We start from the raw sequence: 139295 nt of genomic DNA, 5'->3' as shown, positions 1-139295 counted from the left end.
TTTGGCAAAACACCACACCTTGCACTGGCAGCCTGTTACTGCCTCTGCTCACAGGCAATTATGTGCTGCTTGTGAAGAGGTTTGCCTTTAGTCATCTTAAGACTGCACAGCATGTACTTGGAAAGGTCTAAATCTAAATCAAGGACTCGTAATTTCAGGTTTTGAAATGGTACAGGGACTAGTACATAACTGTCATCTTTCATTTTTCATTCAAATTTTCATTCAAATTTCATTCAAAATTTGAAATTTTCATTCATTTCAAATTTCATTTTCAAATTTCTCTGCATGAAAGCAGCTGACGTGGGCCTGGGGAACCCAAAACTTTTGGCAAAACAAAACAGAAAGGAGGCAGGACCAAATATGAGGCGTGGGGTTGTAAATTTATCTTTAAGCAAGTAATTTTATCCTTAAATTTATCTTTGAGTAAGTAAAATTTATCTTTAAATTTATCTTTAAGCAAGCAATTAATGTGTTTGGACATCCAGCTTGAGGTACAAAACTTAAACCAAACACTTCAGTGCTGTCATCACAAAGGGAGCTGCATTGTCTTTGGTGTTTATGTAACATCTATTTCTTCTGAAGGACAGCTGTGTGTCTCAGTGGAAGCAGGGGCTATTTAAAGCCACAAATCAAGGGAGAACACCAACTCCTGCATTATGCTGTGACCTGAACATTCAGCTCCAGGGGAAGGGAGCAGCAAAAAGGGGCAGAATGCCCATCAGTGAACACCAAAGCAGTGCTAAAACAGATTTTTTTTTTAAGCAGAATCAGCTACAAGTCTCTAAAATCAATTTTCCTCTCAGGTTTGTTTAAGCTCACAGGGACACCAACAAAACGGGGCTGGAAGAGGCTGCTTTGGGTCTCTGGCTGCCACTCTGTGCCCCCTTGCCAGCCACACCCCAGAGCTCTGGGCATTCTCTCTGCTCTCACCCTTCTCCTCTGCACTCCTCTGTTGTTACTCAAATGAAACTCACCAGATAAATAATTCCCCCATTCCCTAAGTACTATTTGACAGTGCTTCCCTGTTTAATGCTGGGAGGAGTCTAAAAAAAAAAAAAAAAACCCAATAATCCATGTGTACACGTGGCACAAACCTGCCAAAAATAAACCTACAGCTGTGTGGCTCCAGTTGTTGGGATGTCATTCCTGTTCCCAAAAAAAAAAAAAGCAGATGTGAGCCCAGGAGGAGCTCTGAGCAACTTCTTCTTGGTAAATCCACTTTGGAGAGGCCAGAAGTAAACATTTCAAATCGACTCAGGTAAATTCCATCAGCCAGTATGACCCCACAGGGGATTCTTCATGAAATCAAAGAAGCTCCCTTTGATTAAAATGAAAAGCAGCAGAAAAATGTGCACTGAGAATGTTAAATCAGGAATTGTGTGTATTTGTAGACAAAGGGACAGTTGCATATTTTAGTGGTAAAAAGCTTTTACTAATGAGCCATTGTTCTCTTCTGCTACCTGCACTTAGATCAAAAAACACAGGGGTTTTGCTTTTAACTAAGCAAGAGAAGTTGAAACTGAAATTATTTCCAACGGAGAACAAGTACAAATGGACTTGTGGGTGTAATAACAATGCAAGCATTGTTTCCATCACTGATTCATGGAATTTAGCCTTATTGTGGATGATCTGAGATGGAATTTGATAAGTCTATCCTATTGTTATTGCCCCAAATCCATATATTCTTTTGTTCTTAACACCAGTCTCTTTAAAATAGGAACCAGACATTTTGTAAATTCTGTTACAAAGATAATAACTACTAAATACTAAGTTTTAAATGCTGGGAAAAATGGGAATGACATTGGAAACAAGCAAATTATCATAGAAGAGTACATTTTTATCAAGAGATAAAGGAGTGTTCTTTCTTTTCCATAATTTCTATGAGTGGGTAATAAACAGGTACAAAATCTATTGAAATTAAACCAGGCATACATGGAATCAGACAGGGCACACAAAATATTCTTCTTAAAAACCAACTCACCGAGCAGAAAAAACATGATGTTCTCCAAGTTTCAATTCATTGCTTTCTTTTCTCATATCATGCTACTCTAACTTGGTTTGGATTTGATTTCTACCTTCTCTGGTTGTTTACTTGGCAGCTTCACCAGGAGCTTCACATCACTGTGACTTCTCCTTGCAAAGGGTTTTTTTAATTTTGTATTAAAATGCCTCCTTTGCTGGCTGACAGAAAAAGCTACAGCAGCTGCACTTCCCATGCTCAGCTATTTCCAGAGGCAAACACAGAAACGAGGCAAGGGAACATTTGCCTCCACCCTGTTCCCTTAGCAAGAAGATTTTATATTATTTTCTCTAGCCTCCAGCTGGTTTAATGGGAATTAGTCTCAACCACTGCTCATTCCCAAAAGGAAAACCTCCAAAAAGATTCCAGAAAATTTTGCCCTGTGGCTTTGGCCTTTCTGTTTTAGAATTGTTAATTTGAATTAGCTAAAAACATATTGTACTTGTAAGGGTTAAATGACAAATAAGCCAATAATCCTTTAAAACCTAAAATACATTTAAAGCACCCAAGACCAAATAACAAATTTCAATAACAATTTTTTTTGTTGTTGTTCAAATATCAAAAAATATTCTAACAGGTGTCTCAGTTCCATGTGATAGCACAAGCACAGTGAAAAATCAATGCTCTCCTTCAAAATGGAACTCATTATCTCTCGGGCAGGGTGGATTTTAAATATCATCTTCTGACCTACGTGCAGCTCCTCACCAGAATCTACGAGCTGTTAAATCAGTGACAGGCTGAATGCAGGAGAAATATTCAAGCCCAGCTCAATTATCACGTGCAGAGCAATATGTGAAGAGGTGATGGATTTCCCACTGGGCACCTCAGCTTTGCTTTTCTTCAGGAAAAGTGCAGAAAGGGCTTTGCTTTCCTCTGGTGGATGCCTTGCTGACCAAAATGGGACTTAAGTGGTGCCATGGACAGAAGCTCCTCTTGCATCCCTCCCTGCTGGTGCCCCCTCCGAAAGGAGCAGGATTTCTTATTTAGCCACCAAAACCTGCTGCTCAGGAGTTCTCATCCTGGAAGGGGAGATATCAGAGAATATGTAGGGGACCCCACGCCTTTATCAAAGTCAAATAATGAAACCAGAAGAGTTGGCAGGGAGGATATTTAGCCCAGGGAACAGCGTTTTCAAGAGACAGCTCAGGGAACAGAATTCCCCGGGAGAGCTGGAGCTATGTGACAGTTTTGTGTTTTGTTTTCTTAAATGCTGTCCCTTTGGAAGTTCTCCTTAATGAAAAATTATTCAGCTACCCTGAAGTAATGCTTTCCTTTTAATGTGATAATTACTACCAATTTGTTGTCTAACTGCTGAGTAGAAAAGGCAAATAACTTCTGAGACAAATGCACAAATATTGCTATTTGGCAAATTAAATCACTGCTGGACTGCCTCCTTCCTTGCTTTATTGGGAGCTGGAATGAGCAGGACATGCAACACAAGGTTTAATATTCCTTTTTCTGAAGAGATAAGTACATCTAGACAGTTCTGTAAATGGTGAGCAAGAGCCCTCCACGATCCAAACCACCATCAAAGAATTGGAGCAATCTGATATTCTAAATAAAAGCAAAGATGGAATTAACTAAGAATACAGCTCCCACACTGAAGCAGCAATGAATACAAGGTCATTAAGCCATCTGCATAATCAGTGAGGATGTGTTAAAAGCAAGAAGTAATTTCTGTAAGGGAGAAAAGTCTGGAAAAAGGCTTTTTCTGATTGAAAAGTTGTAATTGTTGCAAAAAAAAAAAATGCTTGGCACGCTCATGTTAATGCTGTAATGAATAGATTTCAAACATTATTTTGTTTCCTTTGTGAATCCAACAGAGCCTTGTCCACTGTGCTGGAAGCTGAGTAATCACAGCCACTTTGGCTGGATATTTATGGGGTCTAAGTAGCCAAAATGGGCATTTTCACATCCTGCAATTGGTAGCTCACAGTAAAAAACAGCAGCTTGTTAAGAACCTTCCAGTCACCATGAGTTAGAGATGCATTTACACATATTTATATTTTTATATATCTCTATGCATTTGCACCTGTGTATGTTCAAGCCATGTTTCATTTTCCTTTTGAAGCCACACGTGGAATCAGTGGCTGACAATTCACAGAAATTATCTGGGCCTTGCAATCACATTTGTTCCTTGCACATATGAAAGTTGCTTTTGTTCATGTTGTTTTAATGAGAATTTAAGCACCCTCAGTTCTGCTTTCTTACACCCAGCTAGTTTCAATTAAAATGTGGAAAACAAACGAGATCCACACATTCACAAGGGTCATTTGAAGATAAACTGGCACAAAGCAATTTATCATTTACTTTGGAAGATGAACAAATGGCTCTCTTCTAGACATTCTATCAACTTAATCCAACCTTGTGATTTTTATCTTATTTTGTGGAACTGTTAAACACAGCTGGAGAAACTGGATGGAGAAATTCTAAAATGAAGGTGACCTTTTTAAAAATTTCTTTTTCTCCCTTTTAATTTCTCTCTGTGTATTTAAATTCATGCTGGGGCCAAATTTCAGGCTAAGAGAACTGGGATAAGGCTAAAAGAATTGGGATTTTTCAGCCTGGGGAAGAAAAGCTTTGGGGTGACCTCATGGTGGCCTCCCAGTGCCTGAAGGAGCTGCAGGAAAGATGGAGAGAGAGGATTTCCAAGGGATGGAGGGACAGGACACAGAGGGGAGGACCAGGACCAGAACCAGGACCACAGCCAGGAGCAGGACCAGAACCAGGACCAGAACCAGGACCAGAACCAGGAACAGAACCAGGAACAGAACCAGGAACAGAACCAGGACCACAGCCAGGAACAGAACCAGGACCAGGAGTAGAACCAGAACCAGGAGCAGAACCAGGACCACAGCCAGGACCAGGACCAGAACTAGAACCAGGACCAGAACCAGGAGCAGAACCAGAACCAGGAGCAGAACCAGAACAAGGACCACAGCCAGAACCAGGACCAGAAAGAGAACCAGAACCAGGAGCAGAACCAGGACCACAACCAGAACCAGGACCAGAAAGAGAACCAGAACCAGGACCAGAACCATGACCAGGACCAGAACTAGAACCAGGACCAGGACCAGGAGCAGAACCAGAACCAGAACCAGAACCAGGACCAGAGCCAGAACCAGAACCAGGACCAGAACCATGACCAGGGCAGGACCATGACCAGACCAGGACCAGGCACTCCACAAAAGCCCTGTCCTGCAGGAGGGCCTGGATTCAAGCAGCTCCAACCAGCAGTTCTGCCTTCTCCACCTGCCCACAAGTGTTTATGTTTCAAGCAATGTGCCAGTGTTTCCTCATGCTGATCAACTCTGGAAGGAAATCAGCATTAGGAAGCAGAACAACAAATAATTGCCACAGACCAGTACTGCAAAGCAGCCAATTTGGCTGTGATTCAAATGAAAAATTACTATTACTCGGCCTTCATTTGCTATCTGCTGTATCAGAAGCTGTTATTAATCATATTCCCAGTTCAGACTCCAGAAATAATGCAGTTTAATACCCAGCAGGAAGTGATACATCGACATAATCACCAGAGTGTACGTATTTTGGCTGAATAATTCCTTTATTTCAAGGGGGGGAGATTATGGCCCATCACAAACCTTGCTTTGACAAAAAACTTCCTTTTAAACAGACACCACTATGGGAAGAGTCACTCAAGTGGAAAAATGTAAGTATTGGATGGAACAGTGCACATTAAATGGCAATTAGAGCAATTCCTTATTAAAAGCCAAACCCAAACCAAACCACAAACCCAAGACAAATTACAAATCAATTACCTCTTACTGTCAAGCACATGATAATTAAAGCTTTCTTGATGCCACGCTGTGAGAGACTGGCAGGGGTTTTCTAGGCTGAAAAATGCTGCAAGCTCTGACTTGTTACACCGGCCCACTTCAGCAACAAAAATGCTTGAGAATGTCCAAAAACTGCTCCCAAAATCTGTCAGAGGGCTTCCCAGAGGGCTCAGGGTGCTGCTGGAAGCCTCACTGGGAGAAGAGGCACTGAGCAGTGGGACTGGGAGCAGCCACGAGCCACAGCAGCAATACAAGTGGCCCATTGGTCACTATGTGGTGTGGCTGCTGAAATGCAAATATTTACAACTCCAAATCCTCCATTTACAGTCTCCAAATCAAATTAAACTGGCCATGGACATTGAAGGAAGTGTCCATGGAGAATGAATGCGAGGAAAGACATTTCCAGTGCATCAGCACTTCTTATATCATCAGGTTTTTTTTTTTTTTTAATGCTGCTTTTATTGTCTTGGATGGTGCCAATGGCACCTTCCCTGTGCTCCCTCAGGAAGCAGATTTGTGCACTCGTTGTCTCCTGGCTGCTCTTGTTTGTGACACGCTGCCACAATTCCAGATCCGTGCCTCTCATTCTCCTGTTCCTGTTAGAAAATAGGGGACTTCTGGACAATAGATGATTGTTTTCTCTCTGGGGGCTCCTGCAAAGACAAAAAAAAACCCAGCTGTGAGGCTCACAGTGGTGTTTCTGAACAGTGGGAAGAGATCATCCCAAAATCTCACTCTGATTTACCCTGGCTGTGCCAACCTGATCACATTTTCACCTCAGCCATGCTGCCACTTAAAAGTTTGCTGTAATGCACTGGAAAAGGATTTTTTTTCTTCTTCCACATAATAAAAGGAAGGAAGACTGGAAAGATCCTGCTACATCTGTAATCAGAAGCAGACTTCATACACTTTTTAGCAAATTTCATTACACGTTTCAAAATGAACACAGGATTTTGTGATTACTGCTGCAAGCACTACGTCTGAGAACAGTGTTAAATAGTTAAAGGAGGAAGGCTTGTGCCACACATGGTAAATATTTCGTGCTGAATTTATCTAAGAGACCTCTTTTCCTCAACACCTTGCTCCAGCTGCCAGTTTTCCATACAGGTTTGAGGTAACTCACCTCAAGAGGGGCTGCAGAGCTCCTGTTGGTAGAGCAAGTGGAGAGGCCCAAAGCAAGAGGCTTCTCCAGCCCCTTCAGAAACTGAAGAATCAAACAATTCCTGTCCCTTCCCAAGGCTTTTGGTTGTCTTTGATGTTTAGAGGTGGACTTTGATTGTCTTTGATGCTTAGAGGCAGTGTGGGGCTCACAAGTAGACCCGATGAGCTTAAAGCACCCTCACCATTATTGATCCAACCTCAGTAATTCCATGGCTCTACAAACTCCACCCTGGCAGCTGTTCCAAGGGGTTCCATCCTCTTTGGAAAGCACAGCTGCCCCCCATCCACTCCCACCGTGCAGCTCATGCCAAAGACCAGCAGCTCCATGTCAGGACTGGGAAGAGCTGTAATACAGATACTAATTTAATTTAGAGACTTAATGCTGCCCTCTCCTCTCACTCAGTTCCCTTCTCCTCCAGGAGATGAATTCGTGTTCTATGAAGGTATTTTTATGCTACAGGGATAAGGGTGTAACTGCAGAGTAAAAAAGTCAGGACACACCAAAACTTCAAAGGACCACGGACACTCAGTTCTTTTCTTTCCTAGGACCTATTGACACAAAATGATGTTGTGGCTTTTTTTTTTTTCATCTTCTCACCTCTACTATCAATAGCAAAGATCTTCCTCACAGCAGTTTCAGCAGGAGGAGGTAGCTGGAGGACATAACACAGCACTGTTTTCGAGGGGAATTGTTTTCAGGTAGCTGCCATTAATGTACCATCAGTACATTAATCATGGTTGTGCTGACACAGCCAGGCAGGCACAGCCCTCCAGCAGTGTTCTGCTCACTGGCAGCTGCTGGGGCTGCTTTTATCATCCCTGAACATATAAATCACGACCTAATACTTCTGATTTTTCACAGAAAAACTTCTCATCATCCACCTGGTGCTGGTTACACAGTCCAAGGCCAGCGTGTAGGAAACAGAAGCAAAGATAAGTAGTTCCTGTAGATTTTTTTCATTGTGGTGAAAATGAGATTCTTGATGGAAGCTTCAAACCAAGCACTACTTGGATAATCATGGAAAAATTAAAGCTGGGGAAATCTTTGCAGCCATTCAGTTCTGCAGCCCAACACAAGAAATTCACCTCCACAACAAGAAAGCCAGGTGGGTCCTTGCCGTGCCAAGCATGGGTAAGAGGTGTTGCAGCCTGAGCAGTGGGGCAGGAGCTCAGTTTTGGTGGAGTTTTGGATATACCCGGGATAAATCCAGGCCTTTGTGCAGGCTGGGTCATGGCAGCCCGTGAGTCAGCCCTTCCCAGGGAAACCAGAGCTGGATCCGTGTCTCTGCCTGCCTGAAAATCCTCCAGCTCCTCTCAATCAGCACCGGCCTCAAGAAGGGGACAGCTTGGTGGCCTTGCCACTGAAGAGTCCCCTCCTTGGAGAGGAACAGAGAGTCCTGTTCCTTGTTTGCTTACAGTGACAGGCACCCCCAGCATGCAGGGACACAGTGCAGGGACAATGTGCAGGGACACAGTGCAGGGACAATGGCAGTGACAATGGCAGGGACAATGTGCAGGGACAACGTGCTGTGACACTGTGCTGTGACAATGGGCTGTGACAATGGCAGTGACAATGGCTGTGACAATGGCAGTGACAATGGCAGTGACAAAGTGCTGTGACAATGTTCTGTGACAATGTTCTGTAACAATGTTCTGTGACAATGTGCTGTGACAATGTGCTGTGACAATGGGCTGTGACAATGGCAGTGACAATGGGCTGTGACAATGGCAGTGACAATGGCAGTGACAATGGGCTGTGACACTGTGCTGTGACAATGTGCTGTGACAATGAGCTGTGACAATGGCAGTGACAATGGGCTGTGACAATGGCAGTGACACAGTGCAGGGACAATGGCAGTGACAATGGGCTGTGACAATGGCAGTGACAATGGCAGTCACACAGTGCAGGGACAATGGCAGTGACAATGGGCTGTGACAATGTTCTGTGACAATGAGCTGTGACAGTGTTCTGTGATAATGGAAGTGACAATGGCAGTGACAATGGCAGTGACAATGGGCTGTGACAATGGCAGTGACAATGGCAGTGACAGTGTTCTGTGACAATGTTCTGTGACAATGGCAGTGACAATGGGCAGTGACACAGTGCAGTGAAAATGGCAGTGACAATGGGCTGTGACAGTGGCAGTGACACAGTGCAGGGACAATGGCAGTGACACAGTGCAGGGACAATGGCAGTGACAATGGGCTGAGACATTGGCAGTGACACAGTGCAGGGACAATGGCAGTGACAATGGCAGTGACAATGGCAGTGACAATGGCAGTGACAATGGGCTGTGACAATGGCAGTGACAATGGCAGTGACAGTGTTCTGTGACAGTGTTCTGTGACAATGTTCTGTGACAATGTTCTGTGACAATGGCAGTGACAATGGCAGTGACAATGGCAGTGACAATGGCAGTGACAATGTGCTGTATCCCTTCGCTCTGTGGAGACATGGTGGTTCAATATTAACCACCAAAACTGAGGAATTTCTGTTATCTTGCTCAGGCTTTTTACTGTCGAATCTACAATCCTTAGCTGTAAATTTACAGCTTTCAGAAACCTTCCAGAATCACAAATACACGCTGAGAAAACTTTTTTTGTTGTTTCATGGTATCTAAAGATAAAAGAATTTCTCATGTAGAAGTCAAGTGTTAATCCTTCCCCATGGCTTGCAGGTGAACCTTGTTCTAGTTTGCAGCATCTAAAGGGGCTTCAAGAGAGCTGGAGAAGGACTTTCACAAGGACAAGGAGTGACAGGGGAATGGCTTCGAGCTGACAGAGGGAAGACTGCGATTAATTACAAGGGAAAAAATCTTTATTTACTCAGAGGGTGGGCAGGCCCTGGCACAGGTGCCCAGAGCAGCTGTGGCTGCCCCTGAATCCCTGGCAGTGCCCAGGGCCAGGCTGGATGGGGCTTGGAGCAGCCTGGGACAGTGGGAGGTGTCCCTGCCATGGCAGGGGGTGGAGATTTCTTTTAAGCTCCCTCTCAAAGCAAATCATTCTATGAATGGAAATGTTCCAGACAAGAACATTTTCTGTTTCCTGTGCTGGTGACGTGGATGCTATGGCACACTGCACTCCAAGCACTTGCAGCAACCATTTAATGCTTTCATTTTTTTTCATTATATGTAATTTGGGACTTCTGGACAAGGAAGTGAGGAGTGCACGGACAACCAAAACAGCTAAAAGCTTTCAATTAGTTCAGTACATCGTTCAGTGCAATTAACATCAAAATGAGTTTGGATTTATAGTTTTTTAAGCCAGCTTCTGAGACAGCTGCAGTGCGCAACTTTTAAAATCATTTCAGCAACACAACAATCCCAAAACTCCTGCTGCATTGAGGGAACTGAAGTAGGCTCCTTTCCACTAAAATTAGTGCAATTATAGCTGCCTTAATGATGCCCCAAGCAGAGTGGAGAGCATGTGGGCATTTTATTTTCTGTCCAAGAACAAGTTAGAGGCCATTTCTCCCTCTAAAAGCCTCAGGTAGTCAGGAAGTTTTATGAGAGAAGTAAAGTAACAAAATGGAGACTTGTTCAATCTCTGACCCACCATCCTGTGCCACACACAGAGATAAAAGTCTTTAAAAGAAAAGTTACTCCATGCCAAGGTAGAAGATGTGTCCACAGCTCTGGGCGCTCCCAGCCCAGCTGTCCTTGAGGCTGGCTCCACACTCAGGGTGCTGGACACTGCTGGCAGGGCAGCAGAGCTATTTGTACAGCCTGGGGGAAATTAGCTCCTCAAAACAGAACTGGAGGTTCTCCTGCAGGAGCCCTGCAGATTCTAAACTGCATGACATGACCAGACCAAGCTTCTTCTCTCACTGAGAGTAGCCAGGCCTGCTTCGAGCAACACAAATTATCAGCAAAGCCTCTCAAAGCACTGCTACACACTGTTTAAATATTTTGAATTATTAATGAGGAAAAAAAAATCACAGTTTCATTAAATGTCACTGCCCAATTAACAAGACGAAGCAACACAAAGGCACAACACTTGTACTGCTTTTTTATAATGAGCTGGGTCCTGATTCTGAGCATAATGTGGGATCCCTGAGTTTACCCAAAGTGCCTTTTTTCCAGCTGAATCTGTTCTTCCTTTTGCAATATCACTGATCATTTAGCTGTAGAGGACGCTCTGCTTTTTCGTGCTCTCATCTGGCTGCTGCAGACTCTGCTTTGCCCCCCAGAGTATCCTTAATTAAGTGACTCTGCATTGTATGCAGCCTGCCAAGGGACACAGGGGTAGTGCACAGCTTGCATTCGAGCTCAGAGAGAGGCAGAAACAAAGACAGGAATGGGAATGGGAATGGGAATGGGAATGGGAATGGGAATGGGAATGGGAATGGAATAGGGACGGGCGTTCCTGTGGGAGGAGACAGCCTGCAACCACAGAATGCCTGGCTACAACTACTCAGGCAGCAGGATTGGGCTCAAGATATCCAAAACCCAAAAAACTCTTTGGTAATCTGAAGCAATTGTTTTTTTTCATATAAAGAAGTGCAGTGCTTAACCCATTTATTGGTTTAATTAACAAGTTATCGTGGCTGGTGGTTTGTCCTTACAGTTCACTGAGAATGGAGAAGACAACGGCACAAATGCCAGGGTGTGGGGGGACAGCTGTGGTGGCTGTGTCACTTTTCTGTGGCACTCTGGCCACTCTGGATGTCACAGCCAGGAAGAAGAGAGCTCTGGCAAAGCTCAGCAATAGCTGAAGAATTCTGTTGTTGTTACAGAATCACAGAATCACCGAGGATGGAAAAAGACCACCAAGAATCCAAGCTGTGCCTGATCCCACCTTGTCACCCAGCCCAGAGCACGGAGTGCCATGTCCAGGTGTTCCTTGGACACCTGCAGGGGTGGCAAAAGCAGAGTGGCACCGACCCCACACACGTAAAGCCACAGCCCTCAAGTGACCAAGTGAGCTCCAATGCTCTGACACAATCCTGTAATTCCCAATTTGTTCCTTAATTGCTCTGCTTCCATTTTCTTTTATTTTTACATGGCAAACCAAGTGCTAGCGAGCCTTGCGAATGGATGAGGAAAGGAAAAGCTGTGTCACTTCTTTAGTGTGTGTTGGGTTGGAGACTCTCCTGGCACTCGGCATCATTCTTTGTTCCCTCCTGATTCCCTGGAGCTCCATTGACACGGCAGGGAGAGAATAAGAACAGGCAGGAGTGGTGTCAGCCTCACCACTGAGAGCTCTTGTTGATCATCAAAGGACTCGTACAATCTTTGCCATTATTTAGGAAATGGCCCCGTGAATGTGTCAGGTGCCTCCTTCAGGAGAGACAGCATTTTACAGACTGGCAGAGCAGCAGGCTCGGGAAATGACACAGCAATGGAAAACAAAGATCTTTGGAAAAGGGTTTTTCACATGGAATGGAAAACAAAGATCCTTGGAAAAGGATTTTTCCAGACCTAGTAAGGGCCTGCTGGAATAAAGGAGCTGATCATGGTGACTGTTAGCATAAGCAAGTTCAAATCTGCAAAGCTGAACTAATTTGCACTGATTTGCAATAACTTGCCCAAACTCACTCAGAAAATCCACATGATGACCTAATATATCCTTATGGATGGAGAATGTCCCATTCTCTTCCTCCTCCCAGTTTTCACTAGCTCTGTCCTGGGAAGAACAGAACTGTATTGCTTGAATTTCAGTGGGAGGCTTCTCAGACTGCAGCACCTGTGCAGATTTCAAAGGTTTCTGAATGAAAAGAACCAGGAGATAAATGAGAATGAACTAACTCATCAGCATAATCAAAATAATAATTTAGTCACATTACAACTCAGATAGAAACAGCACCCCAAATGGGAAGCAGGATATAATTAGCCCTACTTTCAAGCAGTATTAATGAACCTAACAATCTGGTTAATATAACTGCTCAGTAATTGAGGCATGCAAATTTAATGTTGCTATTGCCATTAATGGCAAAGAGAAGTTTGAGAGGAGATGGCAGAATATGTTTGAATTAATGCTCTGCAAGGTGAAAGGCAGGGCACTGACTGCTGTTTTAGCAGCCTGAATCCCAGACACTGATTCATCAACTCCCACATCTCAGGAGCAGCTGTAGGACCCTGGCCTGACCTGGGCTTTGGGTGGGGCTTAGCCCTCATTTCCACTGAGTGGAGTCTGAACTACTTGGTAAAGGTTAAAGATTCTGCTGCATCCTCAACAGGGTCAGGATTTCACATCCAACACCCCTTGCTGGTTTTTGGGAGAGATGGAATTAGATGTACAGAATCTGATGTTATAAAGGTGCTCTGAAAAGGCAATAAAAGCAATTCTGTGTATTTTTAAAGAGCAGGGTTGAATAGGGAAGAAATAAATTCATCAGACCACAAATGAATTTGCCACACAGATAAAATAAACTTCACTATCTGATCATCACATAAGATTCATCACAATGGAAAAAAAAAAAAAGGCAAAACCCACGAATAATTAAGTCAATGTGCATATCAGATTCTGAATCGGGCAAATTTGCTGCACTGAGCCTAGAATTTAAATGATCTTATCTGTGGATGACTAAAGGTTACTGCTCTCACAGCTCAAATGGAAAAATGTGTTCATCAAAAACATATCTATTAGCCTCACAATAGTAAGCACTCTGTGAATACAAAGAAGTTTCTTAGGAATAGGTAATGCTGAAGGCTTACCCAGAAACGAGGGAGCTGCCAATTTACAGAAACAATTACTCAATTTGCCAGCAAACATATTTTCCTTCTGAGCTCTGGAAGGAGAGGCCTGGTTGTACTCACACACTAATGCCCACGTTTGCAGCTTTATATACTTCAGTATTTTTAATTTTCTGGTAACTTGTCTTGATATAATTTTAGAGATTCTATTAAATATTTTATAGAGCAGCCCATTGTAAATCAATCTCCGGCATAATGTACCATTATTTCCCATAGATCTTTTTCTGCAGCTCAAAAGCATTTCAATAAAGCTCTAAAAGCCCTGGCAATGACAACATTCTGTGTTGTGCATCACCATGGCAATGCTTCAGAAAATAGCTTTGATTTGGGGTCAGAAAGATCAAACATTAGATTAGATTGAAAGTACAGAGTTCATCTCGATACAACCTGAAACTATCATGGCCTAACTGCCTGTCCTCAGCTGCTGAGATTGGAGGCAAGACTGAGGCAAGAGGAATCCTGCTGGATGCTGAGGGGATTCAGACCTTCAACAGGACACAGTCAGGAAGTCTCAGAGCAGGGTTCAGGTCCAGTTTCCCAGAAGCAGGAATGCAAAGTTTGAGCCAACTTATGTCAAAAGGCAAGATTTCAAAAGAATTAATAAGAATTCAAAAGAAGAAATTGCTCTGGATCATCTGTGGCTTTGTGTATCACTTAACCTTTCATTTAATCCTTAAATTATGCAGCTGGACTGCTCTAAGATGTGAAATGGTGCTCTTGCCTTGGGTGTGAGAGAAAAAATAACGTGGTACATTTGAAACTTTTGTTGCTCGGTTGTCACCCCCCAGAGCCCTCTCTGGATAACCCCTGGCTGTGACAAACAGCCCTGCTGTGGCCTGGGCACAGCTGGATGTGCTTTGGGTCCCTGAGTGCAGATTCCAGCCCCAGCTCTTCTGCAATTCATCCCTCCACACTCCCAAACCCACAGGGAGCTGCCCAAGCTGGCAGCTCCATGGTTAATCTCAGCCCTAGAAAAGCACAACAGCAAGAAAGGAACTTTTTTTATTAGAGGGGGGTGGTTGAGAGCTTTTTCATGTTGGTTTGTTGTGGGCATGTTTGTTTGGTTGTTTGGTTTTTTTAACCACAGATACTTTTTCAAAACACACCAAAAAAAAAAAAAAATCCCTGTTTGTGGGGTCAAGGTGGGCGGAAGAAACCCACAGATTGTTTCTTCCTTCTTTCCTCCTCCTCCTCCTCTCTTAGGGTAACTTCACAACTTGATTCAAAGAAACAGCCATTGCTTCAAGTCGAGTGAAATTCCTTCCTTCCCTCTCCATGGGAAGGATCCCTCTCCAAAACCTCCTCTCACTCTCTCCTGCACATCCAGGGCACTCAGCCTCAGGGTGTCCCAGCACTCAGAGGCTGCTGCTCTGTGCAGACAAAAAAGTCATCAAGGGCTCAGTGGCAGGAATTTCTCTTTAGACACATAAAGGATTTTTAAGGGCCCCTCCAGAAGTGGCAACTTGCAGAGGTCAGTTCTGTCACCCCAGGGTAGAAAACCACAGGAGAAAATGGAAGAAGGGAACAAAGAATGGATGAGGAGGAGGCAGGGAGTTATCGCTGGGCAGTTCAGTCCCAGCTCTGCGTGTGATACTGCTTAAATTAAAAAATGGCAAAAATATGTGAAGGGAGAAAAATCTTGTGTTAGTTTGGAAGCTAACAGGGGTAGCCACCCTGGAGAGCTCATGCAAGGTTTCATCACTGAGAGATGAAAATCAAACACAACAGACAAAGAAGCAAATGACCTATGAGTGATACAGGAGAGAATTCATCAGTAACAAACTTCAGACTGACGGTGACTCAGAGCCAGGATATATAAAAGAGAGATGTCAAGTCATGGAAAAACAAAACAAAATTTAAAATATTCACTGGTTCTTCCAAAAGCTTGTTTTATCCATGCACTCTTTTATAAATACAAAAGTAACTAAAATTGTAAGTATTCCATTGGACAGTAAAGCCATGTTTAAGGGCACTTTCCAGGCTCCATTCTCATCCGGGTACATAAAATAAGACATGGAACTGCTCATGCAGTAATGTCAGCTTTGTAAAACCAAGAGATGCTTTATTTACTGGTTAATACTCTGCCAGACTACGACTTCTCCATGGAAAAGCCAGGATTTAATATGAGCTTCCAGAAGAGTTGCAGGATGGGGCACTCAACCGGTTCCCTCCCTCGGGATATTTCAGATGCACAGAATATCCACGCGTGAGCCTCTTCCTTGCCTTACTCAGAATCCCAGAATCCCAGAAAGCCCATCTAAAGCCACGGGAAATCACATTTCCTTCAGCTTTGCTTCCACTGAGCAGTCCAAAGCAGCCAGAGTTTTTCAATTTTGAAAGCGTTCTGTTAACTTCAAATTCTTTGCTCATTTCTATGGGCAGTTCTCTGTTAAAGGAGGTGAGATTTTTATCTTCAGCGAAATTCAGATTACCTGATAATGGATGAATCACCTCTAGATCATTAGCAACTGCACCTTCTGAAGCTGGCAGCGAGCTCCAAGGGGAATTTAAAGGAATTGGATGTTTTTCTGCTTCACCTTCTGGGGCAGAGCGGGACTGAGCTGAGCCAGGAGCTCAGGAGATAAACCCAGTGTGACAGTGGCAGCCTGAAGGTGCAAGCAGGCTGCCGAGGCTCTGCCAGATCATTAATTAGTCCTTCATTAAGGTTCAGGATCTGCATATTGGATTAATGCTCGGAAGCAGCTGGCCAGCAAGGAGCTGTCCCACACCCCCATGTGCAGCCAGCAGGTGACAGAAGTCAGCACCACAACAGCCCGCAGTGCTCGTTATAAAGCACATTATAAAAGGATTTACTCTTCAATAAAAATAACATCTCATGTGAATGAGGACGCAGCGATGTTCACACTTTTCTGCAACAGAGGACAAGCATTGTTTGGGTTTTTTATGGCTTTGAAGTACTTGCTCAGCACCAGAATTCTTTTAATCTTTTGTGCTTCAAGAAATGTTCAAAAAAGCCACCAAATTCTCCTGAGGTACAATTAAACCTGAGCCTGAGAGCTCACAGTAGTCTTACACTGTGGTTTAAGAAAGAAAGTGAAGAAGAAATCAGAATTGTTTGCAAATCAGAGACAAATCCGTTAATCAGATTTTTTCCTGTGCTCACACACCCCAAGAAACCCCAAAACCCCCAAAATAGAGCCAGTATTCATTACAGGTTATTCATCTGGGTTTGTTTTCTAGTTGCCAACCTTTGAGCATTCAAATGTGCAGCCTTTGGGTCCTTTCATATCAACAAAGATATGAGAATGGGAATGTCACAAACTCTGCAACCTTAAATGTACAACTGCATGTTTAGAAAAAAACTGTATATTTAGGAGAGAAAACCAGTTGGTAATGTTCCATGATCTTCAAAAAACGTCCAGAAAGTTGAATATTGAACATTCTTGACCTTTCTATTACACAAAAGCTCCAGCTACAGAAGAAAAATGTAAAGTTGGCCCCTGGTATTTTACAGCAGGAAATAAAAAGGTGGGTGAGGTGAGGTTTTTACGTTAACATTGGGAATTTTTTTCCTAAAAATAAAGATCCCTCCCTTCATTTGGAGCATTTGTAACAACTAAAATAAAAACATGTAATATAGACCCTAATTTGTGAGCACCTATGGCTGCTGCCTTAGAAATTCAATTCAGATGTTGATACCAACGAGTTAAATATAATTTAAGTCCTCACAGAAATTATTCCAAATTTTATCTTCAGTCCATTCCACTTAAAGTTCACAGGAAATTATTTTTATGCATTTTTTGAAAGCTCTAGTGGCTTATGCAAGAGCCCCTATTGTTAACCTAGATGGGAAACACTTTTCTAGCTGGCATTTTACATCATTTAAAAAAATATAAATCTACTGCTGAGCATGAATATGCGCCTTAAAATTTCAATTGGATTGGCATTGTCCACTGAAGTATTTCCTGTGGACTAATTATCTCCTCATGCCCTGAATTAAAAATCTGAAAAGTCCCAAGGTTTTTTAAGCATTTCTTGCTTACAACCATGGTTTGCTACAAGGTCAGGCTGTGTTTGGCAGCGTGGGCAGAGGCAAATGTTGCCGTGTGCTTCCAGGGTCACATTTTCTATCTGTTCCAGCCTAAAAGGGAAACTTTCTGAAAGGAGGGAAATTCCAGTTCCAGGCTGCTGGTGCTGCTCAGTGCAGAGCAGTTCAGAGGAGCAGGCAGGAGTGGCACAGGGGAGCCAGGGCTGCCCCTCTGCATCTGGGGACAGCGTCTGGTTCCAGGAGAAACAGCTGTGCAGACATCTGGGGAGGAATCCTGTTCCAAGGGAAACAGCTGTGGGAGACACCTGGGGAGAAATCCTGCTCCAAGAGAAACTGTGGGAGACACCTGAGGAGAAATCCTGTTCCAAGAGAAACTGTGGGAGACACCTGAGGAGAAATCCTGCTCCAAGAGAAACTGTGAGAGAATGGAGGAAAGGACTGCACCAGAGGAGCCACTGTGGGCCCTCTCAACCTCCCCCACTCTGTGATACCAGAGCAGCACAAGCTCAAGGCTATTTCTTCCCAATTTCACACGTGTACACGTGCTGGAGGTGACTCAGGAGCTGCTTTATGTAAGTCATTGATCTGGGGTCTATCAGTTGCTAAAAATTCCTGTCTGCCACTGGTGGGTGAGAAAATCTATTCAGCTATCACAGCTGGATGACACTGTCACGAAGAGCTGAGGACAGCTGACCTGGCTCTTAATTGACATTCCCAGTTTCTATTAATTTCATCATCTCCAGCCCTGGTGGTGATGTCACACTGGAGCAACAGTGACCCAGCTCAAAATGACACAGCCCAGGCAGTTCCAGTCTTGTTGCATTAATAAAGGACATTTTCTGTAATCACTGTTCCCTGGCAGCTGCTTCCCAAATCACTTCTGCCCTTATTCCCACTCTCTGCTGCTTCCCAAATCACTTCTGCCCCATTCCCACCCTGTTCTTTCCCCTCCCTGCCCCTGCAGGAAAAGCAGAGGTGCTCAGCAGAGGTTTTTCCAGGTTGGTTTCCTCCTTTTTTCATTGCCTGTTTACATGCCAGGTTATTATTCTGGGGTTTCTGTGGCTGCTGAATGCTCTGGTTTGTCACTTCAGTGCCATCTCCTCAACTTCAAAATGGACCAAAGAGTTCATCATTTCCTCCTAAATTCTTGAGTTTATGCTGAAAACAAAAAAGAAAGAATCTGAACTAAGCCCAAGCCCTTTCTGCTTGCTGAGAATTAAATACTGATATTAAATACTGCCTTACAAAAGACTGCCATGTGCATCAGGAGCATTGCTCTGCAAGTAAAATGAAGATAAAACAGAATCATAAATGCTCATGTAACTTCTGTCTGCACAGTATTTTTCTGTCACGAGCATTTAGAAACACTTCACCCCTCACAAAACCAGAATTAAACAGCTCTGGGCCTTATTGCATCACAGTGTGAACTGCTTCACACCAGCTTTTAGAATCAATTATTTTGGCATACAAAATCCATAAAAGATATGTACATTTTTATTCCAATCCTTAAATAGGAATGTTTTAATGTTATTTCCATGGAAACTACTTACAAGGCCATGCCTGAAGTTTGTGGGTTCAAGCATCATCCAGGAACTCCAAATCCCAAAGGTTGCATCAATAAGCTGAATCCCAAGATCTGTTCCCAGTAATTGATACACACTGATGTTTATTTACTTCACAAGCCAGCAGAGAACAGAGCTGCTTAGCCCAGAGATGTTTAAAGCAGACAATGTTTATTTTAGGCCTTTTTCTCCAGTACAATTACTTTTCCTGCAGTACTGTCAGAGGCAGCTGAAAGCCTTTAAATAACAGGCAAAATTGGGGTTTGTAACACCAAAAATGAGGAATTCTTTCTTTTCAGGCCAGCAAAATTCATTCCCACATTGGCAGCAGCAGAACTTGTCCCAGAGCAAAGCCTCTTGGTTAGCTGTGGTGAATGTCACATCCATTAAAACCTGATTATTCCACAAACAACTCAGAGCAAAGCAGGCAGCACCAGAGAAAGCTGAGGGCTTCTGGTTATTAGCAAACCCTTCAGTTTTTCAAGGGTTTAATACATCTGACACCCAATTAGAAGTAAAATATTCTTCCAATTTATTATTTTTCTTTATTATCTTGAAAGCATTTCTAGAAAGCAAGTGACCAATTAGTCTGTGGGGTGAGACATCACAGAAACCACTTGGGGTTCCCACAGGACTGGATCTGCTGCTCTGTCAGACTGGTAATTAAGGCACAGATCACTCTGATTTACATCCATTTTATAATTGCAACACTACCCATGTCACTGAGCTGCACCCAGCTAAACCAAGAGTGCTTTCAGCTTGAGTTCCTTTAGGAGCTTTTGGAATTGGGTTACTTTTAGGACTTATCCAGGCTTCTGGAAAAAAAGAAGATCTGTTCAGAGACAGCTTTTCTTCTAACCTTCCCCTTCTTCTGTTTCTTCTTTGCTTTGAATGCTTAATAACCTTTGTACAATATTCAAGGTCCTTTTAGCTTTCCATTTTCCAGCTCTCCTTTCTGATTCCCCTTTTTAAATTCACATTACTTTATGTCCTTGCTCTTCTTTCCCATTTTACCAACTCTGGGATCACAACAATGTAATTAAGAATTTGCCTCTGCAAGCTCAAGCGAGCAGCCTGTGACAAACCAATAAATTTGCTAAATCCATGAATAATAAGTGAATTCTCATGCACTATCCCATAGGATAACAAATAATGAAGAATCTGTTATTCATTATTAATAAGAAATAATGAATAATGGGATATTGGGAAGAAATTCCTCGCTGTGAGGGAGGTGAGGCCCTCCCTCAGCACAGGTGCTCAGAGAAGCTCTGGCTGCCCCTGGATCCCTGGCAGTGCCCAAGGCCGGGCTGGACAGGGCTGGAGCAGCCTGGGACAGTGGAAGGTGTCCCTGCCATGGCAGGGATGGAATGGGATGTTTTTTAAGATGCCTTCCAACCCAAACCATTCCATGATTCTCTGATGTGACTCCGTGATATTCCCAGCAGATCTGCTCATACTTGGCAGTGGCTCCAGGCTGAGCCCAAGCAGGTTGAGCTCCCATCAGCAAAATGTGCTTTAGGCTTTCTCAGCAAGGGCCCCCTCTTGTCTGTGCACACCCAGCTGAGGCACAGCAAGCCCTGCTCCCCACAGGAACAGGGAGTGAGGGGTGAGGGCTGCCTGGGAACACTTTCACCCCGGCAGCCCCCCAGGGCCTGTGCCCCATCCCTGCTCCAGGAGCTGGCTGCACCACGGCTGCTGAAGGAACCTCTTTCCACCAGCGGGGTTTTAAAGCGAGCAGTGAGTCACAAATGCACTTCAGAAGGCTGCTCCCCAAACGAGCCCAGCTGCGAAAAGCCAGCAGTGCCATCCATTGACTGAAGGATGTAAGGCATGTGCCTGGCAGGGCAGAAATACCATCAGCAGGCTGGCAACATCCCTGCACTCATCCTCCCTGCTGGTGCAGGGATGTTGCCAAAGTCTTCCTGACCGGAGTCTGGTCTCCAAGGAGTTCCTGCAGTGCCTGTTCTCAAGCTGTCAGATATGTTAAAGGGTTTCACTGATACACACAGAACATCTCTGCTCACACTCATTGTGTGCCAGTGTCACAGAGAACACAGCAAGTCACGGGGTGGGCACACTCCCAGAGCCACAGAGCAGGCTCTCTCCTCCTCCTGAGAGCATACAATAAGCACCACCATAAAGCAAGATCAGAACCAGGCACTCCTGGCACTATAACACAGCTGGGAACAGGGCACCACGTGCCCAGAGCCCCAGAAAAGGTTCCTTATTTTGTAAGATCTCAAAGCTGACAACCTCAGACACAATGACTCTATTTGTGGTAGTTCTACTTCACCAATTCACACTTGAAAAGATGGCATAAATCTTTTATAAATGATAGGTTAGATGTTTTAACTGAATGTTCCCCATTGTTAAATGTTAGAAAGATCAGCAGACCAAAAAGCTGCTTCTAGCTGTGGCTGTAATTGACATTGTTCCCTACTAAGGGCTCATTATAAGCTACTCACATCTGTGAAATGCCTGTATAGATGCAATATTGTCACTATTTAAAGTTTGGTCATTCAAGTAGTTACAATTTTTGGTGTATCTCAAATTCTGCCTGAAAAGAAGAGCAGAAGAAGACACCAAAAGAAGGCACCTCTCCTGCTGGTGTCAGGACTTAGAGAAACATGGAATGGTTTGGGCTGGAACTTAAAGACCACCCCGTGCCGTGAGCAGGGACACCTTCCACTGTCCCAGGCTGCTCCCAGCCCTGTCCAGCCCAGCCTTGGGCACTGCCAGGGATCCAGGGCAGCCACAGCTGCTCTGAGCACCTGTGCCAGGGCCTCAACTTCCTCACAGGCAAGAAATCTTTTCTATCTATCTATAGATATCTATATATCCTAACCCTCTGTCAGATGCAAGGACAGAGATAAGGTGCAGGCATGGAGACCTCCCCTTGTGCAGAACACTCTTGCTGTTTGCTCTTCTGCTGAGCGTAGGGCCCGCAGGATTTGAGGACCCCTTGGTCCCTTTCTCCTGCTTCAGGGCAGTTCACAGGTGGGTTTTTCCTTAAGGCCAGTCCCACCAGGACCTGCTGTGCAAAGCAAAGGTGTTTGTTCCAGAGCTCCAGGCACTGTCCCTCGGAGCACAGAGCGTGTCACTCCTCCCCAAGGCCGTGTCTCAGCACAGCGGCACAGCCACCTGCAAGATGTGACAACAATTTCCAGTAACCTCGGACAAACAGGGGCTAATCACCGTGCCCAGCAATCACAGCAGCCTTTTCTGAGTACAGATTGAATATTGCATTGCACTGAACCGTTTGACCAGAATCTCATTATGGCATTATGCAGTGAGAGGTGGAAGAGAGGGAATGTGGCCTTGGCTGTTACTTGTTCCATTTAAATGGGCTGACAATTGGCTTTACAGCAATATTCGTAAGGAGCAAAGGGCAGCAAAATCTGCCCTTGGGAATGCGAGTTATGGGCTGCTACAAGAGGATGTTATCAAGTATTTACGCAGCTTTCCAGACTGAAGGGAAAGAGGACAACTGGCTCTTGAAAACTGTGAAAACAATTTGAAATTGCTGAACATTTAGAAAAACAAATACAAGCCACATAGAATGGTTTGGGTTGGAGGGGACTTTCAAGATCATCCAGTCCCACCATGGGCAGGGACACCTCCTACTATCCCAGGCTGCCCCAAGCGCTGTCCAACCTGGCCTTGGACAATCTCTTCCCTAATTGCCCAGAACATTTCTTGCCTAATTTTTCTTAAGTTCTCATGAAGCTAAATTATCGTCAGTAGTGAGAGGAATCAAAACTTAAATCTAAATAAGAAGCTTTTAAATTTAAAGAAGAATCTCAGTGCAAATTTGAAAGTCTGTGGGAATCAGATGAGTGAAACACCTCGAGGAGGCAAAGCAGTTTAAACACTCAGCTTCCAAATTTGGCCCCATCATTTTTCACTTCACAAAATACCACTTTGCCCATGTTAGTGGCAGCAGATGTTAACAGCAAACAGCGTCATTTGCAGCCTCTCTGTGTTTAGTAATGAGCACAAGACACTGCACTTTTGCTGGGCTACTCGAAGTTTGAAAGCTCTTTTCTAGAGGTGCAGGTCTGGAGCAAACACCTCACCTCAGAGTGGGCTGCACTGAATGACAAATAGAGTGGGCTGCACTGAATGATAAATAAATAACCATCCAAAATCTTCCCCAAATGCCAAACCCCAGGTACAGGAGTGACTGTTTGCACTGCAGTGCAACATAAATATCAATCTAAGGGTAGATGATAAATCCTTCACAGACGTGAGTTGTGCAAACTTAGCTGGGTACCAAAAGAGATGAGCTTACGTTAAAGCCTGTGTTCCAATGGGGAATGGCTCCATGACAAGAACATCTCAAGGAACCAGCAATGGGTACAGCACTTACTGCTCCTCCAGCAGTTATTGCTCCTCCAGCATAGCCCGGGTGAATGGTTTTAGCAAGGTGAGAGCTGCCAGTGCTTCTGTGAAGGGAGTTTTGTGTGCCCTCAGGGCTCCCAGAGCCAGGGCAGAAGGAGCTGTGTGGGCATGGAGCTGAGCCACCCCGTTAGGGTGGCACACAGTGGGTGCCAAGGAAGAGGCTTCTGCTGTCGCTCCTGTCGTTCAGCTGCTCTGTGAGGAAATAACCTCCCTGCTCTGCCGGGCTATCAATCCCACACCCGGCAGGATGTGATTTGCACTCACACATATCCAAAAGGCTGCACATCACACCAGCCAAATGGAAAAACATCTAATCAGAGGATCACTGGGGAGGATCTTGTGGAGAGGAGAATTAATGCTGCTGCCTTGTGTCAGCCAAGGTGTTGGAAAATATACCAAGTTTAATTTTTTTTTTTATTTTATAACTTTAGTCAGTTTTCACAGAATCACAGAATGAACTAGGTTGGAAAAGACTTTTGATATCATCAAGTCCAACTTCTGTTCGCTTTTGCCCCAGGGGAAGGGAATTAGAGTTTCTTTCCATGGGCATTGTCTCAACAGACTGAGAGTAGCACAGAAGATACTCAAAGGATTAACATCCGTCAATGGCTATTAATGAACCATCTACTCCAAACAACAGCCCTGGGGTGGTCTGAGACACCTGGTCTGGGGAAGAAGAGATAAGAATGAGGACTAAATTAGCATCAGAAGCGATCTGTAACCAATAGGAAACCAAATACTAAGACCTACGTGATTTGCAACCAATGAACATTGAACCAATGAATCTCTGTGGGTTTGGGCTGCATAAAATTGGTGGAAAATCCAGTAAAATCCGTGTGTCACGGGATGATTTTCTCTGCATACCCGGGCTGTGTGTAGATGAAATTATTTCTCTGATACATCCTGGCCAGAACAACATCCTGGCCAGAAATAAAGTAATGCCTTGATTCTTTAACACTAAAAATATTGTTGAAGGGTTTTTATTTTTCCCGCAGCTTCCGTGACAAAGGGACAAAGATGCTGAAAGAATTCTGCTTCCTCCCCAGAAAGGGAGCGAGCCTAGCAGCACCAGTCTGCTCCCTCACACACATGCACAGGGAATCGGCAGCAAAACCCATCGACACGAGCAATACGGATATTCTATTTTCTTCTGGTTTGACTTTTCACCTCTTTTTGCCCAGCCAGACTAAGGGGTTAAAGAGTAAGACCTGCTGGGTAGGGGAAATTCCCCCTTGTGCAGAGGATCCCACAAGTCATCCCATAAATTGCCCGATGAAGGAGGATTTGAGTTGAACCCACAGTTCCCCTTGCTTGGACAATCACGGATTCCCACATCTCCAGGAAGGGCCCACACAGCCCCATTCTTCAAGGATTTCCAGGTGAATTAAACAAGTAATTCCTTCTTTGCTGTCCTGTTGAGAATTTTTTCTTGCCCTGAAGTCCTCTCAAAGATGAAAATACCTGGGCTGGCTTTCGTTTGATTTAGCAATCCCAGCACTGGAGTCTTCTCCCATTTGAACAGAAGATACCAAGAGTTAATGACTTTCTACTGGTTTTGCTTGAGAAGAAAGATGTCCCTGAAAGCTGATTGTATGTACTCGAGGATCCGTGACCCAGAACTTCACTAACAAATATGTTTATCAGCTGCATATGGATATTCCTTTCCTGGTATCATTTTAATTTTTATTCAACTTATCAACTAGCCCCATTATCTCATCTTCATGATTCAAACACTCTCGGAACATGATGTGAAAGAGCCGATGTACTAAAGAACAGGGCCCACTTAAAACCAGTTCACATACCATACCCTTAATTTACAATAATATGAAAAAATTACCTTACCTTCTGTTCTAAATGAGGTTCATGATCAGTTCGCAGCTCATCTCATTACATTTATATGCATGACATTACTACATTTGTAATTATGCTAAATGACACAGCTTCCAGCACGAAGAAGAAATTGGCTCCCACTCTCACACAGGAACCACTTCCTACGTGTCCATTAGAAGGCATTAAATTTTGGTACCAGAACATTCACAATCCCTAAATTATTTGTAGATTAAATAATTCTGAAAACATGTAATGAATCTGCTCTCTTGCAATTTAGAAAACTTAGCAGACTTCTAAGATTTCTTCATCATCAAAACATCCTTGTAGGTTGGCTAAGACATTCTCCCAAGCTGTTACTGAATTACTGATCACATTTATCCCTGCAAATGGATTTAACTCCTAAACCAGCTCACTGCAGAGTCCCACAAGCAGCAGTGGTTGTATTTAGCTTGGACTCTCAGCAAAGCACAGCTTGGACAACTCTGCATCCTGGATTTCTGAAATTGCACATTAGAGCACACTTCAGTTCTCTCACTGTTCCTACAGCACTGTCAAACCAAGAGAGATTTTGACATCAGAAAGTCAAATTATGGAAGGGAAATTGTTATCTAAGAGGTTTATAATAGATACCTTGACAAAGGGTAGCCCCTATGTTACTACATTATACACATTCTGATAAAAACATGACGAACCTTTCTGACAAATTATAGAGAATGGTCATTATGGAAAAGTCTTTGCCTCACAGGAATTCAAATGCATCTCCTGGTGACATTATACCTACTGCCTCTTCAATAGCTCTCAGCTCAATTCCCAGCTTTCCTTTTACTGATGATAAAGAGTGACTGCAATAACACAAATAACACAAAACCAAAGCAGCACTCTCTGGCTGTTGGAAAATTGCAAATGGAAAATAAGAGTTTATCTATGTAGAGACAGGCTGAGAGATGGAACAGGGGTTCAGACAGAGCACGAATGTAATAGATAAAGTGCATCAGTAATTTAGGTTTATTTTTAAATAACATATCCCTGAGCCATCTGGAATTTGGGTTCACATCTCCTCACCCCACACTCCTGTTTCAGGACTGCAGAACACACTGTTGAGATCTGTGCATTTTTTAGCATTTTGCAGCACCCCTTTTTTCAGTTTATCTTATATTTAGTGTAGACACCAAAACATTTTGAGATGTGTTTGTAAATATGTGTGTCAGTGCAGAAGCCTTTCCTTGAGCTGTTTCTGAAAGCTGTACCTTCTCCCCTTTGTTTTAGTTACTATGAGCAGGACAGTGCTAATGTCTTTTTCTTATAAACCATCTTCACATTAAGCCTGGCTGTTCGCTCCTTTTTCACTGAGCATTTATCACTGGGTGTTTATCATATTATTCCTTCCCGCTTCCAAACAAAGCCTCCCACTGAGACTTGGAGGCAGCAGACAGCCAGGCTGCGCATATACAACTGCCAGCCCTAATGCTTTCATGCCTCGTTAAGTGACCTCCTGCTCTTTTCTGCACTTGCCCAGGATTTTTGGATGTCCAGCAGCAGCAACACATCTGTCACAGGAGAGCAGCTCCGTGGTCTCTGTCCCACAGTGGCTCTGACGGATCTGCCAGACAGACAGAGCAGAGCCCAGAGCTGCCACTGACATCTCCTTTGCTGAGACCAGAATTAACTCCTGGGATTTTTTTTTATTATTATTATTCAGAAAGAAAACGGACAAAGCTGTAGTGTGCTCTGCTCAGAGCACCGCCATGCCAATATCACCTGTCTGCTCTGGTGGTGTTGGTGTGTAAACAGTCACAGAAAACACATAGCAAACTGCTTTGGAGCAGTAATAAACAGTGAAATTGTGTTCTGAGAAACTACTCCTCTCCAAAGCATTCAGAGAGAGGCTGGATTTATGAAGCAAGAACTAGAGGCAGTGTGAAGCCCTGGAACTGGCAGTGCTGTTGAGACAGAACAGAATCGTTTCAGTACAAGCAAAGCTCTCAGCCTCTCTTCCCCCGAGATCCTCCCCGAAGCCCATCTGTTGTGTGGCGCCTTGCACTCGACAGCAGCCGCCCACCGGCACTGCACCGCGCCGTGCCGCCCTGTGCAGCTCCACTCTGGGCTCCTGAGCGGCACGTTCTGCCGGAGGGAACCCGTCCTGTTCATCCCACACAGCTCTCCCATTGTCCTCAGGCCCGTGAGCTCACATGGCTGCGGAAACACGGCGTGCCTGAAGAGGAAAGGCTTTGCAGCTGCCAGAGAGCGGGATTTTATTGCTGGGATCAGCCTTGGGATGCAGTTTCACCCTGCCATGAGCAGCCGTGTGTGCAATGGCACAGAGCCATTTCGGAAAACGCAGGGATGAAACCCTTGTGATCACAATTATGAGGGCACCCTCTGCAAGCTCGCTGACAGCTCCCCGCTGTGTCTGGTGGTCATGCACTGGAGGAATGGGATGGCATCCAGAGGGACCTGGACAAGCTTCAGAAGTGGGACTGTGAGAACCTGGTGAAGTTCAGCAAGGCCACATGCAAGGTGCTGCACTTGTGACAGGACCCAGGGAACGGCTGGAGCTGTGCCAGGGCAAGTTTAGGTTGGATATTGCAAAGGTTCTTCCCCAGAGGGTGCTGGCACTGCCCAGGCTCCCCAGGGAATGGGCACAGCCCGAGGCTGCCAGAGCTCCGGGAGAGCTGGGACAGCGCTGCCAGGGGTGCCCAGGGTGGGGTTGTTTGGGTGTGAATTTCCCCTCTCCACATTTGAAGCCATTCCCCCTCACCCTGTCACTCAGTTCCTGAGGAAGAATCCCTGTCGTTTGTTGAGGATTGCTGGGGTGTCCTGTGCAGAGCACAGAGCGGGACTGGATCATCCTTGTGGGTCCAGTCCAGCTCGGGATATTCTGTAGCTCTGTGACCATTTATAAGCGCCTGGAGTGACATGAGGTGGGGGGGGGGGAAGTGACTTCAAAATGAAAGAGGGCAGGATTAGACTGGATATTAGGACGAAATCCTTGGCGGTGAGGGCGGGGAGGCACAGGCTGCCAAGAGAAGCCGCGGCTGCCGCATCCCTGAGGCGTCCGAGGCCAGGCTGGACGCGGCTGGGACGAACCCGCCGCGCCACGAGGCACCGGCGCCTCACGAACGCGAACGCTGCGGCTTTAAGGAGGCGGTCGGGGCGTGTGCCCGGCCCGTCATGCCGCTCGGGGGGCCGGGCCGCTGCCGTGTGCCGGCGGTGCCGCCATGTACCGCCTGTGCCGGCTGTCCCCGCTGCTGTCCCCGCTGCCGGCCCCGCTCCGCGCCCCCCGGCCCGCCTGGGCCGCGCTCCCGCCGGGGCCGGGCCCGCGCCGCGCCCGCGCCAAGGTACGTGAGGGCTGAGGGGGCGCCTGGCGAGCGGCACAAACCGCCCCGATCTCGCAGCTCTCCGCAGCTTTTTGGGGGGTGTCTTTCAGTTTTTTTTTTTATTTTTCCCACCTCCATCCCCCTCTCCCATCCCCCATGGGGTCAATAAATCGTGTTTGTCGCGGGTTTCTCTGGGGGCTGGTTTGCACCTGCTGGTGGGCACATTGGCAGTGTGAGCTTTCTGCAGTTTCATGTCTACAGCGTAATTTGCAGCGTGGTTTCTGCTGCCTCGTTGCGAAGCATCGCGGGGTGTTTTAGATGTGTTTTCATGCTTTAAATAGCCTGAGTGATGCGAATAAAATCGGCTTTTTAGCTGAAATATTGTCGCAGAGTGACATGGAAATAGGCAGCAGCTTTACTTGCTAAGCTGGACATTATTCCGTACATGACTGCCGTGGGTACTCAATATCCGTTGAAGTGGTTCTTTTTTTACATTTTGCTTCAATACCATTCCTGGTGTGTGAGCCTGTGAATACAGGGGAATTGGAATGGACTTGGAAGATCAGAACAAGCAATTTTGCAGTCCTTACGATCCATCCCTAAGACCCAAAGCTCATGAGCCACAAAAGAAAAATCTAAAGTTTTAAAACTACAAGAATCAGGATAAGCTGAGCTACACAACTTCCTGCTTCTGTATTTGTATGACTTCCTGTCAAAATGAAATACAAAGTAACAGAAATAATTACAAAAGAGAAAAACGGCAAAGAAATGTGGGGTTTGGGCGGGTGGTGTGCTTACCTTGAAGATTGTAAGACTGTCTTGTATGCTAATTTACAATCTTAGCAAGTCCAATAATTAGTCAAGAATCTTTTTCTTCTAATTTGTATGCCTTGAAGCCACAGTGGGACAGTGGTGGCAGGCACTTGGTGGCTCTACCTGTCCTGTGGTTGCTGTCACATTGTCACAACTGCTGCTGAGCTCAGCTGGAACGAGAGGACTCCTCTGATCTTTCCTTACAATTGCTGACTAATTAGAGGCAAATCCTGAGGTTTTTGTGGAAATGTTTTCTTCCTGCCAGTATTTCTTCTCTGGCGGGCATAGAGAGTTTCCAAGGGCTGCCAACACAGCTGCCCTCCTTTGATTTCTTTTCAGATTTGGGATATGCTTTGGGATATGGTTTGGTATGAACTTCTGCACTTGAAATGTACCCAGATAAAAATCTATCAATGACTTCTGCTGTGACAAAGATTTTCAGTGCAGCTGGGCTCTTGACACCAGCCCTGGCATGTCCCTGCAGTTGTTGTCTACAGCGTAGCAACAGAGTTGCTTGTTGCTGTCAACACTTGCAGTTCTTCCTTTGATCAGCTCATCCATTAAGGGTGATTGATAGGAGCTTAAACTTTGGATTCTTCCATCGGGGAGCTGTTGTGGTACCAGCTGGACTTCCAGTGCCACTGGCTGCTTAGCCCTGGAAGAAAAAGCTGAGCAGTGGGTGGAAGCAAATAGCTCTCACGCCTCAGTCTCACGGCTCCAGCAGCTGTGTGGGTGTGCCTTGGCACACATTTGGATCAAATAACCTGGTTTTAATTATGAAACCTGAACTGTGTAAGAATTTACACCAAGATCAGTGCATTCCTTTGACAGGAATAGTTGGGAGAAGGGAGCTTGTCTGGGCTCTGCCACAGCATCTGCTGTGCTGATGTGGAGGAGCAGAAGTGAGTTTCTGTCTTCCCAAATCACTCTGTGTGCAAGACACGTCTTTCATAATTTCAGCTAACTGAAATATGATCTTGTGCTTAATGCTAACAAATACTTTAAATTGTTTTCTTTTTAGGATGCAGCTGAACCCCTCAAAAAGGCAGCCACTGATCCCAGTGCTGAAAACAAGAAACTCAACAAATCCCAGCAGCTGAAACAAGTTTTTAAAGAATATGGTGCTGTAGGGGTTTCCTTCCATGTTGGAATTTCCTTAGTATCTCTGGGAATCTTCTACCTGGCTGTGTCAAGGTGAGGTTTGTCCACCTGTCTGTCACCTCCAGGTAGTGGTAAAAAAGTAAAATACGTTTACCATTGTTTATCTCTGACAGGAGACAGGCACTTTGTGCCTATTGAACTTATAGTTACCTCCTGAATTTCGAATATGGATGAATCCATAAATGGACCTGATCTCCCATCAGGCATGAGACAGGAGAGTTGTACATGGTCATTTTGCACGGGCTCATCAGCAGGGAAAACAGCACACACAGCACCAGCATAACTGACCAGGCAGAAAATGTATTTGTTTTGCAGATATCTTTTGTTCTTGCTTGGTCTGGAGAGATAGAGCCATGCAAAAGTGCTCTGGGGCTTAGAGATAAAGGTATTTTTCTGGGTGTCGAACACAGTTTGTGCAGTTGAACTGCAGAAAATAACAGCCACTAGAAAAGGATTAGAGTGAAAATGTGAGAGAACTGTACAGGAGTCAGGTGGGGAACTTGTGTGTGTGGCTTTGTGGGAATGCATCAGTTACACGAGTTATTCCAGCTGAGGAGACAGGGGAATGTGTTGTTACCCCAAACATTCCCTGCTGCTTATTCCTGACTCCAGTGGGAATATGTGAATGCCTGATTTCTCCTGTTTACTACGTTGTGGCTCAGGGTGACAACATTATTTTTCCTTCAGGTGGGGTTTAATCCCTGATGAAATCTGCTATGTCTTTATTAATGAATTTGGTGGATAATACCCATTCGAGATCCTCAACACTTCTTTCACTTACTAGATTTTAAATAATTTGTAATTTTGTATCAGAACACTAAGCCTAACAGCAGGTACCTCATTTGGTTTCCATTGGTTTGTGCTTAGTTGATAAATTTCCCCAAGACACAGACTAGAGTTTAATGTCAAATTTGGGAAGATGAAACTCCAACAGAAATTCACAGTAACTCTTTAAGAATCACTTCACAGAGAAGCTTCATCTCTAAAGGCTGAGTAGGAGCCGTGACAGATGAAGTTTTGTGAACAGAACCCCAGCCCTTTATGCTTTTAATCTTAACCTAAAGCAGCGTCTCCTCTTTGCGCAGCGGCGTGGACATGAGCGCGGTTCTGCTGAAGCTGGGTTTCAGCGAGGCCTCTCTGCAGTCCAGGATGGCAGCTGGCACCAGCACCTTCGTGCTGGCCTATGCTGTGCACAAGCTCTTCGCCCCCGTGCGCATCAGCATCACCGTGGTGTCCGTGCCCTTCCTGGTGCGCTACTGCCGCAAGGCCGGCTTCTTCAAACCCCCCGCCTCCGGCCCCTGAGCCCTGCCCGCCTCTCTGCCCTCCAGGCTCCACAGCCACGGAGCTCTTCGGGTGAAAAGGTTCTTTGAAAGACTTAGCTGGGTTCAGGTGGATCTCATCTTGTGTTTCTTACTTGTTCTTTCAGGTAAATGTCACTGTGAAAAGTGCTGTCCTTGTCTCCTTTCACTTTTTGTTCTTAGGGAAAACCTGTTCAAATGAGATCTGGTTTGCACTTCAAGTGGGAATATAAATGCTTGACAATGAGCACAGTTCTGGGTCTTTATAAGCCAGCTTTTGAGCCTTTTTTTTTTTCTTTTCAAAACAGTCATAGCTTTCATTTATTACTGTGTAGCTGAGAAACTGTGAGATTCTCTTTCCAGCAGAATAAACAATATCTCACTACACGGCTAGTTCTCTTGATAAGGGTATCTATTGGAATCTAAAGTGGCAGGTGGGTGTTTCTGTTGTTAGAAGAGGCTTTTATTATAGCCCTTCTTGCAGTACAACACAGGCACTGAACTCGCTTCAGTAGGAGTACCCCTAGGATGAATTATTGCAGTCATAATTGGTTTAGTCACAATAGGTGAAGCACTGTTCTGAAACTTTGTGTATTGCTTCTATTGTCCAAGATTTTATTGTTTGAAAATGTGCTGGCTGGGAGCCAGCCTTACTAAAGTCCTTTTGTTTTTAAATGTCGGTAGACTCAGAAGAAATCCTGAGCCTACTGAAATCAGTGAAACCAGAATTACCTGTGTGAACATAATCCAAACATCATCAAGGCAGAGAGAAGCTGGGGGAGTTTAATATTTTGAGATCTGGCTTTTTACTGGAAATACTTTTTTTTTGCATCTTAAAACTAACCCCAGCAGCTTTCTGTTCCTGTGGGTGAAACTCAAATCTGCACCTGAAGTGCAAACATTCCAATTCCCAGCTTCCCAGGAGGAATTCCTGTGCTTTGGGCTGAGACTGGTGAATGTAGCAATGAGGGGGTTTTGCCTTTCCTTATGGGGACACTGTGGTGATAGAATGTAGTCACAGGTGTAGATGTCCTCGTTCCACCTTCCACTCAACCTGAAGAATGATCCTAAAACAGATGGATCAGTGTCACACTGGGGTAAGCCAGGGAGCTGGGGCTGTTTGGGACCTGCTGGCTGCTCTTTTCTGAATTCTCTTTGTGCTTGCACTTACCCCAAGGTGGCTCTGACAGATCTGATTAATACAGAACTCTGCTTTAAGTAACATAGCAGGAAAATACCCTGAAATAGCTTTTTATTTTTGCTAGAATTTAGTGAATGGAGAGGAGGAAAAGGTGGAGTTTTGATGAGAGTTGGCTGAGGGAGGAAAGGAGGAACAAATAACTTCTTGTTATGAGCAGCCTCTTGCCTCCCCTCAGCCAGAACATTAAATTGCACCTTAATTCCTTCCCCCCCACAGGAAGTCCCAAGTTTCATGTGGACCAAGGATAAGAATTTCAAAATAACTCTGAGGCAGCCTTGTTTACTTCAGTTAGAATAATTCCTGAGAAGGATGTTTTGTCTTAAATGTGATAAAGAAGTCAAAGTTTCTTTTTCAAAATCATATGAAATCATTTAAATTCAGTAGAAGGCACCAGCACTAAACTAGAGTTTTATTGCTGTAAAGAAACAGCTTCATAGAAGTTGTGGCCAGAATTCTGATTACTTATGTGGTTGTATAAACTACTGGCAGTTTGTTTAGATGAACATTTTTGCAAAGTATATTTTAAATTAATTTGAGAACTATATTTTGAATTCTTAAATCTTTGCTTGTAGAAGGATCATTTTTAAAAACTGTTTGTAAAATAGCAAAGTCTTATTCTGAAAAGACAATAAATTGCTTTCTCTTAGTTTGCTTTAAGTGTTTTCCTGGAAAAGGGTTGGCCTTGATTTTGGTGGCAAGGGGTATTTTAAGGAGTGTCTTATAAACATCTGGTGGTGTTACTTGCTGTACCCAACATAATCTGAAAATATTTCTGAGAGAAAGGGCTGGAAAATGTTATCAGATGGGAGATCTTTGAATAAATTGATTGGAAAAAGGACAGAGCAAGCCAAACTCTCAAACCAAGCAGCTTAAGTACACATTTGGTACTCACCTTGCAGTCCTGAATTGGGATTGTGGGATAGTGAATGACTGTGTGGTACCAGCACTTTGAGCTGCCTTTTTGACAGAGGTGGGCATTATACTTTGGGAATTCACCTCTGGGACAGGAGTTCAGCTGTGCTGGTGCTGAGCCAAGCAGTGCCACAAGGAACCTCACCCTGCTGGGTGCAGTATAACAAGTCTTTATTTTACAAATTGAGTGCTCACATTTAAAACTAGAGACAAAACCAATTGCCACATCATTTTTAGAACACTTGAAAAAGGCATTCACCTCGCTCAGTTTCAGGTTACACCACAGGTAAGACCCCTGAGCAGCCCAGGGAGGAGCAGGCATCTCCAGGATATTGCACTGTTCCATAAGCCAGAACAACAACTTCCTTGTGGCAGAACAACGAACCATTTTCAGCACAAGAGCCTCCAACAGCTTCATACTTACACCAGAAAACCTGGCCCACATGGAACTGATTTCAAGTACATTAAATATTCCACAAACTCCCAACTAGAAGTCAAATAATTTTATGCTGCAATTCGAGTTTATGACACCAGCCAACCCAAGGATTTGCATCCCAATTGCCACTAGATTCCAAGACCTGCTTTTCCCTATTGTAAGCATTACAGTAGTCACAGTACAAGGCTCCTCTTGTCCATCCCACAAGTCACCCTCCTAAAACTATGTTTTGGATGGGGCAGCACCATCGCTCTTCCTGCTGGTGGGAATCTTGGTAGAGTTTGCTGTGATCCAGGGATGGAGAAGCACATCCTTCAGGGGCAGGCGATGGAAGGGGTTGTGCTTCAGGAGCTTGGAAATTAAATCCCTTGCACCTTCTGTTACAAATGGAGGAAACTTGAATTCCACCTAAGGAAAAAAGGACGTTCAAAGTTATGCAAAAGTTCTTTAGCAATAACCAAATGATAGAACCACTCAACCTCCAAGTTACCCCTTGAAAGCTGTGCCAGCCTTGCAGGCTGTGCACCTTCTGCCTATTGAGATGGAGGTAAAATAATTTCTTGTAACCCTGAACAAGCTTCTCGTTGCTTGTGAAAGTGTTTGTATATTCTTGTGTTTGTTTTCATTATGTTTCAAACTTAAGTTTGCTGAAACCTTTCTAGAACTAAAAGCATGACCCAGCTAATCCAGATAAGCACTGGCACTTACCCTGGAAATAGCTCTGTAGGTTTCTTGATAGGTTTTTGTTTCAAAAGGTGGTTTCCCTACAAGGAACTCATAGCACAGAACTCCCAGACTCCAAATGTCCACCTTCTCATCATGTGTTCTTCCCTCAATCATTTCAGGAGGCAGGTAGTCAAGTGTCCCACAGAGAGTTGTTCTCCTGAAGAAAAGTCCAAGTTAATCATTGATTAAGATAATTACAGGATCTATTTCAAGAGTCAGATAAGACCTAATGCTGGCAATCATCTGTACCTCAGTGCAGTCCACCTGAATGGACTCAGCACCACCAGAACAGCTGGGAAAGAAAAGCCAGCAGGACATTTTCTACTTCTACTGAAAGTATCTCAGTCCCTGCAATCACTCTTAGCTCCTTTCTTCACCCCACATGCTACAACAAACCTGTTCCTCCCTTCTCAGGTGCAATTTCCCACTCTCTCAGAAATAACCAAATTGCCAGTGTAATGTCTGAGTCCAAGTGCAGGTTTTGTCATCTCAGGGACCACAGTAACCCTACACCAACCTTCCTCTGAGGGTCAGCAAGGTTTGAACTAAAAGCCAGGGTAACAACCCTTCTCTGTCACACCAGCTGCCTCTTAAGCCCTTTGTTATAGCAGCATTTTCCCCCAGTATTTCAAGAAGTTCCCACGTACCTCCCTTCCACAACTGTGTGATAAAAACTGACACTACAGAAGGATTTCAGTGCACAAGAGACTGAATTCTCACCTAGAAGATGGAGCATGCACAGACCACCCAAAGTCAGCAATTTTTAACTCTCCGTTTGATCCAAGCAGCAAGTTCTCTGGCTTGATGTCCCTGTGGATCACACGCTTGGAGTGACAGTACGAGAGGGCATCTGCAAGTTCTGTGATGTACTGGGTGCAGAAAGAATAAGCTTTAAGATATTGTCACCTGCAGCACAGCCTTTTTGAGCCATAATTATAATTTTAAATTAAAGCAATTATTCCTTAACACTTGAAGCCTGGCAATACAGGCTGTGCCTTGCAATATTAAGCAATTCTGAGCATAAATTCCTGCACAGCCCTAACTCTCCCAAGTATTCCCTGCCCAGATGCCAACTAGCAGCTCAGGAACCTCAGTCTCCCCCAGCAGAATACAGAACTTGATCTAAAGGGCTGGCTCTATCCTGCAGATATCCCAATACAGGAATGGAGAGGAAGCTGGAACACCTACAGTAGCAGTTCTTTGCTCATCAAACTTGGTGAGCCTCTGAAGCTCCCTGTAGACTTCCCCACGAGGTGCATGCTCCAGGATCAGGTAGACTCTTGTCACATCATGGAAGTAGCCATATAATCTGAGGATGTTGGGGTGCCTGCAAAGAGATTTCAATAATCTTCTGAACCAGCTGTTTGCCAAAACCTTTAATTTCCCTGTCCTGCTCCCTCCCACTTTCAAGGCAAGCACAGGAATTTCAGCTCACAACACACAAAAACCTTATCATAAAGAAGAAGCCTCATCATAATCAAGGTTACTTTATTTGGATGCAAACAAACAGTAAGTAGTCACTGAACTTTACCTAAGATGAGACTGTATTTCCACTTCTCTTCGTAGTTGATGTTCTACACCAGCTTCCTCAAGCTGTGTTTTAAAGAGCACTTTCAGTGCAAGAATAAATTTGCTCTGTTTTTCACGTGCCAGGTACACATTCCCAAATTTTCCTTTCCCCAGAGGACGACCAATTTCAAAGTCATCAAGAGACCATTGCCTTCTGCAAGAGGAAAGTTAAAAGCTGGATAGTTGTATTGGATTTGACTCAAAGTTACAGTTTATAACATTCCTGTTCAAGAGATGCTTAGTGCTCTAAACTAGATTTTAAAGAAAACACCAAGAGAATAAAGGCATTGAGATTTTTCAAAAGGTAGTTCTGAAAGCTATTTTCTTCCCTCCTGAAGCTTTTGCAGACACCACACCAACCATGCTACTACAAAATGAAGACTGTTTACCAAGCTGGGCTCCTTCAGATACTTCTAACCCAGACACATCACCAGGGCATGGCAAAACAATTTAAAGTTTGCCATAAACAAATCGAGTTTCATCCCAAATTAGACTCCAGCCTCCTGCCCACATGAAGGAGGCTCTGTTTTCAGGAGCACATCTCGTGACTGGGGCAGCAGCTATCAGTGTTCTCCCATGGGAAGAGCTACTCTGCATTTAGCCCAAGGTTTTCTTCAGACTACAGCAAGTCCTTGTTCCTGACAATTTTCAGGTCAAAGGCTGCTTTCCTTGTGAGGTGTCTGCAAGGTGTGGGGGTCACCAGGCTCCACAGCCAAAGGAGCTCCAGCAGGGCTCTGTTAGCTAGAATTCAGGCATAAAACTTACTTTTTAGTCTCTTCACTTTTCTTCTTGGTCTCCTCAGTTTTCTGTTTGGAGGTGCTTTCTGCTTCAGGGTTTTGTGCTGTGTACAGAGAAGGAAATCAATTCATGAACCAGACCCATGGGAACACACACAGAGGAACAAATTAACCCCTGTGCAGCATCTGAAGCAGCTTTTAGAAACCACTCAATGACATTTTAAGCAACCTAGCATAGCTGACTGCTAGGAAAGAAACAGTGCTGGCAAAATGCAATTTTGAACACTTTCTGAGCATAAAAACCCATGAATTCTTTCCCCCTCCCCAAACAAAAGGATCCCTGGGCACAAATCTTGGAAAACCTGTAAAGTCTGAACACAAATTACATTAACTCCCAGCTGACTGCTGAGCACCTGCAAGTTTTATAACACCATATTGTCTCTAATTGGTTAATTTAGAGATAAATTCATAAGGATGGTGCAGTAACACCCGAGGTGAACCATGTGCTGCTCTTCTGTTTGGGGGCACAACCAAGAACTTCCCTCCCTGGATCAGCAGCAGCTTTAGGAGTATCCCGAGTGTCGTGGCTGTGATCACACAAAATCATCCTCAGAATTACCAGGGGCTGCAGCCTGGGGAGGTTTCTCAGTGCCCTTGCTTGCAGCCTGAGGTCTCACAGGGGCCTGCTGGGGCACTTTGGGTCGGGGCTGCTGCGCTGTTTGGTGGCTGGGCAGTTTTTGGGTTGACAGCACGGGTTTTTGGGGTTGCACGGGGACTCGCTGGGTGAAGTTTGCAGGACACAGAACTCGGGCTGGAGCTCCGCTGGTCAGCGAGCAGCTCTGGGCTGAGTGCTGTGACACGGGCACTCGTTTGGGAGCATCCCCGATGGGATTGGCGACCTGCAAAGAGAAAGGAGAACGCGTTAATTGTGCACGGCCCCATTCAGGATGGCAAAGCCACACAAAAGCACTTCAACAGAAACACTAAAAATCATGTATTTAGTTGATTAAAAGGAAATTTTGCTTATACTTTTCCAAAAACTTATCAGGCCTATTTGGTTTTACATAAAATACTGAGAAAGTGCCTGCATTTCTAAATGGAAAAAATACAATAATCAGGGTGATCTTGAGCACTGCTGCACATGTGTGTCAACACTGACATTGACACAGTACTTGCTTTTAAAAACTGTATCTAAAGTTGATTATACACTCTCTTTGAGGGCTCTTAAATGCTTACAACATAAGGAGGATTTCCCCATTTAATAAGATCTGCTAATATTAACAATAATTTAAAAAATCAGCTGTGGGCTCTGTTTTCTCTAGGAGAAAGCTACTGAAAGATAAGTTACTCGTTTGAAATCGGTACTTAATATGTGATGGGGAGAAACAGATCCACCAAGTGAAAACTAAAAACCACCACTCCCCGAACCGACCTGGCAAACCCCCAGGCATCGAGACCAACGATGCAGCGGACGAAATTGCTCAGGAAGAGGAACATAAAGCATAAGAGGCGCATTTCACACCTTTACCTTGGCAGCGCGGCCTGGGTACGCGGCGTGGTTCTCCTTCATGTTCCTGTCCATAGCGGGAGCGGCCCGTGCGGCTCTGCCTGAGGGCGAGAGGGAGCCAGCGGGGCTCAGCGAGCGGAGCACAGGAAATCGGGGGTCCCTTATCAATTAGCACTCTCTATCGATAGAGAACCATAACCAACACCCCCCTCGCACGCAGGCCCGGCGCTCACCCCAGCCGCGCCGCCTCAGGGCCGCCGGAGCTGTTTGAATTCAAACCGCCGCGCCTTAAATACCCCTTTAAACCCCCGCCGCCCGCCATTGGCCGCCCTCCCGCGGCCCGCGCACGCTGATTGGCTCCTCCCGCGGGCGGCCCGCCCGCCCATTGGCTGCGGGGCGCGCTCCGCCGCGCCGCGAGGGGCGCACGAGCCGCGCCCGCCCCTCCGCCGGCGTTGTCGCCGCGCGGCGGCGCGTTACGCACTTTGCGTAGCGCCGCGCTCCCCCTCCGCTCCCCGGCGCGCGCCGCCCGCGCACTTCCCGCCGGCCGAGCCGCCGCTTCCGCTACGCAAATCGCGTAACGCGCCGCGCTCCCACCTGTGGCCGCCGCCGCCTCCGCTCCGCTCCGCGCCCGGGAGCGCCGCCAGGTCAGTCCCGCTCCCGCCAGACTCCCCCCGAGACACCCCCACCCACCCCCGGGCGAGGCCGGGGAGCGGCGCTGCTGCCACCGCGCGTGGGCCCGAGCGCGAGCGGGGCCATTGTGTGTGGGTGCCCCCCCCCACCCCCGGACGGGCCGAGCAGGGCCGGAGCCTCCCGGTGCGTCCCAGGCCGAGCGGCCCCGGGCAGCGCCACGTGCCGCCAGCGCTTCAGGGCGAGCGCCAAGTGCGAAGGCACCGCCCGGCCCGGCCCGAGCGACGCGCGGACCCCTCGCGTCGCAGCCCCCGGCAGCGCCCGGACCCGCGCGGCTCCCGAGGAGGCGCCGGGACAGCGGGAGCGCGGCCGCTCAGCGAACGCGGCCCGTGAGGAGCGCGGCGTGAGGCGCTGCTGCCCCGCAGCCCGGAGCCCGCCGGGTCCCTGCGAGGCGCCGCCGAGCGAGGAAAAACTCCGGTCGGCACTCGGGGCTTGTGAGGAACTGCGAGCCGAGGCAACTTTTCACTGTCTCCGCGGTGCTGAAAACAAGAGCGAAGGAGACCCTGGTTGTGTGTGTTGGTGTTTACAAGCGGTTCAGGATAGGTAAAAAGAAGATGTCGGGTCGCCGTGTCGCTGCAGCGTGTGACAGACGACAGCTGCCCCGGGGCATGGGCAGCATGGCAGCCCCGCTGCTCGACCCGCGCCCGCTCCGGCTGCCCTTTCTCGAGGCTGACGTGAGTAGCACTCGGGGCGGGGACGGTTTGCGCTGGGGACGGGGCCGCGCAGCGCCGGGCGGCAGCGCCGGCCGCTTCATTCCCAGCCCGTTCACGTCGCCGTGTTTGGGATCCGGGCTCTGGCGGAAGCGGCGCTCCGGAGCTTTGCGGCTGCGACACAAAAGAAGCCCCGGGCTCTTCCCCCCCGCCGCGCCCGCTGGGGGCCGGGCCCGCGCCGCTCCCCCGCCCGCGATCCCGCCCCGAGCGCGGCTCTGCGGCCTCCGCTGCCCCCGGAAGGGGAACGGGGGGGATGGACCCTCGGGATCCCGGGGAGGGGGAATGGGGAGCGGGATCCCCGGAAGGGGCGGAATGGAGAGAATGGATCCCCGGAAGGGGATAAATGGGGAGAAGGGACCCCCGGAAGGGGATAAATGGGGAGAGAGATTCCCGGAAGGGGGAACGGGGAGGAGGACCCCGGGATCCCCAGTGTGGGGGGGATGTGGATTGGGGCTCCCGGGGCCCCCGAAGCGGGGTCGGTGACCGGGGATCGCGGCCCCGCCATCTCCCCGCACCCCGAGGTGGGGGGGGGGGGGGGGGGGGGCTCCCGCTTCCCCCCACGTGACGCGGGGGGGGTGTGGCGCTCACGTGACGCCGCCCCGTTGTGTCGCCCCCCCCCCTCAAGAGCCGCCTCCCATCGATGTGCGGGCGCTCGATGCAGCAGCCTTCGCGGAGGAGCGTCCTGCGGGCCCGGCCGCCCCCGCCGCTGCCGCCGCCGCCGCTCGATGCGCTCCGCGCTCCCGCCGCCATCTTAGGGGCAGAGCGCGGGCGGCAGAAGGAAGGCTCGGTACGTACCGGCACCGCCGGGGCCGCGCCGCCCGCGGCCGGCGGGAGGGCGGGGAGGGCGCGGGCCCCGCCGCAGGGCGGGTCGGAGGGGCCGGCGCGGTGCTGTCGTGCGCGCCCCGCGCATCCATCCATCCATCCGTGGGAGCCCGGGCCCGCCGGCGGCACCGGCTGGCTCGTTGGGCTCATGCTGCCGGCTCTGCTGCCGCTTAGCACGGTCCGCGTCGGTTTGTGGCCGAGATTTTCATTTACACAGAAAGCAAGCGCAACAGGTCTTTCCTCCCCTTTTCCTTCCCTTTCCCCTCTCTTTTTATCCCTATTGCCTCCCCCTTTTCCTCCCATATTCCTCCCCTTTCTCCTCTGTCTTCCTCCCCTTTCTCCCTTCTTTTCCTTCCCTTTTCCTTCCCTTTCTCACATATTTTCCTTCCCTTTCTCACATATTTTCCTTCCCTTTCTCCCACCTTTTCTTCTCCCTTTCCTCTTCTTTCTCTCTCTTTTTCCTCCTCTTCCCCCACCCCCCTTCCTCTCCCCATCTCTGCTTTTCACCAAAACCACAGCAGTATTTGGTGCCTGCCCTGAGATTTATTCTGAGGTTGTGGCGGTTTCATGCAACTCTCTCGTATGTGATTTCTGTTCTTCATTCCAGGCCCCCCCCAGGCAGTCCCTGCTCACAATGTATAGGACAAAAGTCAGTTTGAAAGATCGTCAGCAACTTTACAAACTGATAATTAGTCAGCTGCTCTATGATGGATACATCAACATTGCCAATGGCTTGATAAATGAGATCAAACCACAGTCTGTCTGTGCACCCTCTGAACAACTGCTGCACCTAATTAAGTTAGGTAAGCTGGAATCAAAAGCTGACATAAAAGTCTAGTTTCTAATTCCCCAGTGAATTAAGAGGTTGGTGTCGCTGGAATGGCACCTTTGATGCAAAGGTGATGTCTGGTAATAGCACAGCACTTGTACATCTTGGTACAGCCTTTGCCTCTGTGGGGCAATTCCTGTTTGATTAACAACAAACCAGATCCCAGAGTGTTGCCCAGTTCTGTTTGAACTCCTCTAAGGACACTCAGGGTTCTGGGTAAGTGCCAACCTTCTCAAAACATCCCAGTGAACGGGATCACTGAGCCCCCAGATCTGAGGGAAAATCTCAGCCTCACAGTTCTGCTGACTTGAGAAAGAAATGATTCCTGTCTGGTTGTTCCTGCAGTGTTGGAGAGGGAGCAAGTCCTTCCCTTGGCAATCTTTGCTGGCTTTTTTAGATCAGTCCCCAGGAAACAGCTGCACACTCTGGGGTCTCAGCAGGGCTGTCACCTGTTCTCCCTCTGTACTTCCCTCTGGAAGTGCCACAGTGTGGGGAGAACAGGGAAAACCCCTGAGCTGCTCTTGGAACAAGCTGACCAAGTCCTGGAAGAGCCCTGGCCACGACACCATGTGTAACTCAACTGGTTCTGCTGCCTGAACTAGCTGAGTTCTGAGGGTATAAATCTGTGAAGCTTTGTGTCTGTTTGAAATGCAAATTCTAGACTTGAAATGAGCAGATGAAAGCAGCAAAAAGATCACCACTGGGCTGAAAACTCTTGTGTCTGCCCTATTGCCACTTGCAGTGCTGAACTCTCTGGTCTGTAGCTGGATCTTGGAAATAAAGATGAAAGTCTGGGAAGTGGGCTTGAAGACCAGCAACTTTTTTCTCTTGCAGTGCTGGGATAGTTTGGCTTCAGAGTAATAAAATAGGAAAAGAATCAATAAATACTTTGGGTTTTTTACTTTAGAACTCATGTAACAGTGTTGGGGCTTGTTGCTCCCCTGTGAAAAGCCGACCAGAGGCCTGTGCATGGTCAGTGACTGATTCTCAGTGCATTCATCAGCGCTTCCCAATCCTCACTGGGAGTATTCCCAGAGCTCCTGAGGAGCTGAGCCTGCTCCAGTGCAGCCCAGCTCTCCCTCACTCCTCCCCAGTGCTGTGTGACCAAACCTGCTCTGCCAGCTCAGCTCTACCCCCAGGGCTGCCTTTCCCAAACCTTCCCCGGAGCAGTGGCAGGCTCTGAGGGGAAGGCTGCCAGCCCTGAGTGCCACCCCGCGTGTCCCCAGGCATGGAGAACGACGACAGCGCCGTCCAGTACGCCATCGGCCGCTCGGACACCGTGGCGCCGGGCACCGGCATCGACCTGGAGTTCGACGCCGACGTGCAGACCATGTCCCCCGAGGCGTCCGAGTACGAGACCTGCTACGTGACCTCCCACAAGGGGCCCTGCCGCGTGGCCACCTACAGCAGGGACGGGCAGCTGATAGCCACGGGCTCGGCCGATGCCTCCATCAAAATCCTGGACACCGAGAGGATGCTGGCCAAGAGTGCCATGCCCATCGAGGTAAGGGAGTGTAACCAGGCTGGGAATCATGTCCATGCCATGCCCATCGAGGTAAGGGAGTGTAACCAGGCTGGGAATCGTGTCTGTGCCATGCCCATTGGGATAATGAATTGTAACACCCTGGGAATCCTGTCTATGCCATGCCCATCGAGGTAAGGGAGTGTAACCAGGCTGGGAATCGTGTCTATGCCATGCCCATCGAGGTAAGGGAGTGTAACCAGGCTGGGAATCGTGTCTATGCCATGCCCATCGAGGTAAGGGAGTGTAACCAGGCTGGGAATCGTGTCCATGCCATGCCCATCGAGGTAAGGGAGTGTAACCAGGCTGGGAATCGTGTCCATGCCATGCCCATCGAGGTAAGGGAGTGTAACCAGGCTGGGAATCGTGTCCGTGCCATGCCCATTGGGATAATGAGTTGTAACACCCTGGGAATCCTGTCCATTCCATGCCCGCCGAGGTAAGGGAGTGTAACCACGCTGGGAATCCTGCCCGTGCCATGCCTATTGGGATAAGGAGTTGTAACCACTCTGGGAATCTGGTCCATGCCATGCCTATTGGGATAAGGAGTTGTAACCACTCTGGGAATCTGGTCCATGCCATGCCCACTGGGATAATGGATTGTAATCACTTTCGGCATCCTGTCCATTCCATGCCCATTAGGATAATGAGTTGTAATCACTCTGGGAGTATCATGTCCATGCCATGCCCATTGGGATAATGGATTGTAACCACTCTGGGAGTTCTCTCCATTTCATATCTGTACCTTGTGGCCGCCTCAGTGAGTTGGACTAAATCCCTGTCTCAGCACATTGCCTACTCCAGCAGCTGCTCATAAAGTCCCTTAGAAGGAAGAAGATCCAGGGCAAGGACAGTGGTGTCACCCTTGGCAGCAGGGAGAGAACTGAGCCAGAAATGGCTTCTTCTGAGTGCTGATCGTGGCTGTAATGTCTGAGCACAGTTCATGTTAAAACCCACTTGTGGCCTCTGCAGCCCCCATGGCCACCCGTGTTTTCACTGGTTATTTCAGAACTGTTTCACACATTGATGTGCTTTATCTTTCTCCAAGGCAGTTACCAGGTGGCAATGAAAAGTGGGATTTTTTTGCACAGAGCACACACCAAGTTCTCAGCAGAGAGCTGCAGTTTCGGTGCAGCTTCTCTCAATTCTTCCAGCAGTCAGTGTTTTGCTTTGGGCTGTTGATGAAGGTGGTGTTTTCTTGCACCAGTTCTCTGCTACTGAAGTAGTTCGTCCTTGAGCCAAGTTGTTTTGACCTTCATAAAGACACAGGGATCTTATTTGTTGATCTATAAAGAAGGGCCTTCAGATAACCAAGGGAACAGATTGTGTGCCTGGTCATGTTAGAGAGGAGCTGCTGTTGAACCACTCTGGCAAGCCTAAAACCTACTTTTCCTGTCAAAAACCTGCTTTATTTTCCAACATCAGCAACATGTTGAATGTTCTTTGTAGGTCATGATGAATGAGACAGCACAGCAGAACATGGAGAACCACCCGGTGATCCGGACTCTGTACGATCACGTGGACGAAGTGACGTGCTTGGCTTTCCACCCAACAGAACAGATCCTGGCATCTGGCTCAAGGGACTACACACTTAAATTGTTTGATTATTCAAAACCTTCTGCCAAAAGAGCCTTCAAATACATCCAGGTGAGATACTGCTAAGAGCAGCCAAAGCTCAGATGTCTGGGTGCTGAGGTGGTGTGAGCTGACCTGTGCCTCAGGTGATGAGGGGGGTGCAGAAGCACACAGGTACAACATTTGCAGACATTACAGATTGTAAGTCTAGAACCTGTCAGCTTCTTATTCATTAGACCAACTCTAATCTGAATTAACTTGGAAGTAAATTCTGTTCTTTTTGATTTGGAGGAGCATTTGGGATTAGGTGGTGTGCTTGGGGGGGGTGTGATATCCTAAAATAAGTGGGCACTGCTGCTCTAGGACAAAAACTACAACGCAGCCACAGTTAGCCTGTCATTTCAATCCCACAGGAAACATTTTCCATTTGCTGATAATAATAATATGGAAACATTTTCCATCTGCTGCTAATTCCAGTAGGTTTTTAGCACTTTACCACCACCAGCACCGACCCTTCCAGTTCAGCATTTTTTCCTTCCTCACCCCGCCGTGTGTTTTGAATCCGACAGGAAGCAGAGATGTTACGCTCCATTTCTTTCCACCCTTCTGGGGATTTCATCCTGGTGGGGACCCAGCACCCAACGCTTCGTCTGTACGACATCAACACCTTCCAGTGCTTCGTGTCCTGCAACCCCCAGGACCAGCACACCGATGCCATCTGCTCCGTCAACTACAACGCCAGCGCCAACATGTACGTGACAGGCAGCAAGGATGGCTGCATCAAACTCTGGGATGGGGTCTCCAACCGCTGCATCACCACCTTTGAGAAGGCACACGATGGAGCTGAAGTCTGTTCTGCTATTTTTTCCAAAAATTCCAAGTATATTTTGTCCAGTGGGAAAGACTCTGTGGCTAAACTCTGGGAGATATCCACTGGTCGGACGCTGGTGAAATACACAGGTATGTGGCAGGTGACCTTTCAGACACCTTTTCCAGGTGCTGAGCCATGGCAGGGCTGGAAATACTGTCAGAAATTAACAATTCCTAAAGGCAATGGTGCAATTGCTGCTTTGAGGATAAATTGCCCAAGATTTTTGAAAACATTTCCATTAGACCAATTCTGGAAGAGAAGCTGTGATTCTGTGTGTCAGTCTAAACATATTTTAGTCTGAGTAGATTTTAGAGAATTTTCTGACATCTTTACTCACTCCATTGTTCTGGAGGGAAGTTACCACTGAACTGGGGAAAAGTAAGAAGAAACACTGAAGCTACTTTAGGGCAGTTGATTTAACCATTAACTCTGTGGCTCTATAGCCATGGCAATACTCTGAAATGTACCTGCAGCTGGTTTGTTCCCTTTTTTATGTATTTTTTTCCCAAGGATGCAGTTATGTGCAAGATAGTCATCCTTGGAGCGTGCTGACAGTGCCATGCTTGGATCTCAGCAGGAATTAGGGAATAATGAAGGCTGTGGAAGCTTTGCATGTGACAAGAGCTTTGGGGTCAAGCACCGATGTGCTTAAGCAGTAGGAGCACGAAAGATGCTGGAAATGGCATGTGTCAGCTTTTGGGGTTTGTAGGTCCCTGTCTGCAGTGCAGCTCTCGTGCTCCCGGCCAGCAGGGAGCAGCACCTTCCCGGGAAAGCCGTGCAGGATCCCAGGGAGGATCGTGCAGTGCCCTGGCTCTGTGGGAAACACGTTTTATCTGAAGGTAGGGCCAAGGGAGCTCATACAGCGTGTGCTGTGTGGGAAATACACTGAAAAGTCCTCAAGGACCATCAGACTCTCTGCGTTCTCCTCTCTTGTGTTCTTTCTCCTTGGTCGCAGAATGCAAAAATACCAGGCAAAAATACTCTTAGGTAAAGGATTGGACATGGCACAGCTAGAATAGGTATTCCTTCTGTCCCCTAAGGAATCTTAGAATATATACATGGACAGCAGGAGGAATTTCCCCATGGAAAGGGTGGACAGGCCTTGGCAGGGGCTGCCCAGGGAGGTTTGGAGGTGGCACTCAGTGCTCTGTGCTGGTGACAAGGTAGGGATGGGGCAGAGGCTGGACTCAAATCTTTCTGGTCCCGTGATACAACTACAAAAGAATATTTGTTACTGCACCAGCTGCTGCTTGTGGAAGTGGTTGAACAGCAGAGAAAATTGATAGAAAATTGATACTTACAGAAAATGACTCATAGGTATGAAAACTTCTAAAAGTCCCAATTCTGCTGCCTGTACTTAGGTGCTGGTTTGAGCGGGCGCCAGGTGCACAGGACTCAGGCTGTGTTCAACCACACAGAGGATTACGTGCTGCTGCCGGACGAACGGACCATCAGCCTGTGCTGCTGGGACTCCAGGACTGCGGAGCGCAGGAACCTCCTGTCCCTGGGGCACAACAGCATCGTGCGCTGCATCGTGCACTCCCCCACCAACCCCGGCTTCATGACCTGCAGCGACGACTACAGGGCCCGCTTCTGGTACAGGAGGTCCACCACAGACTGAGGAGAGCTCTCCAGGCAGGGATTGCCCAGCTCCTGCCCCCTGGGTGATGGTGCTGCCAGCAGCTGCCTCTGGGGAAGCCGTGCTGGGCCGGTTTGGATTCTGTCAGACGTGGCAGGAAAATAACAAATATTGAGACTCTTCACCCCACGCTAATTTTTTTATTAGTGTGCGTGGTTTAATTTTTGTAAGTCATCTCTAATTGTACTGAAGGGAGGGGGTGGAGAATAAAATTACCCTGGCAGGAAGGGCTAAGCTTGTTCCCCTGCCTGTGAATCACACACAAAGTAATGGGACTGTGTCCTGCTCAGAAGGAGCCAGTTCTGCTCTGTGTTGTGTCTGTGCAATCCCACTGAACTCTGGTAGAGAAGAGATCACGCAAAGAGCAGCAGAACTTGGTGTAGAAACTTTAACGAAGCCTTAAGCTGCCTTCAGCCACAATTCATTATTTGTAAAGCTCTGGTTTGTATCTTTCAGTCTGGGGTTTTGGTGAATTCTTTTTTGTTTTTTGTTTATTGGCCAAGTAGGCTTTCAGTTCTGAGTTGTGCCACAAGAATTCAAACAGGATTTTAAATTGTTTGGATGAACTCAAGAAATGGTCTTCTAGTTCTTGTGTTAAAGTCGGACTTCATCTCATCCTCTTTTGAATTTATCTTAGCAAGTGGGACCTCAAAATGAATTCCTGATAGTTTTAAGGAATATCCACATTGCAATTAAAATGTGACAGTGCTGCTGCAGGTGAAAATGAGAATAATTTTGCCTTAGAGACCTTTAATAACCTGTCAAAGAAACTTGTGCATCTGAATTTTTGTATGTGTACCTCAGAAATGTCACTGTTTCATTTGACTGAGAAATGTTCATCTATGTCCGTTACACAGCACTTCAATTACATTCTTTTTTAATTAGTCACAAACACAGTGCCCATTGTTGAGAAACTGTGCTTAAAACTTTTTTAAGTTGGAAGATTCACTACTTATTCTCCCAGAGATCTGCCTGAGCAGAGTCTTAAACTTGTTTTTTGAGGCCTCCTCGTGCAGAGCTCTTGGGCATCACAGCTGGGGGGTTCCTTTGGTCAGAGCTCAGCACTTGCCTTTGAGAGTTTTTAAATGTGAGGTGGTTCTTGCTGCTGGATTAACTTCCATTACACTGAGGAATTGTCAAGGGCTGGTGAGGGTACAAGTTTTGTCTGTATTTAAATAAAGATTGCCTTTTCAAAAGCTCTTTGATACATAAAGAAGGAATTGTATTTGTTTTCTGTATAACGAAGGAGAAACAGTCAAATATGGGAGGCTGGAGCCTGGGGACTTCGGAATGATCCATTTGTTGTGTTCCACCTGAATCAGGTACAATTACAGACTCAAAATGTAGAAGGTGGGAGATTTTTATTTAAATAATGAAATTTAATTTTCTCGTGAAAAGCTCCCTCTATGCAAAACATTTCTGAGGCTTAATCCTCTTTGCTCCTCCTCTGCCTCTGAGTCTGTGACCCTTGAGAAGCAGTGCTGCTAAGGGATAGTGGTGCTGCTGGCCTTTTTGGTGGAGAAAGAAACAAGGAGAAGCAGAGCTGGGGGCAGGGAAAAGGGAAGTCCTGACACAGTCACTGAGGCGTGATGTGGGATGGGTGACAGCAGTGGCTTTCTTATTTTTGGAATGCCGCCTTTTTTTTTTTTAATTCTGCTAAAGCACCTGTCTGTAATTCATGCACTTGTTACTGGTGTTTGGAATCTGCTTTTAAACCCTCTTTTTGTGGTTTATGTGTTATAGCACCACTGTGGTTGTGAACAGTGAGAGCTCTCACCTCAAGCTTCCGCAGTTCTGGGGGCTTGAACTCACAGTGCAAGAGCAAAAAGTTACTTTTTTAACACAAAACCATCCTGCCATTGGCACCCTGCTGCCTTTCCATATCCTGGACATCCTCCTGAGGCTACCAGGTTGGTGGACTTCTGCTGGAGAAAGAAGGGCTGGGAAAAACGGAACTCATCCCAGTGAGGGAGAAAATGCAACCCCGGGGTGAAATTCAGTGTGCAAGGCCAGGTTGGGTGGGCTTGGAACAACCTGCTCTGGTGGGAGGTGTCCCTGCCCATGGAATGAGGTGGTCCCTAAGCCCCTTCCAACCCAAACCATTCCCTGACTCTGCAAACACCTTTCCCTGTGGGAGTTGAGGTGCCTCGAATTCCTGGCAGGCTCCTGCTTCCTGCTGCTGTGAGAGCCGAGGCTGCCTGGAAAGCCGGGAGAAGCTGGCAGTGAAACCCTGCACTGCTGGCACCGAGGCAGCGCTGCCTTATCAAGGCTGTGCAGCTCCTCATTGTGCCCAGCCCTGCTCTCACTGCTGCAAAAGAGGAAACAGGAGCACGGGCAGAGGGCTCAGACTTCCCACTGCTTAACTGCGACAACTTGGTGCACGAAGAGCAAGGAAAATCCCACCTGACGCTTCATTTTCTCACTTCCAGTCGCCAAAAGGGCTTTTTTTGGGTTTTATTCTGCCCTCCTTTTATCTCCTGCTGTCTCAGTATCTTACAAGAGAACCTTGTCTCCGAGTTGCAAGTGCTGCTGTCAGATGGACTTGGCTGAGGGGAGTTCCCCACGCGCAGCGCCTGGGCAGGGCTGAAGTGTCCCCATCCCAGCGTGGCTCTCTGTTCCTCAGGATGACAACAATGGATGCAAACCCAAGGAGCAACACAGCTGCAAAGGTAGGTCTGAATTTTGGGTAGGGAAGGGTTTGGTGTTTGAAGTCAGTGGGATTCTTGGTGATGTTGGAAGTAGCAGTGATGAGACCCCTCCGGTTCTGGCCCTGCATGGCCAGAGAGACACTGAGGGGCTGGAGCGTGTCCAGGGCAGGGAATGGAGCTGGGAAGGGGCTGGAGAATCCCTGAGGGGGCTGGGAAGGGGCTGGAGAATCCCTGAGGGAGCTGGGAAGGGGCTGGAGAATCCCTGAGGGGGCTGGGAAGGGGCTGGAGGATCCCTGAGGGAGCTGGGAAGGGACTGGAGAATCCCTGAGGGAGCTGGGAAGGAGATGGAGAATCCCTGAGGGAGCTGGGAAGGGGCTGGAGGATCCCTGAGGGAGCTGGGAAGGGGCTGGAGGATCCCTGAGGGAGCTGGGAAAGGGCTGGAGAATCCCTGAGGGAGCTGGGAAGGGGCTGGAGAATTCCTGAGGGAGCTGGGAAGGAGATGGAGAATCCCTGAGGGAGCTGGGAAGGGGCTCAGCCTGGAGCAAAGGAGGATGCAGAGGGATCTTTTCCCTCTCTGGAATTCCCTGCCAGGAGGGGACAGCCGGGGGGGTCGGGCTCTGCTCCAGGGAACAGGGACAGGAGGAGAGGGAACAGCTCAGGCTGGGCCAGGGGAGCTCAGGGTGGGCACCAGCAGGAATTTCCCCATGGAAAGGGGGTCAGGGACTGGAACTGCCCAGGGAGGGTTGCAGTGCCCATCCCTGGAGGTGCCCAAGGAATTCCTGGAGGTGGCACTCAGAGCTCTGGGCTGGGGACACGGTGGGCATGGGGCACAGCTGGGACTCAGTGGTCTCAGAGGTCTCTGCCAACCTCAGTGGTCCTGTGGTTCTGTGAAGTGTTTGGGTTCCTCATCTCGGGGGGACAGAAGGCTCCTGTGCCTGATGTCCCCCTGTGCTTTTCATGGTGACGAAACCACTGACTGGGAGAAATGTCTTCTTGGCAAGTATCCTGGATAAAGTACAACTGAAAACAAAAACATACCTGGAAATAAGCTCATTTGTGAAATGATAAATACATAATTCAAGGTTCCACCTTACAGCTGTGCTGCAGTGACATTAGAGACACAGATCCTTTCTTTGCCAGACACTTTCAGTGACAGCCCTGGTGCCCTCTCGCATGACATGATTTCTTTTTGTTACGTGCAAACCAGAAAACATTTTGAAACACTCTGTGTTCCTATTTTGAAAGACTGGACCAAGTGTATAAGGTTTGTTACATTTATTTCTGTATCCACATTCCATCTGGATTCATTTTCTATAGATCAGAGGTCCTGCTGCAGCTGTAAGGGTTGAAAATGCTGAAATCTTGATTCAAAGTCAATGCCTTGCTGTCCTGCTCTCTGCAAGCCTAACGAGTGTGCCGGAATTAGGGCTTTCATCGTGGATTATGATCTCAGTGTTTACTGTAAATAAACTGCCTCCTGGAAATTTAATAGAAAATGTAGTGGGGGTGAAAAGCTCAGTAGAGGCTCAGTGAGTCATTTTTTTACACTCCAAATTTTCCATCAAAGCTTGTAAAGATTAGGGGGCTACTTTTCACATTGAGTCATCAGTAACTGAGGCAGGATATTTGTCATCTCTATACAGAAGAATTTCCTATTTCTCCATATATTTCCAGTTCTCGAGTGGATTGTCAATAAACCAATGTAACGGTAGCAAACTGATTACCTGTTCTGCTGTGAGCATTTTAGACATGGCCAGAGCCCACCCAGTCAACTTAGCTGAGTAATAAAAACCCAAAATTATTTAATTATTTCTGCAACATCACTTATGAACTGTTCATAAGTCCCCTACCACCCTGGCAGTACTGTTTATTATGATACTTGAATTATATAAAAACACAAAGGGTTTTTTTTTGTTTCTGCTCTCTGGACTCCTTGAAGCACCAACCCTCAGCAGCGTTGCTGTGACAGGAAATGCTCTGCAATTATCCCTGTGCCCCCACTATTGCACCTGCACGGGGAAAACCCCTCTGACAAGGATTTCAGGCTGAGCTGAGCCAAGGCTGAGCTGTTTGTTTGTTGTTGCGTATCCAGGGGCGCCACAGGAAGCGTTGCAGCCCTTGCTGCAATTTCAAACCCCTGTGAGCTCCACGGGCTCCTGCAGTGGGACAGCTTTGGCTGAGCTGCTGCCAGAGGGGAAAAAGGGAGAGGTGTCTGGATGTGCCTGAAGTGGATCTGGAGTTTATCTCTCCTAAAATGCCCCGTTCACGTCTTCCCACCTCGCCCACAAATCGGGGCGTGGGGAGTGACAGAGATCCCGTGCCCAGGTGAGAGCCCACCTGCAGGGCTGCCCCACCTGGGCTCTGGCAGGAGCTGGAGCCGCTGGAGAGACCCAGAGGGGGCACCAGGATGGGCAGAGGGATGGAGCAGCTCTGCTGGCACAGCTGGGGTTGCTCACCTGGGCAGGAGAAGCTTTGGGGTGAGCTCAGTGTGGCCTTGCAGGGCCTGAAGGAGCTGCAGGAAAGGTGGAGAGGGATCCAAGGGATGGAGGGACAGGACACAGGGAATGGCTTCAAACTGCCAGAGAATAGGTTTAGGTTGGATATTAGGAAAAAATCCTTCCTTGTGAGGGAGGGGATGCTCTGGCACAGGTGCCCAGAGCAGCTGTGGCTGCCCCTGGATCCCTGGCAGTGCCCCAGGCCAGGCTGGCCAGGGCTGGGAGCCCCCGGGACAGTGGGAGGTGTCCCTGCATAGCAGGGATTCCCTCCAGGGTTCATTCATGGGAACATTTAATTGCATTTGAAAGTAGTTCTGTGGCCACAAGCTGTTGGTTTGTAACTGAGATTACTCCAAATGCTGGAGCACCTGAAAAACTCCAGGGTGATCACCTGCATGAAGTGTCTGAAGGGGTCAAACTGCTGCTCCTGATACTTAAAAAATAAAAAAGAAAGAAGAGAAAAACCACAAAGGCACTGAAATGGGCTGCTTTGTGCCAGGAATTCTTTTTCCTCTGGACAGCAGCTGGTTTGCTCCCAGCCCAGAGGTGTAGATTTTGTTGATGAAGCTTTTCAAGTCAGCATTTTCTATTCAAGATATTAAAGTCTTTTCTAGCTACAGGATTGTGGTTTTGGGAGCCAGTGTCTAATTTAATCTTGAAGCTACTGTGGAAAGAGGAAGGAAGAGGCTTTTACCAGAGAAAAGCCAGCATGTACAAAGGCAAAAACAGTAAAAATTTGCCAACAAAAAGATATCCTGAGTCCAAAGTGGCAAAACCTGTGCACCAGCATGACCAGGACTCAGCTGCTGCCAAGCAAATAGCAACCATTAATAATTTAAAATGGCATTATACCTTAATAATATTCAAGGATTTTTTTAAATAGTCCAAGAAACAAAAGCCTTCAGCTGCAGGTCATGTTTAACTTTCCTCCTTGCGTTTTCTGCCTCTCCAGGGTGAGGTTGTTTTGCAGGGGATTTATAACCACAAAGGGGTTCAGTTTTCCAGAGACAGATTAAAAGTGTATCAAGCCTCACACCACTTTGAAGTTTAAAAGAAATTTTAAAAAACAACATCAACAAAAACCAAAACAACAAAACAAAAACCAAAACAAACAAACAGAAATCCCCATACACAACAAACCAGGAGTAAAAAATGCTGCTGCAAAAATGCTTCCAAATCCAATCCCTTTCCTGGTCCAGCCCTGCTGCCCTGTGTTTTCTGTTCAGAGCAGGGCAGGCACTCCCTGCAGGGGAGTCTGTGTGTCCTGCACATCACCAGCTGCAGCCCAGTGCCTCCCTGGAGAGAATTCTGCCACGTAATGAGCTCCCCCCATTCCCAGAGCTGCTTTCCTGGGGCTCCCAGCGAGCAGGAGGTGGCAGAGGCTGAGCTTTCCCTCTCCAGGCTTCCAGCCAGAGCCTCCAGAGCTGCCTGACCCACTGACAGGGCTGGGGACATCCTCCTCCTCCTCCTCCTCCTCTTCAGGTGATGGACTAACAGGGAAACACAGCAAAATGAAGGTCAGTGTCAGTACTGGGCTCTTTGCTTTCTGCTGCAGTTGATTTAATGACTTTCCTGATTTCATTTGTAGTGGGTAGAGGGCAAAATCTGCATCTGGCAGGGTCTCTTTGCAATGTGTGTGTTCAGCTGATTTGCACATCACAGTCTTAATTTTTAAAATATAATCCAAACTAACCCTTTCTCAAGAACAGCAGTGTGGCTGAGGAGGGTGAGGGCTCGTTCTGTGTACACTGAGTAATAACAAGTTTATTAAAAATGATCATGAGTGACTCACACTGGTCACTTCCACATTCTCTTGGAAAAAAACGAGGTTAAGAGTTGAGCTGTGTATTACCTCAAAAGAGATGATGCTTTTGCATTGATTCCTAGAAAATGGGTAATGGAAATGTCTCAAGAGCTGAGGTCAGTGTGGGATGAGGAAAAGGCCAAGCAATTTCAGTCTGAGCCCTGTGAGCCTGGGAAAGCCTTTGCACTCGAGGGTAAGGACTGGGCACATCCTGCAGAGCTGTCTGCAAGGAGAAGGGCTCAGAAGAGGAAAGGAGTGCTCATTTTTAGGAGAAACTCTTTTCTCCTGGTGTGGGGGGGGATAAGTGATGGATCAAACCCATTCTGCAGCCGTTTGTCCCCGGTTTTGCCCCAGCCCCAGGCTGGGCTTTGTGCTGAGCAGGGCAGGGCTGTGACAAGGAGAGGCTCAGCGGGTCCCAGCTGATCCCTGGCAGCTGGGCAGGGCAGGGCTGTGCTGTCCCCATGTGTCCCGTGCTAATGACAGGCAAGGAGCAGGGTCCAGCTGCTGCCTGGACGTGGGGACTCACAGCAGGGATTAGCCCGGCTGGAAAACCCACCCTGCCCGGAGAAACACGACAATTTCAGTGATATTCACTCAGAAACCATCCATTTCCTCAGTTTATTCAATGCATTTCATTCATTTGCTCAGAAACACGACCTGTGTGGAGGGCAGGGTGAGGACAAGATTTTGGGGGCTGATCAGAGAGCCCCAGGAAGCCGCAGCTGTGGGAGTTGTGCTGCTGCTGATTCTTGGTGAATCACAAACCCCCAGCCTGACCTCGGCCCCTCCACTGCTGCCACACCAGGGAGAAAGGGCACAGCGTGCAGGGACAGCACCCTGGCGCCTCCAGCAGCAGGAATTCCTGAAATTTTCCATTTTTCAATGAAAAATGTGCCGTTTGCTCCTGCCGAGCTTCCCTGGGGAGGTTTTGCCCGATTCGCAGGAGGGTGAGGACCCTGCTCTGAGGAGTGCCCAACTTGTACTCGGCAGGACTTTCTCTGTCTGTAAAGCCACATTTAGAAATAAATGTAGTCAGGTGTAATTAAGACACTAAAAGGTTTAAAAAAGTCAAAAAGAACCTAAAGTGATTGGGTGCATATGGGAAAAAGAAAGGTTTGAGGACCCAAACCCCAGGAATGCTCCCACAGGGAGTGTTGGGAGCAGCAGGAAGTGGCAGTTTATTTTCCCTTGAACTTGGGCATGAGAGCACTCTTCTAAAAATGCCCTGAGTGGGGTGAAATCCTGGCTGCACTTGCCCATTCTGGTGATTTTAACACAGCTAGGATTTGACTGACTTCATTTGTGGAGAAAAGAGAGTTTGGGGGAAATTAACAGAACTCCAGCTTGTAGTTCCCATCTCTGCAGCACTGCCTTGTGTGAAGCTGCAGGATTTGTAAGCTTTAATTTTTTAAAGTGTATTTTTTTCCCTCTATTTGATCAAATTTAGAATTCAAAACCTGCTGATCAGCGCCTGCTTCCACCCCCACAAAATCAATGAGAGCAATAAAATCAAGTCCCGATGTTCATTCCTCCTTGAAGCTCACACAAAACTTCTGTGTGAGCTGGACATTTATTTTCCAAACAAAAAAAAAAAAAAAAAAAAAAAAAAAAATGCAGAAGGACCTTCTGCAGGTCACAGGAAATGCTGCACACGCAGGTGGAGAACGATCTGAGCTTTTAAGGTAAATTCTCTTTTCCTGTGGATGTTGGTGTGAACTCGACTCACCGTGGTCTGGGGTTTAAAGGGGAATTCTCAGGGAAGCCTGTTCCCAGCTAATGGATGATGGAGAATGTTTATTTCTGCAGCTTTGCTGGGAGGTGAAGAGATCAACTGGGAGCTGCTCTGTAAACATGTCAGAGGTGTCTCTGATGTATGAGCAGAACTGTTTAGCAAACACAGCCCTGTATCTCTTCCTCCTCAAATATTTTAAGTCCCACTTTCCTGCAGTAAAAGAGCTCACTCATATATTGATGTGCAACATGAGAAATATTTCTCTCGATCCACAAAAGCTCCCAGGATTAAACTGTCTATTTATTTACATGATCTCAATAGGGGTTTTTAAGAAGCAAATTGAAGATAATAAATGAAAAATATATTTTTTATCTGAAATGCTGTGAAACAGTGCAGTGCCCGTTCACATGAAATAATACAGGGTAGCAAATTGAGATTTTCAAATACAAACTGAGTGGGACAGGGGCATAGAGAAATTATTTTGTGAGGCTTGTGGGCAAGATGCTCAAATTATCACGTGCTGTACACCACTGTGTTCACTTGGACTTTTCTAGCAATGTTTGTATATATTTTATAATGATAATATTTTCCTGTTGCATGGTCCTAGATACTGAAGATAAGGCTTGGCTTGAGATAGGAGAGATTTTTAGTAACAGTGGGATGTTTTTTCCTTAGCATAAATATCTATTGTGTACACAGAGCACAGATGTCAGTCTGAGGGTATAAAATTTTACATTATAGACCTGGGCACTGATCAGCTTTACTGCCCTTAATTACAATTACTCCATTAATAAACATGAGGTAGCAGCTTTCATTCCTATGACTCCCAAGGGCTGCCAAGGCTTTGTAGAGGGACCAGGGCTGGATTAGGATCTGCAAACAACAAAGATGTGACAAGTCCACTTTGGGAGGGGAATTACTCTCTCCACATCTGAGCCACGCTCCAACAAAGGAGATGCACTTCCAGCTAGATGGGAACTTTTGGAGTGAGGCCGTTCCAGAGACCCTGCACTGTCAGTCCCCTCAGTGTGTGACCCACCTGCTTTGCCCTCGGCTGTGGGCTCTGGGGGTCCCAGTGCCTCGGGAGGAGCTGCAGGGGACACTTTTTTCCTCTTTTCCAGGTCTGTGCTCTTGTTTAAACCCACTCAGTGAGAGCAGAGCCCCAGCGCTGCCTCTCAAGGTGCTTTTTGTGGGGCTTTTAGGACGTTCTTTGTCTTAGGAGAGGTTTTACAAGGCTGCTGATGGGGATGAGGCGGCAAGCAAAGAAGGAAAATCACCTGGACCTCACCTGTGTTGCTTTAGTGCTTTTTACACGTTGGTTATTTAAGGACACAACGCACACAGCACCAGAGAGGCCTGCCTGGGGAGGCCACACTGGACAGGCAGGGAAACGTGCATCCCCCAGAGCCCTCCCAGCACAGCCCCTCCTCGGCGAGCATCCCGGAGGGCTCGGGATCCTGGGAACGCAGCGCTCGTTCAGAGTCACGGGCAGGGCAGGGATGTCTGCGCTGCCAGGAGAGGAAGGGGCTGCCCCAGCGATGCCTCACACGTGTCCAGGGAGCTGGGGGAGCAGGCAGGGCTGGGCTCTGGCACAGCCATTGCAGCTGCAGGTGAATCCAATGGGAGGAAATGCTGATGTGTGACTCCAGCTCAGGAGGCTGAATGATTTCTTTATTATAACTGTGCTATAATACATTAATAGACTATTTAAAGGAGATACTAAAACTACAAACCTACTTGTTCTGACTACCAAATCTAACTCCTCACAACTCGTGCCCCTCTCTGAGAGCCCAGCCACAGGTGGGTTGGATTGGATTGGATTGGATTGGATTGGATTGGATTGGGTTGGATTGGATTGGATTGGGTTGGGTTGGATTGGGTTGGATTGGGTTGGGTTGGATTGGATTGGATTGGATTGGATTGGATTGGGTTGGATTGGATTGGATTGGATTGGGTTGGATTGGATTGGGTTGGATTGGATTGGGTTGGATTGGATTGGATTGGGTTGGATTGGATTGGGTTGGATTGGGTTGGATTGGGTTGGATTGGATTGGGTTGGATTGGATTGGGTTGGATTGGATTGGATTGGATTGGATTGGGTTGGGTTGGATTGGATTGGGTTGGGTTGGATTGGGTTGGATTGGGTTGGATTGGATTGGGTTGGATTGGATTGGGTTGGGTTGGATTGGGTTGGATTGGATTGGATTGGATTGGATTGGATTGGGTTGGATTGGATTGGATTGGGTTGGGTTGGGTTGGATTGGATTGGATTGGATTGGATTGGATTGGATTGGATTGGGTTGGGTTGGATTGGCCACCAGGCTCAAACAATCCTCACCAGAATCCAACCCAGCAATCCCCCCAGGTAAACAATTCTCCAAACACATTCCACACGGGGAAAACAAGGAGCAGAAATTGTTTTCTCTTTCCTCTCTCTGCGCTCCTCTGTGAAAAAATCCTGAGAGAGAGAAGAATGTGCCTGGCACACACAGCCACAGCCTGCCCTGCAGATAACCCCGTGCAGGGCCTGCAGACAGAGGGGCAGCGAGCACTCCCCTCCTGCAGCTCCTGCTGTGGTGCTGAAATACTCTGCACTTTGCTGAAATAAACACCAAAATACCGATGGGGGATGGCAAAGATGTGCTCTCCAACTCCACAGTATTGAGGGTTTGTCCTGAAACTTGGAATTTAATTATGCCCTGCCTTAGCTGGAAAACCTTTAGGGTTTGTTTCTTTGCTTTGGTTTTTTTTTTGTGTTTTTTTTTTTTTTTTGTTTTTTTTTTTTTGTTTGTTTCTTTGTTTTTTTGTTGTTTGTTTTTTTTTAATCTCTTCTTTTTAAGAGCTCCACTGACCCTGCTTGTGCGAGGTCTGACAATCTGTCAGTTCAACCATGTTCTACAGACTGGAGTTTAGGGCTTGTCTCCATCACTTCTCTGGTCAAAGTCTTCATTTTTCCTTCCCAGCTCTCTGGATGGGATAGGAGATGATCCATGAACAGATCTGTTTTCTAGCTAGGTCAGGTTCCCCAAAGTGCCCTGTGATTTAATTGATTCATTAATTAATCTCCTGCTTGGCTTGATTTGGGATGATTCTAGAGGCTGCTGGGTTTGTGTAGATTACAGATGTGAGCCCACGTGCCCCAGAAATGCAAAATCTGAGCCACCAGGTTCTGCCTCAGCCTGGCCTCTGGCTGGGCCTGCTGGCCCTGGGATATTTGCACATCTTTACTGGCCAACCCAAAGAAATGTGTGCTGTGCCTCGAGCAGGGACCCCTCTGATGGAAAGGTTTGTGTCTCTGGTTAAAAAGTTAGGCTCAGCAGCAACTTTGAGTGTGCTGTTTCCACAGGAAAAGGGAAACGTCAATATTTAGATGCCTTTTAAAACCACAGTGTGAACCAAAGGTTCCTCTCAGCTGTGTGGGTGCAAGGAGGAAGGGCAGCCTTGCTGTGTGTGCCCCAGCCAGGCTCAGATCCTGAGCCCAGCCTTCCTGGCCCTTCACCCATTTCCTGCCTGTGCCTGGATAAGGCTCTTCACATTGGAAAAGGGGGAGAGTTTTCCTCTGCCCACCCTCCTCAGGCCTGAAGAAGAGGGTCTGTCCTTCAGAAGTGTGTGCAGCATTCAACCCAGGGACCCAGCAGTGCTGATGAATCACAGGAAAAGTTGGCTGTTCTCCTTTTTTTTTTCTTTTTTTTTTTTTTTTTTTGTTAAGTGTAGAGCCCAGGGGGGGATTCCTGGGGGCCTGACTCCAACATTTGGCATTGTCCCAGTCAAAAGTGGACTCCCATGTTCGAGGCAAAAGCCAGGCTGGACCATGAGGCCAAGGGGGCTGCAGTTCAGCCCTGGCAGCTGCCCTTGTCCCACAAAAAGCCATTGTTCACCAAACGCCTGCAGCCAACAGCGGGCCCTTGTCGCCAGCTGAGCTGACAAATTTGAGTTCTTGTGCTGCAGCTTCAGGCCAGCTGCTGCCTCACAGCAAATGCTCCGGACAAAAATACAAATGCATCACGTTTCCTATTTGGGTGCTATCTCTCTGGACATTACTTGCACTTTTTCTGATAAGAAACTCATGCTGAGGCACAGCCAGTGTCCCGCTGGCTGCGGAGCAGTCCTGTTTCAAAGCTGAAAGCAAAATCTATCTTGTACTGGGAAAAACCTAAAACATGACATCCACAGCTTTCTCTACCCTTTGCAAAAATGCCTCGGGTGATTAAAGCTACCTGCTGGCTCTGGCTGCCCCTGGATCCCTGGAAGTGTCCGAGGCCAGGCTGGACAGGGCTTGGAGCAGCCTGGGACAGTGGGAGGTGTCCCTGCCATGGCAGGGGGTGGCATGAGGTGATATTTACCACCCAAAGCATTCCATGATTCTGTGATCTTTTAATGAGTAAGTATGAGATGAAGAATTCACAGAATGACAATGGGGAAAACACCTACTTTTCACGTAGGCATCACAGAATCATTGGGGTTGAAAAGGACCTCTGGGGATCACCGAGTCCAACCCTGCTGCCAAGGCAGGGTCACCTGGAGCAGGTGACAGGAATGCATCCAGGTGGGTTTGGGATGTCCCCAGAGAGGGAGATCCACACCCTCCCCGGGCAGCTGTTCCAGGGCTCTGCCACCCTCATGGAAAGAGGTTCTTCCTCATTTTGATGTGGAACTTCTTGTGTTTTAGCTTACAAGTCCAATATATGTAAGTCTAATATAATAAATCTAAATAATGAAGATTAGCACTGCTCTTCAAAGGCCTTGAGCAGGAAAAGGTGATGAAGAAATATATCACAGTAATCTTATTATTATCTATTTCTTTATTGCACTGACCGTAGCAGACACAAAGTATGGGAATAAATCACACAGACTCCATTTTCCTCATGGTGGAAAAAGCCCATTCTTTATTCACATAACTCCTTTTTATCCAGTTTTATAGACCTCGTGTGGGACTCCAATTGGTCAGCAGCTTTCTTGTTAATTACTTTATTGGTCAGTAACAAGTTGTTATCCTGTATTGATTGGTCACTCCAACCCCGGTGTGGACGTGCAGCAAAAGTTGTTTGTGAGAGACAGTTTTCATTTTTCTATCTGACGGTGTAAAAGCAGTTTATGCAGGTGCTGGTTGGTTGTCACCCAGGAATAGATTGTTGTGTTAACAAACTGCTCACACCAGGATTGCCTTCACATGGGAACTTGCAAAGTGCCAGCTTGCCTTAGGAGGACCAGCCTTAGAAGGCCAGAAAGCCAGGGCAGGCCTGATTTTATGACGCCTTCCTTTATGATTTTTCTACCTTACTGCAACAACAAAGTGCCACCTTTACCTCTGCCACCAGCGCTCGAGAGAGGCTGTTCAGTGTGAAAAGGGGTGGGCGAATCAAACCCGGATCCAGGTGGAAAGCGGATCCCAGCAGGGTGGGAACACCAAGCCGGAGGCCAAGAGCCCCGGCGCGGGTGTGCCGATGTGACAGGGTGCCGATGTGACAACGTGGGTGTGCTCCGTGTCCCCAGCACAGCCTGGCCAAGGCGCTCTACGACAACAAGGCCGAGTGCTCGGACGAGCTGGCGTTCCGCAGAGGGGACATCGTGACGGTGCTGGAGCAGCACGTGCCGGGCAGCGAGGGCTGGTGGCGGTGCTCCCTGCACGGCCACCACGGCCTGGCGCCCGCCAACCGCCTGCAGCTCCTGCCACCCTCCGCGGAGCCGCCGGCCGCGCACAGCATCTACCAGGTGCCCTCCGTGCCCTCCGTGCCCAAGGCCACGGCGCTGTCGGCCACCTACGAGAAGATGGAGGGCTGGGTTCAGCCCCAGGCCCTCCCTGCCCAGGCCGTGTACCAGGTGCCGGCCCTGGCGGCGCAGCTGCTCAGCGAGAGGACCAAGCGCTCCACGCACCAGGTGAGCTCTGAAAAAACCAGATGTAATTGTTAAAGCAATGGCTGGGAGGTGGGGGGAAATAAGGAAGCCTGAGATGTTTTTTTTCAGTGGGGTTGGCAGCAGAAGAATGATGGTGTTTAGGAAACTCCCATCAGTTTATAGCGTAGTGTGAGAAATGCTGCAGATGAGAGTCTCTATGTTCTGTACTCCCTCACCTTTCTGACAGTTTAAAGCAGCTGTAAAACAGAGCAGGAAGTAAAGAATATACCATTTGTTTGGGAGAATCTATAAATGCTTTACAAAGTTAAAATAACAAGACACAGAACTTTCTCCAGCAGGCATGCAGAGCTGGAGCACATGTGGAGTCTTTGCATCCATCTGCACAGGAACATGATTCATAATTTTTAAGAAATCACCCTTTGGTGTGTGATTGCTGGGTTTGGTCTGGTTTTTGCTGTCTCCAGCAGCTCAGCAAGCTCAGCATGCTGCTGCCTCTCTCTTGACCTGTCACCAGGCTTGCACCAAGCAGCAGCCCCTGCCAGACACACAGAAGGACACAAAGTTTTGTCGTGTACCCCCAACCAGTTTCTCTCCCAGCCCGTTTTTGCTGCTGCTGAGATGTTGACCAAGGTGTACAGGAGGAGAGCTGCCACCAGTTCCCCCAGTTACAGAGGAGAACAAACTGGTTTTCCAGAGTTTCATTACAGCTCCCTGGCCTGGCTCTTCTTTCTCCCAGTTCCTTGTGTTTGACATTCAAACATACATGGAACATGTAATTTGATTACATCTCACTGGTTTTTAACATCAAAACCTTGTGCTTTCTTCAGGAAAAAAAAAAGAGTGGGGAATGTTTAATAATGAAAGGGAAATAGAGCAGGTGAGGATGGAGTTCAGGTGCGAGGTTTTGTTCAGTTGAGCTCTCCAGCCCTGGGTGGCTCTTTGTTCTGTGTATGGAAATCACATTTGAAATTCTAATTTTAAAAAGGAAAAGGAAGAAAATTCAGCTCTATAGTGATTTAGGCTGATTTAATGATAGTTTGATTTATGGGGCTCATTCAGCCACCTTTCCTCCTGCTGTGTGGAAGGCCAGTCATGGAAACCTCCTTGCTGCTTCCTGCTGGGTGGCAGGTGGGTGCTGGAAAACAACAAACCCAGGGCATCCCTGGTGACCAAAACCTCATTTTCAGCTCTGCAGCTGCAGTGCACAACCATAACTCAAACTCAAACCGAGTACAGCTACAAGAGACTCTTCTGCACTTGCTGTCATTGATTTCTCCACATTCCTGACCCTAAAGGAGCCATTTGCAAACTGAATCAGAGATTGGCATCCATTTTCCATGTTGTGCCAGCAAATCAGGTGGAAAATGTCATCTATTCATTATGTGGATGGATGGTCTGGCAGAAGAGCTCCTTGGCTCTCCCCGTCTCATTTCATGAATTTATCCACCTAAGCTGTGCCTAGTCTAGGAATGAAAAAGAATGAAGAATGAAAAGGAAATGTCCCAGCCTCTGATGATTATCCAGGAGTTGAGAGTGTGCCTGTGGCACAGTGTCCCAGCTGTCCCCACACCAGCTGCTCCCTGGTGGTCACAAGCTGTCCCCAAGGCAGGGGAGCTCAGGGAGCACAGAACAATCCAGACCATCCCACAGAGATCCTGTGGCACAGCTGGCAAAGCTCCTGCCATACTCAGCTGTCCTCTGAGCAGCTGGGAAAAGCCACTGTGAGTCTTTGAGGGAGCTGATTGAAAGCAGTGAAACAAGAATAAATCCCTCAGAGCCTGGGTGTTTTCACCCCACAGAGAAACCTCCTTGCTTCTGCCTCACACCCAGGGCACCTTCTGGTTCTACTGCCACTGATAGGACTTCAAAAACTACCAAGATGTGATATCCAGAGAGTTTCCTTTCTGCTGGATTCTCCAAAAACTACCAAGATGTGATATCCAGAGAGTTTCCTTTCTGCTGGACTCTCAGATTTGTCCATTCTGGAGGCAGACCTGGGCTGAGGGTGGCTTTTATCTTTCACCCTTTCACTCGGGGAAGTTGTGCCTCTGTTTGCAAGGAGGATTCTCATATTCAGGCACAGGTTGCCCAGGATTGCCCATCCCTGGAGGAGTTCCAGGCCACACTGGAGGGGGTTTGGAGCAGCCTGGGATAGTGGAAGGTGTCCCTGCCCTTTGCAGGGGGTGGAAGAGATGGTCTTTACATCCCTCGCAACCCAAACCATTTTGTGATTCTGTGGCTCTCTATCACAGCACCAAGGGGCTTTGTCTTCACTCCTCATTCCCTGTTTCCAGATGAGAGCTGAACCAGGCAGAGTGAAGCTGCACTCTTCTTCCTCTACCATATTTCTCCTACATTTAGCTGCTGCAGGACTTGCACAATGGAAATCACTCCCTCCAGTTTAAAACCAGTTTAAAGTCTAAAATTTACTGTAATATCTCACCCCAGCAGTGTTTCTGGAGTTCAGTGGTTTGCAATGGCCCATTTATAAATTAGCTGAGGGCAGCCAGGCTAAAGGCAGGCTGGATGAACAAAATTCCATGTTTTGGTGGTTGAGTCTAAAAAAGAAAAGTCCTAACCCAGCATTCATATTTTGTGACATTAATTGTCCCACAGATCTGGTCATGGCTGCTCAAATTATGTTTGAATCAAACAGGAGAACCTGACTGCAAAGATGTAAATCCTATATTGGACTTCCCTGTTTATGGAGCTGGACAGGACATCAAGGTTTAATCCTTCCAAATGAGTCAGTCTTTCTTAACTACAGAATAATGCTCAGCCTGCACTTTTCTGCTGCTCTGACATTGAATTGGCTTGACCCAATGACTGTGGGCTTGGAGAAGTTGAAATTTCCCCACTTCCTTTTTTAAGTGGTTCTGCTTTTGGGCAGTTTAAAGGTTTAAGTGATAACTGCAGCTGGATTTTCTCCAAATCTTTTCTGTCCTGTGGTTAGTAAGGCAGATTGTCTTGGTGCCAGTTCAGATCTTATCTAAAATGTACCAGAAGTGCTGGTAAAGAAGAATTATTTGAGAATAAACATGCTGTTGCTCATAAGGTCAATTCCTGTCTCTCACTTTCAATGAAGAGCTGAAGGTTTTTATCACTTAAGAGTGATCACTCCGACAGTGGATTTTTCAGCTAAATGACTTTTCAAAGCCTCCTGCCGATGCAGTTTTATTATTATTTTTTTTTTTCTCCCCTCCAAGCACCTGTTTACCCTCCCCAGAGCCTGCCGGGCTTCAGCCTCAAACATCAGGGGTGAGGTGTACGATGTCCCCTCCTCACAGCACCGCGCGTCCCTGCTCCCACAGGTGAGTGCTGCCCCCTCCCTCCCTGCAGCTGCCACCCTGAAGCACCTCTGAGCTGATCTGCAGGTCGATTCTACTGTCACCCTGTTGGCTTTTTGTAAAATTGGGAGGAAAATCATCTCTTTTTAGCTCAAAACGTCAGTTCTCCAGAGTTTATGAGAAATTTAGAGCAACGTGTCTTAAATCTGGTGTGCTTCTAATAAACACTTCCATTTTTTCTACAGTGGAAAATGGGGGATAGAGAGGGTGACACTACTGATGTCTTACTGAATTCTCTGTATCAGTGTCAACCTCTCTGCCTCAGAATCCATGGGGAAATGCCTTACTGGCAGAAAAAATGAAAGTGTTTCTTAGAAATGCACCAGGTTTAAGAAACATTGCTCTAAATTTCTAAGAAACTCAGGAGAACTGAGGCTTTGAGCTAAAAAGAGATGATTTTCCTCCCAATTTTACAAAAAGCCAACAGGGTGACAGTAGAATTGACCTGTCACCCTCTCTGCCTCAGAATCCATGAGGAAATGTGGTGATGTCATTTGGTGGGGGTGATTTGGGGATGTTTAGAGAAGAGTCACAAGCGCACGTCCAGCAAGAAATTAAATGTCACCCCCACCACCCTCCTCCTGGGAAAAACACACCCTGGATCTGGTCACATCACCGTGACACGTCCTGTTACACAATCCTGTCCTTGGTGCTGTCCCACTGCCCTGGCCTCAGTGAATGTCACATTTCCTCCACCTCTGGGGATGGGACAGGCACCAGCCCCGTCCTGTCACCTCCCACGCAAAGGTGTGAGTGGCACTGGGGCGCCCCAGGGGCCTCCCCACCCCTGCTGCTCCCTGGCACTGCAGGCTTGAGCCCAGCCCACTGTTATCCACAGATTTCCTGGGTGATCCCTGCTCAGACCCAAACCTACTCAAAGCCTTTGATCCCACTCAAGGCCCCAGTGGGCTCTAAAAAGGATCAAAAGAAACCATTTGTTTCTCCCTTTGAGCAGAGTGGTGCCACTCCCCCCAGCACACGGAAGGGCTCCGCGCTGGGCAGATCCACAGAGAGCTTCCAGGCAGAGCAGAAGCAGCTTTACAACATCCCAGCCAAGCCAGAAAAAGGAGGAGCTGGCAGCCAGGACTCACCAGCAGGCAATGTAAGTAATTGGTGGGCACAGAATAATCTGTCACTCCTGGGATGCCTGGCTTGGAGCAGGGACAGGTTTCCCATCTCTTCCCCACCGTTTCTTACACAACAAATGGTGCTGAATGCCCCTTTCCCAGCTTAGACTCGAGCTGCACACACACACATATCCGTACCAAGCAAAATTTAAATTCATTGAAGATGCTTGAGCAGAGTCAGTGCCGTCTGTTGGTGATTTACTGCATGTGAGGGTGTACATGTGAGTGGGAAAAAAATCAAGTGTCTGCAGATTTCACTGCTGCAGGATCTAATCACCTTTGCTCCAAATATTTTATCTTTTATACATGCAGCTTGTGCATGTTAAAAAATAAAAAATACAGGCAGCCTTTCCGTGGTGCCATCAGTGGAGTTGCACACATTTGTGTGCTCTGAGAATTCAGTTCTGTTTCTCATTCTTGTTTAAAAAGATGGTTTATGAACCCTCTGTGCTCTGTTGCAGTTATATGATGTCCCTCCTAAAAGAGAACTCGATGACTCAGAAAATAAATCTCAGAAGAAACGCTGGGGCCATTACAACACTTTGCCAAACCCTCGGAAGTCCGAATGGATTTACGATATTCCAGTATCCCCTGACAATTCCGGATTCAAACCCAACCCTCCTGGCCAGTCTGTGGAGAAGCAGGTGCTGTATGACATTCCCCCAGCCAGGTACAAGGCTCCAGCCACAACCAGCGAAGCCAAGGCTGGAAATCCACAGCTGTACGACATTCCACCGGCCCAGCGGAAGTTAACGCTTCCAGAAATCCCTCTTTACGACGTTCCACCCTCTCGGGACGTGATCCTCCTGCCACAGAACGGCAGCTCTGAGCTGCCCCCGAGGCTCCTGGCTGCCAAGGCTGAGAATCAGGTCTCTGAGGAGAACGTTTATGATATTCCCAAAGGTTTGCCCAGTGCTGGGCACTCCAAGAAAGAGATGGAAAACAACAGTGATGGCTCCAGAGACCAAGCACACGGTGCTTCTCCACAGCTCTCGATGGATGCCAAGTCAGAAAATGACAGTTTGTGTGTCTCCAGTGTGGACAGCAGAAGCAGCACTCTCTCCTCATCCTCCAGCTCTTCTGCTGAGTCGTCTTCTACGCTGTCACCATCACCAGAGCCTGTCCAAGAAATCAAACTGGAGCTGGAAGCAGCCATCGAGACCCTGACTCGGCTGCAGCACGGCGTGTCCAGCTCCATCGCCAGTTTAATGATCTTTGTGAGCAGCAAGTGGAGATTGCAGGAGCACCTGGAGAAAAGCCTGGAGGAGATCCACAGAGCAGTGGACCACATAAAGGTGTCACTGGGAGAGTTCCTGGCCTTTGCTCAAGCCCTGAAGGGAAACGCCTCCAACCTCACGGATAACAACCTGCAGGCCAGAATTAAAAAGCAGCTGGAAATCCTCATGAACTCCTACAAAATATTGACAGAAACGAGGGAAGCTCTCAACAGCTGCAGCTGGTCCCTGGAGGCTTTGGTGCTCAGGAAGCCCCAGAACAACCCTGACGACCTGGATCGCTTCGTTATGGTGGCCAGGACAATTCCAGATGATATCAAGAGGTTTGTGTCCATCATCATCGCCAACGGGAAGCTGCTCTTCAGGAAGAATGAGAAGGAGCCAGATAAAAAGCAACCAAAAGTGAACCTGGAATGCAAAATGGCAAAACAAATCCCAGTGCCAAGAAGAGTAGAAATTGAGTCACTCCAGAGAAATGCTCCTGAGAAATCCAGCCAAAGCCGGGTCCCTGTGGAGAAACCAGAAGAAAATGGCACTGAGGATTGTGATTACGTCCAGTTACAGGTCAGTGACACTGGGGTTTATTCCCTGCACTCCTCACCCTTTGCAGATGTGGGGCTGTTACCTACCAGCACTATTTTACCTTTGCAGTGCCACGTTCAGTTGGCATTAGATCCCACTTTCCAGACTTTACGTAGATCCAGGATTTTGTGACGGTGCTGGATGGCACATGTACAATGAGCACTAATTTAAATCAACAGAGAAAATAAAACATTTTTATCATTCTTGCCAGCTTAAATTCATTTGGGAAGCAGGATTTTTTTGGGAGCTGGCAATTCCTTACTTCTCTTTCCCCTCACAGTTCTCTTCCTGCCACTACTTTGTGTTTGGCATGACAAGAGATGTTCCTTCCCATCTTGAGGTGTCATGGAAATCGTGTTTGCACAGAAATTAAACTCTGTTAATTAACACATTTATTTGTTGGAATAATTCTTGATGATTTTAAGAATCTCTTTAGAATCACTAAAATATCTACTAAGAATATTTCCCTTAGTTTCCCAAAGAAATGCTGACTTGTACTTAAAATTTAGGGAATGTTACATTGAAATGTTTTGTTGATGTTGGTTTCAGTCTCAGATCTTGCAGGATCAGGTACTACATTTTTAGGAGGAAAAAACCTACAGCTCCTTCTAACAAATCTCCCATTTCTATTTGTAACATGAAGGCTACAGAACAAGGAGCTGTTTCCCCATGAAATAAAAGAAAACCACATTTATATTTAAATACTTTATGTAGTTGTTTCAACTTTTAATTTGTAACGGGCACAGAAAGTCATTTCAGGTAAAGAAGTACAAAGAAGAGTACAGAGTCAAACCCAAAGGTATTTCTGACTTTGAAATATTTAAGAGGGCTTTTAGTCCCTGATTTCTGTGCTTGCTAAAACTCAGAGTAATCTGCATTCAGACACACATCTCTACACATAGAGACCTATTTGCTTCTCAGAGATCATTTTCCCAGAATTACTGCTGAAAACCTGTGAAGAGCACTTATTCCCCTCAATCAAACAACTCCAGTTTAAAGTCATACAGTTTATTTTATTGCCTTTCAGCATCATTTGAGATAAGGTTGTGAGAATCAGCGTTTCAAAGTATCTTCTCGTGCACTGGCACAAAATTGACTCTTGTCTTGTGCATTTTAATCATTCATAACCCCGATTAAGTCCATTAAAGATCAATGTTTTGTGTTATTTGAAAGCTTCAAGGCCAGACTGTGTAAAGGACTGACGTTCAGCTGCAGCACTTTGTGTGCTATCCAATATTAAAACTGTATTTAGGGGGAAAGAGGCAATCAGGAGAATTTCCAACACTTTCTGGAAAGAGAAATTACTGTAAAGGCTCCAGGGTGTGGCGATTTGGAGACCACAAAAATTCAGGGTAGAGCAACCAAACAAACAACCAGCGTTTGACGCCAGGCTGAATCTGTTTTTATTTTAACCCTTTCCCCAGGTTTTGCCATGTGCAAAAAAGACTGAAAATCCCGGCAGGCAGGAGCCTGCCAGGAAAATCCCCCTCCCAGAGCACTGCAGGCTGTGCTTCGCTGCCCTCCACAAGGCCATCGGCGTGTTCACCGCCAGCCTCGGCAGCCAGCAGCCCCCCGAAATCTTCATCTCCCACAGCAAGCTCATCATCATGGTGGGGCAGAGGCTGGTGGATTCCCTGTGCCAGGAGAGCCAGGACAGGGAGGCCCGGAGCGACGTCCTGCACAGCAGCAGCCGCTTCTGCAGCCTCCTCAAGAACCTGGCCCTGGCCACCAAAACCGCAGCGCTCAAATTCCCCAACGCCGAGGCCACCAGGGAGCTGCGGGAGCAGGCGGAGGAGCTGGCCAAGTACACCCAGCAGTTCCGGGCCACGATGGACTGAGGGACCTGCCACTGCTGCTCCTCTGGGCACACCCGCAGCTCCAGCAGGCATTCCCTGGCTGCCGGTGCACGTGAAGATCCCCCTACCTGGAATTCCCACTAGAATTCCCTGGCTGCCGGTGCACGTGAAGATCCCCCTACCTGGAATTCCCACTAGAATTCCCTGGGTGCTGGTTCAGGTGAAGATCCCCACTCAGAATTCCCAGCAGGAATTTCCTGGGTGCTGGTTCAGGTGAAGATCCCCACACTCAGAATTCCTACCAGGAATTCCCTGAGTGCACTGGTGGAGATCCCCCCACTCAGAATTCCCACCAGGAATTCCCTAGCTGCCGGTGCAGGTGAAGATCCCCGCACCCAGAACTCCCAGCAGGAATTTCCTGGGTGCACTGGTAGCAGGTGAAGATCCCCCTACCTGGAATTCCCACCAGGAATTCTCTGGGTGCACTGGTGAAGATCCCCCCATTCAGAATTCCCACCAGGAATTCCCTGTGTGCTGGTTCAGGTGAAGATCCCCCCACTCAGAATTCCCAGCAGGAATTCCCTGGGTGCCAGTGCAGGTGAAGATCCCCCCACTCAGAATTCCCACCAGGAATTCTCTGGGTGCACTGGTGAAGATCCCCCCATTCAGAATTCCCAGCAGGAATTTCCTGGGTGCACTGGTAGCAGGTGAAGATCCCCCTACCTGGAATTCCCACCAGGAATTCCCTGGGTGCACTGGTAAAGATCCCCACACTTGGAATTCCCACCAGGAATTCCCTGGGTGCTGGTTCAGGTGAAGATCCCCACACCCAGAACTCCCAGCAGGAATTTCCTGGGTGCACTGGTAGCAGGTGAAGATCCCCACTAAGAACTCCCACCAGGAATTCCCTGGCTGCCAGTGCAGGTGAAGATCCCCCCATTCAGAATTCCCATCAGGAATTCCCTGGGTGCTGGTTCAGGTGAAGATCCCCACACTCAGAATTCCCAGCAGGAATTCCCTGGGTGCCAGTGCAGGTGAAGATCCCCCCACTCAGAATTCCCACCAGGAATTCTCTGGGTGCACTGGTGAAGATCCCCCCATTCAGAATTCCCACCAGGAATTCCCTGTGTGCTGGTTCAGGTGAAGATCCCCCCACTCAGAATTCCCAGCAGGAATTCCCTGGGTGCCAGTGCAGGTGAAGATCCCCCCACTCAGAATTCCCACCAGGAATTCTCTGGGTGCACTGGTGAAGATCCCCCCATTCAGAATTCCCAGCAGGAATTTCCTGGGTGCACTGGTAGCAGGTGAAGATCCCCCTACCTGGAATTCCCACCAGGAATTCCCTGGGTGCACTGGTAAAGATCCCCACACTTGGAATTCCCACCAGGAATTCCCTGGGTGCTGGTTCAGGTGAAGATCCCCACACCCAGAACTCCCAGCAGGAATTTCCTGGGTGCACTGGTAGCAGGTGAAGATCCCCACTAAGAACTCCCACCAGGAATTCCCTGGCTGCCAGTGCAGGTGAAGATCCCCCCCATTCAGAATTCCCATCAGGAATTCCCTGTGTGCTGGTTCAGGTGAAGATCCCCACACTCAGAATTCCCAGCAGGAATTCCCTGGCTGCCAGTGCAGGTGAAGATCCCCCCACTCAGAATTCCCACCAGGAATTCTCTGGGTGCACTGGTGAAGATCCCCCCATTCAGAATTCCCACCAGGAATTCCCTGTGTGCTGGTTCAGGTGAAGATCCCCCCACTCAGAATTCCCAGCAGGAATTCCCTGGGTGCACTGGTAGCAGGGGAAGATCCCCAGAGCAGCTGATGCAGAAGAATTAAATCTGCACTTTTTTCTCCACTGTTCACATCCTGCCTGGAAATGTCATTGTCACAGGGGCTGGGTGGGAATGTTTGCCGTGTATTGGAGCACAAGTTGTTGATTTTAGGACTGATTTCTTATTTTTCATTCTCTGTGTATGTCTGATAAATGTATTTTCCTTTTTGTTTTTTCTATTCCTGTAAAGTCTCTCCTTAAATGTAGCTGCACAATGTTCTGTAACTTATGATATCCCAATATTGATTGTTTTCTGAGGACTTCATTCAAAACTTGTAATTACAGGGTTGTTTGGGGTTTTTTTTAAACAGCTGCAAAGCTAATTTTTGGTTTTAACAAACGCAACACGGTACAAAATCTGGTCAATAGGAAATGCACCAGGCTGGTACCTGAGCACAGAGGAAAACTTTGAGAGAAATCCTGACTCCTGATAAATGCACAGGGAGCACATCATCCTCTGTCACAGCCTGGATCTCTCAAAGCATTTCTCCAGCTGGGGGAAAAAAAAAAAAAATTATTTCAGTCACTAAACGTGCAGAGGCTTTGGACAAGCTCTTCCCACAGCTGGAAAGGTGAAGTTGTTCCCTGCTGGAATCCCAGCCCTCAGAGCCTCCGGCCCGCGGAGCTTTTTAACTTTATCCCCCAATCTTCTGGACGCGAACCTTTCTGGGTGTGACCAAGGACACTGCGGCCTCGCGCGGCTGCGCCCGCGCTAATTGTAGTTCCGCTAATTAATTAATTTGACGGCTTGCAGCCGCAATGCCGGGCCTGTGCCGGGTGTCCGCCCTCAGAAGGGCGGGAGCAGCCATGGCGAGCCGCTCCCCCCTCAGCATCCTCTCGCTGGGGCTCTCCCTGTCACCCCCGTGTTCCCGGGGTGATTTATCGCCGACATGGGTCACTGTGATCGCGACATCGCACGGCGGGCAGCGCTCGCACCCCAGCGGCGATCCGGGTGGGTTAAACCCGCTCCTGTGCCGCCCGTGCCCGGGACAGTGCTGAGGGCGGGACGCACTCCCCAGCGCCAGCCCGAACCGCCGCGAAATGCGCGTCCCGGGGGATTTCCTCATGAAAACAAGGGATAAACCGCCTCGGGAGCGCCGCGTTTGGGCGTAAATCCTCCCGAAATGCGCGTCCCGGGGGATTTCCTCATGAAAACAAGGGATAAACCGCCTCGGGAGCGCCGCGTTTGGGCGTAAATCCTCGCGAAATGCGCGTCCCGGGGGATTTCCTCATGAAAACAAGGGATAAAGCCGCGGGAAAGGGGCGGCAAGGGCGCTGGGAACACCCCCTCTCCCCCCTCCCCCCCCCCCCCCCGCGCTGACTTGGTACGTTCCTCGCGCCCCCGGTCCCGGCGCGATGGGCTCGCCCGCCCCGCCCCGCCCCTGCGCCGTGACCACGCCCCCAGCCGCCCGTTGCTACGCAACAGTGATCGCCGCTAAGTGATCGTTGCTAAGCAATAGCGTCAGTGGAGCGCGACGGAAGTGGCTCGGCGTACACGGAAGTGCGTGCGGAAGGAGAACCCGGAAGCGCCATGGGATGCGATGGCGGCACCATCCCCAAGCGGCATGAGCTGGTCAAGGGGCCCCGCAAAGTCGAGAAGGTCCGGGGGGGGCTCCGTGATGGCTGGGGGGCTGCGGGGAGGGCCCGGCCCGGCCCGCGGTGCTGCGAGCCGGACATGGCGCTCTTGGCGTCGGGGCAGCGCCGCGGGCCCCTGTGCGTGGCGCGGCGCTGGTGGCGGGTCAGGGTCAGGGCGGGCCCTGTGTCCTGTGGAGGGCGTTGGACGTGAAGTTCAGCAAGGCCAAGGGCCGGGTCCTGCACTGGGATCACACCAGCCCCCGGAGCGCTCCGGGCTGCGGAAGGAGCGGTCGGGAACGGAGATGGGAACGGGACCGAGATGGGAACGGGAACGGGGCCGGGATGGGAACGGGGCCGGGATGGGAACGGGGCCGGGACCGGGATGGGAACGGGGCCGGGATGGGAACGGGGCCGGGCTGGCGGTGACAGCGGCTGGACAGGAGCCCGGGGGACAGGAGGCCACTGGCACCCGGCCTGTCCCAGCCCTGGTGTGACAGCAGCGACAGCCGCTGTCCCCTGTGCTGGCCCTGCTGGCGGGTCTGGACGCCGTGTCCGGTTCTGGGCGCTCATGGCCAGAGAGCCCGGCAGGGGCTGGAGAATCCCTGAGGGAGCTGGGAAGGGGCTGGAGAATCCCTGAGGGAGCTGGGAAGGGGCTGGAGAATCCCTGAGGGAGCTGGGAAGGGGCTGGAGAATCCTGAGGGAGCTGGGAAGGGGCTGGAGAATCCTGAGGGAGCTGGGAAGGGGCTGGAGAATCCCTGAGGGACCTGGGAAGGGGCTGGAGAATTCCTGAGGGAGCTGGGAAGGGGCTGGGGAATCCCTGAGGGAGCTGGGAAGGGGCTGGGGAATCCCTGAGGGAGCTGGGAAGGGGCTCAGCCTGGAGCAAAGGAGGATGCAGAGGGATCTTTTCCCTCTCTGGAATTCCCTGCCAGGAGGGGACAGCCGGGGGGGTTGGGCTCTGCTCCAGGGAACAGGGACAGGAGGAGAGGGAACAGCTCAGGCTGGGCCAGGGGAGCTCAGGGTGGGCACCAGCAGGAATTTCCCCATGGAAAGGGGGTCAGGGACTGGAACTGCCCAGGGGTGCTGGAGATCTGATCAGGAATTTTGCCAAAATCTTTGGCTGAAGTTAATTTATGAATTAACTCCAAGAGCACAGAGCAGGTTTGGTAAAAAACCTGGGGTTTGATGGATGCTTCACGTATGAGCTGATTTTATGCTTAAATAATTTACAAATATTTTAAATAATGAGTGGTTTTTTTTCCCCCTCCAGGTTGACAAAGTTGCTGAATTGGTGGCCAGGTGGTTCTACTGTGCCCTGAGCCAGGAGAAGCTGCGCCGGCCCATCGTGGCCTGTGAGCTGGGCAGGTGGGAATGCTTCCCTGGACACCTCAGGAGTTAAAAGAAAGAAATCATAAATATAAATTATAAATACAAAATTAGATAATATAAAATTAATGAAAACGTATTGAAATTAATTCAACATAAAAATATAAAATCAATTAAAATTCTAAATATAAAATTATAAATACAAAATTAAATCATATAAAATTAATTAAAATTAAGTTTCATTTAGGAATTACAGCATATATGATAATATTATATTAATATGTTGAAATAAAATATTAAATAAATTAAAATTCTAAATATAAAATTATAAATACAAAATTAAATCATATAAAATTAATTAAAGTATATTAAAATAAATTTCATTTAGGAATTACAGCATATGTTATAATATTAGATTAATGTGTTGAAATTAATTAAATATAAATTTAAATTATAAATACAATATTAAATAATGTAAAGTTAATTAAAATATATTAAAATTTAATATAGTAATTACAGCATATATTATAATATTATATGAATATGTTGAAATTAATTAAATATAAAATAAATTTAAATTATAAATACAAAATTAAATAATATAAAATTTATTAAAATATACTAAAATAAAATTGTGTATATTGTATTAAATATTAAGTATATAATATTTTCCATTGTAACATATATATTAAAATTAATTAAATATAGAAATATAAAATCTATTAAAATTATAAATATAAAATTATAAATACAAAACGTTACGGCAGCCCGAGATAACCACTGGAATTTTTTTGTTACAGGTTGTACAACAAAGATGCCATCATTGAATATTTGTTGGACAAGTCCCCTGATAAAACCCCCATGGAATCTGCATCCCATATCAAGAGCATTAAGGTAAACAGGTTGTGTTTCATGTGAGAAGTTAAAATCAAATGTTAAACTCACCAGTCTTGCTGTAAATCCCCATTTGCTTGTGCTCCCACTATGGATTAAAGTGTTTAAATAGCAAAACACAGTGGCAGAAATATTCAGGATTGTTATCATGGCTCAGAAATCGTGGGGAAAAAAGCTGAATGTTTCAGAGAATCACAGAGTGACCAAGCTGAGGAGAGCTTCCAGAGCATCGAGTGCAGCCCAGTGCCACACCCAGGCTGTTAAACACACCGGGGATGGGGACTGCACCACCTCCCCGGGCAGCCACTCCACAGCTTGATCTCCCTTTCTGGAAAAAACTTCTTCCTGATACCCAACCTGAATTTCCCTTGGTGCAGCTGAGGCTGTGTGCTCTGGTTCTGTCAGTTCCTGGAGACAGAGCCCAAGCCCAGCTGAGCACAGCCACCTCTCAGGAGCTGCAGAGAGTGCTGAGGTCACCCTGAGTCTCCTTTTCTCCAGCTGAGCACCCTCAGTGGTTCCTCACAGGGTTTGTGTTCCCAGCCCCTCTCCAGCCTCGCTGCCTCCTCTGGACACGCTCCAGCCCCTCCATGTCCTTCCTAAACTGGGGGACCCAGCACTCGAAGTGTGCCCTGCCCAGTGCCCAGCCCAGGGGAACAGTGAGCTCCCTGCTCCTGCTGGCCACGCTGTTCCTGAGCCAGGTTTGTGCTTTTCTTTTCCAGAACGTGACAGAGCTGCAGCTGGTGGATAACCCAGCCTGGTGTGGGGACAAGGAGAGCATCAAGGGGGACAAGTACGATGACCTGCAGGCTGCACGCTTCATCTGCCCCGTGGTGGGGCTGGAGATGAACGGCAGGCACAGGTCAGGGCTCCACCTGCAAACTGGGCTGAACTGGGAAACCTGCCTGGGAAAGGGAAACCATGTGCTAACCCACGGCTTGGGGAGGGATATCTGTCTGGCTTTCAGCTTTCAAGCTTGAACTTTCAGAGTTCAAGAGGCTTCTGTGTGTCCTTTCGTGGTATATTCAAGAGGAAAGATAAGAGTTAACCTTTTCCTGAATAAATTGAGATGTGTAATGAAGGAGTAGGGGCAGTGTTGGCAGAGAAAACGTGCCTAAAGGTTGCTTGGGGGCTGAAGCACAGGAGATGGGATGTGACCTCCCTTGGAGTCACATCAAGCAGTTGGAATCATGGCTTGGTTTGGGTTGGGAAGGTCCTTAAAGCTCCTCCAGTGCCACCCCATCCATGGGCAGGGACACCTTCCACTGTCCTGTCCAGCCTGGCCTTGGGCACTGCCCGGGATCCAGGGGCAGCCACAGCTGCTCTGGGCACCTGTGCCAGGGCATCCCCACCCTCACAGCCAGGAGTTCCTCCCCAATATCCCATCCAGCCCTGCCCTCTGGCAGTCTGAAGCCATTCCCTGTGTCCTGTCCCTCCATCCCTTGGAAATCCTCTCTTTCCACCTTTCCTGCAGCTCCTTCAGGCCCTGCAAGGCCACACTGAGCTCACCCCAAAGCTTCTCCTGCCCAGGTGAGCAACCCCAGCTGTGCCAGCCTTTCCTCACATTCTGTCTCTGCCTGTGTTAGGATCAGGCTGGAGATGGATTCTCTGTTGCAGCTCTGCACTGTATCTGTATTTTATTGCTCTGGGGCAGGGGATTTCCTCACAGCTTGGTTTGGGCAGAGCAGCAACTTCTTTGTCACCTGAGGGATGAGAAGAGGAGGAGTTCACAGCTTAATGGTTCCAAAGAATTCCTTCCTCCAGAGAGGGATTAGCCAGGAGATACACAAGATAAAAAAATCAACATGCCTATTGTGGTTTAATGTAGCCAATATTTTTCATTCATTTTTTACATTGTGCAAATTAATAATAAATTAATTACCCACTTAACTATGCTGATAGTTTGATTAGGTGCAAAAACCTGTAAAGAAGGTGGGCTGTGACCTGCCAGCACTGCACAGATCTCTCCTAGTTCTCTTAAAATTCTTATGTGTTGTCTTTTCTTTGAAGGTTTTGCTTCCTGAGAAACTGTGGCTGTGTGTTCTCTGAGCGTGCTCTCAAGGAAATTAAAGCAGAAGTTTGTCACAAGGTGAGTTTTGCCAGCTGTAGAAGCAGTTGGGCCATGTATGTGTTTATCCAATTGCATTCACTGCTCTAAAAAGAAGAGTTTTTAAGAGTATGTAAATTGAAATGGAACTTGTGAAAGTTCTGTTCTAGGATGGCCTCAAGTATTTTTTCACTGCCTTTTTAATTAAAAACTGATTCAAAATAATTATAAAAATGAGTATTTTTGTTCTCCGAGTTTGATTTTGCAGTAACTACTTTTTTCCCCAATATTTGGTACTACTTTCAGTTTTTAAAAGGGTGATTGGTTTGGTTTTGGGGGTTTTGTTGATTAGTAATTTTTTTCTTCCTGAATGCACATGGCTCATGTTTCATCAGTATCTGTCCTCTGGTTAAACTGGTTGTATTTTCAGATTATATTTTGTATTTTTGAAGGACATTGGGTGTTGCTTTTTTTAATTTTTGGGTGGGGCCAACTTTGTAGAAGTCTCAGCAGTTCTAAAAATTACTGTAGAAAATACTGACCTAATTTCACATAGCTTGATCTCATTGTACATTTTTTTTTTTTTTGTAGCTAAGGACAATGATAAAATGAGCAAATACCCTTTTTTTTCTATCACTACTTTCATTATCAGCAAGATTTGTGGTGAGAGTTGCCTCACTTGGGCAGTTATTTAATTTCTGTGAACACCCTGATATTGTATAAAACATGGAGTATATTTATATTAAACAAGACCTGGGAAGGAAACACTTTTGTCTTGGTAAATTGTAGAATATTGTAAGGTTTAATCTCACATTGCTGCTTTCAGTGCTCATTTTGGTCTGTCCTAATGGCTTTGTTTCCTCCTGGCAGATACTCATTTATTTTTAATGAGGTTTTTTTGTTTGCATCTAAATTTTTGTTGATGGATGGGTGTAACCAGAGCATAAAATGCAGGAATGAGATGTTTTATCCATGGTTTGGCCAGTCTGATAATTGTATAAAAAACAAATGAATCTCACATATTTTTCCCTGGCTTTTTTTTTTTTTTTCAGTAATGAGCATTTAGCATGCAGCTGGAAATTCTTCACAATATTCAGAAAGATTCTTCTAGAAATAATTAAATGCATGTAATATTTAGTCTCTCATCCTCTCATGACTGGATTTTGCAGCTGAGAGAACACACTGAGTAGGGTCAAAGAGTGATTTGGCAGATTTTTGGGTGTATTCTGATGCTGTTCTTCAGAATCAAGAAGGGGAGTGGAACTCTTCTGAACAGGAGCAGAGGGAAGTGGTTGCTGTGCTTTGTGGTGTCTCACAGTTTGTTTAATTAGCAGCACATTCTGCATTTCTGCAGCAATGGCACATACAGGAAAAGGAGCTAATGAAGAAGGAAAAATGAAGTATTGTGCGTTGTGTATGCTCAGATTGGAATCCTTTATTGATGAATAGAATCCTCTCCAGATTATGTTAATGCAAAACAAATTGAAGTAGAGAATGTTTGATGTTGTGGGCTGTCTCATACGTGTTTCTGCTGGTGCTAATTATTGCATTTTAGGAATTACAGTGATTTTGAGGCAGAATCTGTCTGTGAGCCCCACGTGAGCCACAGCATTTGCTTTGTTCTGGCTTTGCCACCTTCTGTGTTTGGCCTGTGCCATCCCACCCGTGTGTGCTGTGTGACTTTGGAGAGGGATGTGAGGAGAGTTCAGCAGAATTTGTGTTTTCACAGATTCTCATCACAAACATCATGCCAGAGCTTTGCAGAAAGTGGAGAAGTGTCAGTGCTGGAGCTCTGGGCCATTCCATCCCCACACGTGTGGGATTCAGGAGAGCTCCCCAAACTCTCCAAGAGCTCTTTCCTGGCTGTGAGCCCCCAGAGCCTCCCCACTCTGCTCCCTGCCACCTGCAGTGATTTCCCCCAGGACTTTGGGAAGAGATGCTGTAATGATGCACTGAAAATATTCCCCAGGGGATTCCAGACCTCTCACTGCTCAGTTCTGAGCTCAGTTTTTGCTGTAGCAGCTCACACAAGAAACAGAGAAATCCATTTGGCCAGTGGTGTGCAGGTGACCAGATAAGTGTTCAGAAAAACCAGGATGCATGTGCAGGTGTGTCTGGTTTTGTGGGATTCAGGGAGATGGAGGATTGAGCATTCCTTGGTTTCCCTTGCCAGCACTTGCCATAGTCCTGGAATTGAAGGGGTCTAGGGAGGGGGAGTCAAGCTTTCCCTTAGAGTCCTCTTTCTTTTGCCTCAAAAAAACTTCACGTGAAGGGCTGACAGTGTAAAATACATGTATTTATCTGCTTTACTGGAATAGTTAGACTGGATTGGTACTGGGGAAAAGCACAGCAATGGGAGAGGAAACTGTCATGGGTGGGGTCAAATGTAATTAACGTGTGAGGCCATTCTTTACCTTGAAAATAAGCTGTTCTTCACATCTTAAGTAGCATTTTGAAGGGTTCACCTTAAAAAATAACATTCTAATGTGAGAATTTTAAGTCAGAAGACTAGTCAGACACTGGAGCAGTGTTGAAAGAAAGAGAGATTGTCTCTCACTGCCTGCAGGGTAATGCTCTGAACTGTCTTGCCAAAATATAAAACTTCTTGGCTTTCAAAGATTTGTGGAAAGAGCAGTGAGAGTTTTTTAGTGCTGGTTTAAGTTGGAGAGCAGACTTGGTCGATGAAGTGCTGGACACAAATTTTGTGGCTTCTACTTAGACTTAAAATAGTTGGAAAAGAGCTTTTGTCTGAAACAGAACAACTTAGTAGTGCAAATACATCTTGTAATGCATTTTTACACAGAAGTGGATTTGATTTGAGCTTTTGATCAGTAAGAAGGAAAAATTTAAACTCTCAACACTGTCACATGCTAAAATGTGACTTAGTCACTTTTCAGTCAGCAAGAAGAGAAATAACTTTGCTTCCAGATGTGGAATATCTTGCAACAGCTCTGCAGGTTGGGATTTCTGCTGCCTCCTGTTCCTCAGAAAGAATTATTTGTGATGGAATCTGCCAGTTTAAAACTTGCATTTGGAGCAGGGTGTTTAATTCTCCACCAGCATAAAATTAAAGGAACAAGTAAGACTGTCTCTGCTCCCTCTTTGTGTATCTGCTGGGATGTTGGAGATAGCAAGTCTGTGGTGATCTGTGTAGGTCTGTGGATTTTGGAGTGCCCAAATATTTTGGAATTTTTATTCCAACTGGCTTGCAGGTTCTTGCATGAGCAGTTTTTGGTGCCTGCTGATTGGAAGTCTGCTATTTGACAGAAATTATGCTTTAATTTGGAAGCTGACTCTCTAAGAAGTTCCTATGGATGTAAAATATGCTACAAGTCCTGTGGGGACAGGATAGAGGTTATGGGATTGGTGCTGGAAGTCCTTCTGGGGGTCACTTAGAAAGTTAAGGACAAGATTGCATTTAAAATGTACTTCCTTGGATCACTTCAGAGTTTATTTTGGACTTGTTTTCAGAGTCAGCTAAACACAGACTTGAAATAGTGCCCTATCTATTCAGCTCTGTGCCATTTCAAACACTTAACCCCAGGTTTAATTTAGATATGAAGCTTTCTGAAACAGAATTTCTGCCCGTGGCTGTCAGATCCAGAGCTGGGTGTGCAGCAGTGGTTCCTGGAACCAGGGTCACTTTGGCAATTTCTGCTCTTAGGGCACCCAATTAACAAATATTTGCTGAGGTCTGAAAGTTGTGATTGATCAACTCTTAACATAAGAACACAGAATTCATGAAGGCTTTTCATGTGTGTTTCAAGGAGGTGATGTTGTCATGGTCATCACAGTAATGAGTTGAATACTATTTCTTATTACTTGAGAATGGTTTAAGGATATTTTTCCTAAAATTTTGTTTCAAATACAAAATCCTTTAAGCAAAGAAGGTCATGCTGCAAAGATACGCTTCAATTCCTGGGCTGACATGGGTCAAGTCGTACCAAAATTGTATTTTCAGAGACCTTTTTGTGCAGGTTTTTTGCCTGGTTCAATTTCTGCAAAAGGAGCCCGTGATATGCAGTGCCTGGCTATTGAATTTTTAATTTTAATTCAATTTGGAAATGATGTACAGTTGTTCTCTGTGGTGGTGCCAGGGGTGAAAGCTGGAGACTGGACTGGCTGCAATGATGGCAATAAGGAACCTTCCATTGCTGTTTTAAAAGACATCATGGAGTGGATAAATCCTGGCAGTGCCCTACAGTGGACTGGAGAGAAATTAATTATGAATATTGCTATGATTAACACATGCCAGAGACCCATTAGCTTCAGTAATGGTTTGGAGAGAGACTCTCAACAAGCTCAGCATGAACATATGCCTGGCTTTTATTTTCCTTTTCTTTTTTAGCTTTATTTCCTTGCATAAAAAAAAAAAAAAAAAAAAGTATCTCCAGCAGTATTTAGCCACAGAATAAGTCCTGGATTATCCAGGCAACCAAGCACAGGCCTTTGGGTTGAGTTTGTAAATAAATAGGGACCAGATGGCCTTTCTTTAGGTTAAAGTTCATTTGCAAGAAATGATGTTCCCAATAAACTTTTGTGGGAAAATGAGGAGTAAAGTTCCAGCAACCTGGGAATGAGTTTGTAACAAGAAACTTTCATGTCCTGTTGTTGGGTCATTTGATTTTTTTGGGAATAGGCTCATTCTGTAGCCAGTTTTCTTGTAAGAACTCAGGGATCTTCTGGGTGTATATTGAAGATTGCATTGAAATTGCTCCTTTTAAAATTTCTTTTTATTTAATTTGTATTTGTAATTTGCAGTTTTTAATCAAGTGAGTTGTCCAGGTGTTACTGCACTTGCTGCAGGCTCTTTGCTTCTCTCAGTCAGGTACACTAGGGATGGAAAAATGTTTGAAAAATGGCTTTTTGCTCAGTTTTACTGTAATCCCTGGCCTCAAATTTCCCCTGTCTCCTTGCCCTAAACTCCTGCAGAGACTCAGAACAGAGACTTGGAGATAAACATGTGTTGCAGGATCCTTCTGTTATTAGGAGCAAAGCCTGGGAAGGGCAGCAGTGATGTTGCCATGCTACAAAATGAAATTAGGGATGTGGCTGGCCATGGGAAACAAAAACAACCCCACACCCCTCCAGTGGCATGGGCTGTGTCACAAACTGCTTGTCAATTATGTACGAGCTCTGAAATTTTAGCATCAACTTCATTACTCAAAACATTTCATGAGACATTCAGCGGCCATGACTTTAATTCGTTATTTCTCCATATTTAATCTTTGTTCAGTCACTGCTTCCATTTTATTATTTTCATGCTTTGGCTGTGAACATGAGGAATATTGACTTTCCAGGTAAATAAGTCACTTACTGGATTATGAACTTCCCCCCTTGATTTCAGACATTCTTTGGGAATGAACTCATTGCTACCAAAATAAATAGAACCCGTTTATTTAGGCAGTGCAGGATTGTCCTTTACCCTCGATGCACAGAGCGAAGCTGTGGCTGTAAATGTCCTTTTTTTTCTGCCAGATGCTGCACATTTTGCTGGGGAGGGGGCTGCTCTCACACGTCCAGCTGCATGTTGAAGTGGCTGTGCTCCTGCAGGCGCCAGTGCTGCTCGATGGGCACCTGAGCCTGGCGCAGCACCTTGAGCCGCAGCCGCCGCTCCAGGCACTCCAGCGCCAGGGGGTTCCTGCCAGCCTCAAACTTGTTGGCAAACAGATGAGGGGACTCAATGATCCACTGCAGATCCCCCAGGCCATAAATGCAGATGTCTCTGACGTAATGACCTGCAGAGATAAATTGGAGAGGTGTGGCAGCAGCGGGAAGATGAACGGAAGCGTTTTTTTAAAAATGGTTTTTTGCCTCTGTGTTTCTGCACAGAAATCAAGCTGGAGGATGATGCCACAATATTGTAAAGACAAGGTTTATGTTTTACATAAATAGATGTTTGTTACCTCCAGCTGCTTCCCTGCTGGGTTGCTCTGCTTAACAAAATCTTGTAGTTGGGCATCAGATGTTCTGAGCTCCTAGTGGGATTCCCTGCTCAATCACACCCGGGCTCAGCTTGCACACTTAGGGATTTTAATTATTTCTGCATGCTTTCCTATTCTTTTTTATTGTTGTTCAAACTGAAGGGATTTAAGCCAATGTTGATGAAAGTTCCTGACAAATATCCTTGTCAGGTAAAGCCCCTCCACTGAACTGATCAGATAAATTAGTGCATTGGTAATTAGGGGCTAAAAGAAGGTTTGTCAGTGTATGGATACTGTGCTCATCTCAAAATATATAAAATATGTAACTAATATATTAATATAGCATACATCTCAAAATCTCTTTAATTGGATATAATGCAGTAATTTATAGGGTGCCTTGTTTTATTTAATACCTCCAAAATAAATTATATATGACCACAGAGGCACATTTAATAGCTGGTTTAAATAATATGTAATCACCAAGTGATGCTCACCAGTGAATCAAATTTAAGTTCATGATCAAAATTCACGTTACCTTTGCATCCTTTGTGGGAGATCCCTTCTTGATCTTTCCATTTAATGGCTCTTAGGTCTCCTTGCCAGCCTGCATTGGGTGTAGCCCCTGGAGCATCTTTAAAAACAAAAGGCTCTGATAAGATTTTTTTCTACTTATTACAGGGAAAATTTTCACTGCTGGACACTTCTTAACTGCAGTCACATTAAGTATTTATTTGTAGATATTTATGCCGTAAGAACAGATATCATTCGAGTATTATTGGTTTGTTTTTTTTTTTTTAATTTCTTGAGAGCAAAAACTTTCATGCAGCAAAAAACTTCTTTTTAACCAGAATTTTTCCAACTCCTGGTCTGCACTGAAGTAGCAATTTCCTGCAATCAAGCTTTGTTTCTCAGCCTCCAGATGAGGCTTTTCAAAAGGGCAGCAGCAAAGCTGAAGAAATGACTTTATTTCTGCAACTCAGAGCTGTTCAGCTCCGAGCTCACAGCCTCTCCCTGCCTGAGGCCCTGCCCAGCTGGGGTTACCTGTGGCAGAAATGCCAAACTTACCAGGTAAACGATTGAGGGTGACCCAGTAGTGCTCATCAGGGCTGTAGGTGTCCCTGGACCACTCCAGCAGAGCTTTAGCCCGGGCGTCGCTCAGTGTGAACTCCACAAAGTCCTTGGTGAGGATGTAATAGGCACTGCCAAAATAGATTGTCAGGTTGTGTGGGGGCTGAGCTTTCCTGACCTTTGCTGGGTACACGTATGGCACTCCAGAATGCACATACTCCCTGTAGCTGACCTCTGTCCTGTGCTTCACATGCAGGGGCTGCACTATCCCAGGAGTGATATTTTTACCATTCCACTTACTTTTTATGTACTGTATGATTTCTCTATTTGTTTTCAGGGGGAAATCTTGACCACACAGATTAATAACATAATTCCACTGAACTTTGGAGTTAACGAGGTCTCTCATGCAATTAATATCAGCTTGTAATCTTGAAAACCCTGCATAAACAACATATTCTCTTTTTGAGGAAATAAAAATATTTTCGAAGCAGTTAACTATGTTCTGTACAGCAGTTTTATACTCTCTGGGTGACTTTTCATCAATGTGGATGCAGTAAATATTCTGAGGCATGTAAATAGCTCTTAGCAGCCTCACAAACATTTCCAGCTCCTTGTGAATTGTAATAATGTAGGCCAAGGAGAAATTTCCTTCTTCCTCTGACAATGGGCTTGTGATAAAATGCAGAGTCTTCAGGACTGTGGAGCAGCTGCAGGAAGTCTGAATGCAGCTGAGTGCTTTGGCCTGGTAGGACTTCTGACATAAGTTTCCAATTTTGAAGGCTGCAGGTTTCCCCACAAAAAGAGCTGAGCAAAGTTCATCTGGGTAAAAACCACACTCTGCTCTTCTGACACGGAACTTTTGGTCATTTGACTCGTCATAAAGTGGAACCTTCAGGTAAATGAAGGTGTAGATGAACATACAGACAGCAACACACACTAAAACTCTTGATTTCTTTGCATGAAGTGGGATCATCTTTTACTTCCAGATCCTGTCTTCTTATCATACTCCAGTTAAACATTCAGATCATCTGAAAGGAAAAGTGAGATAGAGGGAAAGAACCTGTTTCTTTTTCTTACTAGATGCCATGTTCGTGCTGCATTTATAAATGCTGGGATTAGTACCAGGAGGAACTGTGTGCCCACACTGAGTGCACTCAGCCCTGGGAATGCAGAGCCACGAGGCAGGAACTTTGTCTTTCCAGGACAAAATGATCTCAAAATGATACAAAAGGACCCAAAATGGCTTTGAATTCTTCACTGCTTGAGCAAGGGGGCCTCAGGTGGGAGACTCCTGTGCTCAGAGGTGAGCCCAGGGAAGAAGTGAGCTCTGAGTGCTCAGGAGCAGCTGCTGCTGAGATTTCCTCAAGGCCTGGGAAACTTGAAGTTCTGCCAGAGGATCAGAATTCAGTAAATTAAATCAACAGAAAATTTATTAAATAAACAGAAGGAAGAGGCTCAAACGTAATCCACAAAATACACTGGGTTTTATCCTTATAAAGTCAGCTAATGTTTCTGACTCGGAGTTTTTTTTTTTTTTCCCCCCCCTCTGACATCTCTGGATCTGAGCTTTGGGGGACAACACTCATTTCTTACTTTTGGTATTTGTGCATACCTTGAGATAAGGACACAGCTGCCAGGATTGGCATTCTGAGGTAACCAATTGACAGCAGTATCAGCACAGGAGTTTTTTCATTGTGGTTTTTTTCCTTACCTTTGCCTTGTTGAACAGTCAGAAGAATGAGAGTGCAGCAGTCCTGAATCCCACAGCAATTACATGAAGTCTTTACCCTTGAAGCACGTGGTATCAAAATTCCTAGAGGAAAAATACCAAGGAGAAGGTCCATCAACTGCCAGTTGATTTTTAAAATATTTTTGTTTTATTTAAAGGTAATTAATTTCCTCTTCTTTCATTCAATGATTTTTTTAAAAGAAAATTTGCATTTCACCTTGAAATAGTTTACATTTTGCAGCTGTCCAAATCATGAAGTATTTAGCTTTACACAGGAAGAGAGAAAAATAGATTTTTATAAAGATAGTTTCATTAGAAGAATGCTGCTGTGGTTAGAAGGCTTGAGGTTTTCATTAGAAAGAAATGGAAAATACTTTTTTTTTTAATTAAAAAATCAGTATCTCCCTTAAAAGCTTAAAATAAAGAGGACCTTGCAGTTAAAGCAGCAACGAGACATAAAATTCAAAAAGCATTAAGAGCACAAATTGAACCGAGGGAAGGGATCCTCCATATTCCCACATTTTTAAGATCTTATTAGGCTGTTGGGAAAGAATGTATTTATCTTTTGCTCCTTACTGGTATGCACTGGATTTCATGCTGGAATGGTGCCTCCTTCCCTGAGCATTCCAGAAAGCAGAGCTGGGTGTTAGGTGGAGGGCTCCTCCATTTTCCTGGGATGTTCTTTAGGCAGCTCAAGGAAAAACAGGAGGAAATCAGCTCCCAGGAGAATGTTTCTGCCTTCAGGGATGCATTCACTGGGTAAACAACCTTGATGGGAGTGTTGCATCCATCTGAGCAAAAAGCTGCAGCAGATCAGATCCGTGTCAACCTTTGGGTGCTGTGCAGAAAGCAGGAGAGCAGGGATGCCACTGCAAGGTGAAAAGCAGGATTTCTGCATTAAAAATGAAATTAAATCCATCCTGTGCCAGAGCCCAGAGGGGTTTCTGTGAGGACCATGATGTACATGCCCAGGGGCTGGAATTGAGGAAACACCAATTACCCTAATTACACAATACTACCTAAACTTATGGAGAAAAAGGTAAAGAAGAAGGACCAGCTTCTGCTCTAAAACTTCTATTTTGCCTTATATATATTACTATATTCTAAAACTTTAAATTTTAAGTTTTCTACTATGTGATATTACACACTTCTATTCAAACTACACACTTGGAATCTTAGTTCTATTATTTAATTTTGGAAGCTTTCTTTATGGCTTCAGGTTAAATGTAGTGTTCTCTTGGGGTAAGTGTCTGATAGTACAGAAGGGTTAAAATTCTTAGCAACTGGGGACTTGGACAAACTCTTTATTCTGAGGGAATAATTGGCAGGAGGAACATTGAGATTCCTCTGAATTAGTGAATGTGGTGAGATCTCTGGGATGTCACAGGGAAGGTTCATTCTGAATATAAGAATTACAATAAAATCAGCAGGCAGCTGCAAAAATATTTAGGATTTTATACCTGATTAAATATAAAACATCTTAACAGCAAGACTGTGGGTTCAGTCCCTGTACAGATCATTTACTTGGGGGTTGAACTCAGTGATCCTTGTGGGTCCCTTCCAACTCTGAACCTATCCAGAATTAGGGTACTTGGCGAGTTTTTTGTCCTTAAATCCATTTTGGACAGGTTGCAAAGTGTAGTTCTAGGGAGCCAAGCTGTAAGCTGCTTGTTTCATACACCTGAATTTTTATTACCCTTCAAGTAATAGCTTCTGGGGCTGTTTCAGGCTGTTAAGTGCTTGCCATGGATTTTTTCCTACTGGACTGTGTGACATCTAGAAACTGTATTTTTATGGCAGCATAGAAGTACACAAACACCCCATAATCAGGTAAGAGGCAGCGATTCCTCTCCAGTGTTAACGTGTTTATGGGGAAATGCAAGAGCAGAATTTGACATCTTTCAGGATTTTATGGAATGAAAGCTTTTTGGTACCAGATTTAGAGCTGGAATTGCAGCTGTCAGTGCCACTGGATTTGAAATTTGTTGTTTAGCAGGATTATTATCCCAAATTTCCTGCTGCCCTTGAGGAGCAAGAGATCCCGTTGGGAATGTCCACTGTCCATAATGTCTGGGACTATCTTGCCCTTGAGTCTTATTATGTAAGAGTGCCATGACAGGTATTTTCTGTTAGCAGAATGTCTCTAAAACTCAGCAGCATTTCTTACATTATGCACAGGTTTTCTAAATCTGGAGGATGAAGTTGTATGAATTTTTAAAACTCCTGCGAGTAGTGTGTGACATTCTTGGGGGGAAAAAAAAGGAAAAAAAAAAGGAAAAAAAAAGGAAAAAAAAAAAAGCAGGGATTTTCAAGCACCTTTGTGGATGCTTTTAAGGATATTGCCTAACAGAAAATTGTTGTAAGCCTAAGATGCTCCTTCTCAATTAACAAAGTAAACTCTAGAGGAAATGGGAATTATGATGATGCCTGGAAAAAGCCTGTGAAATGTCAGCTCAGCTCATTGAGACCCCATTAGCACATACTGTGCATTTTGTAGTAACAACTCCTTTTGCTTTTTGCTGTTTCTCCTGCCATTGCATTTAGGACTGCATCACTGCACCTCGAAACATTCTGTTTCCTCTGTGCTCTTTGCTTTTGCCTAATATTAAAGTTTAGATCAAGTCTGCTTCGTATGACCTCGTAATTTAGTGAGACAAATGACTTGGGAATGCTTCATCTTCTAATAAAATGCTGGAAAAGCATTAAATACTTATTTCAACTTTTTTATAGCTGATTTCTTTTTGTTTGAAAGGTGTTTACGCAGGCATTAATGTAGACATTTTATAAACAAGGGAAGACTAATTCAATCCTTAAAAAAAATGTTAAAATGAGTTCTTTTAAATGCTTTTCCCATTGCTTTGTTTTTTGTTTAAAAGGGGGGGCAGAATGTAGAGTCTGCTTCTGGATTTTGAGATGCATTGAGTAAAAACATTTCTCCATCAAACCCAGTTATTTAAATAATTATTTAAAAACACTGCGTTAGAATTTACTGATACATATACAGTAAATTTCTGAAGTTCTAGTGTTCATCTTTGCTATTTTTCGTCTTTTCCTGTTATGTTTTTTTTCCTTGTATATTTGACCTCATAGTAATTTAAAACAAATACAATGAAAGCTATTTAAAACCCTTAAGTTACAGAGCTGCAAAAAAAAAAAAAAATAAGTTGCATAAATACTGTGATTTTTTATAATACAATTAGTAGTAACGACCTCCATCCTTCTGTGCATCGGTCACAATGTAAAGAAGGGGGAAAAAATATTAACCTGACTGCAGATTTGCGTGTTTTCTAAGTAAAATTACCACTTTACGTAAGGAAAAAAAGCAAGAAACTGCATGCTGCGATGGGAGTGATGCAGCCTTACCTCGTCCAGAGCCAGCCAGGAGACGGCAGCATAATAGAGACGAATGCAGGGGCTCGCTGTCCTTCAGCAGGAGGCGGTGTCGCCTGTCCCGAGTTAACCATTAAACGGGAATGTTTGCATCCCGGCTCTATCCCGCGGGAACGCTCCGCGCCTCCAGCGCTGCCCTGCGCAAAGCCCGCCCGCGGGCAGCGCTGCGCCTGGCGCCTGGATGGCCCCGCGATGCTGCCGAGGAGCAGGAACAGCGCTGAGCCCCCGAGATCTCACCTGAGCCCCCGAGCTGCGGCTGGAGCACTGCGAACCTGCCTCCTCCTCTTCCTCCTCCTCCTCCTCCTCCTCCTCCTCCTCCTGCCCTTAACCGTTCGCCTGCCGAAACTTTCCAGTTGGCAGCCGGGAATTCCAGCGGGGAATTGGCTGCTGCCGGGGGTTTCCAGTGGCTGGGAGCTGAGAAGAGAATAAATGAAAGATCTCCTTGAAACGCAGCCCTCCCTTGGGATAAGCAGCTTAGCGGAAGTTAGAATTAAGGCATAAGTGAAAGAATTAAACGTGAGTGCCTCTTGTAAATGATACCACCCCTGCAAAGCAGAGATCAAGCCCTGAGTGTGCCGAGGAGATAAGAAAGGAGGGGTTTGGACGGAACTGCTGGTACTTCTGCAAAATAGGGTCTGGCCCTGATGGGTAAGGAGATAAGGAAGAAGTTTAAGTGTGACTGCTGTGTCTGAACACTTCTGTAAGCAAAGGTCCAGCCCTGCTGGGCCAGGGAAATAAGAAGAGCTGACACAAAAGGCTAGAAAAACAGATAGGAAACAGAAGGACGTAATAATTATGAATCACAGCTATAAACAGAATGTAAGTCTTGTAGCAGTAAAGGGAGGTGTGTGTGAATGTGTGTGGTAGAGCCACGTGCCATGTTTGTAACCCTGAGATAAAGAAACCACAAGTTCTGTAAGACCCCGGCCCTTAAAACTCCAACTTACAGATAAGCAAACAAACAAGGGCAGATGCCAGAATTGTAGAATTATAAAAGTCTGTATGAAATGAACCACAGGTAGAAATGCACAAGGAGCTGTTAACCCCCACGTGTTCTCTGGTGCCAGAAAGGTGTACCTGCTGTGGAGCAGATTGCTTTGAGTCGTCCTTCACACACCCAGTGTTTGCTGTTACAGCCTTTTAAAGGTTCTTTAAGGAGTGGAAAGTTGAGCTTAAATGTGCTGGGATTGGGAGGAAAGATCCTGATTAAAATACCACGTTGGTCAGAAATAAAGGGAGAGAAAACCTCAGAGTAAGTTAAGGCACAGCTGCAGGTATGACAGGTACAAAATTATCACTGATTTTAAGAGAAACTCTGTAAATTGAGGCTTTTTCTTGAACTGGTTTTGAAGTAGATGCTGTAGCTTCTGAGTGAAGTTCACATTTTGTGAATCGATAGGTGGGAAATTTCCACTGCTCCCAAGTTGCCCTTTACTCTCTGACCTATTGCATGTCTGGCTTGGGTGACAATGTAAAAAAAAACATGTTTAGCAAATCTTACACTCCTGAACTTTTAATGGCTAAACCTCTGGAAAATTCTCTCTCTTAAAAAAAGTTTTAGTTAACTGTAGCAAGCAAGATTAATCTTTAATACGTGAGCTTGTGTGGCTGGGAGATGAACAGTGAGATGCTCCATGAATGATCAATCCTCCTCCTAAATGTCCCTGTTAGAAGAGGGACACACAGGTTGTGGCCATCCGTGTCCCATATCCTGGTGGGAATTGTGCATTTCCTAGCAATGGTCATGTTCAGGAGAACTGCAGGAATTCACTGTTAAAATGTGGGAAAGAGCTTTAGGTTTCTCTGAAGACATCAGACTGTAACACTGGTCTAAATATTTAGACATGAAAGCATATTTGCTTGTTGTTTATTTGTATTACATTAAGACTGGAGTAATCAGGCACAGAACTACATTTTAGATGCTATTAAAAATAAATGTGTCAGTGTAGAAATAACGTACAACTTTTGTCTTAGGCAGCTGAAACTGTAAGCTCTACAATTTGAAAGTCAAATTAAGAGTTCATTACTACTTTAAAAATCCTGTATTTTTTACTTTAAGAATGATAAGAACTATGTCATTTAGGAATGTCCTCTATTCAAGGTGCTAAGAACTACAGCAAGTACCTTCATCTCTATTTAAAGGCCCAGGATAAACAAGGTACAGCAGAGGAGACCCTGTGATACCATAAACCAAACATCTGCCCCAAGACCTTAATTAATCTGAAGTAAGAAACATCTGAATTTGCAGAACTGAAACTTCTTTCTACATTTTGTCTCATTAAGATGTTTGGAAGGGTATGGTCTCTGACATAATCCAATGTTGTCATGGCAAAAAATTTTTTTCAGGGAATGGAAAGAACACTCATCATTTCCTTGTTTCTTGTAAATACTTTTCAGTTTTGGACAATTCTGCCTGTGTTTTCCAGATGGGAACCTGGATTTGCTTGCTCTTTCAAAATGCAACATTTAATGAAATTAGAGTCTGCTGACAAAATATGTTTGAAAAATGCTGTATTAGGAACCACCCTAGAAAAGAAAATGTGGGGCTTCTAGAAATGAACTTGTGGGGCTGCTTTAGAATCAAGTCAGCTGCCAGCTCCTGCCTCAGAATGAAGACTGAAATTCTTGATTTTGGAGCTATTCCTCATTGAGTAGAAATGGAAAAATGTGGGTTTCTCCCCCATTTCTTGTGTGTGACTTATCCTCTTCCTGCCTGATGTCCCGTGCCTCTCTCTAACCCCTGTTTCTCCTCTCAATCTCAGGTTCATTTTTGAAGCTGTGCACTTGAGCAAAGTCCTGCCTAGATGTCCTTTCATTTGTTTAATTCCTACTGCAAATACAGGAGTAACCTTTCTAAACCTTCATTTAGAAAAAGAACAGTAATGGCAGAGGCAGGATTATAAATTAATCTTGCAGATTAATAGGAAGCTTCTGCATTTAACAAAATAACCCAAAAAACTCCAGAAACCAACCAACAACAACAAAAAACCAAAACAAAAACAAACACCCCTCCCAAACAACAACAAAAACAAACAAAACAAAAAAAAAAGCAAATTGAGATCTTGGACAAGAAAACATCATGGTCAATGGGCTGGTACATCAAATGATTGCAAATGTGCACAGGAAAACATCTGTGCCTTCAACCATGAAGCAAATGTGGAGGTACACAGAGCACATTACAGCCATTATCCAGATTAATTTCTGAAAGTAGCTGGAAACTTGGGAGTGTTTGATAAATCAGATAAGGGTATGGTCTCTGTGATACAATCCAGTGAGGCAGCAAGGCAAGGGTAATGAACTATTTTGCTTTTATGACTCCTTTTTATTCCCACAGTAAAATTAAAAAAACAAAAAAACAAACAAAAAAAAAAACCTACCCAAAAAAACCCTTCATGTTTTCCTGTCTACCAGTTGAAGAGAAAAATTTGCTGTCTGTTCCACATGCAGAGGAATAACACCTTTGCTCCCATCAGTTGTTGTTTCTTATCTCACTAAGGTGAAAGACAAATTCTAGAGGAGAACGGCATCAAGGTATTAATCAGATGCACTCATAACTAAAAATCAGAAAGTTCTTTTGGGTTTTAGCTGTAGGGTTCAGTAAATTAAATAGATTCTAGTTAGGAATATTTTTAAGTACATCTGTGCCTTGTAAAACAAGGAACCCATGAACAGAAAATACACAAATGAAAAAAAAGAATTAGTTCAGAGTGTTGTTTATAGGAAACAGAAAAATAAATATGCAATTTTGTCCTTTCTTTCATGAAGTGTGGCATTCCCTTTCAAGAGGAAGATGTGATTGTCCTTAATGGTAATAAAGAAGATGTGGAAATTCTGAAGAAAAGGATGGAGGAAAGAAGGCTTAAAAGTAAATTAGAAAAGGTAAGATTTTTATACATTATTATAAAACTGGAAGAATTCTTGTCTGCAATGAATCTGCTCTTAGATTTGCTGATTTTTATAAAGATGGAAGAATTTTCTCCATGAGCTGTGTTGTATTTACTCACTACTTTGGAAAGCGATGGGGGTTTTGTGTGTATTTGGCCAATAGCATCTTGAAGTTGTACATTCTAAACTTTCTCCTGACCTCGTGCACTCAAAATAGACACCTGCAGCAATATTTCAGGGTTTTCTTGAAATGAATTCATTCTAGTAATGAGCTACATCATCCCTGTGTTTCTTGTGGCAGTTCCTGATGACGGCATCAGTTTTTTGATCTTATAAAATAAGATTAAAAAATACCTTATAAAATAAGATCTTTTATTGGCCTCTGTCAGAAACAGGATGTTGGGATCTGTGCATTCCTGGGCTGGTGCTGTAAGAGTGTGAAAGTTCATCATGTTTTGTGGTTCTCACAGTCCTCAGCAATCACTGCTCCCCTAAATCCCACCATGCTGTTGAGGCCTTTGCATTTTTATACCTGCCCAGGTGAAATGCAGTGGAAATGAAATCCTTGCAGCTCTGCCCTGGGAGCTGGGAGTTGTTCTGTGCTGCTGAGCTGTCAAATGACACTTCTGCATTTGGGAATTTTGCCAGCACTGCTGTTTTGCCCTGAACTCCCTGGAGGATGCCGAGGCAAGCAAAACTTCAGTGTTGACTCAGGCCAGGGTGCTCAGATTTAGCTGGATCTCAGGAACATAAATCATAAATCTGATGCTTTCAGCCTCTGAGACTTGAGATGGAGCTTTCATCCCTTGATTTTGCCATGCAAATATTTCCCTGGTTTGTTTTAAAACAAATGCTTGTTTACTTGCTGGGGAGCATATGATTCCTTCTCATCACAGGGGCTTTATTCATCTGTGCCAGTGCAGCATCACTGGGCCTGGGCAATACATCAAAAGGATGCTTTTCCATAAAAATCCTGCTGTTCTGTTTCCTGTTTTTCATAGTCTCTGCATCTCATATCTGATGGCTTCTGGCATAAGAGTGATAATCTCATGGTGTCTGTTCAGAGGGTTTTTTCCTTTTTTTTTTTTCCCCTCAGTACTTGGTAGTTAGAAGTTTGGGGAAAAAATAAATTTATAATTTGTTGCAGATCTCAGCAGATGAGTGAGTGGTTGGTTGCATTGGTTTTCTTTAGAAACAGGGCCCTAACAAACCACCTGTAGCTTTAGAGCAAATAATTTTGAATAATCTGGAAGGTGATGCCTTGCACAGCAAGGTAGCTGAGTGTGCAGGGCAGTTGTGGTGTTTTGGGTGACAGCACAAAAGGACACCGTGCCCTGGTCCTGGGGCTCTGTGTGCCCTGGGGGAAGATGCAAATGGGATTTGTTTGGTTAGTGGAGAATGACAGGACAGGATTTGCAAATCTCTCAGCCTCAGGTGGTGACCTTGGTTCCCCAGCTGCTCCCTGCAGCTGGAACCAGCCTCTGCTGTCCTGCACATCTGAGGCCTGGGAGCCCCAGCCCCAGTGGCAGCAGAGTTCCCACTTTCCTGGACCTGCTGTCCAGATCTCCTCCTCCTCCCTCCCTCTCTTCCCTCCCATCCCTTCCTCCCTCCCTCCCTCCCTCCCTCCCTCCACCTGCTGTGTCTTTATCCCCATGAGACAACTCCTTGTCTTTATCCCCATGAGACAAAACATCAGGAAGATGCAGCTGGGACCAGAATAAAAAATTATTCAAGTTCAGGTGTCACTGTGCCCATACTGAAATAAAAAAAATGATTCAAGCTCAGGTGTCACTGTGCCCATACTGAAATAAAAAAATTATTCAAGCTCAGGTGCCACCTTGCCCATACTGAAATAAAAAATTATTCAAGCTCAGGTGTCACTGTGCCCATACTGAAATAAAAAATGATTCAAGCTCAGGTGTCACTGTGCCCATACTGAAATAAAAAATGATTCAAGCTCAGGTGCCACTGTGCCCATACTGAAATCTCTCTCCAATCTATATTCTGTGTAGGGAATTTATGCATCCATAGAGTTACAAACATCTGGGAAATGAGTTTTCTTTGGGAATCCACCTGTAGCAAAAGGTGGGAATCCCCTGCACTGGGGTTTTCCAGGTGCCTGAAGGGCAGAATGGACAGGACCTGGTCTGTGGAAGGTGTCCCTGCCCATGGCAGGGTTGCATGGGATGAGCTTTAAGGTCCTTCCCACCCAAACCCTTCCGTGGATCTGACTCCAGCAGAGCCAGCTGTGCAGGCAGGGCCCTGATCCTCTGCCACCCCCTCCTGGGTCAGCTTTGCAGCAACGTTTGCTGTGGCTTTTTTCCCTTTGCTTCACACCAGGGGTCCTCCTGAGCTTTAGAACAGAATTAAATATATTTATTTTCTTTGAGTTTGTGCAGCTGGCTTAGAACATGTTCACAATTCAGAATGTATCTGGTGAGAATAATGCTAATGGTTGTTCTAATACATCTTTCTTTTTATGTAATCAAAGCCAGTAATGGGAGTCTTCTTGTTTTTTCTGTTTCTTAATCTGTACAAACATAAATTAATTTGGAAAATCTGCTGCACAGATGCTTTTTAAAAAGTTAGATTAACTATTTGCATGTTTTCTTCCCAAGCAATCCTGCAGCAGAGGGGCCAGTTATTGACAGGTACCCAGGAGGGATTTTTTTTTGATGGACTAAAGAAAATTTAGTGGATTTAGGGACAAGATTCCAGATTATTCTGACATTTTTATTGAAAAACATCTTTATTTACTACAATTAATTGTATTTTATTAGTGTTGTGCAATTTACTGTCCTGCTGGGTGGGCTCAGATTATCAGTTAATAAGAATAACACCTCCCCTTCCAAAGTATGCAAACCAAAATATTAAATCCAGACAAATCCAACTTTGTCCTGCACTCTTTTCTTTAATGTTACTGCAGGGTTCTCAAGATTATTATTTTTTCCATGTAGAAATAATACAAAAAATGTGGAAGTAAGAGTTCTAATGGGTAAGAAATAAAGATGTACTGAATTCAATTGTGTGTCTATCAAATACGAGCTGGGAGTTTTATCTCCTTTCAGTCTGTTACGGATTTCTGCTTGTGTTGTTTCAGAAATCAAAGAAAGGCAAGACAGCAACAGCAGCTTCTCAGCAGGAACCCTCTGCAGGTAAGACAGCTCCAAATTCTGGGTCACCTTCTGAGCCTTGAAGCTGTCAGGATTTCATTTTTCTGTTTTTTTTTTTTTTTTTTTTTTTTTTTTTTTTTTTTTTTTTTTTTTTTTTTTTTTTTTTTAATTTATTTACTTTTTTAGATACTCCAGGTCCTTCAAAAGCTAAGAGTGGAAAGGATTGTGTCAATTCCAGCTCTGGGGAAAACAGGCAGATTATCTTCACCAAAAGTTCAGGTTGGTAGTTAATCCTGATGTGAAAACGGGACCAGATTTGCTTGTTTATGTCATTCTAATATTGCTTTAAGTTGGGAACTTGACTTAATGAGATTAGAGATTCTTATTTACACACTCCTGGGTTTGGTGTGTCTGTTTTCCTGGCTGTGATGTAGTGGAGGAGAATTTACAGTTTCTTGATGTACAGTTGATCAAAAACTATGTTATGGCATTTTATTTGGATGAATTCTGTTAAAAAACCCTGATTATTTAACTTTTAATCCTCTGTTTTACCTGCTGATTTGCTGTGTGTCCTTGGGAACACTGGAACAGAACTTTAGGATGAGCTGATGAACCTACAGCAGCCTTGAAGCTTTGAGTAAACTTGGCAGCCCTTAAATCCAAAGAATGGTGCCTTCTCTTTATTTAATATTTATTCTGCTGTTTACTGTCCCCAGACTGATATTTTCAAACAGAATGGGTACATTTTTAAGGTCAGTCTAAAGTTTCTGTGGGAAGAATTAAACCCTGTATCAGAATAATTTGAAGAATCTGAGAATGATGATCTGTAGATAAACTGGGAGAAGCTGAAATTGCATCAGCAATGCCTGACCTGCCCTCTACTGTCTGCTTTTATACAGGAGAGACTTTTAAAAATATTTCATCCCAGATGATGAGAATTGCTCCTGGATGTTGAGCGACCTCGTAATTCTAATAATATTAATGAGGTTTTTATTTTCTGAGGGAGTAAAAAAAAAAAAAAATGCCTTTTGAAACTGTTTCTGTTGGGGTTGCACACCAAATTCATGAGGATTTGGGATTGCACACACAGTTCTGTGAGGATTTGGGGTTGCACACCCAATTCTGTGAGGATTTGGGGGTTTCACACCCAATTCTGTGAGGATTTGGGTTTGCACACCCAATTCTGTGAGGATTTGGGGTTTCACACCCAATTCTGTGAGGATTTGGGGGTTTCACACCCAATTCTGTGAGGATTTGGGGGTTTCACACCCAATTCCGTGAGGATTTGGGTTTGCACACCCAATTCTGTGAGGATTTGGGGGTTTCACACCCAATTCTGTGAGGATTTGGGGGTTGCACACCCAATTCTGTGAGGATTTGGGGTTTGCACACCCAATTCTGTGAGGATTTGGGGTTTGCACACCCAATTCTGTGAGGATTTGGGGTTTGCACACCCAATTCTATGGGGATTTGGGGGTTTCACACCCAATTCTGTGAGGATTTGGGGTTTCACACACAATTCCATGAGGATTTGGGGTTTCACACACAGTTCTGTGGGGATTTGGGGTTTCACACACAGTTCTTGGGAGCCCCTGTGCCTGAGTTTGACTCAGGATGTTGAATTTCTGCATTCATTTCTCTGCACCAGAGACTTGGCTTTTTCAAACACCATCCTGCAACTTTGGAGATGAAATAGTAAAAAAGAAAAGGGAATTTTATGTAGCAGTGGATAAAATACACTGAGAAAAGTGGTATCAGAAACAGAGGATGGGAATTTCCCCACTACAGACATAAAATGATGCAGACCATTGTTGTTGGTCATAACTTTGCAAAGAATAAAGGGGACAGAGGGATTCCCTGAGGAAAGGTGTGGCACAAGTTCAGTTTTTGGCATTTGGGAGCTGATTTCCAAACAATACTGCAGGCTGCTGGGGGCTTCCACGTTGCTAAAGAGCTCAGCCATTTTTCACTTGGAGGAGTAAATGTTGTCAGTGCTGAATTGCAGTGCAAGAGATTTGCAGAATTCCTCTCTCAAGATTTCTAAATGTATTTTGAGTGTGATTTCTAAAAGCTGTTGCATCCACTTATGGGAGATATTTATGAGAAAAATGCATGCATTTTAATTTTCAAACACTGTTCTTCATCTTTATTTAATTACCTTTATCCATTGTAAGCTGTCATGCTTCATTCTCTTCCTTTTTCCCCTCAGAGAATGGAAACCCATCAGTCCCAGGAAAAGTCAATAAAGCTCCTTCCACCACCACCAAGAGATCCATTGCAGACAGCGAGGACAAGTCTGAGGCTTACAAATCTATTTTTACAACTCACAGCTCAGCAAAACGTTCCAAGGAGGAGTGTTCCAACTGGGTTACTCACACAGCTTACTATTTCTGAAAGCATCAGGAGCATCCATGGCTCCTTTCCTCCCCCGTGGCTCCTTCTGTCCAGCTCTGCTGCAGAGTTTTTATGCTGATCTGCTCCTGGCTGGAACTCCTCTGTGAGTTGCTTGTAAACCTGTTCATAGCTGGAGAGCCTCTGTCAGCTGCAGCTTCTGTTCAATAAGAAGCAGACCAGCAGAATCTGTGTTGTAGCAGCAGATTTCATTCTGAAATGTTGGAATTTTTGCACAAAAATTCTCCTTTTTTCCTCCCATTTGGATGCTGTCCTCAGTCATAGTGTCCTCTGGAGGAGGAGGAGAGGAGAAGTTCCTGCTGTCCTCCTCTGTTGATTTGTGCCACAAAATAATTGTGTAATTACAGTTTTCAGTGTATTACTACAGAATTCAAACCCTCTGTAACTTTCTGACAGCAAAAATAGAAATAATGCCTTTTTTTTGTCAAGCTAACTGGGCCCTCAGTAGCATTATATATTTCTAAAAGGTTCTGCAGGTATTTTCAAGTAATTTACCTTTTGACAGATTACATGAGAGCACAGCCATGAAAATGTTTGTGCAACATCCCTGTCCATATTGTTGGAGCCTGTTTCTAACAGCAGAATATTCCCTTGTTAATGTTTGAATCCCATAATACCCACATGGGATGACCAGAGGGAAGGCTGGAAGTTTTTCACTTTCCTCTCTCCCTCTTTTAAAATTGAAATCTGCTTTTCTAATCTTGGCACAAACTAACCAGAATAGAAATGCAGAAAGTAGGAGGCTTTTTAAAACCACTGCATGATGTTAGCTTGTTACCTTTGTGTGTGAAAATGATTAATTATCCTTGTAACATCATTTTAAAAGTGTCCCCATTTATAATTGGCAGTAGCTACCTGCAGACTCAAATGCTGTGTTGATATTTTCACAGGTGGTCTCCATGATTCAAACAGCTTGAATGAAACTGCTGGGATTTTATTATTATTTTGATAGGTATAATTAAAAATTGGTTTGCTGCAGAATTTATATGGTGGTAAGAATTTTTTGTTTTCCAGAAATGTGAGCACATCAAACAGTTTGAGGTTTGCTGGAGCTTCCAGGAAGCATTCAGGCACATTTTGTATGCATGGCTAGAAATCAGCTTTGTTCTCCTTGTTCTGTATTCTTTTCATTATGTTCTTTATTATTTGTTGCTTACAGAAAATGAAGTTTCTGCACTAAAGGTGTCCCATAGTAGGGCTTTTATTTGCAGTTTAATTCTGTTTGACAATGCATGTTAAAATCCCATTGGTGTTTTATAAGACTGCACTTTTCTTCTACTTCCAGCAGTTATAAATCCTAAAGGGAATTAATTTAATGCTTTTGATTTAGTTAATACTTTGCTAAAAATACACAGAGAAACACAATATTCTGTTACTTCTCTTTGTTAGTGATAAATCAGGCAGAGTCCAAGCTGTTGGTCCCAGGTTTTCCTGCCCACTGAGCCATAATAGTGACTCCTTTTTTCTTCAGATTTGCTCAAATACTGAAACAAATTCCTGCCTAATTCTCCCTGTACCCCTGGGTTCATCAGCTCTTGCTCTGCCTCTCTGCCAGGGTTGTGTCCAATATTCCACCATCCCCACCTGGGGGACAGAGCTCTTCAAACATTTATGGTTTATGGAAGGGATTGCAGTGGGGGCTTTTCCTTCCCTTTAGAACTCCAGCTGGGAAGCAGTGGGATGTATTGTTGGCATGTGAAATATGGCTGGAATACAGAATATGGTTGGAATATGAAATATGGTTGGAATATGAACTATTTCTGGCCACAGCTGGTGGCAGACAGGAGCCCAAAGTGCCACTTGTGCTGTTGGCAGCCCGGGATGGGCAGCGGGCACTGGAACGTTGACTTGGCAGTTTTTAATGGATTCAAGGGAATAGTTTGCTAGAGGATGTTTGCTTTGTTGTGGTTTGCTTTTTGTTGGAGATGGCAATTTAATTTTCTTTTAATGTAGGTGAATTTGAATGCTGGTGAAAGTTGAAAACTGCAGAAGCCTTAGAATCTCAAATCTGGTTTTTGAGGTGCCACATGAGTCTCTGGCAGCACTGCATCCGTGGGGCTGTTCTGGGGAATTCACAGGACAGTTCTGTTTCCATGCTGTTCAAGCCTTGGCCTCTCTTCTCAAAAGCTCAGAAAAGGATCCAATTAGTGCCAGTTGTATAACTGGGGGCTGTTTTTTGGTGTGGAATTTGGGGATTGGATTGAAATGCAGCAAACTCCTTCCCACACTGGTGGTGAAAGCTGGCCCAGGTGTGCACAAGTGGAAGGTTCTGTGTCCCCAATCACCATCCTGGAGCTGCCTGGCTGCCATGGGACAGGCTCAGTCCTTTCCACGTTGGTGCCTCTGAATCCCAAAACCTGAGGGAGTTCCCACACCCAGCCCATCCTCAGTGCTCAGAGCTGCAGCTTCATTTGTTCTCCAGCTGCCTCACCATGAGATCATCACATGCCACTCAAATTGGCCAAAAAAGCTGAAAATTCCCTTCAAAACATGATGCCTGTTAGATTAAAATATTTCTTACTAATGTCCTATTCTTAGCTGAGCTGAACAAACAGAATTGTCTGTGAGTGTCCTGCCTTGCTGTGAGCCCAGACTCCAATGCAGTTGGGAGATTTTGCTTCAGATTCAGACCCTGCCAAATAGTTCCTTGGTTGCATTTAGAAATAAAAAGGCTGTTTAGACATTACAATCCACAGAGGGTCTGAAATCAGCGTGTCCTAAGCTGAATACAAATCACAGACAAAAAGGGTTTTGTTGGGAGGGTCACAAATGGAACTGATTACTGCTAGACAGTGTGGATTTCCTTCTGGAGGATGGAGCTGATAGAATTCCTTCCTGACAGCTAGAAATTATAATTGACTTGGGTTTTTTCTGTGCTTCAAGCTTAACCAAGCTTCAAAATGAGTAAGAGGGATGGAATCCAAATCCATCTGCAGCTCTGCCTACAAACCAGGATTTTAATCTAAATACCCATCCAGGAGCCCAGATCCTGGGGAGGTGCTGCTGCCAACGTCAGAGCTGTGGCTTGGTCGAGCACTGAACTTCATGTGGATTCAAGTATCTCTTACAGGTCAGTGACAGAATTCAATTTACAGACTGACCACAGATCTCATTTGGGAAAGAACCGGTTTCATTATGGCTTTGAGTAAAATGAAATTCTCTTTTGAAAATGTTTCCCTGCTAGCTCTTTGTGACACATCCAGCAGAACCCAACCTTTGTGTGGGATCTCTGAGAGGTTTTCTCAAAAGCCAGGGGCTCACTGGTGGAGAACACCCCCTTCCCCTTGCAGAAGTGTTCAGCTCTGACTGCACTGCCACTTTTTCCATCCAGTTTTTCCCTTGTTTCCTCTCATTTGCCACTTTCTTTCTGCTGCCTTCAGAAATTTCCTCAGTGATGGAGGAGGGCAGGGAACAGGGGATGATGAGGGTGATGATGCTCTGGTTTTTCAGCCCCTTTTGCTCTTTTGGAGCCGATCTGCATTTGTCCTGCAGCCAAGACAGGGTAAATTTTCTCCTCGTTCCAGGTCATGTCCTAAATGTGGCAGCAGCTGGAGTCAGGATACACTTGGAGTTTGTCACTCCTCCATCAGGAGGAATTTCTTCCTGGAAAGTGTGCTCAGGCCTTGGAAGTGCCTGGGGAGGTTTGGAGTGCCCATCCTGGAGGTGTCCACGGAATTCCTGGAGGTGGCACTCAGAGCTCGGGGCTGGGGACAAGCTGGGGATCAGTCACAGGACTGGATGATCCTGGAGCTCTTTCCCATTCCATAATTCTATGAAAGGCTGACCTGACTCTAAATTCTATGTTGTTAGCCTAAAATAGAAACAATTTGACAGTGTAAGTTTTCCTAACAGTCATGAATATCACATTTTTGTGCTATGAATTTCCTCTTTCTTTTTTTTTTTTTTTTTTTTTTTTTTTAATTAAGAGCAATTTTTTTAAATTAAAACTAATTCCAAGGAATGCCTTGGTCTCAGTGATAAGTGAGGTTTGCCCTGCCTTGGAAGGGCTGCTGTGCTGGCCGGGGTAGGTGTAGCTTTCTGCAACTTGCCTACAAAGCTAAAGAAATGCAAAGCAGCTTATTGCTTAATTCTGCTGACTTTAGCAAGTAGGGAGGACAAATTAAAAAAAAGAAAAAGGAGAATATCTAGTCTCAACCTGGGCATTTAATGGGTCCCAAAATGTGCTGAACTCTTTAGTCTAAATGGGCTCTTTAGTGTGGTGTCAAGTAAGTTAAAAAGCGAGGGAGCTTTACAAAGCTGCCTTCATTGTTTAAACTTGTTTCACTCATGTTAAGGCTAATGTACATTTATTCAGACCGACAAAGTGCTGAATTTACACAACAGGGATAGTAATAATTAGGTCAGATACTTTTCAAATGGCAGCGGGGGGTGGGGAATACTTGACTCTCTCATGCTTATGAATGGCAATGATTATTAGCGCTGGCCGGGCCAACCACAATACCTGCAAATGTTCCTCTCACCCCGTGGCTTGCCCTGCACGGCCGGTGCCACCTCCCTGTCTGCTCCCGCTGCCTCCAGAGCGCGGCATTCCCAGTGGCAGTAATTGGATTTTTAGTGAGCCCAGAGCTGAACTTTGCATCTGAGCTCCTCTTCACTGCTGGGATCCGACTGGGACAATCAATTATATTAACAAAATCGAAAAGTCGGCCATTAAAACTGCACTGTCCGCTCAATTGGGTGAAGTTGAGCTCTGATCTTTCACTTCAGACTGCCCAGTTCTTACACATTTATCGGGTTGCCCTTAACCATTCCCACCCCTGTGTCCCGGGGGAGATGAGGTGTCCACATCTCGCACCTTCCGCAGGTATTTGGTGCTGGTGACTCCTAGGACAGAACCCAGGATTAAGTCAGCCCGTGGAGCTCGTCCAGCACAGCAGGATTTGTTTCTCCAAGAGCTTTTTTTCCCCCTTGTCTTTCCTAATATTTGAACGAGCGCTGTTGTTTAATTCAGTGCCACCCAATCTGCTCGCATTTGAATTGCTGTCAGCAGCGGCTGGCCTGGGCTGCTTGGATCTCTTAAGCTGCAGCCATTTACTCCCCCACTGAGATTTCAGCTATCCCAAGCTCATTTGCTTTGCATGTTCCCGTTCCTTAAGGAATCATTAAACCCTTCCCAGCGCCCCGGTCCCGCTGGATGCAGTGGGGAGGCTCCATGGACACCGCCGGCCGGCGCTCCAGTGGGCAAAATCCACAAAAAAGGCTGAAATTTCACTGAATAGGCCAAGTTTCAGTGCCGCGCACACCTTTTCCCCCAGCTCCCTGCGAACGAGCACCTGTAAATGAGGGAGGTGCGCTCCCGGGGATTCAGCTGGGGATGATCATCCCGGGGATCCGCAGCGTCCGAAATGCTGAGAATGCATCGATCCCGAAGGGAATGGCTGGGCCGGAGCCTCCGCGGCCCGGGGCACGGGGCTGGACTGAGCGTCGTCAAGACTTTTTGGTTTTATTTTGTTTTATTTGAGGAATTTGGAGCCAAGGTCAGCCCGCGGGATGAGGCCGGGCTGCGCTTCCGGCCAGCGGCCACGAGGGGGCGGCAGCGGCTCGGGCACGGCAGCGCCGGGAGCGCCCCGCGCTGGGGACAGGAGGGGACAGAGAGGGATAGAGAGGGACAGGAGGGGACAGAGAGGGACAGAGAGGGACAGGAGGGGACAGAGAGGGGACAGAGAGGACAGGAGGGGACAGAGAGGGACAGAGAGGGGACAGGAGGGGACAGAGAGGGGATAGAGAGGGACAGAGAGGGATAGAGGGGGGACAGGAGGGGAGAGAGAGGGACAGAGAGGGGACAGAGAGGGGACAGGAGGGGACAGGAGAGGATAGAGGGGACAGGAGGGGACAGAGAGGGACAGGAGGGGACAGAGAGGGACAGAGGGGGGACAGGAGGGGACAGAGAGGGACAGAGAGGGACAGGAGGGGAGAGAGGGGACAGGAGGGGCAGAGAGGGGACAGAGAGGGACAGAGAGGGGACAGGAGGGGATAGAGGGGGGACAGGAGGGGATAGAGGGAACAGGAGGGGACAGAGAGGGGACAGAGAGGGGACAGGAGGGACAGGAGGGGATAGAGGGGGCAGGAGGGGACAGAGGGGACAGAGAGGGGACAGGAGGGACAGGAGGGGACAGAGAGGGGACAGGACGGGAGAGAGAGGGACAGAGGGGACAGAGAGGGACAGAGGGGACAGGAGAGGGGACAGAGGGGACAGGAGGGGACAGAGAGGGGATAGAGGGGACAGGAGGGACGGAGAGGGACAGGAGGGGACAGAGGGGACAGAGAGGGGACAGAGGGGACAGGAGGGGACAGAGGGGACAGGAGGGGACAGAGAGGGGACAGGAGGGGACAGAGAGGGGACAGAGGGGACAGGATAGGACAGAGAGGGACAGAGAGGGGACAGGAGAGGATAGAGGGGACAGAGAGGGGACAGAGAGGGACAGAGAGGGGACAGGAGGGGACAGAGAGGGGACAGGAGGAGGATGAGGGGACAGGAGGGGATAGAGAGGGACAGAGGGGGACAGGAGGGACAAAAGGGGATAGAAAGGGATAGAGGGGGGACAGAGTGGGATAGGGGGGAGGAGGGGACGAGGAGGGACAGAAGGGAACGGGAGACAGGGACAGAGGGGACAGAGTGGGACAGGAGGGATTGAGGGGACAGAGAAGGGGACGGGGGGGGACAGGGAGGGGACAGAGCCAGCACAGCCCAGCGGGCCCCTCCGCAAAGCCAAAGCCCGGCCCTTCCAAAGGAGGCTCCGGTGCCTGCAGTGCCCCAGAGCCGCCGGGCTGTGCAAAGCAAAGCCTCGGGCACCCCGAGCCGTGCCGAGCCTCCCTCTGTGCCACCTCCCGCTGCCCTGCGGCTCCGGGCGGCGGGGTGCCCGTGATGTCGCCGCAGGAGCCGCTCTGTGTCCTCTGCCACACAGCTCTGCTGGGAAAATCGGGGATTTCGGGAGGAACCCGTCGTCTCTGCCGTCCTTCCCTGCTCTCCCGGCCGTTTCGTGTTTGTGTACGCTTAACACCGAGGAGTTCATCCCAGCTGCGACTGGGGATTTCATGGTGATAACGAGAGGGCTGCAAAGAGGGGGAGGCAGAGCCCGAGTTTCATGGCGTGACTCCCAAGTGACAACAGCGGGATTTATTTGGCTGCTTCATACGCTGATTTTTCAATACGAGTTGGTCAGAAAATAAAGTTTGTTACACAGAAAATTCCAGTCTTTCAGAGCTTGTTTCCATCCCAGATCAGAATGACAACTACTCCCTCAAGAAATGTTCTGTAAGATGATGATTTGGGAGAGTTGTTCCAGCGATGTTCAAATATTTTCTTAATAAAAACAAGCTACTCAGAGAATTAACATTGCATATATTTTAATTTGAAATGAAATCAAACATTTTGCTCTGTCACCTCCTAAAAACAGTGCAAATAGCTGCGTGTTTAGGATTTAAATCCTATTTTCTGGCATCTGTATTAATTTGAAACATTTTCTCCTTGCAGTGTTTAGTGCTCCACATTTGATTTGGAGAGATCCCAGAGTCAAGTTGGAATTTCAGAAACAAAACAGGAAAAGAAAAACTTGTCTTCTATTTTAGGGTCCTGCAGTACTGGAAATGCAAAGGCTGCAGAGTGAATATTTAATGAGTGCATGAGAATCCAAAAAAAAGTGTAAAGCAAATGCCATGGAGCAGTCGCCTTGCCTCGTTCAACTAGAGCAGCATTAAGACATTAAAAATAGATTTACAGATTTCATCATGCGATTGCAACATTCACACAGGTTGGGATTTTTAATTTAACTTTGAACTGGATCATGCAGATTGCAGGGAGACCCGAATGGACTTTATTCTAATGGGAGAATTTGCCTTATGCAGGATTAACATATCAAAGGCGGGGCAGGATTTTGGGAGAAGATGGCACAATGATCTGGCTGCTGTGGGGTTGGCACCCAGGGAAGCAGTTGGCACTGGAGGAGAGTCTCAGACCATGAATTTGGGTGGCACTTGCTCTGCTCTTGTCACGTTCCTTGTGTTGCCCACTGGGCTTGGGACAGGCTGCTAAATTTTCCTTCAGTCTTCCCTTGGTGCTTGAGGTCTGGGCAAACAGAGGTGGCACGGTTTAAAAAAATAACTGAAGCATTCAGAAAAGGCAGTGGTTTGGCACTGCTGGCTGGGTGGGTTAATCAATTCCATCCCCTCCTGATTCCTCCCCCACAGGTGCCATCACACCCTCACCGAGGGGCAGCCGACGGTGTTGGCTTCAACATCAGCCCAAAAATGATCGGCAGGAAAGGAGCTCAGGGCAGTTGGGGATTCCCAGAACTTGTGTCCCTAACAGGGGTGGGAAGCTGCAGCTTTTTGGGGGTGCAGTGGGAAAGGTGAGGAGCAGAAGGGACAGGGGCAGGTCCTGACTCCAGGATGGCGCAGGGCATCCTTGCAGCTCTGTTTTCCCTTGCCCTGGATGCTTCCCTTGGGAATACACCTGCAGCTGTGCTGGGGAGAACTGCTGCCCTTCAAACAGCCGCAATAATGGAGCCCTTTGCTGTTCCACTCCAGCAGGATCAAACAAACCCTCCCCACCCACACACTGAAAGGCAGGACACCCCTCTGAGCCCCCTGCACGTGCCAAGGGGTCATTTTGTGCCTGTCAGACTTTACTTTGCACCCCAACACGAGGGCACCACGCCACTGCCACCTCCCAAGGGAGGACATCCATCGGCCCAGGAGCAGGCTGGTGTGACAATGTGAAAATCCACCCCTTTGAGCAGAGGTTCTCCTCGACAGCTGAGCTGCCAGTGTCACATTAGTGAGTTTTTCCTGGCAGGGTGGAAGAAAACGCTCTGCTCCCACTCAGCCCTCGCTGCTGTGGTGAATTCTGCGTGCTCTGCTGGGCTCTCACCATCACTGGGATTATCCCTGTTTCCCAGTCAGAAAACGCTCCGTGTGAAAACAACCGAGCGATGGCATGAACACAAGGAATGATGAAAACGGTGTCATTTTGTCTGAGAACTCTGGTGCCTTCTGGGAAGCATCACATAACCCCCAGCAGGAGCCATCCCCTCAGACACGGACAGCACAGACACGGAGCAGCGTTGAGCAAGAGGCTTGACCAGAGCAACCATTATTGATTTCAAAACATCCCAGAGCTGCGTGGCCACAACAATCCGGGGCAAAATTGGAGCAGTCAGAGCAGAGCAGGGCAGGCTTGCTGCTCACACGGCTGCTGGAGATCACTTCATGCAGATATGCAACAGCTGCAACAAGTTTCGTGCAGGGACTTGCCTTTATATTGAATTGGAGTGTGGGCATGGGCTCCTGCAGGGGAAGGAATGCTGGCTGAAAGGAGCAGGGAGCCTTCTGCATCTGCAGTGGGAATTCCTGCTGAATTGGAGCTCCTGAGGGAGAGGTGACCAGATCTGGGGCAGCAGCTTGGGCTGGGGATTGGCTGTGAGCTGGGCTATTTCCTTACATCTTCAGAAATGGAAAATGAGGTGGTTTGTGAGCTTGCAGTGCTGCTGCCTGGGTGAGAGCTGTCCTGAGGATAAGGATGCTGTGTTTTGCCAGAGCACAAATTAAGCTCTTGCTTTAACACTTGGCCTTTTTTGAAATCTCCACTTTCCACCCAGCTGCAGCAGCTCAGGGCTTGATGGGCCTTTTCCAAACAGCCTGTGCATGATAGCAAAGAAAAATAAACTTTTGTTCACTGTGTGCTGATCCCCCACATGCACTGGGAAGAGGCTGAGGAATCACCAAAGTGGAGCACGCTGAGAGCTGGCCTCTATTAGCAGCCAGTCAGAAACACCAAAGCTGCATTTGGAGGGCACAGGCACTGCCCAGAGAGGTCATTTTTAACACCAAAATGTTGGGTTTTGATGGTGCAGCAAAACTGCCGAGAAGATTATGCCACATAAGACACCCAAAGTGTCACTCTGAAAGTCACAGGGGTTTTAGCTGATCTTTTTGCATGATCTCTTGGCCTTGTTTCTTCTAAATCACCTGCCTGAGGAGTCTGGGCTGTTTCAGAGGTTTGAGATCCATCCACAGTGTTGGGTAAAATTTGTGGTAGCGTTTGCAACTGTATTTGCTGATTTTATCTGTTCTTCTTTTCGGGTTATCCTGTATTTAATGAGTGGTTTTTTTGGTTTATTTTTCTGAGATAAAATTTCAGATTTATCTGAAGCAAAGAAGCAAGTGCTTGTGAAATGGGTTCATTCCTCCCCATCAGAGCTGGGTTCAAGACTTAGAGATTATTGAAAGTGTTTTCACTCATTCAGCTTGGAGCATTCCCATAGGATTTTTAACCTCTGAGCATGTTTCCTTTCATCAGCAGGGATTGCAGAAGTCTGCAATGACTTTTTCTCCTTTGGTGCAAAAGTTAAATATGAATTTATAGTGAGATTGCATTGAGATTTCAGAACTGTGCTGCAAAAATCGAAGTTGCTGTGATCTTACCTGCCTGGAGATTACACTCAAATAACACTTGCTAAACACCCCATACCTTAGATGATATATTGAGCTCCAGAGTATTTTTATTAAGCTGCTCTGAAATTATTCCCAAAGCATGCAAACCTCGGCTTAGCTACAACAGCTACCCACAGTCTTTAAAGAACATTCTGAAACCTTTTTGCTAAACAATCTGCTCAGCTGTTACCAAGTTTTACCCAATATTCAAATGACACTTCTTCCTTTTCAACCCTTGCCAAGCTGAGGTTATTAAGAAAGAGATACAAATTAAAAGTATTAAAAATGCAACTCTAATTAAACACATATGAGCAGTTAAAAGTCGGCTCTGCCCTGGTTATCTGTGCACGCAGAAATATCACACACAAGACAGACAAAGTCTCCATTAAGAGCTTGCTGAAGGCACCAGCAGTGTAACAACACACTGTGCCTTCTCTGCAGCTTCTTCTAAAACATTTTTTTTTAGAATGAGATGAGCCATTGCTCTCCCCACTTGCAAAGAAGCAGCAGCTGAGGGTGGCAGGAAGGAGAGGAGCATTCTCCCCTTGCATCCTCCATGAGCTTGAACCACATGACCCCATCCATGGAGAAGAGCTCTGGTTGTCCCCAAAAAACTGTGGCAGTGGCACGGGGTGAGGGTGGCTCGCCTTTCCCAGCAGACCTGGGGTTTCTTTTCAGAAGAATGTGCAACAAAAACATATCAAGCCACGCTGAATTTCTATGACGAAAGTGAGTTGGTATCTCTTAAATAAGTATCCAAACAAGCCCTTGAAGACACATAATCACCAAACAGCATCTGTGATCACAGCTCGGCGTTTTAAAGGATTAGGGGGGGATTAGGACGTTTGTAAATTCCTCACCAACCTTTTGTACGGGCAGGATGGAATATTTTTTAAAGAATTCACAGACTGTCTGTTAAAAGCCTTTATTCCCCTGATTTGTGCTGGGTGTGGACAGCTTTGGGATTTTTTAAAAGGTAGCATAACATGGCTCATCAATCTAGGCTGCTTTGTATGATTCCTAATAAGTTTTGAGGGCTTTCTGCTCCTCATGAAGAATGGGAAAAGCACTGGAGAATAACAGGTCCTTTCATTCTGCCACTGGTGCTGCTGGTTTAGCACCCCACCCAAGGGAAGGATATCACCTGGGGAAAAAAAAAGTGAGCAAGGTTTGAGCCCCAAGAAGTGTTCCAGAAAAGCCTCTCATGTTCTGGTACTTGTGGGCCCAACATATCATGATTGGCTTGAACATTCACAGGAAATAATCAGGGTTCACCAGACAGGATAACAGGACTTTCCTGCTCTTTCTGGGAATGGGAGAAGAAGCTGGACAGGGAAGGAGAGGAACACCCTGCCTCGTGCCTGCATCCAGGTGAGGTGAGCTGGCATCATTTGGATTCAGTGAGTGTTAGACAGGGATGTTCAGAGCATCCCTTGGGCCAAAGGAACAGGAAATATTGTGTTTAAAAAAAAAAAAAAATCTGTTTGCTTGAATGGTTCATTTTTCCATATTCCTTTTGGCTGCTGTCATCTTCTCCCCAAAGCTGCTGAGGATGGAATTCCTGTGCTGCCCAGCTCTACCTGCAGCTCCCAGCAAGGTGCAGCAATCCTTGCCTGTCTGCAGATTTGCCAAGGACAGGGCAACAAAAACAGCCTGCAAACTGTGGGCTGAGCTTTTTGCTAATTTTTGTTTTCCAAAAAAAAAAAAAGTCTGAATGCTCAAAGCTCTGCTACTGACATTTCCTCTATAATTTTATCACTTTTTCTTCAGCCAAAAGCTAATCTTGACTATGAAATCTGCTTCTTGTGTATGATCTTCTGCTCACCTGGAGGCACCTCGGAGCTGTGATCCTCGAGGTCTTCGGGGACTGGTGAATATTTCTGGGCACCTCCTTAGCTGAGCAAAATCTGCCTTTGGCAGTTCTGCACCTTCTCATCTGCTTTTCTGATTTCTCTTGTTTTTATGGTTTTTACCAAGGTACAACCATAAGGAATTGAAAAGATAGATAGATAGATAGATAGATAGATAGATAGATAGATGTAGATAATAGATGGATAGATAGATAATAGATAATTAGATATATATAGATACATAATGGATGGATAAATAATAGATAATTGATAAATAGATAATAGATAAATAGATATATATGATCGATAATAGATAATTAACTATATAGATAGACAATAGATAGATAGATAGATAGATAGATAGATAGATAGATAGATAGAGACAGACAGACAGACAGACAGACAGACAGACAGACAGACATCCCTTGGAGCAGCCTGGTCTGGTGGAAGGTGTCCCTGCCCATGGCAGAGGTGGAATGAGATGAGTTTTAAGGTCCCTTCCAACCAAACCTTCTGTGATTCCATGATTTAGAGGAGTGAGGGAGGGTGCCCTCAACGTCAGCCTTCCGACCCTTTGCTGTTGTCTGAGCTAGGGACTCAGGTAAAAATTGGATTTTGGTAAAAATCCAAGCACCAGCATCCTCCCTGCCAGGGAAGCAGGGGGGGATCCCATCCCATGTCTGTTTGACAGGTCCTTTGCTCCCTTCTGGCTCTCCTCTGCTGGTATTTAGAGCAGTGTGCACTTGCAGGTTCTGAGTGGGGAATTAGGGCACGGGGATGTTAATTTTTGTTGCTGCTTGTCCCTCGGAGGTGGCCCGTGAGTTCTGGCCCCTGGGGCCAGGCTGAAGAGGTCCAGGAGCTCTGTGTGTCTCTGACCCAGAGGTGCTTCTCTGCAGAAACACAACCACGGGGTTTTGTAGGGGCAGCCCTGAGGAAAGGCAGTAATTCACAGCGGTTTAATTAACCTGTGAAGCCACTGCGCTGAAATGCAGTCACCTGTCAGGGAGAGCAGAGCCAGCACGGCTGTGAGATGGGAGAAATGTCCCAGATTGAAACCAGAGGAGTAGGTGTAAACCTTCCCCTTAGAAGTGGGGAGGGATCAGTACACACAGGCCCAGCAGCAGCCCATTATTGCTAATTGCAGCTTCACCTTTTAGCTAGATATTAAAAAATGAGCTAATCCTTGAATATTTAATGTCCTGTTTCTTCATGAGCACAGAGATTAATTGGGAAATGGGAGTAACTGGAAGAGAGGGGCAGGAAACAGAGCAGCCCTGGGCAGCCTGAGCCTGGGCTGGGGTGCCAGCCCTCCCTCCCTGCTGGGCAGTGGAGGAGCGCTTTAAAAAGTGACTGTTCCGCTCTTTTTGGTAATTTAGTAATTCCTGGGTGACTGATAGCGACCTTCCAGGTCAGGAGTCTCCAGTTAACAGGCGGGAGATGCCCTTCCCATTGGTCATTATTGCCTAATTAGCAACTTGCAATGTTTCACAACCGGTGACAATGACGCCCTTTGCAGGGGTGGGGGCTGAGGAGCACTTGGCAGCGTTTTCCTGGGAAAGCCGGGCAGGGAAATGCAGAGCTGAGGACATGGCCAGGCCCAGGAGAGGAGCCTCCAGTCCCAGCTGTGCCAGGAGGAAGGGTTTTCCCAAATGCAGTGCCTAGGAATGGCCTCTCTCTCTACCTGGCAGGGAGAGTGGCAGAGGGAAGTGTATTTTAATGTCCTGAAAAAGCAAAGCAGAAACTGCCAAGGGGGCTTTGAAGGCTCAGCTCCCTGCTGGGCACCTGGTCCCCATGGGAGTCCTCTGGAGGCCACGTTAATTCACCAATCCAGCACAAAATTCACACAGCAGAAGCAATGCATGGAGTGATCCAGGAGCTGGGTCCTGCTGCTGAGAGAGCTCAAAAAAAGGAGGAGGAGGAGAAGTCCCCCACTCCCTTTTTGGCACTGCTGAGCTGTTGGTGCTCCACAAAAGGGCAGCCTGAGGCCCCGTGCAGTGCCATGAATGCGGGCACTGCTGCCCCATCCAGCACCCCAGGAGTGCAGGGACACGTGGATTTATCCCTGCTGAGATGGGGACAGGCTGTGCCACCAGCACAGAGCTCTGCCCTGCTCTAGCACACCCCCACCACCACCCCAGCCAGCTGACCCCTCATAAACCATCGTGACTGAACCAGTTTGCTTCAGCGTGGGCATGGAATGGCTCAAATGGCCCCTGCACGCCTCCAGACAGGATTTGGCATCTCCTGGCAGCACAGGGGCAGCCAGATCCATGTCGCTAATTAAAGTGAGCTTCATCTGCAGGCCCTGAGAGTTTGGTGGGGCACAGAGCTGTCCCAGTGCCTGTGGAATGAATGCAGAGTGCACAGCTGCTCCTGGAGGGACAGAGCAGAGGAGCCTGGCCTGAGAGCTCCTTTCCTGTCAGGATCCTTGCAGGGAAGGATCACGAGGTGTGGAAATGTTCTCCTGTGTTAAATCACCAAATTAAAGGTGTCGAGACAAACAGGAATACACCTGAAACAGTATTTACTGCTATAAATGATGCAGAAAGTGAATGTGGATGGAATTCTGCTGAGCCATTTTAAATGCACTTTGCAGGTTACAGTTGTTCACTGGAGATCCTTGGGCTGCAGCCAACATCTCTGTTTACTTTGGAGAACCAGAGTCCTTTTATTTGTGCTAATAGTCCACCTGTGATAAGAGAAAAATAATAGAGAGAAAAACAGCCTGTCACTGCTGAGGGTGGGAAGAACAGAGCAAAGCAACTGAAGGTTCTCTGTTGAGAATGAGCTTTTAAAGGGTCACAGTGAGAAGCACAACTCCTGCTCCATCCATCACCAAACCCTGGATAAATCCCTGGGTATTCCTGGGCCGTGTTTGCTTTTTCTCAGACCAGTTTCCCAGCTAATGCTTTTCAGAGACAGGTCTGAAATTAAGATTTCCATATTTATGTGCCTATTAACATAGATACATTAAAGAACTTAATGAGCTTATGTAACAAATTGCTGTATGGCATTGCAAACGACTGGGGAGAGGATCTGTACTTAGGGAGATAAGGATGGCATTTGCAATGGCACCAGCTCGGGAAAATTACAAGGAGCAGCAATTGCATGGTGCAGGTGGAGACTGTCCTGAGACTGCAGCCTCAAGGGGCTGTCCCGCCAGCCTGGTGTGTGCGTGGGGAGCCTGCCCAGAGCCTCCTGCTCAGCTCACACAGGGCCACAGCCTGCACCCAGGCGTTTTCCATGTCCCAGGGACGGGATGAGGCCGTGCTCAGGGTCAGCGTTGCCTCGGTGCCACCGCCGCCTTCCCGCGTTGGGCGAGGTGCTCTGGGCACGTCTGCAGGGAGCAGGGCTGTCCCTGTGCCTGCTCGCAGCTGCTGGATGTGGCACGGGTTTGGGAGGCCTCCAGCCACTGCTCTGTGCCTGCTCCAGAGGCAAGTGGTGTCCCAGGCATGGCGAGGGCTCCCGGAGCTCCCGGGTCACCTTGGGGCAGGGGCAGGGTGAGCTGGAGGTTTTGTAGCTTGTAGATATGCTTTACATGTCCCTGCTTCCTGCTTCCCCACTCTAAACAAGCCCAAGACTTTTGGGGCAGGAGGACAGGGTGCTGCCAACGTGTGTGGGTAGTGCAGGGCTGCTGAAGACAAGCAGAGCCTGGCAGATTTTCAGTCTGGGGCTGCTGGAGATGTAAATTCTCCTCCCCTGCTTGTGTGCAAACAAGATCCTCACCACAGACCATGGGCACAGCACGGTCTCCTGAGAACCTGAGGGAGCTTTTTAGGGAGGGAGGGCTCAGGATTTAGAAAGGAGAGTGCTCAAACCCTTCCCCTCCCAGTTAGTGCAGTTTTATGCAGACAATCAACAGCGTGGGGCTCTTCCACTCAGCATCCCAGGAAACCACCACTGGGCAAAAGCTGTGGCAGCAGAAGACTGAACTCATCCCTCCCTCCATGCACTGGGAAGCCTCCCTGTGACCATCCACACCCCTCTGCTATTAAGCAGGGCCAGCTTTGGGCTCCAGAAGGCACTGAAGGCTCGGAGAGGTTTGGCTGGCTGTGCTGGAGCCACGGGCACAGAGGGCAGCTGGTGCCCTGGGCATGGACAAAAAACCTGGGCAATCCTGGGGCTCTGGAGGACCCTCACACATGGCCCTATTTCCCTGGCCACTGTGGCGGCTTTATGGATGTCTGGGGCAGAGCAGGTGATCCCTGTCCCCAGCAGTGATTTGGGAACAGGGAACAGCCCCTGGTGCCTGTCCCCACCAGGGAACACCGCAGTGATTTGGGAACTGGAAACAGCCCCTGGTGCCTGTCCCCACCAGGGAACACCACAGTGATTTGGGAACTGGGAACAGCCCCTGGTGCCTGTCCCCACCAGGGGACACCGCAGTGATTTGGGAACTGGGAACAGCCCCTGGTGCCTGTCCCAACAGGGAGCCCTGTAGTGATTTGGGAACTGGGAACAGCCCCTGGTGCCTGTCCCCACCAGGGAACACCACAGTGATTTGGGAACTGGGAACAGCCCCTGGTCCCTGTCCCCACCAGGGGACACCGCAGTGATTTGGGAACTGGGAACAGCCCCTGGTCCCTGTCCCCACCAGGGGACACCGCAGTGATTTGGGAACTGGGAACAGCCCCTGGTCCCTGTCCCCACCAGGGGACACCTGGTGCCCAGCTCGGTGCTGCGAGCAGCTCCCAGCCGCAGCAGAGCAGATTCACAGCCTGGCGGAAAGGAGCGAGGATTCCTTTGGCAGAAGGCTGCCGGGATAAGCTACGCTGACAGAAGAGCACTTTAGCTGGTGCGTTCTGTGTTTACACAAGAGCAGCGCTTTATCGCTCTGGCTCTGCTGGCAAAGCTCCCCTCGGGCTACTCCGGCTCTGCAGCCGCACGGGCTCCGGGGAAACGCGCATCCATCCCAGCGAGGGGCTCGGAGCCCTCGGGGCACTGTGCCAGGCTCCCCCGGGCCAGCAGTGCCCGAGAGCCCGGGCTGGGCTCGGGTCACTCGGCAGCCACCCACTCTGAGCCTCGCGGGCCACCTGGCCGTGCTCGGGGCTAAGCCATCATTTGCTTGGGCGCAGCCTGACCTGCTTGGAGCCCGTGTCTGCCGCTGGATTTGCATCTGTTGAGCTGAGCTGGTTTTGTTTCGCTGCTGTGATTGTTTTCAATTCTAATGCAGCCCGGCACAAGGAAGTGGTGACCTCGTTCCTCTCCTCAGCATCAGGGCAGGCTCTCAAAGGCGCCATCCATCTTGCACCAGTGCAACTATCTCTGTAAGAACTGCCTTCCCCACCCTCCAAATTCCCTCTCGTTCCTCGACAGACCCTTGTCCCACGGGTCTCCAGAGGGAGGGCAGCTCTTCTCACATCCCCCAAGGCTTCCTTCCCTCAGCTGCTGTCCGAGGCTACGCTCCCAGCGTTGTTAATCCCAGCTCTCTGGACACCCAGGTCACCTAACAGTCCAAATTTGGAGCAGGGCTGGACCCAGGGCTGCCTTTCTGCCGAGTCACTCAAAGCACGGGGTTAGAGTCAGCTCCGGAGCTTCTGCGAATTGGTTTTGGGGACAGGATGACGGACCAGGTCAGGCTGCAATGGTGTGGGCAAAAGACATTTTACACAGCATAAAACTGCTGCAAGTTAATGCCAGCTTCATTTTCAATACATTTGCATTGGTAGAGTGAATTTATACTGACTTAGTGCTTTACAGTGTTGGATTTTTGTAGGAGGAAGAAATTTAAAGCTGCTTGCTCTGTGTTGCCTGTTGGTGTCTGGGCTGTGGCTCCTAAATCCCAGGAAGCCCAGAAATGCAGATGCCTGAAATGCTGCCTGAATTCAGATTTGAACTGAAGCACCCTGAGTCATATTGCCTCCATTTTGTGGGGTTTTAAGAAAAATCACCTGGACATCCCAAACCCGTGTCCCTCTGCTACCCCACCTGCATGAAATCACCTGAACGTGGACAAGAGGCTTCAAACCAGTGTGAATTCTTTCACCTCGGAGTATCTCCTCTGTGCCTCTGCAGCACTGGTGCTACAGGAATTGTCACAAATAATTTTACATGGAAGAAATGAATCTGTTAAAAAAAAACACTCAACCCCTGCATGTGTTTGCTGGGGTAACCAAAATCAAGTCCTTGAGAGAGCTTTTCCCCAATTTGTGATGCAGTTCAGATCTTGCCCAGCTGAGTTTGATGGAGAACTCCAGGAAAAACTGGCTATTTAGAGGGATTAGGAGTTTTGAAGAAACTGGACCATGGAAGTAAGAGAGTAACTGAATATGTTTTCTTTACATACTTAAATTGCCTACAGGGAAAATCCTCAGCTTCAACTCACATGACCCATTGTCCCGACATCAAGGTCAGTTTACTGATTTCATCAGCCCTGAAGAGTGAAAGGTAACTAGAAATAAGGCTGCTGCTTTGGAAATTCCTTCCATCCTGCACAGGGGCTGTCTGCATCTCTGCTTCATACTGTGCCCCAAATCACCTTGGAAGGTGTTTAGACAATTTTCCTCTCATGTCTGTGTGTATCTATGGATGTACATGGAGAAGTGAGTGTTTTAAAAAGGACATTTTACACACTTGATTGATACCCTGACTGCAGGGTTTTGACGGCTGCAGGACCCCGCAAAGGTCGGGATGAAAAAGACCCTTTGTACCTGGTGCCCATCCCTGTCCACAGAGGAACCTTCCCCAGACATCAGCATTGTGCTCCAACAGTTGTTTGCATGAAACATCATCACCAACCTTTATTTTTCATAATATTAATTACGTCTATTGAGCCAAGAGCCTGTTTATCTTTTTACTTACAGGAAATAGCCTAACCAAATATATGAATCCTGAATTCACTTTTAGCATTGTGGTGTTTTGACTGTTTGGGGTTTTTGATCTTTTATTTTGAGCCTGTTCCTGCAAAAAGGAGCTGGATTTGATTGCACACAGTCCAGCAATGAGAGCCTTTGCAGCAACACTGGCTAACAGCTCCTGATGGACATAAAAAGGAGGGAATTTTAAAAAAATCAAAGCATCTCTCCAGAATGGAAGGATCATTCCACTGCAGGCAAAATGTCAGAGCCCTGAGGAGGCACCTTGGGGTCATTGGGCAGAGATGGGATCAGGGACCACAGCTCCCACTCCTCTCCTGCTTCCACCAGAATTGAATCCAGCTCTGGCCACTGCTGGGATTATTATCCTTGTTTTATGAATGAGCAGGCCTGGGTAAATGCAGCTGCTGTCACATTTGTGGTCATCCCCTGCCTCGAGGACAGGGACGGGCTGGGAATCTGGGTGTTCCTGTGCCCTGTCCCATGCTGTGGCTGCAGGAGGCTCCTGTGAACTCTCTCTCTCTCCCAGGTATCTGTCTCCTGCCACAAACCATCCAGCCTGACAGAACTTCTCGTGTACAGAAGCCAAAGAAACTCCTCTGCAGGAGCCCCAGGCAGCTGCACATTGCTCTGAACCTCTGCCACATGCCATGGAGCATCTAACCCAGGGCCCAAAAGTGCCTGGTGCCAAAGCCTGTCACCTCTGCCCAGGAATTGCCAAACTTCCTCTGTGCTGCAGGCTCACGGCGCACCATGGCCAGGGGACTCTGCTCCTCCAGCTCCAGAGGGAAGGAGCAGGAAGAAAACATAGCTGGGATAGTGTTTATTAAGCAAATTAATAGGTTGGGGGAAAATGAAGAAACTGTGGGCACTTCCTTCTCGCTTCCTGCAGAGGTGAGGACTGGCAGCTGAGGCAGGGGTTCAGTCTGGTCAGTGCAGCCCCTTTCCACCCCCCGTCACCTTCACTTTTGGGGGCCCAGCCCACTCACAGCCCTGGCGGGTGCTGACTGCACCTCCCATACCGGTGTAGAGCCACAGAATGGTTTGAGCTGGGAGGGACCTTAAAGATGATCCAGTTCCAGCCCCCTGCCCTGGGCAGGGACACCTCCCGCTAGCCCAAGCCCCGTCCAACCTGGCCTTGGGCACGCAGAACAGCGGGGCAGGTGCCCGGAGTCCCCCGGCGCTGCCAGCCCCGGGCTGCGGGAGCCTCGGGGGAGCCGCTGGCTGCCCGGGGCTCTGCGGCTCAGCCAGCGGCTCCCGAGCGGCCGCTGCCCTGCCGGGGGGGCACAAGGAAGGCGAGGAAAGGCTCCCGTCAGTCAGGGAGTGCAGGGATGCTCCCGGTGCCGGCAGCCGCGGGGAAACACGCACAGAAACGCACCGCCCCCCGCATCCCCCGGGGCACCGTGAAGGGAGGAGAAACGGCGGAACAGCGGGGAAAAAAAATACTTAAAATGTGCCGGCTGTGCCGCGGCCGGTGCGATCCGTCCGGCAGCGGGGAACGGCCGGGCTGGGCCGTGCCTCGGTGCCTTCCTGGAGCGGGGGCGGCCGGGCTTGGGGAGGGGGAGGACAGGGGGAGAGGGTGCGGTGGGGATGCTCCGCGCCCCTCCGCGCCCGGCCGCGGGGGCGGCTGCCCATGGCTGTGCCGCGGAGCATCGCCTGGCACGTACGTAGCGCGGCACAGCTCCCGGGGACCCCCTGAGCCCCCCGGGAGCCGTCCCGGCCCCGCGGCTCTGCCCCCCCCGGCTCTGGGCAGCGGGCGGGGGTCCTGCCCCTCCGGCGGGACGGGGTGGGGGGGGGGGGGACACCCCGCTCTCCGCCCCTCCCCGCGGCCGCGCTGCGGAAGTTCCGCGGAGTCTCCCGGGGCCGCGGGGCAGCAGCTGCCTTTGTGGAGCTCCGCAGGAGCCGAGGCGACAATCCGGACAGGTTGCTGCAGCCTCATTAACAATACAGATATGTGCGTGTTTAAATAATTTTTAGAGGAAGAAGGATGTAACTAATTAGCATCCCCACGCTCTCTTTTAATTGCTGCCAAATAGGAAAACTACTGCGTGTGACAGAGGCGCAGCAGTGGGCTCTGGCTCCCCTCCCGAAGCGTGTTCACGCCTGGGGGTGCTTCGTGCTCCCCACGGGAAACTGCAGCCTCGTCAAAAAGGGAGCTAAGCCCCCACGGAGCAAGGCACCTCTTCTGCTTGGAATCAGGGGATATCCCCGAACTACGAGCACCAATTTTAAAATACTTATTTATTATTATTTTTTAATACGTAAATAAAAGCCGCCACCTGTCAGGAGCCACCTCCCTCCCCGGCTGCTGACGGGACCCTGCTCTGCCCCGTGTCTCAAAGGCGTGTCCGGGGAGGTTCGGTGTCCCTGCAGCAGCCCGGGCTGCCTGCGCATCCCCCGTGCCCCGGAGTGCCCTGGAAGCGGAGCGTTTGTCCGGCTGCCGCTGAGCTCCGCGGGGACCCGCGGCCCGCCCGCCGCCTCTCCCGGCCCGAGCGAAGCGCGGAGCGCTGCGGAACGCCACACTGCGGAGAGGGAGCGCCTCAAAGAGCGTTATCCCCTCCCGGAGCCCTCAGAGAAGACCGGAGCAGCTGAGCCGCCCGTGTGCCCGGCCACACCAAAGCATCCCTCGGCAGCAGCACCCGGGGCACGGCCCGCACCCATCACCTGCCGGGCGCGGGGCGCTCGGGTCGGGCACCTGTGGAGGAGATGGGCAGTGCCCGCCCCTGCCCTGCTTTCCCTTCGCTCCCTGCCTTCCCTTCTCTTCTCTTCCCTCGCTTTGTGCTCCCCGGACCCTGCGCCGGTCCCTGGCAGCGGCAGCGAACGCAGAGCGAGAAGCAAGTGGATGAACGGGAAAGTTTATCTCAAACTTGGTCGTGTTCAGCCTCGTCTCTGCTCTCTTGGCTTGCTGTTTGGGAAGCCAAGTGCTTGTTTCGGTCGCCTTGTTTAGGTAATTTCTTATACATCCCTCATCCTTTTCCACGCTTCTATTTATGAATATTATTTCTAAATACACAATAAATAATAAGAACGCGAATTCATCTTCGTGATTTTGGCCACCAAAACGAAGGTGTTCAGGCGCTGACGATCCCAAAGAATGATAAAATCGTGTTCGTTTCTCAGTGTGGCATTTCTGAGCAGAAACAAAATCTGGCTTCTGAGGTTATAATAAAAATAACCAACGTTGTTACAATTCTCCTTTGGAAGGAAGAAAAGCTGATCCCAAACCAGGGAGGCTCGACGGTTCCCTTCCTCGTTTTTTTCTAAATCCATCTTGTCCCTTTAATACAAATGAACTTCAAGCTCCCCCTGTATTTTATTATTTAGATTCCTAGTCTTAATGACGCCAGGAGCAGCGCAAGCACACTCGCTAATAATCGTCGCGAACTGCATTTCAAAGAAACATCCCTGGAAGAAAAACACCGTCGTTAAAAAAAAAAAAAAAAAAATAGAGACTCCACCAAAAATGATAATGTGGAGTCGCTGATGATGATGGGCTTAATGCAACTGCTGCAAATCAGCACCTGCGTGGTAGATAAGGCAGATAACACCTCCAACAGTTACTTCCAGCACCCCCGTCCTCCTCGGGTTTATTTTTAGATCATTCATTTAGTCTGATGGAGGGGTTTATGGTGTTTGGATGTTTTTAAGTTTTAATTAGTGTTCTTGTTATTTTTCTTCCCTGATCTTTAGTCGGGGGGGGGGGGGGGGGTGGGGTGGGGGGAAAGTGAGTGAAGTGTGAACTGGTTAAATCTGGAGACGTGGGTCTATCTCGGGCCTTTAATAGCAGCTCTCGGGCGGCTCGTCCCCGGGCACTGATAGCCGAGATCTCCGCAGCCAGCACCGTCCAGGGTCAGCTTTTGTCTCTGCCACAATAAACAAACACTTGCTCCTCTCATGTAAATGAGCAGCGATCCGGATGCACCTTAAAACACTGGGAGAAGTCGTTGCTTTTGAAAACGATGTTCATTTTGTCTGACACACATAACTGCATAGATCAGATGCCTGCAGAAAGGTAGCAATTTGGCAGGGAAGTATTTTCTAAGCTTAGATGAAAGTGTGCTCACGGCGTCCGAAAATGCCTGTCTCACCTCCCACCTGCTTCCCCAACGCCGAGTTTGCGCGAAAAGATTAGACAGGCGGGATTTTCGTTAAAAAAAAAAAAAAAAAAAAAAATTAAAATAAAAAGAAACCGATGCGAGGAACCGGTCGCACAATTCAGAGCCCCGGATCGGGGACGCTGAATCAGGGCTGCTTTACCTACCGGGGGTTCGACACCACTGCAATAATCTTGTCGGATCATTAAGTAAATTATACCTTAAACATTGGTAACTTACAAGTTGTAATCAGTAATTCAAACTCTTGACAATTATGCAAATTAAACCCTGGCTGCGCTCGGACTTTCTCGCTTTCGCTACGAGGACTTTTTCCGAGTTTATTTCGCCCAAAAACTGCCGGGCGTGGGGGCGGCGCACCGTGGGCTTTAGCAAAGTCCTTCCACGCGCGGAGGAGCGGGGAGCACCCGGCACTGCTCCCACACCGCCCAAAAATCGCGCAGCACGCGGGGGAGCTGCGGCAAGCCCGGCTGCAGCGGGGGATGCCCACGCGTGACCCCTTCCCCGCGGGGCAGCACCGGCTCCCCGCACCCCGAGGGGGCGGCGGAGGATGGGGGGGGGGCCCGGCTCCGCGCTGCCCGCCCGCCCTCCGCGGCCGCGGAAGGAGTGGCTTGGGGCTGCGCGCTCCCTCCTGAGTGGCTGGCGGCCGCGGCGCCCGAGCCATCCCTGGGGAGGAGTTAGGATAATCCTATTGCCATTAAGGGCGTCTGGGCAGGGAAAAAAACCCCGAGTGACCACAAGCGCGGAGGGTTAGTCCGTCAGCTGCCTTCATGCCTGCCAACTGAGCTCCGTCCGGGGGGCCGCCGCTCTTCCCCAGCGCCGACGTGGATTTACCGCCCGTGGCGGGGGCCGAGCTGTTCTGTTCGCGGCACCGCGCACCTGGTCCGGACGCTGGACGCCATGTTGTGGAAACTAGCAGATAATGTCAAGTACGAAGAGGACTGCGAGGTGAGAGGCTGCGGGGAGGGGTCGCCGCTGGGGAACGGGGGTGCTGCGTGGGGCAGCGCGGGGCTCCGCCGCCGCCGGGCCGCGCTGCGCGCCCCGCTCGCTGCCAGCCCAGCCGCCTCCCCGCCGGGAGCGGCAGCGGTCCCTGCCCGAAGAGCCCGCTTTGCGTTTTTTTTTTTTGTTTTTCTTTTTTTCCTTTGGAGATGCGAATTTTAAATTTTCGTATTTTTTGTATTTTTCTATTTTTCCTTACTGAGTCTTTTGAACTCTCGAATTAAATGGGCCCCAGCTGAGAGAGCCGAGCTCGCATCCCGCATGGAGCAGCGCCGTGCGGGAGCGGGGGGACCCCGGAGCCGCGGGGCAGCCGGAGCGCACCGCACCGCACCGGGCGGGGTGCGGAGGGGCCGGCAGGTAGCAGCTGCGGCGGGGTGAGCCGGGCAGGGCGAACACTTCCTTCCCACGTTTTTCCTCCCCGGGAGCAGCTCCCACCCGCCGCGAGGTGCTCCTGGGTTTTGATCTCTCCGAACTCGTCTGTGTCCCCCGTGCCCCCCCGGCTCCGCTGGTCCGCCTGCTCGGCTCCTACAGATTAGCTGCAGTCCCCGCTTCACGCTCCATTGGGACCCCATTCACCTCTTATTAACTAGCCCTGTTATTTTAATGACCGTGAAGCCAGAAGCTGCTAAATCCCTGGATCAGCTCAATGTAGACATTTCAGCTTTGAGCGCTCAGATTGGAAATCGGGGCAGAAGCAGCGATGGCACGGCTGGAGGCAGCAGCGCGGTCCCTCCCCGTCGGGCAGAGCCGGGAGCCCCGGCCCGGGCGCCCCTCGGGGGTGGGAAGGATGGCAGTGCCGGGGGTCACCATCGCTCCGTCGCAGCCCCCCCGGCCCCGCCGCCTCCTGCCCAGCCGAGGCAGCGCGGCGGAAACGCGGCTGCGTCCCTGATTTGAATTTTCCTGATTTTAATGATTCCTCTGCTGACTTGCACAAGCGGGAGAAGGGCTGGTCTGGTGTAGTTGCGATGAGGAGAGCAGCGAGAACTGGTTTGTAACCTCCTCTCTGGGAGTGGGGCTGATTTCTTCGGCGAAGTGCCTTGAAAACACCAAACTCCCTGGGCAGGAGCGGGGCGGCTCTCGCTCTCCTCTCTCCTTCCTAAGTGCCACCACCCGCGGCCGCCGTGTCCCCGACCCCCGCTGACGGCCGCCCCGTTGTTCCCCACCCCTGTGTGCTTTCCAGGACCGGCACGATGGCAGCAGCAACGGGAACCCGCGGCTGCCGCACCTCTCCGCCGTCAGCCAGCACCTGTACAGCCCGGCCCCGCCGCTCTCGCACTCGGGCGCCTCCGACTTCCAGCCCCCCTACTTCCCTCCCCCGTACCAGCCGCTGCCTTACTCCCAGTCCAGCGACCCCTACTCGCACCTCGGGGACCCCTTCTCCATCAACCCCCTGCACCAGCCGCCGCCGCCGCCGCCCAGCCAGCAGCAGAGCGCTTGGCCGAACCGGCAGAGCCAGGACCCGGCGGGGCTGGCCCCGCACGGCCGCCCCGGGCTGGTGCCGCACCTCTCGGCGCTGGAGAGCGGCTCTGCCGGCAGCCGCCGGGAGACTTTCCGGCGCTCCGAGCTGCTGCTGCCCCACGGGCACGGGCTGGACGCCTCAGCGCTGGCCGATAACCTGGGCCTGCACGACATGGCCCACCAGATGGAGGAGGTGCAGGTAAGGAGCGTCCGGACCCCCCCTCGGCGAGGCGGGACAGGCCCCGTCCCCTTCTGCACATCTCATCCCCGTCCGTGCAGAGAAATCCTCATTCTCTCCCCTTCGCCCCTCAGGATGCGGGGGGCGCGGGGAGGGGATGGGTTTCCCAAAAACCGCCGGCTCTCGGCTCTTCCAGGTGCGAAACTTTCTCCCCCTTTCTCTTTCCAGAATGTGGAAGATCAACACTTACTAATGCATGACCAGACAGTCATTAGAAAAGGTCAGTAAGGTGGCACCGCAGTTTTACTTTCCCTTGTCAATAGTTAAAAGTTTCATGACGCACCGGTGAAGTGACGCCCTATAATTTTTATCAGGACCGATCCTTTGGGATCGGGAGGGCGGAGGAGTTTTTATTCCACTCTTTGTCGCTGGATTTTTCTAATGCTGCCCGAGGGAAGGTGGCGGCGGGGACAAACTGCCCTGGGGTGTGAGACTCCTCCGGGGACACGGCTGTCCCCCCTCGTGTGTTCTTGTGTTATGGCCTTAATCGGAACCAGGACCTTGAACCGATTTTAATCTTTCCTGAAATACGTGTGTGTAAAGTGACATGAGCTTTGCTTTTGTTTGTTTGGTGGTTTTTTTTTTTTTTTTTTTGTTGTTGTTGCTAGCATTCGAAGATAGTTTCCCCCCCCCCCATTTTTTTTCCATTTTTTTTTTAACCTCTTTACAAGACTTGAGAAAAGACTGAGTTCTCTGGCAGAAGACTGTTTGGCTCTGTCTTAATCGAAATTGGTTTGTAGCTGAGGTTTTGAGGAAGGAGGAAGACGTATTGACTCAATTTACAGTAATTTAGGGTTTTTTTCCTTGCTTTTGTTTTTAAACAAATTTGTGCTTAAAAAAAAAAATCAGAAGTTTCCTCTGAAGACTTCAAACAAATACCTAACTGAGGAAAAGCAGAAGTGTGTGTCAGAGCGCTGATTGCTGCCTTTAGCTCATGGGAGAATAATTTTGCTGTCAGATGCACCACTGACAAATCTTCCCCCTCCGGGAGTGGGGCCGACCTCGGCTCTTTAACCCTTTCAGCAGCAGCACTGGGTGAACTGGGCGGATTCGCGAGGGGATGGAAAAGCCGGATCTGTGGTTTGCTCCTTCCAAAGCCTTTGTTGTCCCTCCTCACCTAAAGGCTGAAGCTCTTAACGAGGAGCAGCTCCTTACTTTCGGTTCTCCCCTGGGCTGCGTCCCTCTCTGTTGTGCTGCTGTCTGGTAGGAATTTGTTGGGATTAAATTCCAAAGGCGGTTTCTTAAATCTGCGTGTGCGAGGTGGAAGGTGAAGCCCAGCAGGAGCTGGGAGGTTTCTCCCTGCCCTGGCTTGGGAAGAGTTTTGGCAGTGGCTGGAGGATGCTGATTTGGAGTCTGTTGTAGCATGGAGTTTTTGTGAGCACGGCTTGGCTACCTTGCAGCCTGCTGCTCCGGAGGCGCGGGGTTTGTGTGCCTTGAGAAGCACTCTTGCTTGTGTTCGGCAGCTCGTTGCAATCCAGCGGCAAAATCCAGCTGGTCGGGAATAGTTTTGGGGCCCTTTGGATCCCTGTGCTGCAGATGGATGCTGGGGATGGGGGCCAGCGGCGTGAGCATTTAACACCAAACAAAATCCTCTCTCCCGGCTTATTTTTATAGAAAAAAAAAAAAAAAAAAAAAAAAAAAAAAAAAAAAAAAAAAAAAAAACAACTCACTTGCCACTTTGTATTTATTTTTCCCTTTTATAAAATGCCTGCTTTCCCTCCTCCGCCCTCAGGTCCCATCTCCTTAACGAAAAACAGCGCTCTGAGCCTGCCCTGCCAAAAGGATGGATTAATCGGGGTGGTGATCAACCCCAACGAAGTGTTTTGCTCGGTGCCGGGGAGGCTGTCGCTGCTCAGCTCCACGTCCAAGTACAAAGTGACAGTGGCAGAGGTGCAGAGGCGGCTCTCGCCCCCGGAGTGTCTCAATGCCTCCCTGCTAGGAGGAGTCCTGCGAAGGTAGGATGGGAGCCCTCCCTCCCCTGCCAGCCTCTCCCCCCCGTGTTTGCATTTCCCTCGTTTTGCTGTGCGTGAGCAGCGGCAGCAGCCCTGCCACGGAGCCTTTCCGCGATTTTTGAGCAGCCCAAGGACGACGCTGAATCCTGATAGGGTTTGGGAATAAAACTTCTTTGCACTTCTGCTGCCTCTGGAGAAGTGCTATTAACAGCTCTGACAGCAATTCTCATTCTCTGTTTAGAGCTGAGCTTTTGTCTCAAAATCAGCACGTGGAGCTGTCTCTGATTCCCAAGACCCTGTGGAATGATTTTTTTTTATTAATTTTCATGGTCCTGATTAATCATTACGAGGACATTTTCCACATCCTTTTTTCCATACACTTAATTTGGCTTGTGATCATTCTACAGCTGCTGGTTTCAGTGGTGCAGTTTGAAATATTTTGATTTTGACCTGCTGTGTTTCATCCTGGCTGGATTGAAATAGAGCATTTAAAAAGTAGGTCACTTGAAAAGAGCCTGTTTTTTATCTTCTCCCCACCCCAGTAGAACCCTATTGAATGTCAGTAGCTGGAATTTCTCATCTTAAAATGAAGTGTTCCCTGAAGATAAATAAGGCCATTTTTTTCTCTTTAATTACAGAGCCAAATCTAAAAATGGTGGCAGATCATTAAGGGAAAAACTGGATAAAATTGGCTTGAATCTTCCTGCTGGCAGAAGGAAAGCTGCAAATGTGACACTATTGACATCTTTGGTGGAAGGTCGGTCCCGAGTGTGTCTTAAAAATAAACTTTCTCCCCTTGTGCACAGCTTTTATCCTCTAGGCAAAGCATGGAAAGGTTAGAAAGTCCCTGAAAGTGATGTGGGGTTTTTTGTTTGTTTTGAAATGAGCGTGGTGGGGATGTTGCAGCACCTAAGGAAGGGCTGTGCTGCCTTTGAGGGGCTCTTCTCTCCCTTGTGAGCCCTGCTCACACAAACCCAGCCACTGCTGCCCTTTCTGGCAGGGATGCAGAATTCCTGCGTGCCAGGATGTGCCAAAGGCACCTTTCTGGACCTTTCAGTCCAGCCTGCCTCTCCCGAGGGTTGTTTTGGGTTTCAGGAGGGCGAGGCAGGCAAGGCAAAAGGGGTGAAACTCCTCGCATTAGTGGGTTTGGTTTCTTGTTGGGAAACTTTGGGACTCTGGGACAGCTGACTGCAGTCCTGCCCTACCTCAGCGGTGTCCTCAGAAGCTTTGCTAATAAACAAGCTTATAAAGTGAGATTTATAGCTTTTGACTTCCTGCTAGGAAACTGGAGCCCCTTTAATCTGGGCCGTGCTCTGTGGACCCTCTGTCAGTGAAGCTGACCTGAAGGGTGTGTATATATGTACGTGTGTGGTTTACATTTGGTGTTCCTCTTTCAAGCAGCTCCTGGTAGTGGCACAATTTAATAGGAATACAAGCAGCAACTGAAAGGGAAAGAGTGAAAAATGGTCTGACAATACCTTCCTGCTGTTTAAAATGCAGCAACTTGCATCTAAAAGCTTTGCTTGGAAGTTTTGGAGAGCTGATGTGTGTGCACAGGCACATTGCATTGATCACACCAATCTTTTATTTTAAGCCTGATCAAGTTGTTTTAATGAAAAAAAAAAAAAAGTGACCTGGTTATACACCTTGCAATTTGGTTTTCTGTCTGAAAATTCTTATGAAAAAATATTTCAAAAGCCTACTAAACTGAAAGCTTTTATTATAATGTGAGATTTAGTTGGCAGGTATTTTTAAATATCAGTTGGACAATTTGATCTTGACTGAATTGTGTTCTTTGCTGTGCAGTTATTCTGGATAGAGACAGGAATTTTTCTTTCTAGTATAAAAGCAAGAGAATTCTTTTTTGTAGCAGTCACCATGTAAATCTATTTTTTTCTTGACACAAACTTACAAAGAAACACTGATCCATCAAGTAAAAAATGGTAGTGAGTGATAGAATGGTGTCGCTTTCCAAAACAGAAATACACTTCAAAAATCCGCAGCGTTTTTCCCTTAATGTCCCTGATTTCCTTACAATAAATGGTATTTTACAATTCAACAAGCCCTCCCTTTCACCACCCAGGTGAAGCTGTGCATCTTGCTCGTGACTTTGGCTACGTGTGTGAGACAGAATTTCCTTCCAAAGCAGTGGCTGAATATTTAACCAGACCACACATGGGCCGCAACGAAATGGCAAACAGGAAGAACATGCTGCTTGCTGCAAAGTAAGTTTTCAGCTTGGATTTGATTTTTTTCTCCCCTTTTTGAACGTGTTTTTGTCTGACTCTGACTGCCTGCGACTGGGGGATAGTTCGGTGGATTTTTGTGTGTAATTTTAATTAGGAAGATGAAGCAATTCTTTTTATTTGGTTTTGGTTGGAATTCAGCTATGGCAGCAGTTTTATTTTAGTCTGAACCAATAATAAGGGTAACAGTCCTGTAGGTAACTAAAGCAGTTTGGAGCAGTTCTGTTCAACTGCAGTAAAGACGTCAGGAAAAGTCCTACACCAGGACAGCCCTAAGGAAAAGCTGTCCCGAGGTGTGACAGGGCTGAGGATGTGGAGAGCAGGTGTGGCCTGGGATGTGAGCAGTGCCAGGACTGGAGCAGGGGCAGCTCAGCCCCTGTGTGCTCACAGCTGCCTTTGGCAGCAGCGGCTTCCCATGGGACTCAGGGAGCCAGGAGCTGCTGGAGAGTCCCTTTCTCCCTATTATGGCTGGAGATTTTTATAGTTCACTGGAAGCATCCTTTGGTAGGTGTGGAAAGTCCCTGTGCTTCAACAAATCCCTGTTACAAGCCTGGGTGAAGGGGGAAGCAGAGGAGCTTTGTTCTGGCTGTTCTGCAGGCTCCTTGTGCCTGTGAATAAACCCTGTCCTGAGCCGGACCCTGGGCTGAGTTAAGCTTATCTAAAACTGGTGTTTGGAGTGCTCAACTTTCCCCTTTCCCCTGCTGAGTTCCTCTCCCAGGCTCAGGTTTAGCAGAGCTTCAGTTCATGGTTTGTTCTGCTCTGAGATGTCTTCTGGTTTGGGGTCGATGGAATTCCCTGCTTTTGGCAGCACCCTCTCTCTGCAGAGGAGCTGAGAAAAACCTGCCTAAACTGCTGAGAAAGTTGCCCTGGCTTTGTGCTCATATCAGGAGTGCAAAACACACTCCTGGTGTTGAATCCTTACAGCCTTCCTTTAAAAGAGATCTTCTTTTACAAGAATGGATCTATTAAAAACTTTGAAATTTAGAAATCTAGTCTCCCTTGCCCATAGTTTGAACATTGTGCTGATTTTTCCTGAGCTCCTCCTGCTCGTGAGTATTTTCCTTATTGGCATTGTTGCTGGCATTAATAAAAATCCCCTGGAAGATGTTTGTGATTGAGAAATTCTGATAAAGTGATGATTCTGTTAAGATTGCTCAGCTCCTGTGAAATCCCTTCAAGGGGACAGATTTACAAGCAGCAAACAACATATGCTGGAGCATTATTAAGCACTCGTGTTTTGCCAGGCATATGTGTTAGTGTTTGCAGGATCAGGGCCTCGGCCTCCCTACATATACATGGAATATACACAACTAAATTAAATCTCCTCTTCAGCTGCTCCAGCCTTTCTGCACCACTCAGCTGCAGCTGGGAAAGTTCTCAGAGAAACCAGCACTGAATTCCCACTCCCCACTCCAAATCTGGAGCAAATGATGCGGAGCCAGGCAGGCACCAGAGGAGCAGAATTTATTTTGCAGAGTGTTTTTTGTGATGGGGATGCAACAGAAGGTTCATCAGGAAGTGGTGCTAATAAACAGAAATCCAGAAATCTAATCCAGTTTGAACGTGATGCTAATTTTCTTTTTCTTTTGCTTTAATTTTAGACTCTGAATTTCTCATAGTTCCCGCAGAAATGCCGAATGTTTGATGTGGATCCCTTTTGTTATTTCTGTTTATTTGCGTGGTGTAAAGCGTGAGCCCTTTTGTGTGTTGCAGGCAGATCTGTAAGGAATTCACAGACCTCCTCACTCAGGACAGAACTCCCCTTGGAAACACAAGACCCAGCCCCATCTTGGACCCTGGCATCCAGGGCTGTTTGACTCATTTTAGCCTGATCACACATGGCTTTGGGAGCGCTGCCATCTGTGCTGCCATGACATCCGTCCAGAACTACCTAAATGAAGCGTTAAAAATAGCAGACAAATCCTACATGAACGCTGGCGACCAGAGCCCCGCAGAGACCAACAAAACCATTGACAAAATGGACAAGCACAGGAAGTGAAAGGAAAACCAGACTTTACCCTTCCTCCTGCACTGACTCTGATCTTCTTGCCAGGGGGAACATAGAGATTTGGGTGGTTTTATTTTTTCTCTTTTTTTTTTTTTTTTTTTTTAAAGAAACAAGGGGGAAAAGGGGAGGAAAAAAAAAAAAAAAAAGTCATTCAGGATCTTCATTCCTGCTGGATCCGTGAGACAAGTCTTGCTAAAAGCTGCAGTATCCCTGTTGTGTGGAAGCAATTACCTGAAGATAAGTACTTGGGACAAGTGTATTGAATCCTTTGCTGTAACAGTGGTGCTATAAAGGGGGGGGTTGATGGAATTATACAGAGAGATTTATTTAGATTCCTTTTCCACATCTCGTGGGTGACCAGCTTCATGTGTAGTTTTTAAGAGACAGATTTTAGATGGAAGCCTGTTTTGCTCTCTGATACAATTTCAGGGGTTAATTCTCTCAAAATGCGACAGTAACAATAAAACAGTATTAAACCATGGTATAGAGAATTATGTACATTAAAATTTTTTTATAAACACCTGAAAATAGTAAGATTATTCTGTGGGGTTATTTTTTAAAATCTGTTTCGTTTCTTTTTTTTTTTTTTTTTGGTTCTCTTCTACTTTGGTTTTTTTTTCTTTCATTTTCAGATTAACATAGGAGAGTACTAAAATCCTACTAGACTTAAGATGGCATTTGACATGCTAATTTTTTACAGAAATATTCAGGCTTTTAAAAACTGCAGCAATGTTGGCTGCAGTTTATATTACCTTGGTATTTTTTTAACGAGGACTAGTTCAAAATGAAAACACTTTCAGAAAATTCACTTTCTGTGTCTAAGGATGTTGCAGCTTTATTCACATATTTATATTGTCTTGTTTTTAAATTTGGGGGGGAAACTTGAAAGAATAGGCACATAATTTTTTTTTTTACTTTTTTTTTGCCTTCTAAGGCCAAAAAATACTTCCAGGGAGGCTTTATGTGTATTAAGGGAAGCAGTGTGTTGAATGTAAATATTTATTTATGTGTAATTTAATCGGATTTGTAAATAATGGTGAACTTTTTAATACTTTTTTTTATAAATGGGTTTCAAATTTTAATTTTGGTAAGTATTTCAAAGGTAATGGGTAAGCTAAACATATCTTTAGGTTTATGCACAGGTATGTTATACAGGGTATTTAAGATTTTTTTTTTTTTTTTAATCTCAATTCTTGCCACTGAAGATTAGATTTAATCTGAGGTGTTTGTTCACAAAGCAATAATTTTGTGCATCATTCACCTGGTAACTGAGTAGACATGCAAAAAAAAAAAAAAAACAAAAAACCCGAGTGTGTGAGTTAGTGTGTATGTGAATAATGGAGGTTCTGAGCTATCTTCACATATTTGTAAATGTTCCCACTATAATTCTGATGTATATGATAACCATATAATAAAAGTATTCTGGCTAGAAGCATGGAATGTTTTGTTAACTGAGAGCAGCTCTGTTTTCTTTCTCTGCTGGGGGAATGTGGGGCGAGTAGCACTAGAGGACATTATGTATTGAGTCATAATTGCAGCACTTTGTTCGGATTAACAGAACAGAAAGATGAAGCTGTTTGCCAGTAAAACTAATGGTTTCAATTAAACACGTTATGTATCTCCAAGAATCTTTTCTTTTTTTTTTTTTTTTTTCCCCCCCCTTCCTAAGATGTCATGATCCTGCCTTCTGCCTGCTTAACTAGGCAGCTCGAGCACAAACTCTGCCAGGCTGCCTCTCAATAAAAACCAATCCTACCAGCTCTGTCTCCTGCTGAATCTGCCTGTATTGCAATAATCTGGCTCCAAATAGTCACAAAAAGCTGGGGTGTGGAATTTGAGTGGTCTCCCATCCGGTTTTGGCCAAATTTTACTGATTTGAGGAAGTTTACGTTTTGCAGGAAGTCCTCAAAGCGCTTGGTGCCATAGGAGTGAGGCAGGAGCGGGAATTTTCGGTGTCTCAGATGCAAAATAGCTGAACAAACCTTCCTGAAGAGAAATTTAGCTTGTTTTCCCAGTGCTTTCTGAAAAAGGAACCTAAATCTGGGCTTTGGTGAGTCTCCTTGGCCCTGCAAGAGCTGATCAGTCCTTGAGGAAGGTGGCACTGGGCTGCCAAGTGAGAATTCAGTTCACATCACGGCACTGTTTCTTCCAGAGGCGTGTAAAAGAGGCAAAATGTACCATTTCTGAACACCTTGCTTATAAATCATTTTTATGTTCTCATTTTTCCCTTTAAAGGCTAAAGGAAACCCACTGGAGGTGTGCAGGGAGAAGAAAGGGAAGCACAAAGGAATGCCTGTCAGTGGCGAACTGGGAGAAAAAGCTGGGCTTGAGTTGCAATCCAGTCCCCTTCTCTCCTAAAGAGGTGTGAAATTCCAGCCTTTGCATTTGTTAGACTCATTGTAGCATTTCAGAAATGAGCATTTTGGACCATCTGTAGGCACAGGCACAGCCAGGACACATGATGACTAACAGAACTTCTGAAAAACACAAACAAGCTGCCCTTCTGAAGGGTATTTTTATGGATTTTATGTACTTATACACAGAAATCTGCTGGGTACGGTGAGAGCTTGTTTAGAGAATGCAGAGCTACACTTCTATTCCTTTTTTCCTCTTTCTGCTGCTGGGCTGCTTATCCAGCATATATAGGAAGATATTTGAGCAACCAGACAATGGAATCTTGCTTTCTTTTTTTTTTTTTTTTTTTTTATTTTTTTTTTTTTTATTAATGCACAAAACCAGGCAGTGAAATAATTGCCCCTTGGGATAGGAAATAAGGATGTTTCCATTTATTCCTGCGTGCATTCAAGCAAAGCCAGTCAATTGTCTAATGTACTGACTCGGGTTCTATTCATATGTGTGGGACATTAGAAATGTGGAGTTTCCATTACCTTAGAGCTTTTCTTTACTCTACATTTCAACTGGGATATTCTTTTGAAGCTCAACCACCTTCTAAGCTGTGCCAGCACCATGAAACAACAACAAGATCTTCTGTTCCCCTGGGAAGGACAGTTTAACTTGTCTCACCCAAAGTTATTAATCTTAAGGAATATGTGCACATGCTTCTTCCTGATCCTCAAAATTGCATGTTTTTACTGTTTTACACTGATTGTTCATGAGCTGGCTAAAAAATAAACAAGTTCTAATGTAAGACTCTTCAGAAGTTCCATTTTTCGTTTCCTTTGAAAATGGACCATTCAAATCACTCTGTCCAATCCTTTCCCTTGAAAGGAAAAGGATTTTTCCTTTCAAGGGAAAAATCATTTCCCTTGATGCTCATCTCCCATCAAAAGAAGAGGTCTGGTCACAATGTGAAGGCAAAAGGCTTTAAACTATCAGGGGTTTTAAAAGAAAAAACGATTAAAGCGCTGCCCTCCTACAACAATTTGATGCATAACCATAAAATAGTCGAGTTCATGTAGCTCAGTCGAAAAAATGCCTCGTGGAAAAAGAAAATATTTCAGCCACCTCTTGCCTGGGTGGCAGCAGCATTGTGCAGATGTTGGGTCCCAGGTGCATCCATGGCAGGCAGGGAGCTGCTTCCTTCCCCCTGTGGCAACCAGGGCATGGCCTGAGAGAGGCCTGATTGCCACACAGCATTAATTGCAAACCTGAGGATTTGTCAGGAGTCCACCTCACCAGACTGTGCGACTTCATGGCCTTTGCTGCTTTCAGTTTAAAAAGAAACCTTTTTTTTTTTTTTTTTTTTTTTCCCTGGTGTCTGCAGCTTCAGAGGGAAACAATGATGCAAAACCAGTAAAATATTAAATAAAAATAGAACTTTAGTCTTAATTTAGTAACTGATTTCAGTTCACTTTATTCTTGACTCAGTTTTAATTTGCCCTCCACTTATTTCACTGTTATTTATTGTTTCTCCCTGACTCTTGGCTGCAGCCCTGCTGCCTGTTCCTTCAGAATTTTGCAATAGGAGTAAACCCAGAAATGCAGCTAGAAATGGGTCTGCCTTGCTGTGGTAGCTGGCTGTGCTTTGCTGCAGCCCTTTTTTCTCAGTTTCTTCCTGCATGCAGTTCTTATGTTGTACATCCTTATAGATATTTTGGCCTAATTATGGTGTGGAGCCTCCCTCCTGACAGGGGTTTGGGCTGCCTTTGGCAACTTGTTCTGCAATAACAGCTCCATTATTTTATTTTATTTTATTTTATTTTATTTTATTTTATTTTATTTTATTTATTTTATTTTATTTTATTAAATTTTGTTAAATTTTATTAAATTTACTTTATTTTATTTTACTTCATTTTATTTTTATTTTGAAAAAATGGGGTGATGTTCACACTTTGTTCCCAAACTGTTACTTCACTAAGAGAACACAAAGTTAAGGACAAAGGTGTGTCCCTGTCACTAAAAGGAATCTCTTTATTGATAATGCAGGGTTTGGTGTGGGGAACCTGGAGCCAGTTTTGTCAAACCCTACAGGGTCCATTTGGGATGGTGACCCAAGGAGCTGAGCCACAGGAAATGCACCTGGGAATTTGTTCCCAAAGCCTGGCCACAGCCAGACACCGTGTCTTTGTGAAATCTGGGTGTTCTCCAAAGCAGCTGTGGCTGTCAGGACATTTCTCTGGTGCCTGGTCCTTCCTGTGCCTCATCTCCCACGATCCATGGGTGACCCTCTCTGCCAAAATTCCTCAGGGGCTCTCCTGGAACCATTTTTTAGGAGATTTTAAGATTCTGTTCTGTATCATTTCATTTGCTGTCTTCTCCCTCTTCCATTTTCACTTTCAGAGGGTTATATAAATAAGTTTATTCCCAGTTTCAGATGCCACTTTGCAGTCATTGGATGCTCCTGTGTGTCTCACAGGGAAGTTCCAGCTGGTTTCCATGTACCATTGTTGTGTAAGGGCTGCCCACAAATATTCCCTTTTTCCTCTCTTTTAGCTAAACAGCACTTTTTAACTGGTTCTTGTGAAGGCCTTTCTCACAGGCTACTACTATGGCATGACACATGCCCTAAATAGTCATACAGAATATTTTTTTTACCCATAATTTAAAATTAAAAGCATGAAATAATACAGACACTTGCTCTGTGCCACAAAACTCAAATACTTGTGAGTGCAGCAGAAAGTCCAGAGGTTGACAATGAACCAAATAAGAGGAGAGATCTTTTAGGTGAGCACAGAGTTTATATTTCCATGTCAGTCAGCATAAAACCAAGGGGGAAGTGGCAGTTTAAACCAAGGGTTGGAAAGATAACATTCTCCAGCTGATTGCTGCAATAAAACAATTATTTGTAATTGATTGAAATAGTTCTTTAGTGACAGAAAGTGGTTGAAAATTCTGCCAGCTCCCTTGCTAAAGAGAGAGAAGGGGAAATATTTGATTTCATCTCTCCGGCAGGATGGTTCCTGTCTGGAAGCAGAAATTCCTTCTGCCAGGTCTTCATCCCGTCCTTCTTTCTTTGCATCACATCAACTCCATAGAGAAAGGGAGAGAAAAACCCCAAAGTCCCTGAGCAGCTGCAGGTGTGGGGTCTGCTGGAGAACTGAGAGCACCAAGCTGGCAGCTGGACGTGCAGGAGCTGAGCTGGGTGCTGGCTGTGGGCTGGAGCACACATATGTGGGATGGAGGCACACATCTTTTGGAGAAACAGTAATTAACCTCCAGCAGAGCGCTAGGGCAGCTACCTGGGACCAGTAATTTTCTCCAACTCTTGCAGCAAAATTTGCCTGAGCTCATTTGTCAAGCTTTGAATCTTTAAATCCATAACTCTAATTCATTAGGAATCTCTAATTACCCAAAAACGGTGCTCTATATTTAGGTTTAAGATGTGGTGAAATCCAGAGAAAACATGAGAGAAGCTGGAGGATGTTCAGAGCAGGAGATGCCAGGAAAATGTGTGTTTTCAGGGGTGCAGGGGAAGCCAAATGGTCAAAGTGTCAGTGACCTCTAGGGCAGGTCCTAAGCTGCCAGAAATCACTGTCCAGTGCTTGGGCATGGATCCTTGTGTCCCTAAAAAGCACTGACCACCAAACGCGTCAGCAGAGATAATGATATTGGAGACCCAAAGCTGAGTAACCCTCGGCATTTAAGCAAACAACAAAAAAGTGTTGGTTTCTAAACCAGAAGCACAAGGGATGAGGCTCTGGTTCTTTACAGCCTTAACAAGAAGCACTGGTGGGGACAGCGCTGGAAGTATCAGTGCAGGAGGAAAAAACCCGTTCACACCTGAAGGTCTTATTGCTTATTAAGTTAAAAATGTATAGCTTTTAACTGGTCTGTAAGGTGACTCAGACAAAGGTGTAATGTGGACAGAGGCATCACTTGCAGCTAAAGTTTGGCCTTTCTGCAGAGGATCCTGTTCTCCAGACCTCACACAAGCTCCTAGAAGCCCAGGCTGAAGCGTTTGGGATCGGTCTGTGAGGTCAGCTGGATTTGGGGCCGGCTGGCTTCAGCAGAGCAGCAGATACAAACCCGAAACGCTTCTTTCTGGGCTCTGCCCCTTCCTGAGGCTTTGTCAGCACCATCCTTGAGCAGAGGTAAGCTCTGATAGCAGAGCGGAGCCAGGGCACATCTGCATGTGTATGAGGTCGTTGTGAGGACGTTAAGGGAGGAAAAACTATGCATGTTTCCGTGGGAGTGACAGGCTGGCCCCTTCAGAGCCTCAAGTACCGTTTCCTCGTCCCAATAACGGGGAATCTTTGTGCTTGTGGCGGACAAACGCCCGTACTTAGTGGCTTTGTCTGGGTGGAGATAAGAGTTGATAAGATGCTGGTAGGGCTGTTGTGAGGCGCTCCTGTTAATTTTCCCGCAGAGAGCAGAAAAGCACGTCACAAATGTCTCCAAAAATGCACTCCACAAACCTGCTGGACTGGGGGGAGGATTCAGAGTGATTTCTGTTGATGTTCGAAGCAAAAATTGTTTCTGGTGATTTTCTTCACGACTTATATGATTGTGGTGTTAAAAAACAAGAGCGTAGTTAAAATTAATCCTTTTTTTTTTTTTTTTTTTTTTTTTTTTGTATTTGCTGGCAAGGTAGGGCAGTGATTGGCATCAGAGACCTAAGGATGAGAATGAGTATTTAGGTGGGAACTCGAAAGGTGTTAAATCGATTACGGGTTTTCTTTTGTATCCATTTTCCTCAGATAAGTCACGATAAAAAAAAAAAAAAAAAGAAAAAAGAAAAAAAGCTTGTCGGTCAGGATGAGTGAAATGGTCTCTTTTTCTTGGAAACATCGAGGCTTCCACCTCGGCAGCGGGATGCGCGGGATGCGGGGATGCTCCGAGCGCGGTGTCCCGGCCGTCCCTCGGTCCCTCCGTCCCCCGGTCCCGGTTTTCCCCCGCTCCCGGCCGTCCCCGGTCCCGGCGGGTGCTGTCCCAGGACCGGGCACCGCTCGAGTCCCGGCTCGCCCCCCGGTCCCGCAGCCAGCGCAGCCGGTCCCGGCCTGCCGGGGCTGGGAGATGGCAGCAGATCACAGCCGGGGCCAGGGGTGATGGAGCCCCAGGCCATCATCTCACATAAACCCCACACGTTTGCATAAGATGAAAACTGAGGAAACTTCTTTTTCTTTTTTATTAAAAGATGAAAAAAAAAAAATA

At 47.0% G+C, this 139295-nt stretch overlaps 7 protein-coding genes across 18 annotated transcripts; 5 read left to right on the top strand and 2 right to left on the bottom strand.

Moving 5' to 3' along the window:
* Positions 1-26525: 26525 nt before the first annotated feature.
* On the top strand, positions 26526-33911 carry FAM210B (family with sequence similarity 210 member B). Its single transcript, XM_053958227.1, has 3 exons — positions 26526-28813; positions 30627-30799; positions 31852-33911. The coding sequence occupies exons 1-3, from the start codon at positions 28694-28696 to the stop codon at positions 32066-32068; spliced, it is 510 nt and encodes a 169-aa protein (XP_053814202.1). The 5' UTR covers positions 26526-28693; the 3' UTR covers positions 32069-33911.
* Positions 33912-34331: 420 nt separating this feature from the next.
* AURKA (aurora kinase A) lies at positions 34332-39822 on the bottom strand. Of its 3 annotated transcripts, none has more exons than XM_053958225.1 (9): positions 39747-39822; positions 39168-39253; positions 38265-38544; positions 37674-37749; positions 36871-37062; positions 36528-36666; positions 36060-36208; positions 35322-35496; positions 34332-35021 (listed from the first exon to the last, which is right to left on the bottom strand). In XM_053958225.1, the coding sequence occupies exons 2-9, from the start codon at positions 39225-39227 to the stop codon at positions 34836-34838; spliced, it is 1257 nt and encodes a 418-aa protein (XP_053814200.1). In that variant the 5' UTR covers positions 39228-39253; positions 39747-39822; the 3' UTR covers positions 34332-34835. The 3 variants fall into 3 exon arrangements, with proteins under 3 accessions (XP_053814200.1, XP_053814199.1, XP_053814201.1); XM_053958224.1 differs by lacking the exon at positions 39747-39822 and adding an exon at positions 39386-39481; XM_053958226.1 differs by lacking the exon at positions 39747-39822 and adding an exon at positions 39386-39481 and having other exon boundaries at positions 39174-39253.
* A 291-nt stretch (positions 39823-40113) lies between these two features.
* CSTF1 (cleavage stimulation factor subunit 1) lies at positions 40114-49023 on the top strand. Of its 3 annotated transcripts, XM_053958221.1 has the most exons (7): positions 40116-40513; positions 41175-41336; positions 41979-42174; positions 43427-43704; positions 45172-45369; positions 45867-46257; positions 47530-49023. In XM_053958221.1, the coding sequence occupies exons 1-7, from the start codon at positions 40394-40396 to the stop codon at positions 47787-47789; spliced, it is 1605 nt and encodes a 534-aa protein (XP_053814196.1). In that variant the 5' UTR covers positions 40116-40393; the 3' UTR covers positions 47790-49023. The 3 variants fall into 3 exon arrangements, with proteins under 3 accessions (XP_053814197.1, XP_053814196.1, XP_053814195.1); XM_053958222.1 differs by lacking the exon at positions 41175-41336 and having other exon boundaries at positions 40114-40513; XM_053958220.1 differs by lacking the exons at positions 40116-40513; positions 41175-41336 and having other exon boundaries at positions 41453-42174.
* Positions 49024-50130: 1107 nt separating this feature from the next.
* On the top strand, positions 50131-72635 carry CASS4 (Cas scaffold protein family member 4). 4 transcript variants are annotated; one of them, XR_008433876.1, is made up of 8 exons: positions 50131-50476; positions 61980-62363; positions 65549-65653; positions 66645-66791; positions 67278-68615; positions 70058-70649; positions 70973-71187; positions 71409-72635. XR_008433876.1 is itself a non-coding variant. In XM_053958649.1 (6 exons), the coding sequence occupies exons 1-6, from the start codon at positions 50432-50434 to the stop codon at positions 70469-70471; spliced, it is 2433 nt and encodes an 810-aa protein (XP_053814624.1). In that variant the 5' UTR covers positions 50131-50431; the 3' UTR covers positions 70472-71361. The 4 variants fall into 4 exon arrangements, 1 of the variants encoding a protein (XP_053814624.1); XR_008433877.1 differs by having other exon boundaries at positions 70058-71187; positions 71409-72112; positions 72168-72635; XR_008433875.1 differs by having other exon boundaries at positions 70058-71187.
* A 1089-nt stretch (positions 72636-73724) lies between these two features.
* On the top strand, positions 73725-100599 carry RTF2 (replication termination factor 2). The gene is made up of 9 exons (XM_053958189.1): positions 73725-73857; positions 75100-75194; positions 75956-76049; positions 76769-76908; positions 78057-78135; positions 93970-94083; positions 97190-97244; positions 97389-97481; positions 99412-100599. The coding sequence occupies exons 1-9, from the start codon at positions 73789-73791 to the stop codon at positions 99594-99596; spliced, it is 924 nt and encodes a 307-aa protein (XP_053814164.1). The 5' UTR covers positions 73725-73788; the 3' UTR covers positions 99597-100599.
* On the bottom strand, positions 83265-90719 carry LOC128796494 (beta-1,3-galactosyl-O-glycosyl-glycoprotein beta-1,6-N-acetylglucosaminyltransferase 7-like). Of its 5 annotated transcripts, XM_053958185.1 has the most exons (7): positions 90442-90719; positions 90178-90260; positions 87391-87683; positions 86797-86898; positions 85083-86113; positions 84553-84648; positions 83265-83831 (listed from the first exon to the last, which is right to left on the bottom strand). In XM_053958185.1, exons 5-7 carry the CDS (start codon positions 86056-86058, stop codon positions 83605-83607), a joined length of 1299 nt encoding a protein of 432 aa, XP_053814160.1. In that variant the 5' UTR covers positions 86059-86113; positions 86797-86898; positions 87391-87683; positions 90178-90260; positions 90442-90719; the 3' UTR covers positions 83265-83604. The 5 variants fall into 5 exon arrangements, with proteins under 5 accessions (XP_053814160.1, XP_053814161.1, XP_053814163.1 ...); XM_053958186.1 differs by lacking the exon at positions 90178-90260; XM_053958188.1 differs by lacking the exon at positions 90178-90260 and having other exon boundaries at positions 87391-87617.
* A 23098-nt stretch (positions 100600-123697) lies between the features above and the next one.
* Positions 123698-131803, top strand: TFAP2C (transcription factor AP-2 gamma). The gene is made up of 7 exons (XM_053958580.1): positions 123698-123791; positions 125023-125499; positions 125707-125758; positions 127271-127493; positions 128129-128247; positions 129574-129715; positions 131450-131803. Exons 1-7 carry the CDS (start codon positions 123744-123746, stop codon positions 131733-131735), a joined length of 1347 nt encoding a protein of 448 aa, XP_053814555.1. The 5' UTR covers positions 123698-123743; the 3' UTR covers positions 131736-131803.
* Positions 131804-139295: the final 7492 nt, after the last annotated feature.

Source organism: Vidua chalybeata, chromosome 17, assembly GCF_026979565.1.
Source record: "Vidua chalybeata isolate OUT-0048 chromosome 17, bVidCha1 merged haplotype, whole genome shotgun sequence".
Taxonomy (NCBI): domain Eukaryota; kingdom Metazoa; phylum Chordata; class Aves; order Passeriformes; family Viduidae; genus Vidua; species Vidua chalybeata.
The sequence above is the reverse complement of the archived record's forward strand: the minus strand, read 5'-3'. Positions and strand labels throughout refer to the sequence as shown.

Coding starts and splice junctions, on each gene's coding strand:
- FAM210B (XM_053958227.1), top strand. CDS start 28,694: ATGTACCGCCTGTGCCGGCTGTCCCCGCTGCTGTCCCCGCTGCCGGCC. Junction 28,814..30,626: donor CGCGCCGCGCCCGCGCCAAG/GTACGTGAGGGC, acceptor TTTTCTTTTTAG/GATGCAGCTGAACCCCTCAA. Junction 30,800..31,851: donor TTCTACCTGGCTGTGTCAAG/GTGAGGTTTGTC, acceptor CTCTTTGCGCAG/CGGCGTGGACATGAGCGCGG.
- AURKA (XM_053958225.1), bottom strand. CDS start 39,227: ATGGACAGGAACATGAAGGAGAACCACGCCGCGTACCCAGGCCGCGCT. Junction 37,063..37,673: donor AAAAGTGAAGAGACTAAAAA/GTAAGTTTTATG, acceptor TTCCTCTTGCAG/AAGGCAATGGTCTCTTGATG. Junction 36,667..36,870: donor GAAATACAGTCTCATCTTAG/GTAAAGTTCAGT, acceptor ATCTCTTTGCAG/GCACCCCAACATCCTCAGAT.
- TFAP2C (XM_053958580.1), top strand. CDS start 123,744: ATGTTGTGGAAACTAGCAGATAATGTCAAGTACGAAGAGGACTGCGAG. Junction 125,500..125,706: donor ACCAGATGGAGGAGGTGCAG/GTAAGGAGCGTC, acceptor TTCTCTTTCCAG/AATGTGGAAGATCAACACTT. Junction 129,716..131,449: donor AACATGCTGCTTGCTGCAAA/GTAAGTTTTCAG, acceptor TGTGTGTTGCAG/GCAGATCTGTAAGGAATTCA.
- LOC128796494 (XM_053958185.1), bottom strand. CDS start 86,058: ATGATCCCACTTCATGCAAAGAAATCAAGAGTTTTAGTGTGTGTTGCT. Junction 84,649..85,082: donor CACCCTCAATCGTTTACCTG/GTAAGTTTGGCA, acceptor TTGTTTTTAAAG/ATGCTCCAGGGGCTACACCC. Junction 83,832..84,552: donor CTCCCACAAAGGATGCAAAG/GTAACGTGAATT, acceptor TTATCTCTGCAG/GTCATTACGTCAGAGACATC.
- RTF2 (XM_053958189.1), top strand. CDS start 73,789: ATGGGATGCGATGGCGGCACCATCCCCAAGCGGCATGAGCTGGTCAAG. Junction 97,245..97,388: donor TCAGCAGGAACCCTCTGCAG/GTAAGACAGCTC, acceptor TTACTTTTTTAG/ATACTCCAGGTCCTTCAAAA. Junction 97,482..99,411: donor TATCTTCACCAAAAGTTCAG/GTTGGTAGTTAA, acceptor TTTTCCCCTCAG/AGAATGGAAACCCATCAGTC.
- CASS4 (XM_053958649.1), top strand. CDS start 50,432: ATGACAACAATGGATGCAAACCCAAGGAGCAACACAGCTGCAAAG. Junction 50,477..61,979: donor GGAGCAACACAGCTGCAAAG/GTAGGTCTGAAT, acceptor CCGTGTCCCCAG/CACAGCCTGGCCAAGGCGCT. Junction 62,364..65,548: donor CCAAGCGCTCCACGCACCAG/GTGAGCTCTGAA, acceptor CTCCCCTCCAAG/CACCTGTTTACCCTCCCCAG.
- CSTF1 (XM_053958220.1), top strand. CDS start 41,520: ATGCTGCCGGCTCTGCTGCCGCTTAGCACGGTCCGCGTCGGTTTGTGG. Junction 43,705..45,171: donor AGAGTGCCATGCCCATCGAG/GTAAGGGAGTGT, acceptor TGTTCTTTGTAG/GTCATGATGAATGAGACAGC. Junction 45,370..45,866: donor GAGCCTTCAAATACATCCAG/GTGAGATACTGC, acceptor TGAATCCGACAG/GAAGCAGAGATGTTACGCTC.